General features: G+C 32.0%; 3 protein-coding genes across 5 annotated transcripts; 1 reads left to right on the top strand and 2 right to left on the bottom strand.

Moving 5' to 3' along the window:
• The first annotated feature begins 4,846 nt into the window (after window positions 1-4,846).
• LOC134685000 (putative beta-hexosaminidase) lies at window positions 4,847-16,704 on the top strand. Its single transcript, XM_063544333.1, has 9 exons — window positions 4,847-4,961; window positions 9,345-10,076; window positions 10,854-11,272; window positions 12,061-12,795; window positions 13,721-13,994; window positions 14,461-14,740; window positions 15,199-15,384; window positions 15,721-15,769; window positions 16,282-16,704. The coding sequence occupies exons 1-9, from the start codon at window positions 4,916-4,918 to the stop codon at window positions 16,363-16,365; spliced, it is 2,805 nt and encodes a 934-aa protein (XP_063400403.1). The 5' UTR covers window positions 4,847-4,915; the 3' UTR covers window positions 16,366-16,704.
• A 7,249-nt stretch (window positions 16,705-23,953) lies between these two features.
• LOC134684999 (receptor-type tyrosine-protein phosphatase alpha-like) lies at window positions 23,954-42,555 on the bottom strand. Its single transcript, XM_063544332.1, has 13 exons — window positions 42,469-42,555; window positions 40,223-40,294; window positions 35,670-35,726; window positions 34,941-35,043; window positions 32,864-32,916; window positions 31,817-31,908; window positions 30,630-30,737; window positions 30,043-30,097; window positions 28,454-28,494; window positions 27,664-27,909; window positions 27,012-27,151; window positions 26,015-26,156; window positions 23,954-24,544 (listed from the first exon to the last, which is right to left on the bottom strand). The coding sequence occupies exons 1-13, from the start codon at window positions 42,518-42,520 to the stop codon at window positions 24,458-24,460; spliced, it is 1,248 nt and encodes a 415-aa protein (XP_063400402.1). The 5' UTR covers window positions 42,521-42,555; the 3' UTR covers window positions 23,954-24,457.
• A 4,096-nt stretch (window positions 42,556-46,651) lies between these two features.
• On the bottom strand, window positions 46,652-121,802 carry LOC134684998 (inactive phospholipase C-like protein 2). 3 transcript variants are annotated; one of them, XR_010101242.1, is made up of 28 exons: window positions 121,311-121,802; window positions 118,998-119,147; window positions 112,938-113,156; window positions 104,962-105,001; window positions 102,422-102,551; window positions 90,690-90,805; window positions 87,529-87,595; window positions 81,730-81,823; window positions 80,035-80,152; window positions 79,274-79,359; window positions 78,399-78,519; window positions 76,742-76,910; window positions 72,304-72,402; window positions 70,835-70,937; window positions 67,017-67,196; window positions 66,318-66,496; window positions 65,591-65,729; window positions 64,479-64,625; window positions 63,489-63,586; window positions 62,946-63,047; window positions 60,962-61,147; window positions 60,290-60,358; window positions 59,675-59,728; window positions 59,074-59,166; window positions 54,819-54,914; window positions 54,225-54,314; window positions 53,030-53,833; window positions 46,652-52,725 (listed from the first exon to the last, which is right to left on the bottom strand). XR_010101242.1 is itself a non-coding variant. In XM_063544329.1 (27 exons), the coding sequence occupies exons 1-26, from the start codon at window positions 121,555-121,557 to the stop codon at window positions 54,234-54,236; spliced, it is 3,183 nt and encodes a 1,060-aa protein (XP_063400399.1). In that variant the 5' UTR covers window positions 121,558-121,802; the 3' UTR covers window positions 46,652-53,833; window positions 54,225-54,233. The 3 variants fall into 3 exon arrangements, 2 of the variants coding, with proteins under 2 accessions (XP_063400399.1, XP_063400401.1); XM_063544329.1 differs by having other exon boundaries at window positions 46,652-53,833; XM_063544331.1 differs by having other exon boundaries at window positions 46,652-53,833; window positions 54,230-54,314.
• Window positions 121,803-122,968: the final 1,166 nt, after the last annotated feature.

Below are 122,968 nucleotides of genomic sequence, written 5' to 3'. Positions count from 1 at the left end.
TTAACAACTATAGGTCACCGTACGGCCTTCATCAATGAGCAAATCCCATACCGCATAGTCAGCTATAAAAGGCCCCAATAAGACAATGTAAAATAATTCAAACGACCAATGAATTACAGGCTCCTGACTTGGGACAGGCACATACATAAATAACGTGGTGGGGTTAAATATGTTAGCGGGATCCAAACCCTCCCCTAACCTGGGACTGTTGTATAACAGTACAACATAATAACAAACTATAGAAATCAGTTGAAAAAGACTTAACTCATCAGATGGAAAAAAATACAATTTACTTTAACGTGAATGATTATAAATCTTTTTTTTTCATTTGTCCCTCTCTCTTTCGTTATTATCAAAAGTCATGTGAATACTATTCATCAACTAATGACAAATATGCAGTCGATAAATTTCAAAACAACTTTAGAGAGCATGTATATATCTATCATTGTCAATAAAGTTTGTTTTAACATGATGTATATATAATAGTTAAACCACAACTGAGGCCAACAATCTCCTAAATATATTTAAAGAACAGAAAACATTGCCCAACCCTTATATATTCATCTTTCTATCGTCAATTAAGTAGGCTAAATATCTTAGCAACTTGACACTCTTAAACGTGTGGGATCGTCTCATTGTACGAAATATGAGTTTTTTTATTGAATGGTCATTTATGTTATTTTCTATTATAGATTGTACATTGATTTGTTTTTCTAAAACATCTCACTTCGAAACTTCCTCATATGTCAGGCGTGCTGAAATGATATTCGTTTACAAGTGAATATGCCACAACTGGCATTGAAAACATACGCTGCTGTTGATCCGACAGTCACCAAATGTACCAACCACTCGTTTACATGCAGTGTTTTAATTTTGTCACGTTTTTGTTACAAAATGTGTCTGTACTAGGCAGGACAGAGCCCATTACAAAAATACAAAATAAGCAAATTAATAGGTAAACAACAACATAATATTCGAACATATAATTATGAATAATCACAAGTAATAAAATTATTATAGCTTAGTGGTTTTACCAAGGCTTGTGGCAAACCTCAGTTTCGGGAAATAAATGATTGACAATAAACATTGTAAGTTATTACATATTGCTTGTTATTGTAAAATGTACTTTGTTTTGTAGAACAATAATATTTTATTGTCTCTGGACAAGGAAGAAGTATAATACAAGGAAATGTAAGAAATCATTAATGGACTTGTTATTACATTGTATGAAGTATAATATAGTATTTCACAATACCTGAAAATATGATCTTGGGTTTAGCACACTTTATGCTGGAATACAATGTTAATATTTTTTCTAACAAAATATAACAACATTTAAGAATTAAGAATATTTTTGAAAGTTAAAGCTTTTTATGTTCGTTCCAAAAAGTTATAAAACTTTTAAACAAAATGTCTTATGGCAACCTACAGTGATCTTATTCTAGCGAAATTAAATTCGTATTTGGTAGACATCAAACAGAAGCTTTAAAAGAAATAAGAAGATTCAGTAGCAATCTGTTCCGCTCTGTAGATGACGTAGTGGTTGTGGGAGATAGTGGGTTCGAAATCCCAGCCAGGGTCAAACGGAAGAATATGAAAATTTAACTGTTTTGTTATACAAATTTGTACAAATTCTCATATTAAGATTTCGTATTCATTAAAATACAACACAAAAAATCAGCATACTCCGTACAATTAAACCATTGATATAATTTCAACCATCCACCTTTGATCTCTAGTATTACAAAACTGTTCGAGCTTTGGAAAACTAGATATTATTGAGACGGGAGCCATTGCAACTATGTGGGCCCCGCTTTTTATAACGTGTGTTGGAAAAAATGTACCTTTACCATATGACCTAGGATTTTTTCAACTAAAACCAAAGTTTTTGACCTTGATCTTTTACCTAGGAAGTTGTACATACGTTATTGTTCACCTTCTGGTGTTGGTTAATATACATGTCAAGTGTAAAATTTGAAATCATAATGGTTCTCAAGATATAGATCGGACACGATCTTTACCATAGGACATGGGGTTGCCAACTGAAACCAAAATAAAAATGACCTTGACCTTCAACATAGAAAGTGCAAACATTATGACACACCATCTAGTGCTGGTTAATATACATGTCAAGTATAAAGTATGAAATTATAACTGTCTAGATATAGAGCGGACACAATTTGTTACGAACTGACGGACGGATAGACTGATCACTATAGGGCGAGCGCCTTTCGGCGGGTCCCTAATAAAAGTAGATTTTCTACTTGCTACTTCTCCGCTGAACACACTTTCTTTAATATTAGTAAGATCAATGATTGGTAGGCTCGGGGTCAGAATTAATAATAATAATGTGTTCGGGTAAAGTGTCATATCTTATTGTGGATTGTTACCTTTTGAACTATTCAATATCTTGATCAGTGTGTCAAGTTATCATGTTCTCGTTCTAATATAATTTGCCACTAGACGTTAAGCACTATTCCATCCATCCTTCCGTCCTTTACTTCAGCTCGTTGTTTATTTTGAGCGTTTGAAATTAAAGGCTTTAGTTATAGGTTATTTATAAACGGCATTTTCAATATCGTCACTGGTATCATCCTGGGACTCCAAAATCGAGCCGAGAGCCTCAGCTATTATCGTGTACAAGAATAATCAGCTTTATTAGAGTACTAAAAATTTACATTGTTAGTGGTATATAATATAATTAATATAATACTAGTATTATATACGTCTATAGATAACACGGGTCAGTTCAATTATAACCATACTAAGTTAGTAATGCTTTATTAAATCATTGTGTCCTGGTAGACTGCTTACATCTTATACGTCATCACCAGTAAAGATTTACCCTGCAAAGACCAAGGGAAGGAATGAGGTCTGATAACAGCCACAATGTGGGCTCTCGAATTGCAATTCTTTCAAAATTATGCTATTTCAAGTAATAAATGAATAAGATGATGTAGTTTATTCACTTTAGAACAAAAATGTCGCATTTGTCTTTTTGCTGTCAAAACATGTTGAAATTTACATATTTGACATAAAAAAATGGCCAATTTACGTTTAGTTTGCAAAAAAAAATCCCTTATGTGACAAATATCTTAATGCAAAATGTTGTGTTATTCTTAAACTGCATCTCTGTAACATTGACAAAGAAGAGAAATAAAAGCACTGTTTCTTTGCTTATTTTGTTGTTGTCGTAATTGCACTGATTGTATGTCATAGATGTATTCCTCATATTAATCCTTTCATTTCCAAAAAAATATGAAAACCAAAATAAGAAGCATAAGACAACACACGCAGTCAAATCTAAAATTAGAAGCGCAAGACGTCACAATTTTATCTAAATTGAAAAAAGAAGCGCAGGACGTCACAATTTTATCTAAACTGAAAAAAAGAAGCGCAGGACGTCCCAATTTTAGCAAAACTAAAATAAGAAGCGCAAGACGTCACTTTTATATGAGATATACAATTTCATCAAGGTTGTTGTTTTGACCACGTCATGTTATAGGTAATACTAATATATCTGTCATCCCTCGCAGTAAAGATGTATAATCATACGCATATACTTATAGCGAACACACGTAAGAACACAGTAGTGAGGAGATTGAGGGGTACATCATTGATTCTATCAGATCTGATTTACATTCTGAAAAAAAGAAGATAAGTTAAACAAATGAAAAACTGCTTTCCAACATTTTTTTTCTGTTAAACATAATACCGATATTCTCGGTCACACATGTCTTCTAACATGAAATAAATACGTGTCCTCATGATGTTGTCTTTATACTAGTACTCTTTTTCTTTTATTTTCATATTATACTGCTAACTTATTTATTTGTGCTGCTCTATGTACACTGTTTTATATTTTTTATTTGGTTTTACTATTATGATTGAGCCAACACATGCATTATGGAAACTATACGAACTTATTAGAAGGCAACATAAAGAAAGGAAAATGTGATGAAACAAAATATGTAGCATGCAAAATTTCTAAGCTCAACTAAATAAAACTAATATCGCTTAATCTGAAGTCTCTTGTATGATTTGTTTTTAAGTTGTTGAAAATTTGAAACATAACTCCCGCAATTATATAGCCTTAGGCGCTGATGTGGCGTAAAAGTTGATCATTCAGTGAACTAGCAACACTACACCGTATCGCTATTAAGTCCAATCCGGGGAAAACCGTTTGAGAATTTAAAAATACTAAATGGACAACTTCCTGTTGAGGTCGAGCGTAGAAAAAACAAGAGTAATGCGAAATGAGCTGAGGGATGAAAAAAGTTTGGAGAGTAAACATTTCAAAAGTCTGATAGTTATAAAATGCTTTGTTTGATATGATTACGAAAGTTTAAAAATGTCTCCGAAAAAAGTTTATATACATTCACTCATCATAGCATAACATTGTTTGAACAAGGCCCCAGATAGCTTTAACTGGTTTAAAACGTTGAGTAATTTTAGGACTTATCCGGATGGGAATAAACAGCGATAAGGTGTATAACCTGATATTTTTTTCAATTAGAGAACAAGAATGCAATTTTCTAGTGTCCGGAATATTTTGCTCATGCATACATTTTGTTTTACTATTGAAAAGATATGCAAACCTTAATAATAATCAGGATTTTATTTTTGATGTACACATTATTTTAAGAAACGAATTTCAAATGACAGTGCCCTGTAAACCATTTTACTTCTTAATTCAGATATGTATTGAAGGTAACCCATCTTAACCCTTATTAGAGCCATCAACAATCATTTAAGATAAAAGCTATTACACAGATTGTATATTCATTTGTCAATGCTGACATTTACAACAATAAAATGGTCATTTTTATTAATATGGACTGGTCATCTCCTGGGGGCGGGTCTGTCGGTTATTTAAGATTCAAGGACCCGGTAATCGTTCACTTGGTTCAGGAACATGTTAACACTAAGAGGACTTGTACTCTTATGCATTTTATTTGCTGGTAAGTGAAATCTGTGTTTTTTGCCAAGGATAATTCGGATAGATTCATTTTTATATAGGCATATAGTTATAATTGAAGTTTCGGATTTATGAAAAGATCTATTAAAGATGTGTTTTATATCAGGTGTTAATGTTTCGTTATACTTTTGCAAAAAACACATTTGCTTTTTATTCATATAATTATAGCTGTTCTATTCTAATAAACTTGCTTTGCATATCGCACTTATTTTTAATTCCATTCTTTTGTGTTTGCCACAAGCGCATGTCGCATTACTTTTTTTTTATAGAAACAATTTAGCTTTAACACATTTTTTCACAATTGTACTAGAATTGATTGAAAGTTTACTGAAATATTTTATTCGAACACACCTTTAAAGAGATTAAAATAAACTAATGCACTTTGTCTTAAACGTGAGGACAATGTGTGACAACAATACACCAGCAAAAAAAGGAAATGTTTTTGGAGGAAAGAAATAACCTGTACAAAAACTTTCTTTTGAAAATAAATAAAGTTGTCATAAAATATCAAATGACCTGAACTATTAAAAATGCTAAATAATTTTGAGTTAAATTTTATCTTTCTTTTTATTTGCTATAAAATTCGTGTATCTAAAAAAAAGCTATGATTGTTGTTAAATAACGTATTTGATACTTCATATATTTCATTTGTTGTTGTCTCTTATTAAAGTGCAAAACTTATATAGGCACCATGGGATTTATGTTTTTAAAAGTAATACTGTAATCATTCATTTTGCTTAAGAGAAACAATTGTCCTGGTAAGTATAATCTGTATTCTTGGAAAGGATGATTTGAATTGATTTATTTCATGATAGGCAGAATTGATGTAATATTATGAAGTTTCGAATTTATAACTATGAAAACATATCTTTTGTCAGATTGTATGCTTTTCTTTATATTTTATTCATTTTAATTTCTGTGATTTATGCACATAAGTTTTCTTGGAATTACAATATGATTTATTGTACTTTATATAGTTGTTTACTACTTTACAATTTGGTTTTACCTTTATATGAACAGAGAACATATCTCCTTGTGCACATGTTTACCACAAGAGTATTTTGCATATTTGGTTAATAAAGGTTTTGAGCACTTTATGCTAACCATTTCGATAAAATAACGGGTTTGGTAAGTTTTTCAAGAACTAGTTGAAGGCTCCGATTTTAAAATCACAAAATATCAGATTTATTAGCACATAGATTAAAACATATTGGAATCGTTTGATAACTGTATTATCGCTATTTTATGAAATTTTACGAAAATTTGATCTTTCTCTCTCAGCGGAGTTGAATGATATGAAAAATTATCGCTAGAAACAAAGGAGGCACTTGCCCGTTGTCATATGATAGGTAAAAAAAAGATAATCATATTATTATTGGTCATCTGAACTCGATTGATTTTCTCACTTTCGTCGTACCGACTCTAGAGAAAAAATCAATCTGGTTGAGATGATATCGATCATGCAAGGGCTGTATAGCCAGTCAAGATCGTTAAAAACTTCCATTATCATCGTTGAAATGATCAACGATAATCTATAAGTAAATGTTTTGTTATGCAACATCAAAGTATCTTCCTAAACTTTTTTCAAATAACTTTGTCTGCATATACTAAACTAAAGTAGGTATTTGTAAATTTTAAGATATAATATACGTTTAGCTCATTATTTTTTTCTCGCCGTAAATTAGGCCTGTTGGATAATTGAAATTACCATGGAGTGCATTTCTTTATTCTTTAAATGAGATCGGTAATGTGCAGAGAAACATGTAATGTGGTTTCGATTTTTACTAATAAAGGCACATAATGGACAGATTTGTCGCACGCCTATATTTATTATTGAATACATAATAAATATTAAAGTTGTAATGAAACCATGACGGAGTATTTCTCATTGCTTAACTTATTCTCAGATATACTTTTTATTAATGCACTAGGGACTAGGGGACACATTCAAACTTGTCGTGTGAAACAAAATTATTTGCATTTAAGTAAAGCGTGAACAGGATAGATAGTGATATCAACTTAGTTATTTAAAAAAAAAAAAATGACATAAGGCTGCTTTGACTGTAAAGAAAGAAGATGGACTGTCCCTTGACGTAGAGTATTTATAACTGATCTTCATTGACCGTGCTTGTGAATTATACCTTTCGCTCAGTAGATAAAATTAACTAGATTTAAGTTATGCAACGTTTAGCTATTTTTGTCAATGCAGAGACGTATATGTATCTGGTCAAAGTCATCATAAATGGTAGCTACATAAATGAACATATGTAAGCAAGGCCAAGGAGATCTTATTTTGAACAACATACATCATTTTTTTATGTTAAGGTCTAACTAACATCTTTATGATGATCCATTTCATTAAGAAAAAAATTAGATTATTAGTTTTATAGCTTATGTTTTATACGAATGACAAGAGAAACATACTCTGCCCCCTGGTAGTACATGTAACCATACATCTCAATTACACAAAAAATATTGTTAAGTCATCAAATTATAAAGACAAATAATTGTCATCGTGATTAAGAATTATGTTTGATGTCCGTTTATTACCAACGTTACAAGTATCACATGACAAAATGTTTTTTACGTATCACATGACATTCATATTCAATTATTACCCATCAAATGGTCGCAATCAGTCAAATTTCGTGACAGCTCCTTGTTTATTTAAAAATTATGATTCTCTAATATTTGTTTTTTTGGTGTTTTTTTTTCATATTTGCATATACAAACAGTTAATCAAAATTTAAACAAACTCCAGTGTTGATCAGGGTTTAATATAATAGACTTCGGCTGTTATCTGCTCTTCGGTCGGGTTGTTGTGTCTTTGACATATTCCCCATTTTCATTTTCATTCTCAATTTTTATTTTGTTGCTTACAATTGGTGTGGATAGTTCAATCATTTACAATCATACCACATCTTCCTATACATATACTGTTGTTTTGTAATTAGAAGAAAACATTAACTTTCTTTAACTTTTACACAGAAAACACGACCAACTGTGTAACACATACAAGCGACATGTTGCTCTAATGGACGCAACTGGTCAAAGGAGTAGGTCCAGTAAGACCCCTTTTTGGCCCCAAAATATAGCAGTTTTACAAAATTGTTAAAATGTAAACGTTTAAGTTATTCATTGGACAGTAGAATGCTTCTGCTACATAAATTTGGGCTGATTTTGACTAAACAATGCACATATATCGGGTACTAGCACCATTAAGTCATGCTAAATTACTAAAATCTTCACAATTCTAGCATTTTAGTTAAATTCTAAACGATTTTCGTGTAAAACGAAAGTGGCCGCATTCGTGTTCATCCTTTATATTGAAATATAAGTTGTATTTTATGATAAAACATAACATATATAAAGGTTGAGGATGAACACGGATGCGGCCACTTTCATTGTTGACAAAAAAAACATCTGAAAATGACATTTTTCGGCATAATTGGTAGATTTTTCATATTTCAGCTTGAATTGGTGCGGGTTTTTTTTATGACTAAATCAGTTAAAATCTTTCACATAAACTAATTGATTCAAATAAAATAGACACTCATTTGCTTAAAAAGTGGTTAAAATCTTTCGTCAGATGAACATGAAATTTAAGGCCAAAATCTGTCCTTACCGGACCTACTCCTTTGTTTTTGAGCATTTCATTTATTTTGTTTTTACAGCTATTCAATACGTGATTATTTATGCGTGCACGTGTTTTGGTTTAGAATATAATTTAAGTGGGAAAATATTTCTTATTTAATTGTATGTTGTGTGTGCATCAGCATATATATATTCTGCAGATAATATGCAATTCGAACTTGATCGAAGATGAAAACCGCTTTTTGCTTGTGTGTGACCGTGTACTCCGACGGGAGAAACGAACTCATACGTGATCCAACTTCTATAAATTCCGACTCCCCAGAAGAAGTTCTTTAGAACTGTTAACGAATAACTCGAAAGCAGTGGAAAACGTTATCAAAGACTGTTTAAAATCAGACAAGATGTTAAATAAGCTCTTTTCTTTATCAAAACCACACAACGTAAAAACTATAAAACTTAATTTGTCATAACAAATCAAATGTAGCTACATGTATAGTTATGATTTAGAATAACAGTGCTTTGTATACGAAACGTGCGTCTGGTGTTAATACAAAATTTAAGCCGTATTATAAGCCTATATGACTGCCTGAAAATGTAGTTGAACGTAATTTTTGTATATATTTTTATGTCAATTCAGGTTGAACTTTAATAAACTATTTATTCATTCATTCATTTTATATTCTAGTAGGAGTAATTTGTTCTTCCGAATGATACCACGACTCACTAGTTAAAAGTAATAAAAGTAATAAAAGTAAATAATTTTTATTTTCAGCGTCTGTGTCTGCTTTAGACTTGGACAAATTGTCTAAAACATTGAAAGTCCGATATGATGTTGTCAGGAATGGAATACTTATGTATGGAACAGTTTCATACTATGCTAACATTACACTAGAAAATGCCGGTACAGAATCCATACCACGTGATGGCTGGGCTCTTTTCTTCTGCCACGATACTCTAATCCAGCCGGTTTACTTTAATGCTTCAACAAACCAGTACACAGGTGGTGGACTCATTCTGTCTGGAAACGTTACTCTCAGTCATATCAAAGGTTGCATGTTCAAGTTTGAACCATATAACGGAGAAAACTTCTTGTACCACTTTTTACCCCTTCAACCAGGAGAGCGAAGAAATATTTCCTTTTTAGCATCCAATTGGGCAGTAAGCAAGTTCGACATGTTCCCAAACTTCTACCTTGCAAATGAAACACACACAGCTATATTACAAAACACCAAAGACAACGATTTGTCATACGTGTCTCCACTTGATGACTTTCCAAAGTTCATGAGAAACATTCCCAATGATGCTGAAGGCGTTCCGCTGACGCCATGGGAGAGATATAACGGTTACAATTTCTCCAGCAAAGAAGAAGTCAAACATAAAGTTTTACCAACACCATTGCTGACAGAAACGAAGCCAGGAAGCATTACCATTGATAACACATGGACAATTGACACGAACGGACGACCTATTCTACAAGGGATGGCTGATTATATTAGTAGCAAGAGTAAGTTCATATAACATTATCTTGAGGTGTTAATTATAGTTGCCTCATTCCTATTACGTAGATACATAAACCATCTTCTGATCTAAAAGAAATGTGTGACACTTTTTAGCTATTACGATACTCATATTTGTTTTATCTCAAAATTAATGAATAATTGTGATGTTAATGTGATCCACTTGTATCATTTTATAATTTTCTTAATTCCAAAATGAGGTGTATACTGGTCAATTTCTTCTCACGCTTCATATTAAATTATGTTGTACGTTTCTTTTAACATTATAAGTGCGAATAATATTTGCTGTTCCTAATATTAAAAACAAGCTCATCTTCGCAGTTAACAAAAACATCGTTTTAGAATCTTAAACTATGCCAATTCCGAATAAGTACCATGCTGTTGTTATGGTACCGTTACTGTCATGGTTACAATCATGTTACACCCACTAGTCAATTAAATAACTTGATGTTCTACTGACTAAAAAATAGATATTGGTGAAGGGCGTTTTTAAATTGAGGTTTTCATCCGGATATTTCAAAGTATTGGCATAAAAAAGAAAAAATTATGATTGTATCAGATTGCTCGCAACAAGTAAACATATTGACCTCAATTTAAACTCATATCTTTCTTTTAACTTATTTAGAAATTACTATTTAGTTAAGTAAGAAAAGTACCATAGATCATTATATGAAAAGTTGATAATCAAGTGATAAACATGTATATTGTAGACAATATTTTAAGTATGAATATCAAATGATAATTCATTGTTTTTTTATTTGTAGAATCCCCACTGACAAACATGACGGTCGTCAATAAGGAGGATAACTCTCCAAATGTCATCCAGTTATCACTCAATCCTGGACAAAAGCAAGGCCCAGAAGGTTATGCTCTACAAATCACAGTAAAACCAGACAGAGTACTCATCGTTGGTGGAACATTAGGTGGACTTCAGAACGGAATCCAAACTTTCCTGAGTTTAATGGCTACCGGAAGTACATTACCCGTCATGAGAGTTGTCGATAGACCTCGATTTGAATACAGAGGAATACAATTGGACGTTGCCAGAAATTTCTTTAACAAGTCGACTGTGTTGAAACTTTTGGAAATAATGGCGATGTACAAGCTTAATAAATTACAGTTAAATATGGCTGACGAAGAAGGATGGCGTATAGAAGTTCCGGGTATTCCCGAACTAACTGATGTAAGTATTATAGATGGGCGGGTACATCCTAAATAACTGACGCAAATATATACAAGGCCGGTTGTTCTAGAATTAACGGATGTAAGTATCAAAGATGGGCGGGTATATCCTAAATAACCGACGAAAATATATTCAGGGTCGGGTGTTCCGAAACTAATTGATGTAAGTACTATAATGCTGGGCCAGGAGTTCAAAAACTAACAAATTTTAGTGTCATTCAGAGTCAGGTACTTCCGAACTTGTTGATGTACTAATCATGTAGGTGTTATATTAACTATCAGTCACGGAAACATTAAAAAGGTAGCCAAATATACCATCTGTTTAAGATTGACTCAATTCGCAAAAAAATTACATGCATTATATAAAGACCGATATACTGAAACCACGATATCTGATTTTTTTTCTCCAATATTTCTTTTCTTTTCATGCCTTGGTGTTGGGTTTACTCAGCTTATATTAATAATACTTAATTTGATTGTCAGAATATTTCAAATTGAAGGTTAACACTAGTAACAAGTTTGCGTTACGTTCTTAAGTTGACCCCCTTGAATATAATATATGAACTATGCCACTTTTTAATTTGATGAACACACTTTTTGGTAATCCAAAACCGAAACAAATTAAATAAGCAGAAGCGGTGAAGAATGAAGAACCACAACCTGTTTATTGATTAGTAAAATAGATTTCTATGTCAGAAAGCAAGTATATGATCAAAGTATACCGTATTTGCAAAAATCAAACTGAACGATAATAAATCAATTAAAATGTGTTTTTACTTTTTTCTTCAGATTGGTGGTAGACGATGCCACGACATTAATGAAACAAAATGTTTGTTTTCCCAACTCGGTTCAGATCCTAGCGGGAACGGAACAGGATCAGGATACTACACTCAAAAGGATTACATTGACATCTTACGTGCAGCTAAATTTAGAAACATTGAAATAATTCCATCAATCAATATGGCTAATCGGGCACGTGCTGCTATTGTGGCCATGAATGCATATTCTAAACGTACGAAAAATTACGACATGGCTTTAATGGACGTAACCAATGCTCCATTATACTTAAGTGACAGTTTGTATAGTGACAATGCTATAAATCCATGTATGCCATCCACATATAGATTCCTTGACCGTATCATTAAAACATTAAAGGCTTATCACAAGGATGCAGGTCATCCCCTTAAACTGTTCAATGTAGGCGGTGATGATTCTCCACGTGCTGCATGGTTGAATTCCACTTACTGCGTTGATTTGGGAATAGTCGATCCCGATCCATGGATGAGGATTAAAGTCAATTATACCACGAACCTAGCTAACTTAGCCAGAGCTAATGGAGTCAATCTAGGAGCTTATGAAGAGTTCTTTGTCGCTTTCCCAACACTTGACCCACTTGGTGGTCCACTCACACCTTTCTCAAGGTCACGTTTTCCAAAGGAAGTCGAAATATTTGTTACAACAAGAAATACTCAGACAGATACCTTGCTGAAGAGAGCATTTGTTTTCGCCAATAACAGTTATAACGTAAGTGTATTTAATATTTTCAAATGCTATTTTTTGTATTCTATTTTATATACTTTTAAACTTACTACCATTTTATAAAAATATAACTGAAATGTGAAACGAAGTTTCAAAATTTGCTTATTTTATCTTGAATCCTAATGCAATTTCGTATACATGTAACGTTCAACAAATTCCAGGTCCTTAATTCCACGTTTGATGCTCTAGTTTTAAGTGGGCATTGAAGACCTGTTGGTGACCTTCTGCTGTTGTCTGCTCTATGGTCGGGTTGTTGTCTCTTAGGCACGTTCCCCATTTCCATTCTCAATTTTATATACAGATGTCGTACAGCTGATTTTGAAATGTATAATTTAGCGATAATTTCTTTCAATTGAATGAATGAATGAATTTTATTTGCAAAAGCATATAGAACATGCTATGGCAATACATAATATATACATAATGTGACAAAAGACTGGTAACAGAGAACAATACAATAATAGCATACATAATGTAGCTAACCAATAATATCAGATCTAGCTTTCCATGCACTCTTTAAATAGTTACAGAGCTTAATTGTTAGAGATCTAGAATTAGCTTTCAACAAACAAGATAGTTTAAAAATAGTAGGCCATGAACAATAATAGTGTGGCAAAAACAATATTCTAATTGCCCTATATGCTGGACATACCAATACAAAATGAAATTGTGAAAGCATGTAGATACCAGTTTTATATTTGAAAATTTGCAGGCATTAATTGGTGACTTGATGATAGAAAATTCAGTTTACCGGCGACGCTTTACATTAACTTCAGAAATGGAACGTCATGGGTTGCTTATCACAACTCAACATGGTAAAATAATCTGATTTAAAAAGTAGGGGCGAAAATTAAAAAAGCAGCACCAAGCCCCGCATTTTGATTAATATGTTTATGATTGTTTGTTATAGGTAATTCTGTCGCCCTCAAATTTCATGGCTTTAGATCACGTGAGTGAACCTGATTCAAGTCTTCCAGGCGATTATTGGGCTACAAGATACATCAATATATCAAAGATCCATGGCTATGCTCCAGATAACTTCTGCTGTAACTTCCGACCAGACACATTTAATTATGTTTCCACCCGAACAGACGAGATGGAGAACTATGGCTGCTTGGATGACATATATTGTGATTTCCCAATCGGCAAAACACTCGTAGATAGAATATATTCTAATTTGAAAGGTATGATTTATGCTTCTTAATATGTTATTTAACGCTTTTTTCGGGGTTTGAGAAATACAAATAGGGAATATAATACACCTTATCTCTATCTAGTCCAATCCGGGAGACGCTAGTCACGTATACAACTTCCTGTTTGGGTCTTTCAAAAACAAAGGGCACCAGTAAAGAGCTCTAAAGAAGGAAAAAGAAAGCAAACTTTTTGAAACTTTGATAGATTATGATCTACGTTTTAAAAACTCAAATCGAAGTAATTAAAATACTTTGTTCGAAGTGTTTACTATTGTTTAAACATTTTCTCTTTGGAAGATTTTGTTTCGTGCATAATGTATTGTTTAACCAGGGCCCCAGATAGCTACTAACAACTGGACGATGAGACGTTGGCGATATAGTTATCGATATTTGCTTCCTTTGTATTTTGCAGATATGTTTAATTTTATATCTAATCATATATTTTCTTAATTTCTAGGAATGCAAACCCAGGTATGGACTACAAAAATCAGAAGCGAAGAACATTTGTTTCAGCTACTTATGCCTAGGTTGATCGCTTTTGCTGAAAGGGCGTGGCACAAAGCTCCATGGGAGTCCACTTACCAACCCAGGATAAACCTCCGACGTGGTTTCCCAAGACCAGACCTAGAAGCACAGGAAAAAGATCTTGTTGAACTTTTGAGTGTTATTGGTCATAAGGAATTTGATAGGTTGGCTGACCATGGTATTCAACCATTTATTCCTCCTCCAGGCGCAAGGTAATTATCTTTAGCATCAATATATTTATTGTTTGTTTTACGTACGTCTTAATTGAGGCTTATTTCGTATATTCGTCGCATGATAGGGACTCATTTATGTATAAGATTGTTTTAAGGTTTTTATGTCTCGTGTGAATTTTGATTGGATTATTGTCCTGTTTTATATATATTTATGACTCATTATCTTAGTTGATCTTTAGTTGTTCCCTGTTATATTTTAATACACTTGTTTAAAACTGTTGTGCATTGTTGCTATTTTTTGCATGAAATTAAAGTTTGTTTTATTGTGCTGTTATGTTATTGTCTCAATCGTCCAGATGTAACAATTATTATACGTGTACACGTGAAAGAAGAAGGAATGTATATGTTTTACAGTTTTTCTTTAACAGAAGAATCGCATCTGTTTTATTGCTTATTACTTTTGTACAATCAGTCTCATTACTTATTTACTTTTGTAGAATCCTTACCATCAACGAACCAGCCAAAAATGGACAACCAGCCAAAGTCAGGAAAATTTTACAGACTGACAGGTCATACCCAGCATTTACACAGCAAGTGATCTCAACACAAAATAAATGGCAGGACATCAAACCAGCAACAGATATTTCAAGTCTAAAGATGACAGAACTCAAATTTAGAGCAAGGTAAATCTTTATTTTCAATTTAAGATTTGTAGATTTATCAGTTTGAAAGCTGCTGTCGTATCTAATATCCAAATAGTTATTTCATTTTAATGGAAGATGTTTTTGTAAATATCTTTTATTAGTTAATTCACATTTTGTTTAGATCATTTATTGATTGATGTATTTTGGTTATTTGTGACGTCAGGTTCTGTCTTATTGACGCACACCCACGTATCTTTTTTCTCATACTTTCATTGATCTTCTTCCTGCGTGCACTAAGTTAGAGGTTTCAGCATGCAATTTTGTTTTGTAATCATAGATGATACTTTTAGTTATATTTTGTTGTTTTGTTTACAGAAATAATGATACGACTAAGTTCAGTAAAGTAACCACTCTACAAGTCGAGGTAAGTATCAGCTGATACAGCCTAACATGCATGTGATAAACATAAATTTATAATTTATCACAAATTTCATACACACAATTACTCTTTCATACACACAATCACTCCAGAATACTGATTAAAAATTTGTCCATCAAGTACGACGACAAATTTTATTAAAGAGGCAAACGAACAATAATCATATATCGGAGTTCATTTCATTGGTAATGCCGTTTTACCTAATTTGACCTATTCTCAAAACAAATTTGCAGACAAATATTCAAATAAAGTGCTTATATCATTTTGAAATTTAAGTCTCAAATGAAATGTAATGGCTTAGAAACCAATTTATTTACTAGAAATTTGGTTTATATTCATTCCACAACCCATCCTATTTTAATGATATCATAACAGAGTGCATCTTCTTGTTTTTGGTAAATTAAACGTGTTTTCATTTCCTTCATCAATCAAATAAGCAATGTGATTAAGATATATTATATATCAAATAGAAATAACACGTTTTTCTTATATTACAGGAACCAAAATCTCTACAACAAAGACTGTTTGATGCTGGATACTGGACGCCTCCACAACAAGTCCGTAGTCCACGTACAGGATAAATATCCAAACATATTACCCTGTGATGCTTGAGCTCTTCTCTGACACAAAATTTATCAATTTAATCGTTTAAGTGGGTTTTATTTGGCTTTCAAGTGTCAAAACAAGGTTCATTATGTGTTATGGGTTTGCGATTTCAACGATTTGTCAAATAATTTGACATTAAATGTGTCAAAGTAGACATGACGAATCTGACCAATCGACATCCAGCTTTCATTGCTCATTAATCATGGTCATCAATGTGTTTCATCTATGGTCATGTGAGTGTATGCCTTCAAACATGTGTAATTGTGGTGATTGTTATGTTCATAAATCATGTGAATAAAAACTTATAAAAATAATTAAGTTTTTGTTTTATTGTTTTTAGGTTAAACATTTTGTTTCGATTGTTCTTTACCTTAGTAAAAGAAGTTCTTCGAATTTTCTGCTTCCATTTTCAAGGTGTCCTTATGGTGAATAAATGTATCAAAACAGGTAATACTATTCCGAATATAATATTCCGAATGGTAAAAACGAAAAGAAATCAACACTTATTTTAATGAATGAAGATCTCTAATGTAACCAGTTGTGATAAGATAATTCGAGAATAAGGTGTGTTTTTAAAGAAAAGAATAATGGTACAATCCAACCAACAAACAAAACACACAAAAAAACCCACAAAGAAACGAACTTAGCACGAAACTATCATATGATGTATTTCATAAGTTCAAAAAGTAATTTGCTTTTGAAAATATTTCAAAAAGACTTAAACACATATACATTTGACGAGACTGTCGTATAAGTGAGAGGTTTAGTGCTATAAAACTAGGTTAAATCAATCAATTTTGACATGAGAACATGTCTGTACCAAGTCAGGAATATGACAGTTGTTATCCATTCGTTTGCTGTGTTTGAGCTTTTAATTTTGGCATTTGATGAGGACTTGTATCTAGAAATTGACTATGAGGGTCGGTTGCTAACAAAACTTTACGACAACAGAAATAATTTAAGCGTTTTTATTGTGACCATTTCATTTTTGAACCCAAGAGATCAAAAAAGTTGGTACCATCACTTAGTAAATATTACGGCCGTCATCAATTGGTTGACTGTCATAAAATATTCGCTATATTCCTTATGTCGTAAATACAATCTCCTTTCTTTTTCACGAATTAGACCTACCAATGTAGCTTTATAGACTATTTACCTGCTTTGTAACAGCATGAGCAACACGAGGGCTGCCACATGTGGAGCAGGATCTGCTTCCCCTTCCGTAGCACTTCAAAACAACACTATTTTTTTTGGGTCCGTGTTATTTTTGTACCCCTATTTGTGACATTTTGTTCACGCATCATTGTCAAGGAAAGAGGGACGAAAGATACCAGACGGACTGTCAAACTCATAAATAGAAAATAAACTGACAACGTCATGGCTAAAAATGAGAACACAAGACACAACATAGAAAACTATAGAATTAACAACACGGACCCCACAAAAAAATAGGGGTGATCTCAGGTGCTCCGGAAGGGTAAGCAGATCCAGCTCCAAATGTGGCACACGTCGTGTTGCTTATGTGATAACAAATCAAGTAAATAGTATAATTCGGTAGGTCACATTCATGAAAGGGAAGGGAATTGTAGTTTCAACGTAAGAAACATACCCGATATCAATTGTGAAACAGTGAAGAGACATGTATTGTCGAAATGCGCATCTGGTGCAAGAAAATTGGTACCGTTAATGTTTTTACTACCACTGGGTCGATGCCTTTGCTGGTGGACTATTAGTCCCCGAGGGTATCACCAGCCCAGTAGCCAGTACTTCGGTACTGGCATGAAAATACGGATGTTTTGTGTTATTAAAATTTGCTGTAACAAAATATTAGAAATTATTATAAATTAAGGAATGTATCTCCCTCATGCAAACTCTGATTCCTTTCACGGATTTGGCTATACTTTTTGGACCTTTTGGATTATAGCTCTTCATCTTCTATATAAGCTTTGGATTTCAAATATTGTGGTCACGAGCATCACTGAAGAGACATGTATTATCAAAAAGCGCATTTGGTGCAAGAAAATTGGTACCTTTAATGTTATTACTACCACTGGATCGATGCCTCTGCTGTTGGTCTATTAGTCCCTGAGGGTATCACTAGCCCAGTAGCCAGTACTTCGATACTGGCATGAAAATACGGATTTTTTGTGTTATTAAAATTTGCTGTTACAACATATTAGAAATTATTATAAATTAAGGAATCCATCTCCCTCATGGGGATTTCAAATATTTTGGCTACGAGCATCACTGAAGAGACATGTATTGCCGAAATGCGCATCTGGTGCAAGAAAATTGGTACCGTTAATGTTATTATTCCATCACGGTCAACCAACTCGTGATGACGTCCGTAATATTTACGAAGAGATGATTTCAACTTCACTATTTTGAACTCTTGATTTAATAGCTTCCTTGTGAACAACAACTCTCTATCAAGAAAATCATGATAGGAAATGCAAGCACGTTAATGTCGTATCAATTGGGAGATACATACACCGTATGCAGGTGATGATGGAATGTTGCTACTTAGAAATGGAAAGTTCACAATTTGAAAGCTGAAATCATCTCTTTTGTCATAAAGCCTTGTTTTCAACCGACCCTGATTGTCAATTTCTAGATGTAAGTCAAGATATGAGGCCGACTTAAGTGTATCTGTTGTATCCTTTATCTCTTTTTCAATTGGATAGATGCGTTCAATATAATCACCAAATTTTGAATTATTTAGTGAAAGAAGATCATCTATAGAGCGGAAAGTAGAGTTAAAGGATATTGCTGGCTTCTTATATTTAGACCTAATAAGTTCCTGTATGAAGTCAGCCTCCTAATAGCAAAGAAAGAAGTCGGCAAGATGAGTGGCACAATTTGTTCCCATTGGAATGATGATAGTCTGTTGAAAACACATCCTCCGAACATAACAAATATGTTCAAGAATCAAGAATCTTGATAGTGTCAGTTTCAGAGATTTTTTGTTTGAATCAGAGTAATCCTTTGCAAAGTAATATTTATTCCTTCTTAAGATAACGTTGGCCATTCTTTTTTATGTAACAAAGCAATACCAACTTTTTTCAATTTGTCTTTTAGTTTGGCATGTGGAATACTTGTGTAAAGTGTAGAAAAGTCAAATGTTTTAATACTATTACGAGATGAAAGAGAGTTAGATTGTATTTACTCTAAACGATCTTTGGAAATTTTAAGTATCCACATCTGATTCACGCCACCTCTAGAATAGGCAGTTTCACAATAACGTTGAAGCCCGTCTTTGATTGCTGATAAAATAGATGTTAATAATTTAGAAAGAGGTTTCATGGAGCACTTGAAAGACCCAGCAATATACCGTTGTATGTAAGGACACTTATGCGGTTTAGGTATTCAATACAGTGATGGAAGACCCAGTTCATCGTCTTTGGTTGAAATTCCAAAGGAACATAGAACAAACCTATAATTATCCAGGATTTCCTCTTTGGTAAGGGTGAGGGTATATGTTGAGTTTCTTAGTGAATTGTCAATACCTAATTCGTTTATCAAGCAGTAAATGTAATCAGTTTTACACACAAAAACGATGTTGTTTGGGGGACAACAACATATTTGTCATGAAGTGTTTTGCAACATTAGGGTCTTTAAAGATTGACGGAGCATGGGCATTTCAAACGATGTTGTCTGCGGGGACAACAACATATTTGTTGTGAAGTGTTTTGCAACATAAAGGTCTTTAAAGATTGACGGAGCATGGGCATTTATAGACCCATTCAGTTTCTTAATTCTGATTTGTATCAACGACCTTGCTGCCTTTATCCATTCAGAAAAGGGTCTACGTCTTCCATCTCGCGCTTATCCCATTGCCTGGCATAATCCTCGACTGAATGCATCAACATTTTAAAGTTGTATTTCCAGTTGATGGAGTTAGGCTCACGATAGTTTGGACCTTTTGAAAACAAATTTTGTAGGGTAGTGTTATTAACAATGTTGAAGTCATCGTGATAACGTGGCCAGGCGGATTATATGTGAATTGGGAACTAGCACAAGTGCAATCAGGAGGTTTATACTTGAAGTCGTCAACATTGAGATCCCGCAAAACGTGTTCGTAATTGAAAATTTTAGTTGCAATAAGGTTTGGTATAGGTATAAAAAATGATTTGTACAGACTTGTCTTTGAAATAAGGAGGAATTTCCGATCGAGCTAATTTATGATGAAGGATAGTGCCTAATTTGACGCCATCGAGATCTTTGTTGGCAAAGGACAGATTAAGGAAAGATATTTTTCTCTTTTTCATCATTTCCAATGCGGACTGGCTTGAAAAGTCCTTGACCTGCAATATCCGAAATTATAGCTGTAAGTTTGTATTGGTTTGAATAAAGGTTTGTAACATTGGTTTCCAAACATAAATTGAACAGAGAATGAAGTTTTGAAAGGGGTAATAAATAAAGTTTTGTGCGGATGTGATGAATACCTAACGGCTTGTGTATGAATTGCAGCAAGTTATTAATAGAGACATCATGCAGAGTAAGTGATGCATAATGACGATAACCATGACTGTAGAGTTGTCAATATAATGGACATTGATGCGACTGTTGTACAAGTGAGAAGTTTAGCGCAATAAAACCAGGTTCAATCCACCGTTTTCTACATTTGAAAATGCATTACCAAGTCAGGAATATGAGTTGTTTTCGTTTGATGTGTCTTGTAATTTGATTTTGCCATGTGATTAGGAACTTTCCATTTGAATTTTCCTCGGAGTTCAGTATTTTTTGTGATTTTACTTTATACATGACACAAATAACAACTATCTGTTTAAAAAAGATAAATGTCAATAAAATGTATATCCTTATATTCTTAAATAGTCAGAACACTAAACCACAAGGGATGACTTCATTTTTTTACATAAATAATGCCGTTAGTTTTCTCGTTTGAATTGTTTCACATTGTCTTATCGGGGCCTTTTATAGCTGACTATGCGGTATGGGCTTTGCTCATTGTTGAAGGCCGTACGGTGACTTATAGTTGTTAATGTTTGTGTCATTTTGGTCTTTTGTGAATAATTGTCTCATTGGCAATAATACCATATCTTCTTTTTTATAGGTTTAGAAATATGGTCATATGTTTCCCGTTCCTGCTCTTTACTAAGTGGGGACGTTAAATCAGATACCTCGATCAGAGAGAGAGAGAGTCTGGTCATTTGATTAAACGTCGAATCAACAATTTGAAAGAAAACCTGTTTTAAATGATCACCCAAAGTCCGTATTCTCTTGTCTATCCTCTTGTCATTAAAGATGTGTTGTTGTTTCTAAGGACAAATTTTATACAAATTTTGTCTTTGTAAGTTTTCAAATAGAATTTGGAATAAATGAGCAATCAGGTAATCCCACATACCAAAAACATATCATTTGACAAGGATGACAAGATTAATGCGAATCATAGGTTATTCATGTCTTCAACGAACATTATATTGAACGACAAATCTGAAACTTTTTGCCTAGTTTGTATTGGATACCTAACCATCACATATTACGATATTGATAAATATTCCGTATTAACTTCACAGATAATACATAATGGACTTGAAATATAAGTTCTAGGTACTGAAGTTGTTTCCACATTTTGATTAAGTGTTGTAGTGATATTTTTTGCTTTTGTATAATTTTACCCATTATTGTTTGATCACTATGAAAACATGTTTCTTGTCATGTTGGCGTTTGTTTTTCAGCAGGTTTTTTCCTCTTATAGTTGAGCTGTTTTAGTTTGTGACCCGGATTTGTTTGAATCGATTTATGACTATTGAACAGCGATATACTACTGTTGCCTTTATTTAGTCCATATTTTTAAATCCTTTTGGGAATCTATTTTCATACACCCCGCCATTGTGTAATTGTGAAATGATCATATTTTTGCATTCTTGTCTTTCATTTTTGCTTATGTGCTTTTAGTGTCTATATACCATTTTGTTTTTCTTTGTTGACATATTTGTTTGTTTTAAAGTGATAAAAATTCTAACACACTATTGACTGTTTCTCCTTTTTTTTTCTATTATTACCTTTCATGCCTGTTTGTTTTTCTCAAACATTGTTGTAAAGATCAGAGAATTCTATAAGATTGTCATACACGTGAAAGGTTTAGCTAGCTATACACTTAAACCAGGTCTCACTAACGATTTTTTACATAAAGAATTGTATGATCCAAGTCAGAAATATGACATTTATTTTCTATTCGTTTGAACGTTTGCTTTGACATTTTGACTGTAAATTTCCGTCTTAATTTTTCTTTGGTATTTTTGTTTTATTTCAACTTTTGTTAAAGTATGAGTACACTAAAGTAACTTGTAACAGTTAGTTCCATAGAGTAACGCGTTTTGCATTTTTTAACGTACGTTCGAGTTACACATCGATGCTTAACATAACATATGGTTCCTGGTCTAAGAGACGTGTGCTATACCTAAATCTGTCGCCCTTTTATAGACCTATATAAGTATTTGCATCAGCAACCGTTAATTGGAGGGCTAGTGGCCAATCAAATTGAGTTTATAATTCTATTAAAAAGGCGTCAGGCAACAGGTTATATAGCTAGAAGACTTCCATAAAACTAATTTCAACAAAATAACAGTATTAGTTCGTTTTTCGTTATATAGAAATTTAAACAACACTACTTCGTAACCTACGAGTTGCTTCCGTACGTAGATACTCACCGCGCTAAACGTGAAAACAATATGCAAGATCCGCTTTTTAGTCTCACGACTTTGTCAAAGATTGTAAAATAAAAGACACGTCTTGCTTTATAATTTTTTTTGTTTCTCTCATATTTTAGCAGAACATTCAGTATAACAATATAAATATCAAACAGCGCGGGGGGATAGAGAAGATAGGTATCACGATAATATTATTTGTAAACTTTTGCTTTCCCTTAGTTGAGAATGTTTTCTCACGGTAACACTCTGCTCTATCACCCATGGCTATGTGTAATATGTGATATATTTTAACTAAAATAAAAGGCATGTTTATTTACATGTATAACAATGGTAAAACTTTTTTTTTTTTGTTGTTTCGCTTTAAATAAAGAAAACACACATAACTACTCTCATTGATAATTGCATAAAAATTAAATACACATCTCCATTTAAATAAAAAAAAATATGCTGTTAATGATAAAATGATAGATAAATAAAAAATACCAATTAGAGATTTAGTCACTAGTTTAAACTATATAGCTTATTAAACTGATACATATTGATTCACCACTTCTCCGTGTGTGCTTATAAAATTTTCTTATTGTGACAGTTACATTGTTAAAGTTGTACCTACAAAGATGAGGTATGACAAAAGCTACTATTTGGTAACTGATATTTTAAAAAAGTTAACATATTTACACCTTTGAAGATTATGCTTATTATATTAAAGCAACAATAGGATGATACATCTCGACAGTTGTGATGTCATAACAATATCATAAAATTTTCAAAATGACAGTATTTACATAAAAATATAAGATAAAAGATGATGTGGCATGCTTGTCAATGAGACAACTCTCCGTAAGAGACCAAAAGAAATCTAAATATAATCAATTGTACTATGTTTGAATATGATACATTTTATATCAAAACATCTATTTAATTGAGTAAGGCTTTAGCTTATATCTTAATATTTTTGACAGATCTCAAAAAGAAGCTATTTTGGCAGGTTTTTTTAATTTTTAATAAAATACTAAAACATGTTTATGAACTGTAAACATATTATTTTTCTTGTTAGCGTCATCGACCGCTTGTTTTCCTTTAGCTTCGTGAACGAAATGAGAGCAACAAAGACACTTTTACGTCAAAATGAATGTTTGCCAGTGGAAAACTGATATGAGACAAACAACAATCCATTAAGAAGCAGAAAAATACAATAATTAAAAAAAAACCAAAGAACAATATTAATAATTATAATTTAAAAACAGTTTGCATGTATTATATAAAAGAAAACTCACTATCTGGTAAATAACTTATACTAAACTGTTCCATTATGCTAAATACAAATACCATCCTGAATAATCTACATGTTTCGCTATTCAAGAGTTGTTTTGAGATGTTTTGTAGTTCATCGTCAGTCGATATGCTCGTACGTATCAACATTGTGTAGATAGTGTTCCAGATAGTATTCTATCACTGTGTAACACATTTCATATTCATCCTAAAATTAAACATCAGAGTGATACAGTTATACAATAGTATACTCTAGTGAATTTAAGTCTTAAAAAGGTAATTTTGATCATTTCATTTGAAAAGACTGAACAATATATTATTCAGTGTTGTACTGTGTTTCAGTTAACTTTATGATTATAAACGGAGGTAAGTGCAGTATATTTGGGACTATTAACGTAAGTCAATACAGTAGGTACTGTTTAAAAGCTTTTTATACATTTCAGTGTGACGCTGAAGTAGACTGGTTGATCAAAATTTATGAAAAGTCTGAACATTGATCAATCCACCATTTTCTACATTTGAAAATGCCTGTACTAAGTCAGGAATATGACAGTTGTTATCCATTTGTTTAATGTGTTTATCATTTGATTTTGCCATTTGATTCGGGACTTCCCGTTTTTGAACTTTCCTCGGAGTTCAATAGTTTTCTGAATTACTTTTGACTGAACAGATTATAAACTACTGCAATCGAAGTATCTGCCCAGTACTGAATTGCCAGCAATGGATAACCCCACGCAATTTACAGCAAGACTGAAAATGACATAATGATATTTTGTAAAGTCTTATTAAAGCTTTTGAGGTGGAAAAAAAATACTGTTTGCGATCAAAAATGGTTGAATAGTGATACAAATCAATTTAATATTTTCAACAGAATACCAAAAATTGTAATGCTATGGAAAAAAGCCATTGAACTAAATCCATTTTTTTGGATAAAATATGTACAACATTAACAAGAACTCATCTGACATATCAATGATGATTATTGCATGGGAATGAGTCTTGCAGGGTCTGTTAAAACATTTCTTGTGGAGGATATTTATCTATTTGATTCAATATGCATGTGGTATTCAAGAAGGTTTTTTTCATATACGGGACACTGAAGGTTTATTCAAAAGTGAAAGCCGATTAAAAAAAATCTAAGACCACGCAATCGAATAGATCAACTAAAGAAAAGACTTAAAACCAAGTCAAAACGTGACAGATTCTGGTCACTGATATTAATTAAATACATTTTCGAGTTGGTAAATTCAGAAAAAAAGTAAAATCACAAAAATACTGAACTCAGAGGAAAATCAATTTGGAAAGTCCAAAATCACATGGCAAATTCAAATAAAAAAACGCATCAAAAACGAATGGACAAGAACTGTCATATTCCTGACTTGGTACAGGCCTTTTCAAATGTAGAAAATTGGTGGATTAAACCTGGTTCTATAGCGGTAACCCTCTCACTTTAATAACAGTCTCATCAAATTCCGTTATATTTACATGATGCGTTAAACAAACAGTCACAATTAATAAAATAGTCAAAATATGGGTACAAATAGAATCTAAAAGAGAAAAGAAAAAAGATACCAGAGGGACAGTCAAAGCATACAAGTATTTACATATACAGATATGCACTAGTTCAAACACACATATGTTCATTCGTACATTATGCAATCATGCATACGAAACTTACAAAATCCCGAAAGACATTGGTGATGTTGTGTTTGGCAGTTATTGCACTTTCTAACATATTGAAAATGCCTTCCATCTTCATTGCCCTTACTACATCTAAGCAAACGTAGAGAACTCCAGTGAACCGCAACCCGAAGGATTTGCTAAAAAAAGGAAAACAACTATATTTACTGCATTTTGAAGCAGTGGAAGTTGAATTAGTAAGACATCAATGGTATACAAATCAATATCTCTATTGTTATATTTTATTCTTCTTAATTTGTTGATATTAACCAGTCGTTAATAAATCAGTTTGAATTTATATAGCTGTCTAATTTATGTAGCAAAGTACAAATGCAATTACATTATTAAATCTAATGAATAAGCCACAACTTTTTGTTGAATATTGTCGCTCAAGAAAATATATAATTCAGAAAACCTACTATTTTAGCCTCACATGTACACTAATTTTGTTCTTTGTTAAATCAATCAAATCCAAATATTTAGAGCAGAAATGTCACATTTGTGATATAGATCGATTGAACCAAACAATGTTGGATTTGTTTGTATCGAGTTTACATTTTCAAAGTTACTTCAATGAATGAATTTATTGCATATATCATTCAGACTTTAAAAGCGTATTTATCTCAATTTATACCAATAACACAAATATAAAAACGACACGGTGATTTCTGTGTCATTTGGGCTCTTGTGAAAAGTTACCGTATTGGCAATCATACCACATCTATCTATTTTTATATGGAAGTATACTATGTATAATATTCAAACATTATAAAAGTTGAATATAGATAAAACATTCAGTTGGCAATATTATTCTTTGTCAATAAAAGAGGGCGAAAAATAACGGAGGGACAGCCTTTAGTTTTCCATGTTGTAATGTGTACTATTATTTGTTTATTTATCTTTTTCATTTTAAGCCATGGTGTTGTCAGATTTTCTTTCGATCTATGAGTTTGACTGTCCCTCTAGTATCTTTCGCCCATCATTCAATAAAATACCTGCCAAGTAAAAGAACGTTCCCTTTTCTGTCACTCACTTTATCAACCAGACAACTTAGTTCATCAACAGCGGGATACTTATCTGTATATTTTGAGTTACAACTTTTAAATATTTCAATCTGGATAGATGACCTCCTTTTCTGTAATTAACGAATTTATGTATTGATTATTAGAAAACAAATTATTTTCTGTGTCATTTGGTCTCTTGTGGAGAGCTGTCTCATTGGCAATTATATCACATCTTCAATTTTTATATTTAGCAATTAAATCTGGAACTATTATACAAACTTTTACAGTTTGAGCGTTCTTAATGAGGATACATCCAGAAAGGAAATGCGGGCTCAAACAATTTATAAAGTGTTATTTCATGTTATGATTTACGTTAAGGTGGTACCCAACACCTGCACTAAAACTAATTTGGCTCGTTTGATTTTCATAAAATTTGAACAATGTATTTACTTCAACCCTTTCAAAAAATTTGAACCAACCATTTTTTTCAGAAAAATTACACTGGTTATATAGCAGTTTGACAAACATTAATTTTTATCATTGAGAAGCTTAATATTCCCCTAACGACACAACGTAATTAAAACGTTTAGCTGATTTTACAGAGTTATCTCCCTGTAGTGTTTATGTACCACCTCAAATGTACCTTGTTGTATAACTTGAATGTAAGCAGTTGTATATTGTGATGTATTTTCTCAGCAGATTCCATATCTATCACCAAGTAATCTATTTCTATGCTTTCGTCTAATGTCGGAGACAATTCTGGTATCATTTCTCCTTTCTTTGCAAGAACAATTATATTCTGAATCTTCCTTTCATATATCATATTCCAGAAGTTTTCAATGTTGTGGAGGTTAGATATGTCAGAAATCATCAAACTATTTTCCCCATTCTTAAAATAAATATATCATTATTAATTAAACAATTTGCTCTCTAGATCTGTGATACTTAATATAATAAAAATATCGCTGATGCTAAATGTAGTTACGCTAAAGTTCTAAATATGCTCCTTAGTTGATATGATTGTGTTTCTTAATGTTTTGTAGGTGAAGAATCACTGATAATAAAATTGAAAATATGCACATTTTTCTAAAATCTTTTTAATATTTTTCAAGACTGCGGACGACCTGATACTCAATAATGAAATATACGGGACTGCATACGTTTGTACGCCTAGAATTATTTTTTCTAACAGTTTCAATCATTTCGTATACTGAACAAAAACAACAACTTTTGTAAAGACAAATTGCCCATAAAAAGCATTGAAAAAGAAATGTAAAATTGAAAATTGAATTTAACTTAATGTTGAAGATGTTAATTGTTTGACGGTTCACATAATAAATGAGTTCATTACATTTTAATACTTGTACTGATGTTTTCCGTAGCAATGATATATAAAACATAAATGAAACAATAAATAAATCCGAATGTGATACCTGAATGGTTATGATTCTATTATCATCTGGTCTTTCAAAACCTGTAAATATATCAAAGCGATGATAAATATAAATTCAGTTATGAAATGAGATTGCATTAACAAAAAAGTTTGTAATTTTGTAAAAAAAATAATTGTGTAGTGAGATTCGTGTAGCTGCATAACCTTAGCTCTGATGTTCTTATGCTATTTTTTTTTTTTATTATTTCCGGACCACAGAGCTACGGATGTTTTATAATTCAAAGCGTTTGGAATTGCGACAATGGTTCTGGTCGCACTAATTTCCAAACGGTTCGTGTAAATATGTTCTAATGTTCTGCTGTTACATCACTAAAATTAAAATTGAGAATGGAAATGGGGAATATGTCAAAGAGAAAACAACCCGACCATAGAAAAAAACAACAGCAGAAGGTCACCAACAGGTCTTCAATGTAGCGAGAAATTCCAGCAGACTGTTCATTTAAATTAAGGGTTGACCACTAACAGAAATGTTTAACTAGGTAATACTCTGCATGTGCCTATGCCAAGCCAGAATTCAGTGTTTTTTTTTTTCTTTTTTCCTTTAAAACAAATAGATAGAGTTACATCTTTCAATCTGCAGTTAAAACTTGAAAATGAAAATTTCACAATTCGAAAGCTGAAATCATCTCTTTTGTCGTAAAGTTTTGTTTTCAATCGACCCTAATCGTCGATTTCTAGATGTAAGTCAAGATACGAGGCCGACTTAATTGTATCCCTTGTCTTTAGTATGCAGTTGCTGTTGTAATGTTGCTACTTAGAAGTCAGCCTCAAAATAAAAAAGAAACAAGTCGGCAAGAAGAGGACACAGTTTGTTCCTATTGGAATGCCGACAGTTTACTATTGCACGAAGAAGTGAACCTAGATTGCATTTTTTTTAACGTTTTTGTTAATACAAAGACTCCTTGCCTTGAAGTCATAAACCTTTGCTCAGTGATCGAAGCACAAACATCATAATCGAAACATGAGATCCAACATTTTAATTAGTTTATTTTGGAGTACAACTAAAAAAAAACTGTATCAAAAGTTTTGACTTCAAGGCCTGACGTTTCTTTTGCAATCGATTTTACCTTAATGTTTCAAACAATACCAACACTTTTTAAGTAAATTACTTTCACCTTTTCAAAAGATTTTTTTTTGTTATGTTGTAGGTTTGATGATAAAAAAAACCCTCTTTGTTAGATAAATAGTATGTTTTTAGTTAGTTATGTTGTATGTTTATGATGTTATTTTGCAAAGTTCTGGATGATGGATGCCTATCATAGTCAGTTCAACATATTCTATATATAAGAAACTATGGAATGATTGCCAATGAGAAAACTCTTCACAAGACACCAAGTGACACAGGCATTATGTTTAAATATTTCGTCAATTCAAAGGAACTATCAGAAACTGTCATACAAGTGGAAAATTAAGTAAGCTCTTATCCAGGCTAACACCATTTTCTTCGGCAAGTGCTTGTACCAAGTCAATAGTATAGCTGTTTCATTGATAACATTCGATATATTAATGAATCTCCCATTTTTGAAATTGCCTTGCATGTATTTCAGTATTATGTAAAATCTTATTTACCTCTTTGGATATCGCTTTCTATATAATCGTATTCTTGAGTAGGTGAAGCCAGCATCTATTAAAATAAAATAAAAATCGTACAACTGATCGAGCACTGTGTTTTGAATTACAATAAAATCGAGAACGGATATTGGGAATGTGTCAAAGGCACAACTTCCCGACACTATAGCCAAAGGGTCTTCAACACAGGGGGAAATTCCGCACCTTGAGTCGTGCTTCATTTGGCCCCTAAACGAAATTGTGTTGCAGTTCAGTGAAAATTGACGTGACAATAATCTTTTAAACATACAAATGAAATAACATTGCAAACAATAAAAGACTAACATAGGCAAGAAGTTCATGACTTGCGGCAGACGTAATTATTCGGTGTGATTAATTTTTTTTTGTGGGATCTCAACCCTTTCCATCATCTCTAGCCAATTTGGAATAATCAAACAATAGAAATATTATCAATACATGTTTATTCCCCGTCTCGACATAACTTCGAAAACCTATGCCATACATCTGGTGAAATATGGAAACAGTTTGCTTTAATCTTTAATCTTTAGAAAAATACTTTTTTAAAACATATATTGAAATACATTCACCTGAAATTCAGCAATCAATCTTGGTTGAAGAAGGTCCTTCTTCTTTAAATTGTTTTTCAGTTCAGAGACATCATATCTCTCCAGCATTCCTTTTGTCGTACAATAGTCCTTTGAAATAAGATAACTAGTAAAGATCTGATATGTGTTGATATTTAATTGACAAATCTTTCATTTTTCGTAATTATTTATTTTCAAACAAATAACAATTGTACAGACATGTAATAATTAGTTCTAAGTATGTCTTTTAATTATTTAAAATGAACAATATGAATTCTAATAAAAACGGGTATTACCTACTCTCCTCTCATTTCGTAGGGCTCTTTTAGGATAAAATTAATAATGAAGATCACAGTTTTATTGATTCCCTTGTGTGTGTATTGTTAAACCATAGTACACTCTTAACGTCATTCAATGTCTTACAGAATGTACAGTTTTTTTAAAAGTCTATTTTAGAGATGAGGCTGCGTAAATAGTACCAGGATTATAATTTTATACGAAAGACGCGCGTTTTGTCTACATAAGACTCATCAGTGACGCTCAGATCAAAATAGTTAAAAAGCCAAACAAATACAAAGTTGAAGAACATTGAGGACCCAAAATTCCAAAAAAATTGTGCCAAATACGGCTAAGGTTATCTACTCCTGGGGTAAGAAAATCCTTAGTTTTTCGAAAAATTCAAAGTTTTGTAAACAGAAAATTTATAAAAATGACCATATAATTGATATCCATGTCAACACCGAAGTACTGACTACTGGGCTGGTGGTACCATCGGGACGAAACGTCCACCAGCAGTGGCATCGACCCAGTGGTGTAAATAGCTATCAAAAGTAAAATTGGGGTCAATTTGAAAAGTTCAACACAATCATTTATGTCATAGAGTTTGGCAGTAAAACTTAGTCATTTGGACCAAAATTTACTTCTATTTCTGTTAATGTCAGCAAACTTTGTGACACAAAACTCAGACGTTATATGTATTGACATATATTCAGATTATTGTCTTTAGTACATATACAACAGAAGAGAATCATTTTTACAATGCAATATCAAATTTTCTCTTAGCTTTATCTTAAACAACAAACGTCGTTTTATTTTAAAAAAAATAGCTGCATTAAACTGTATAAGCCGTTTGACATTTATGTGAAGTTGAAGTGAATCTGTTTAAACTCCAATGAGTAAAAGAAGCTTACATATCCAGTATTTGTGGCATCTATGTTGACTTCTTCTTGTGAATTGTAGTATACATAGTGATCACGTGTATTCCCGTATCTATGATTTTCGTCTTAAGAACAAAATAAAAACAAGATTGAACAAGGAGAATAATGATAGGATAAAACTATCAGGAACTTACATCTGCCGGCAGCAGTTTTTGACCGAAACATATAAGTGTAGATGAAATGTATATGCATTCTATCTTTACAGATTACAGTTCGTGATAATGAGTAGTATTCAGAATAAAGACACAATCGATCTTCTACCTTGAATTGGTAGCAAACAGTGACAATTGGCGCTTGTTTAAACAGTTAAATCAGCTGCATTAGTATTATCTGTACTAAGTCAGGTAGCTGTTCATCAGTGGTGGTTATTTTGTTGGTTTGTTTCACCCATAGCAATTTCTCGTTTTTTATATTGATTATATCGTTGGTTTTTCTGTTTGAATTATTTTACAATAGTTTAACTAGGGATCCCTTATAGCTTTCAGTTCGGTGTCAGTCAATGCTCGTGATACCATTACATTGACCTTTAATTGTTACTTTTTACACTTTGTGACTCGGAATGAGAATTTTCTCTTTGGCGCTCATACCACATCTTCTTAATAAAATTGTAGCCTTGTAGCCTTTTATAAAATCACGCAATTAATACCATATTTGCATTCATAAACTGGTTCATGTTAATCCTGTTATTTATTTTAATTCCTCCTGAGATTGACCATGCTTAAGAATAGACACACGAATCGATATAAACTGTTTGCTCTATTAATTGAGATTCTCTGGAGTCCCTTATTACAATTAAATCACTGATTTCAACTTATTACAAAATCTTAAACTGTTACTGGAGATCTATTTAAGGGAATGAAACCAATATCTGTAATAGTATGGTCAGAAATTACAGACATAAAACAGACGATAGTGTTCATCATTTTCATAAATTGAAGATATTCAATGAGATTTTAAATATGGTAGCATGTTGCTACTGCTTGTGATATGACATAATTTTTTCAAGTATATAGAGATAACCTGTTCTCATGTCCCGTTCTTCATAATAAGATTGACTAGTATGATCCTGTTTCCTGCAAATATAGAAATATACGTAATATTACAAAAATACAACACTCATAATAGTAAAACTTATTTGTATTTTAGCTAAACCTTTTGGTCATCTCATATATTATGAAGCTTGTCACAAATTACCTTTCACCTTGTTGTTTAATATTAGCTTTCCCTTTCTCTCTTATTGTTACATGAAGAAGTGTTCCATTAAAATCATTCAAAAGAATGTCATTATACGAACAAGCCGTGGGATAAACTTTTTTGTTAGATCTGGATCATCCTTTTTCACTTACGATAGGTGATGTATATTCAAAGAGGTTCACTGAAACACATATAAAAAACTTAATTCATGAAATCCGGAAACAAGACAATAAAGACGAATGTTTTGAACCATAATGATATAGCGCATCAAAGATTGCTAGTCGTAACGCATGATCGAAATTCTTGACCAGCTGATTCTTGACCAGTTGATATGATTTCATCGTTCCTCGTATAGCGAGTTTTGTACTAAACAAACAAATCACTTGTATTGTGAGATATCTTCTAGTAATGGTGAGTTTTGTGTTTTCATTCACACAAGTTTTATTTACATAAACGCTAGTTATGTTTGGGCCCTTTTATATAAAAAAGGAAGATGTGGTATGATTGCCAATATGACAACTCTCTACATGACACCAAATTATACAGAAATAAACAACTATAGTTCACCGTACGGTCTTCAACAATGGGCAAAGCCCATACCGCATAGTCAGCTATAAAAGGCCTAAAAGGACAAATGTAAAGAGAATAAAGCATCAACAACTTATGCGGTTCTTGAATTTTAGACACCTGCGTACCCATTGAACATCGTTGTTTCTGAATGCGATTCTGAATTCATCATTGAAAAGCATTGATCCATTTAAACAAAGTGTTTAGTTCTGGTTTAGACATTTTAAAGGCCTAGTCCTCAACTGCATTCATCAATAACCCGATGTTGTGGATGGGCTAAGTATTTCTATATGTTGTACTCTTGGCTAACAACTCTCTTTGCACAGGCAGCCAGTAATAACATGACCAGCTGGACTATAAGTGTATTTAAAAATGCACATAAGCAATCCGGATGTTTGAATTTCCCATATTTGAGATTGAAGGCATTACCAACTCACAGGTGGAAAATCATGAATGCAATAGTAGGGTGTAAGTACTAGAAATTACAGATGTAGCTTTAAGTGTTATTTTTGAGGTAATCGAGTATAGTTTTTTTGGACAGATTTCTTTTGGAAAGTATTGTTAATATTGATAGCATGCTTAACCTTTTTTTACGAACCTTACTCTATAAAGTACATTTTCCTTGTCTCTGGATGTACTTGATTCAGGTTAGCGATATCCATGAATAAAGACAGTGATGTCTATCAACTAATTGACAATACTACATCTACGACTAGACAAAATACCTACACCACCAATTTTGTTCCCAACGCTCTAATCCAAAAGTTTTCTCTCTTGTAAACAATATAAGGTCATTTGTTGAAAAAATAGTTGTCTCTATAATCTGGACGGCCATTGAAACAAATAGAAAGGTCAGGATTATTAAAAGTTTTATAGAGAAATTTGTTCTTAATGTGATCATTAACATTACACTGATGTTTGTATATCCTTAAAGTGAGTCTTTGTCGAGTTTTTCCGACATCAATCAATGAACAAAGTCGTTTTCAATACATCATTTAAGAGGATCGTGGGGACGACTTATACAACCGGTGCTGGTGTGCCTTTTGCACCTTCCGATTTTAACATTGTTATCCTGGGAGACCTGTCATCAGGTAAATGTGTATCTATTCATGCGGTTATGCTACCAAATTGGTAGACAACTCGCGGACACTACTGTTCTAAAGCAGAAATTCCGATCTGGTGGCAAAAATGTAGGCAGCAGTAGTAAACAGCTGTTCAATTGAAAAAGATCAGCGAAAACAAATCCTGGTGAAAAACATAACCCGAGGAAAACCTCATGATGCTGATCTGCGAGCAACTTATTGAACGAAACTGTTCAGATTACTTATAAGCTTACCTATTTGTAAGTATAACAACTATTACTGCTATAACATGTAGAATCCCAATTACTGTTCCAAAAATTATCAGTATTGTATCCATCTGCGATGTCTTTGTTTTTTCTAAAGAAAATAATAAGTCGTAATAAATGTAAATTTTTTTAATTAGGTTGACAATATTACTCAGTATAGTATTATCATCCAGATTAACAAGAATACGACATTGAAATATAGGGAAACCAAATAATTTGGACTTATATTTCAAAAGTAAGCTTGCCAACGTATTTTCAAAGGTTAAGACTATGTACTTTTTGTCCATGGCAACAGACATATGTGATTTCTTCAATACTATACAAAATAGTTATCAAAGGTACCAGGATTATTAAAGCCAAACAAGTACAAAGTTGAAGAGCATTGAGGGTCCAAAATTCCAAAAAGTTATGCCAAATACGGCTAAGGTATTCTATGCCTTCGATCAGAAAATCCTTAGTTTGTTTTAAAGATTCAAAATTTGTTAAACAGGAAATTTATAAAAATGACCACATTATTGATATTCATGTTTTGACAACTAGGCTAACACTTACAAATTTCACCTGCAAATCTTCTTTTTGATATTCTGAAGCGAACAAAAAGGCTTAAATTGATATCAATGATTGACACCGAAAAAGGATATAACGCCGTACAGAAAGGGTCTATAAGTAAAGTCGAACTTTGCATTTTTATTTTCCATGAAATAAAAGTGACTGTACCTATTACTGTGACGTTTCTCATATCACCAATCAAACCAAGGGAAACAGATGGTTCGCCTTAAATATAAAAAGCATACGTTGGTGTCGATACAAATAAATATGATATTACATCTAGTTGATCATAAGAGGGCAGTTCATATCTACCTATGCTTACTTTAGTATACATTTATAGTTCATAAAAAATTACAATCCAGTTTCAAAGCATGAGTTAAAGTAAGCAGTAGTTAACCAATTTTACAATAACAAAAATCAATTTAAAAGATACAAGTAACGGTAAATAAGTAAACACCAGAAACTTACGGGAACGTATTAACTCCAAAAGGAGCACGGCCGAATGTGATGATCGCCTCCTGGTACTTATAAACAAAGAGAACGACATACATACAACTACTATAATATACAACATCAGCAAAAACTTTACTAACTCGAGAGTTTTGGAGTATCGTTTAATTTAAGTGTTTAAAACCAGATTAAAATAAAAACAAAGCCATATCTTTTGGTCCATTTGCTATTGGCTTTAATCGTTGATAACAAATATGGCCGTATCTACGATGTCACCAAGGATTAACGAGTTGATAAACAGTCCCTTCATTTCCAATTAGTCTTCGTACAACATCTATTAATTATGCATACAGAAAAACAACATTTACTGTTTGAAACAGCATCTACATGTAATTTTTACAACTTTAAAAGAGGCAACCATTGTGCGGATGACACATTGTCAATTGACTCGTTAGATTAAACAACCAACCATTTTTTTCTTTAAATGTCCTGTACCTTGTCAGAAAAATGGCCATTGTTATATTGCAGTTCTTTTCTGTGTGTTTTACAAAAAAAGTAAAATCACAAAAATACTGAACTCAGAGGAAAATCAATCTGGAAAGTCCACAATCACATGGCAAAATCAAAAATAAAAAATAAAACGCATCAAAAACGAATGGACAAGAACTGTCATATTCCTGACTTGGTACAGGCATTTTCAAATGTAGAAAATGGTGGATTAAACCTGGTTCTATAGCGCTAACCCTCTCACTTTAATAACAGTCTCATCAAATTCCGTTACATTTACATGATGCGTTAAATAAACAGTCACAATCAATAAAATAGTCAAAATATGGGAACATCAGTCATCATCGTATAACAATTTAACAGGACACAACAACATCTACTATCTACGAACACATGGATTGATTTGAGTGTCTGACGTCAGAAAAATTATATACGTCACATAAATTTGTCGTTCAATGTGCATACAATAGTTATCAAAAGTACCTGGATTATAAACAATTTTAAATTTTACATAGGCAATGAGCGCAGACAGGGTTAAAAAATCAAAAGTATGTAAGAATAAATTACAGAAATCAAACTAGTCCAAAAGTTATACATAGAATTTATGAGAATCCAAAACTTTTTAAAGGAACAATTTAACAGGACACAAAAACCTATCCACGAACACATGGATCTACTTGAGTGTCCGACGTCAGAAAAATTATATACGTCACATAAATTTGTCGTTCAATGTGCATACAAACAATTTTAAAATTTACATAGGCAATGTAAACATACAGGGTTAAAAAATCAAAAGTATGTAAGAATAAATTACAGAAATAGACCGAGATTCAAACTAGTCCAAAATTTTACATAGAATATATGAGAATCCAAAACTTTTTAAAGGGAACAATTTAACAGGACACAATAACATCTACTGTCGAAGAACACATGGATTGATTTGAGTGTCTGACGTTAGAAAAATTATATACGTCACATAAATTTGTTTTCAATGTGCATACAAACAATTTTAAAAATTTTTCATAGGCAATGTACGCATACAGAGTAAAAAAAATCAAAAGTATGTAAGAATAAATTACAGAAATAGACCGAGATTCAAACTAGTTCAAAAGTTATACATAGAATTTATGAGAATCCAAAAATTGTCAATTCCACTACGCCATTGATTGATTTTGACGTTTGTGGTTAAACGTATAAAGTAATTCATAATAGAAATATATCATAATGACATATTATAGACAAATATCATACTGACGGGATCTTTTAAAGTACAGAGTCACGTTATAAGCACAAAAGAAATACAAAGAGTCACATATACAAAACAAATCACCAAAAAATGAAAGCCAATACAAACACATTGACGAGATGTATAAGTACCGAGCCACGTCAAACGGATATCACATAAAACCATTAAACAGTAAAAGTAATCTTAATAATAGAACAAAAACAAATAAAAGAACAATAAAACATGTTGTTAAGATGATACACAACATCAGTACGTAGAATCTATACATCAAGACCATCGTGTATTATTTGAGAAGTTGATACGGAATATTTATCAACAAGGTCTTGGTACCTTCCGATGAACTTTTTTAGAAAAAGGACGAGACGTTCTTTGACATACTCCTGGTTCATCAACTTTCTACTTAGACACTGATGACGTTTTACAAAGTCTGAGTAGGAGCTGCAAGCTCTTGAATATCGAATAAGTTGGGAAATATATATCCCATATGCAGGTGAAGTTGGTATATTGCTACTAAGGTGGGGGAAATTTATAATTTCGAAATTAAAATCGTCTCGTTTGTCATAGATTCTGGTACTGAGATGACTGTGTAAGTCAAATTCGAGATATAAGTCTAAAAATGAGGCGGAGGAAGCCGTGTCTGTTGTTTCTTTTATCTCGAGTTCTGGGGGATATATTAATGAAACCCAATCAGAAAAGTTCGGATTGTTTAAGGAAAGAACATCATCAATATATCTGAAAGTGAAATTAAATAATCTGGCTTCTTTGATCCTCTTGTTTTTGACAAGTGTCTGGAGGAACTCCGATTCATATGAAAATAAGAAGAGGTCGGCAAGAAAAGGCGCACAGTTTGTTCCCATAGGAATGCCGACAACTTGTTGGAAAAGTCTACCTCCAAACTCAACAAATATGTTGTCGATAAGAAACTCCAGCATACTGACTACTTGTTCTTCTGTGTAGCATGATTTACCTTTTTGTTTGTCACTATTAACGAAATATGCTTTATGAAATCCCAAAGTAATAAATTTATAGCGTATGCTACCATTTTTATGTTGAAAGGCATTGTGGATAATTTCTTTTAGGCGATTTTTCAATTTTACATGGGGAATGGTGGTATACAGGGTTGAAAAATCAAAAGTTTTGATGGAACTTATTTCAGAAAGAGACCGAGATTTAAGTGTTGTGTATTTGTTGTGTCGTAGTTCTTCTCTCGTATTTAATGCGTTTCCCTTAGTTTTAGTTTGTAACCCTGCTTTGGTTTTTTTCTTAATCGGTGTGATGAATTTTGAACAACAATATACTACTCTTGCTTTTATTTATAGTGTCATTACGATTGTTATATGTAAGTCAAACGCTGTATTTTAAAAGACAAATGTATCTACCAGCTAGTTGGCATTATATTATCTTCTTTTATGATTTTAGTCAAATTGTTTTTCAAAAAGTTCAAAAAAATGTAAAACAAATCAAATTAATAATTCGTGGATTGGCATAAAAACAGAGGTTGCTGACTAATAATTCAAGTTTTTTTTAAGTTATAAATTTTAAAGATCCATTACTGTGAATATAATTGTTACGATTTGTTGTTTAAATATATAAAAATTAGGTTCTGAAGCGAGATAGTGTCTCAAATACGTTTTCAGGGCAAAATAGTCAACTTAAATGCGAATGTAAAGTTGAAGTCGAATTTCTCTTTTCGATGCATTTATTGCCCATGTTTATGTTTTTACTTAAAAGCTATCGCCCAAGATGGGGAAGGGGTAGAGATTCAAAATAAACAATCTTTTATTTGTTTGTTGATTTTGTTAGGTTGTATTTATGCTTATGCCTCGTTGGCAATATAATTGAATTTGATGCGATTGTCATACAAGTGAGAGGTTAAGGTCGCTTTACAACCATTTTCAACACAATGCAATGCCTGTTATAAGTCAGGAATATGACAGTTGTTATCCATTTGTTTGATGTGTATGAGCTTTTGATATTGTCATTTGATTAGGGACTTTCCGTTTTGAATTTTCCTTGGAGTTCAGTATTTTTATGATTTTACTTTTCATCATAATAATGCAATATTGTAAAATTATTTATAATAATAGCCTGAATTTTTCCAAGCATATACCTAAGTAAACTCTTTACCGAATAAATAGTTCATATAATTTTTTTAGTCGACACTCAACCTGTTTCAACCGAACAATATCATGGTTTATGTTTTCATATCAGCGTCATTGTTTGTGATCTCTGTTTTGAAACATCATCAGATAATAGCTGGTAAAAAAATCCAATCCCCTAAAAACGTAATGAAAATATTTCGCCATCTCTTTCAATTTAACGTATAATATTTTTTTTTCTTTCTCGAAATTTTTTGAATAACAATAAATGATGTAAGTAGAAATTCTTCATAATTAATGTCAGCTCAAAAGAAGGCTAAAAAAAATAAGATTAGTATTTAGTAACAGAATTATTTATAGTGAAAAACATAGTATCCTCCTTTAGGTTCAGGCACTGGCTATAGTTTATATTTACTTACCAGCTGAATAATACAAACTTGTAAAACTGAAGATGATGATTGTTTTCAACATTCTCTCAATCTCTTCATCTGCTAAAACCAACAAGGAAGTCGAGGAGGTTCAATGTAATAAAAATAAGGACATTTGATATATTTATTTGTGTTATATCATTGTGAAATTTGTGTATCAAATTTATCAGGTAAGGCTCTATTTCATTGTTTATATGTTCATTATATACATCCCTAGAGTATCATCCCGAGTTAAGTGAAGTCGTTTATTTTTTGTACAACACATTAACATTTATCCTTACAATAAAAAGTCAAACTAACGTTATTTGTAAGAAAAGGAAGAGCGAGGACAAGATTATGTTCTTTGTCGTATCAGATATAATATTTATATACATGTGCTGCTGGTATGTTGTTACATAGAAATGGAAAGTTCACAATTATGAAGTTATAATCGTCTCTTTTGTCGTAAATTTTTGTTTAAATGTCTTTTGTTTAGTCAATTATTCAATATTCAAGGCGGACTTAACTGTTTATGTTGTATCTTGCCGACTTTTTTCTTCTTACTATGAGACTGACTGCATACAGGAACTTCTTAGGAAGAAAGATAAGAAGTTAGCAATATCCTTTAACTTTACTTTCCGCTATATAGATGATGTTCTCTCACTAAATAATTCAAAATGTGTGACTATGTTGAACGCATCTATCCAATCAAACTAGAGATGAAGGATACAACAGATACAGTTTAGTCGGCCACATATCCTGACTCACATCTAGAAATAGACTACGAGGGTCGGTTGAAGACAAGACTTTACGACAAAAGAGATTATTTCAGCTTTCCAATTGTGAATTTTCTATTTCTAAGTAGCAACATTCCAGCAGCACCTGCATACGGGGTATATATCTCCCAATTGATACGATATTCCCGTGCTTGCATTTCCTATCATGATTTTCTTGATAGAGGGTTACTGCTCACAAGGAAGCTATTAAACCAAGATTTCCAAATGGTGAAGTTGAAATCATCCCTTCGTAAATTTTACGGACGCCATCACGAGTTGGATGACCGTTATAGAATTACCGTTTCACAAATGATATCGGATATGTTCCTTACGTCGTAACTACAATCCCCTTCCCTTTCATGAATTTGACCTACCGAATTAGACTATTTACCGGATTTGTAATCACATAAGCAACGCGACGGGTGTCGCATGTGGAGCAGGATCTACTTACCCTTCCGGAGCACCTGAGATCACCCCCAGTTTTTGGTGGGGTTCGTGTTGTTTATTATTTAGTTTTCTATGTTGTGTCACGTGTACTATTGTTTTTCTGTTTGTCATTTTCATTTTTAGCCATGACGTTGTCAGTTTGTTTTAGATTTATGAGTTTGACTGTCCCTTTGGTATATTTCGTCCCTCTTTTGGAAGGTTCGTGTTACTTATGTTTTGGCATGTGTACTTTTGTTTTGTTTTTTTTGTTTTTTTTTCCATCATGGCGTTGTCGGTTTGTTTTCGATTTATGAGTTTGAGTCTGGTATTTTTCGTCCCTCTTCGGACGCATGAAATAATTAAACGTGTAGAATTCAGTTTTTTTAAAGTCAAGTTCGATTTGATATATGCGCTCAACATTAGTCACGAAACTTTGAAATATCAAGGTAGAGGGCATCAATTTTATAGCTAAAACTGTGGAGAAACGATAATGCCTTCTTCTTTTCATTATTCACAATACGCTCATATATGAAGTCTGATATGGATAAAGGAACGAGTCGACAAGAGGAAGAGTTTCAACGGGAATGCCGGTTTTATTTTGGTTGAAAAAACAAAAAATCATCCTCTAAAAGTAACAAATATGTTGTCAGTTTAAAAAATCACTCACCTTAATAATGCAATTTTTTCAGAAAATGTTTGTTTGAATCATTGAAGCTATTTTATGCCTCAAAATTTAATTCAGATACTTTGTTATTCTATTAATGTATAGCCCGATCGTTCTTAAAACTATGGCATTTACTCAAGTTTATTAATTATATACTTTTGGATGTCAATGCTTCAGGGAGATACACTTTTGACACGGTTTCTAAATTGGCCGTAAAATCCTTATTTAGTATAAACCATTTAAAAACGTGTAACAGATTTGAGTTTATATAGCCCTTGTCTTTTCTGTAGTTAGTATTATGTATTCAAAGTTATATTAATAGTGAAAAAAAACATCTTAAACCCCGAGCCTCCTTTTTGATCAAGCACTTGCTATAGTTTATATTTACTTACCAGCTGAAAAAAACAATCTAGTCAAACAGAAGATGATGATTGTTTTCAACATTCTATCAATGTCTTCATCCGCTAGAACCAACAAGGAAGTCGATGAGGTTTAATGTAATAAAAATATGGACATTTGATATATTTATTTGTGTTTTATTATTGTGTTTGTGTATCAAATTTATCAGGTAAGGCTCCATTTAATTGTTTATATGTTTATATATACTACCACTAGAATATCATCCCGAGATAAGTGAAGTCTCAATTATAATACTTGGTGTACAAATTAACATATATCCTTACAATAAGCAGTCAAACTAATGTTATTTGTAAGAAAAGGAAGAGCGAGGACAGGATAGCTATTAATTGCAATGGTGTATGCTGTTCAAATTAAAAAGTATAAAAAAGAACCGGAAATTTAAGATAGTTTATAAATGCAGAAAAAAACAAAAAATCAAAAGTTATCAATAAACGGAACGAGTGGAACTGTAAAGTTCACAAATCTCATACCAACAGAAATAACTCGTATATGTTTGTACCTCAGAATATTTGTTTTTCTATATACCTTTAATATACCTTAATATATTAAGGTATCTGAGACAAGAGCTTGTGATTTGTATGAAGAAAATAGGTAAACACTTCATAAAGTATTGAATGTAAATTAGAATGTATTATTAAAAAAAATATTTTTTATTTAAGAATTCTGAATACAAATTTTGTGCAACTGAAACTAGTAGCGCACCAGATCAGAGACTAACATCTCTACTAGAAGTCACACAGCAAGGAATTGTGTTGTTGTATTTAAATTTTGAACTTGTTGCCTTTTGTTGGCTGTTGTTCGTGTGATTCTTTGTGTTCTCAAATTTATTTATATTGTAGTCCTGTGGTGTTGTGCTGTCATTTTGATGTTATATTTTACATGACCATAAAAGTGCCACAAAACCAGGTTCAACACACCATGTTTTCCTTTAAAAACGTCATGTACCAAGTCAGGAGTATAGCCATTGTTTTATTATACTTAGTTTCTGTGTGTTTTACATTTTAACGTTGCGTCGTTTGTTTTCATTTATTTTTTAGTGTAAATTCATATTGCAATAAGACGTGTCACGGTACTTGTCTATCCCAAATAACTGTATTTGGTTTTGATGTTATATTTGTTATTCTCGTGGGACTATGTCTGATGCTCGGTCCGTTTCTGTGTGTGTTACATTTTAGTGTTATGTCGTTGTTTTTCTCTTATATTAAATGCGTTTCCCTCGGTTTTAGTTTGTAACCCCGATTTTGTTTTTTGTTTATGGATTTATGAGTTTTGAGCAGCGATATACTACTGTTGCCTTTATTTACCTATCAACAGTGAACAAAACAAGACGCTCAAAAACTGTCAAAGAACAGAGTAAGTTATCAAGAATTCATTGATAGTATAACCGACTTTTTTTTTAAAGATTTTTACAGAAAGACATTTATTATATTGTTTCTTTTATGCAGGGCATGATTTTATATTATGGGATAAAGAAAACATGTTTTCATGACGAGTTACTAGTATATGTTTCAATAAAAATACTTCTACTTCTATGTGGTTAATCTGCAGTCGTCGGTAATTCCATAAAAGAGGGACGAAAGATACCAAACGGACAGTCAAACTCATAAATCTAAAACAAACTGACAACGTCATGGCTAAAAATGAAAAAGACAAACAGAAAAACAATAATACACATGACACAACATAGAAAACTAAAGAATAAACAACACGAACCCCACCAAAAACTAGGGGTGATCTCAGGTGCTCCGGAAGGGTAAGCAGATCCTGCTCCACATGCGGCACCCGTCGTGTTGCTTATGTGATTACAAATCCGGTAAATAGTCCAATTCGGTAGGTCAAATTCATGAAAGGGAAGGGGATTGTAGTTACGACGAAAGGAACATATCCGATATCATTTGTGAAACGGTTATTCCATAACGGTCAACCAACTCGTGATGGCGTCCGTAAAATTTACGAAGGGATGATTTCAACTTCACCATTTGGAACTCTAAATTAAGTGAATTTTGCATTGTATATTGTATATAGCATTGATTAAAGTTGATTCAACTTCTATTCTGGACAAAGAAAGATAACTCCAATTTTCAAAGAAGATTATATAAAGCATTGGTTTTAGGTTATTCAACAACCTTTCTAGACAGAGGAAGATAACTCCCATTTATTGACTTGAAACTACCAAAATGCTTGTTTTCGCCCCTTTATTCCTAGACTGTTTGCTCCATAACCCTTAAAATATATCTCAACCTTCTACTTGTGGTATTAAACATTGTGGTACAATTTCAGAACAATTGAAATACTTACACATAAGTTATTGTTCTGACACTAGATAAATGCTTTTTGTTTGCCCTTTGGACCCCTAATTCATAAACCTTAGGGACCATAACTATCAAAATCAATCCCAAGCTTCTTTTGTGGATATAAACATTGTGTTAAAATTATATTGATTTCTGTTTACTCATACGTAATTTATTATCCGGAAACCATCCGACTTTGGACGACGACATGATAGCAATAATGTAAATTCAGAAATTAATGCGAGGTTTTTATTATTGCGAAAAATGCGACTGAGTTGTAAACGCAATAATATGAACTCGCATTTTGAAATATTTAATATAAATTTAACAGGATTTTTCTCAAAATCGTAAAAATTAAAATCGCATTTAAGTCTTGAATGACAAAATCGCAATAATAAGTGCACGCAAAAATTTCAGAATTTACAGTATATGACCGCAAAATTTTGTGCGGTCGTTTAATAAAAACAGCTAGGTTGTAATCATCTAAATGTAGATATGATGAAAGGTTTGACAAAAAGTAAAGTCACAAACATACTGACCTGTGCGGAAAATTAAAAACAGAAAGTCCCTAATCAAATTACAAAATAAAAAATTCAAACGGACAACTGTCATAATTCTGATTTGTTACGTGTATTAACCTATGAAGAAAATAGTGGGTTAAACCTTGTGTTATGGCTAGCTGAACCTCTCACTTGTATGACAGTCACATAAAATTCCATAATATTGACAAAGATGTTTGAACAAACAAAGGTACAACATTTCTTTTAAATGGTAAGGATGTTAGTGTGTAAAAATGGTAATCTTTACTCAAATACCCGTAAATAAAGGCAACAAAGATCTTAAGGTAATTTTTTTTATTTGTATGCATGGTGTCGTTTTATAGGATTGGTGTCTGAACAAACATAAACAACACCCGATTATTATTTTAGTTTATACAAAGACATGGACTAAAGGTATCCTCCTAGTCTATAAGATATTATAAATGAATCTAAGTCGGTGGATATGGTTATAACATCGGAAAAACAAAACTAACTTTTAAACAAATCATGAGCGGTGTAAAACAAAATTGGAATCCTCAACCGACTTGAAGAAAAAAAAACACAAAGAAATCTGCCACACAATATATACCTCTCTCTCGTCGGAACTACTAGCATGTCCATTGTCTCCTTAATACTGGAAACATTCAGTTCAAATGATAGACAGTATATTTAAGAAATAAACTTCTTCTCAGTGGAAAATTAAGCTTATCATAATCGGTTGATTGAAGGATACAAGCATCATAAACTAACACTAAATTAACTGCCTTGTTAATGCTGATGATGATACAAAAATACCATTTAAAAAACAAGTTATAAAAACATTTGCCAAAAATCTGGCAAAAGAAACAACATTTAAAATTCACTTATAGACGGATGAAAAAATGTTTAGATAAAAGATCTTAAACAAACAAATACACAAGATGTTTATCGATGTTTCAGAGACCTTTAAGGGACAAGGAGGTGAACTTGGACGATTTGTAATAGAGCACACAGACAAATGGTTGGACATAGACACATGTAATTGGAGGCAATAGAACTGATGAAAATCTGCACATTGAAAATCATGAGTGTTGCACTTGGAAATACCTCATTCCCCAAGGGGATTGCCTGAACTCCAGCTATCACTAGATTGAATGGAGAACACAGTTTAGTAGTGATCAAACGTTCTCTTCTAAAGGATGAAAACAAAGATAATCATTTGTCTCTCCAATCAGCTATTTAAAGAACCTTCCAGAAATTGTGTGCTGTGGTATCATGTATCAAAATGCTAAACAACTGACTTATCAAAGATTGGGTTAGCTAAGCTCAGAGCAAAAACACAAACAAATATTTAAGTGTTATTTTATTGCCTGCAAAATATTAACATGATGTATCACAATTAACTACATAAGATGTCATTCTTATATACACAATATTCTAAACAGCAATAATTAAACTAAGAATGATAGGCTATGAATGAGCACGTCAAGGTCAATGTTGTAACTATAGCAACACATGTTAATGATAACAAATATATCTATTAGTAACAATATACGTAACAAACAATCTAAGTTCTCTAAAAAACTTAAAATTAGTAAATTACTTCACGTTTACATTTAAATATATGCCCTTTGCTAGTTGTAAAGTTGTTTTTGCATGTTTACTTTCAGTTAAACTTTTGTACAGATGATATTTTTCAAGACACTGATTTTGTTTCTCCTTTTCTTTATGTCGCTCTCTGATTAATAGAAACGGATGAGTTTTTAGTATCATTAAATATAAAGTTAGTAAAAAACCTCATGTTTACATTTAATTATATGCCCTTTTCTTTTTTTTTAAGTAGTCTTTTGCAAGTTTTCTTTCAGTTAAACTTTTAGATAAATAATATTATTCAAGATACCAATTTTGTATCTTTTTTACTGTATACAGCTCTCTGATTCATTAGAAATTCTCAAACAGGGAATTATGAAATGGATAAGTTTTGAGTATCATAAAATATAAAGGCAGCTTTCATGAATATTTTAACAAATCAAATGTAAAATAATTTACATATATTTTGACTACAAAGGTATGAAATTACCATTATGACATGAAAAACAACTAAATTACCAAAAAAGCCTATCAGAAATAAGAAAAGGGAGACAACTAAAATGTGTGAAAACTTATCAGATAAGGGAGACAATAAAGATTTAAAGTTTCATTCTAGCAAAGGGAGACAAATAAGATATGACAGAACTTATTAGATAAGGGAGACAAATAAGATATGATAGAACTTATTAGATAAGAGAGACAACTTGGATTAAAAAATTACCTATCAGCAAAGGGAGACAAATAAGATATGATAGAAATCATTAGATAAGGGAGACAACTTGGATAGAAATTACCTATCAGCAAAAGGGAGACTAACAAGATGTGATAGAAGTTATTAGATAAGGGAGAGAACTTGGATTTAAAATTACCTGTCAGCAAAGGGAGACAAATAAGATATGATAGTACCTATCAGAAAAAGGAGACAACGAAAATATTAATCATGAGACAATAGAGTAGGAAATCAAAGCGTGTGTAAGAGGTATAAAGAATTCTTGAAATAATTACTTTTCAAACTAAAACTAAGATAACAAAACATGAATGTCCTAACATTTAAAAATGAACATGAGTTCTTGAGCTATTGATGTGTAGACTTATACTTGGTGTCTATTATGGACTTTTATTTTTTACTGACATGTTAAAATAATAACCAAATTAAGGAACTAATCCTGAGATTCTAATAGAGATACATTTTATAATGAACTTATGAAGTAATATACTCAACATATAAGTTAGCATGAAGAAAATAAAATGATTAGGGTACCAGTCATCCTTAACAAGGCATACTATTAAATACAAAACAAACGTATTAACGTAGGTACCAGTCATGCTTAACAAGACTTACTATCAAATACAAAACAAATGTATTTAACCTGACATTCTTTTAGTATACTAACATATCATCTATACTACTGGACTGGTTTTACTATGCAGGCAATATGTTTAAGCTTACATTAAAATGATAGGGAGGTAGTAAAGGAACCTAACTCTTAAATTCATTGCTGTGTTTAAATGAACCATTTTCATTCATATTTTCTAAAACTTCTAAGTTACACAGAATAGTTTTAAAATTCTGTTTCACATAAAATCTTTAGAATCTGTGATGAAACTGCACTTTACAAACCTAATTCAGAGTTAGCCTAACCATCCTTAAATCCTGTAAAATAATTGCTGAATAATACAAAATACATCATTATATATATATAAATATATTTATTTATCAAACAATTGTCCATTTCAGTATGATTTCTGAGGTACTCTATCTGGATTTCATTAAAATTCAGAAGATTGCACAGAACCTGATGTTGTTACCATAGTTACAGTCTGGCTACATAATTTACTAAGCAAAATCATGAATTTTAGAGAGAAAAAAAACAACAAATGATGAATGTACTATGAATTTATATTTCATATGGAGAAATATCAGATATAAGTAGCCATTTTGTTTTGAATATTGAGCAAGTAAAATTGTTTATAACTTATTTTTGTTTCCTTAATTGAGTTTTTCAACTAGTTTCTATTATACACAAAATTAAAAAAATAATGGTGGCCATCTTTGATTTCAGCTAGACTGTTGAAGACTGTCTAAATAAAGTCTGATTTCTAAGTCACTAGGAGAGTGACTAAGGGACATGTATTTTCCAAACAACTGAGAGATTCCATGTGATGAAAACAGCTCAATAAATCAGAAAAAATTGTTTAAATTACTATATGCTAATTTTTTTTTAAATAATTTAAAGAAAAATAATGAGGTAAAGAAATAAAGAGACAGGTTATACTTAAATGAACACAGATTGTTTTGAGAAAATGCATTTCTTATCATTATTCAATTTAATCTATTTTTTTTTTTTTTAATTTATTTATTTTATAAATATTCATGTTATTTACAGGGGCATAAGCTGTCAAATTCATGTTCACCCTTTAACTCAAATTCTCACTTTTGATTGAAAACATACTAAAACATATAATAAGCATCAGCATTTCATGTTAATTTTAGTCAAAAAATGTTCTAATCAACCATAAAGGTGATCTCCAAAGACTGACAGTAGTCATATGAACCATAGATAACAAACTTCTGCAATTGGATCTTTCTAGGTCCATTTGATTTCATATTGCTGGCTTAAAACATATGTTAATTAGAGTTTTAACCTGTATAGTACTAAGTTTTTATGGTTTGAATAAGTCAATAAAATGGTTTACCCTTGTTTCACTTTGAACACACCTAAATCAGGTCTAACCCAAATCTAGCTCAGGGGTTAAATTGAAAGTCAAATGAATACTGATTCAATGAGATTGAATTATTCACTTGCAAGAGAATAATTCATCAACAATGTTTCATAGCTTATTTTGACGAAATTAAATCAAATTGGCTCCTAAAAGCAAAGAATCATTTCACTTATTCACATTTATTAATGATTGAAAAAAGAAATATTAAAACAAATTTCTTTTTTCTTAATTTCTAGTAGTTAATCCTTAAAAAAGATTTCTTCATATATCAACCCAAAAATTAGACATTGTTCTCATGTCTGAAATAACTCTCCTTAAGGAAGATAACAAAAACAGAAAGTAAAGGTAATGTTTGCTATTGCATTACCTCATATTTATCAATATTAAATATAATAACAAAATATTAGAATGACTAGATAGATAAGTTATTTTACAAATACATAAGGCTGTTACTGTAACTGAACATGTAAGTGTACATGTGAAACTTTGGCTTTCTAAGTGTATATGTGAAATTGTAACCTAACACCTAAGTCGTTAAGAGTAGCTGTAACTTTACCCTTAAGTGTAGATGAGCAACTGGTACATTAGGTATCAGTGTACATGCAACCATACACATATGTGTAGTGTACATGTGCAACTGTTACATAACTTTTAAGTGTTCATGTGAAGCTGTATCCTTAAACCTAGGTGTGTATGTGTAACTACGGCCTTACAGATAAATACATATATCTAAATGTAACCTTACAGATAAGTACACATGTTTAACCATTACATTACACTTTAGTGTACATGTAAAACTGTAACACAACACCTAAGTACACATGTGTAACTGCAACATTAAACATATAAAGTGCACAATTTTAACTGTAACATTACACTAGAAGTGAACATGTCTAACTGTATGATAAGTAAGAATGACATAGGGAACATCAAGACTGATCAGAAAATAAATGAATCCAAACAAAAGTTGATAAAGTGCATTAAATAGAACACAGGTGGGGGTTACAACTGCACCAGACTGTACTTTATACAAATAAAATATAATCAATAAGGGTTATAAAATAAAATTGTATTCAGCTATTTAAAAATAAGCATGTTTAATAAAATGAAAGACAAAAAGTTTGGCAAAATTTGTCATCTGGCATAATATATATATATATATACAGGTTAAAATAAAATAAGTCTAGATAATTATACCTGCATCAAGCTTAAAACATAAAAAAAAACACACTATACAGATAATCTCAGCAAAAACTTAAATTATACAATAAATTAATGTAGCATCAGCAAAATAAAAAAAGTTTAACTATTTCCTAAGCCATTATTTCAAATATATGTATAAATGCCATGTGGTAAACTACTTGGTCATGTACTTTACTGCTGTTAGAAACAAATCTATTGGTCAAATACCTAACATGCGGAAATAGAAAAGGGGAGTGTCTCCTACACATAAGCTGTTATATCTATAAGAAAGTTTAACAAAACTGAGCTAAAGCCTGGATAATCTAACAATTATACTAAGGGGTGACTAAAGGATAGAATGTTATCATCTTACAGTCGTTGATGGATGACTAAGGGGAGGAGCTTAATGCTCTGATTTTCACATAGATAAATAGAAAATAAAACAAAAACAAAATTAAGTACAATGGACCTTTTACAAATAAATATTCAAACTATTATTTATCTGAGATTCTATAATTCACATAAGACTAGATTAAAAGACAGTGTCAGAAGTGTAACTATTGACTATATATTGACCCCTATATGTTACAGAGATTATAATAACATTAACATGTTCATGGGAGTTGACTTTTAAAAATAAACAGGGAAAGCCATGATTTGTATGCAACCTTGAATACTGATTATTTTGTCCCATTCATTTTTTCTCTCACAATTGTGTAGAGAAAGAATGCGGTTTGATACAAACTAATTGAAAGTTACCCCCCATGATACTAAAATAGAAATTGAATAAACAAGAAGTATAAGATTTGCTTATTTGAAAACTTTTATTTTGCATTTTATCTTATTGTTATTTGAATCTTTGATAAAAACAACAAAGTTAGCAAGTGTCAGAGATTGTTTATCTTATAATTACTTTTATATAATAGTGAACCTTATAACTAATATTGGTTGATTGTTAGTTGCTTAACATCCAGTGGAAAATATTTCATGCAATCATAACTAAGAATAGAAGCCTATTGTACATCTATGGATACTAATTCATACACATTTTCAACAAAGCTTTACTAAAACTAGCTTTATATAAATATACAAATTATGACATATAGATATAGCACTAATGATTGATTACACACTAACAACTTGTATACACGATTACACAAATGTTGATGAGATACATTTACATACTAGTTACTGTTTATCTCAACACATTAAATAGGGTAGAACATATCTCAAACATAAATCTATCAATTAATGGGGGAAAAAATACAATTCATTAAACAATTTTTCTGAAAAAAAATCATTAAAAATCATCAACTTTCTTTCAATTTTTTGAATTTTTGGCTAAGGGAGATAACTCTTAAAGGAAGGACAGACTGAGTTTCTGTTGATGCACATTGTATTAAATGGTCAAGATTGATGAAAGCTATGAAGAATTTTCATTTTCTAACCATATGTATTTGCAATCTATTTTTTACCATAAATGTTGCAAAGTCAAATATTATTGTCAGATTCCAAATAACTCTACTTAATTGTGCCATATGCATTTAAAACAAATTAGTAAGCCTAATTATAATTTGAGTGTAAACACATATTTCAAATGTATGAAGTGAATCAAAATAAGCTTGTTTGCTTTGAACTGATACATCAAGGAGAAGACAAACAAGACTCTGAGATAAAGTTTATTGAAATATTGTGAAGAGAACATATTGAAACGTTTGAAATTTGACCCTGAATTTCTACGGAGAAGAAAAATACATATTTTCTAGGTACATCTTTGATGAAATACCCAGAAAGAACATAGAGGATTAAACATGTATTGAAACAATGTTTTAAATTTGCCCCTGAACTTATACATAGAAAACAAACAAAAAATGTCTCATTATGAAGTTTGATCAAATTCCCGAGAGAACATAGAGGATTAACCCTTTCCTCCATAGAAATATTTTTTTTTTGCATACTTTATTCGCATAGGATTTTTTTAATAAAATGCTGAACATATGCTTTCAAGTATTAATGCATTGTGAAAAACAACTATTTCATCAAATAAATCTAAGTTGGATATTCCTATGATATTCCTTTTCATATTGGATACAAATTTCATTTAGTCTACTGCAGACACTTTGTAGTCAAAGTGTTTCAACTAAGGTACTACACAGGCGTCAAAAGGCGTCATTATGGAGTAAGGGGGGTGGCGTCAAAAGGCGTCATTATGGAGGAAAGGGTTAAACATGTATGGAAACAAAATTTTAAATTTGACAACAGACCAGCATGGAAAGAACAACATAAATTGTATATGGGACACAGTTTACTATTTGACCAGGAAAACCCACAAAGAGAAGAAAAAGACCTGAGACAGAACTAATCACTGCCATTATTCACTGTATAAACTCTATCTATTTAAACACTTATATTATGTCTACCCTGAACAAAATTGATTATTAAAATAATAATTATACAAACATAAACAAAATAAATATAACAAGCTATAAATGAACAGACAGGCAACATTTTGAGCAACCCAGTTTTTGACCTTTGTCATCTTTCTTTTCTTGTTTTTGTCATTATTTTGAAATTATCTCCCTTTGGATACAGCACTGTTTATCTATATTTGTACACAAGCAAAATATGGATATTGTCAATTATAATGAATTATAAATGTCAATCTATAACAAACAGATCAATAAGGGGAAGCAACTCTTATTGTAATATTACTTCATTTCAAAGGCTCTATAATAAAGACTATTTGTACAATGTATAATGTATACCATAATTATTTGTTTGAGAATTAGTTACAAAAGCTAATTATTTGAACATGTACTGATTAAACACCAACTTTTTCTTTATCAGTATATAAAATGATGCATCATTGGTGTAATGGAGAATCTGACATTACTGTAGAGCCTAGTCCATCTCTAGAACGTAAAATCTATAACACCAATCTACACTAGAATTATCTCTGTTGATGAGGACATTGTCTGGTTTAGTTTGTTCTACTCATTATGTGACCTCCATGGACTATATCTAGTCAGTTTCTGTAATAGAAAGAATCTACATCTTTTTAAAATATACAATATATTTATGCTTATACATATTAAATGAAGGTGATTGTCTTCACTTAGCTGTTAAGTGTGAGCTTTTCAACTTTCAGTGTACTTTTGAAAAAGATGTTTGAAAGATTATAAAAGTTCTAAGTATTCCATTATATTCTAGTCCCGTGTTGATCCATCAATTGTAAAGCAAGTTGTACTGTGAGTTATTACTCACTAACTATACTACAACTCAACATTGATGACTAAATATGACAAAATTTCACAATACATGTACACCATTTTAAAGATTAAAGTTTTTATAATTTGGTCTTAACAGACAACATGAATACCACTGCTTGCATACAAATTGAGTTATATGAAAAATGAAGCTAACCTGACCTCTTCAAAGTGAACTATTTTCTAGGTCGTCATCATCAGCCTCACTTTCCTTCCTCAGACCAGTTGAACCAGATGTCTCTACAATCTAATAAATTAAAAAAAACACTGTTAAACCACAGTCAAAATGACAAAAATATTGATCAAAGACCAAATGGCTAGGATGTATTGTATGTTTTATAATCAATTGACAAGGTTCAATAAAGAGTATTTCAGAATAAGGAAATGTAAAATGAAGAAAATTGTGAAGAAAAATCTATTGAAAACAGCTATTACATATAGCATATAGACTATTATCATCAGAAAGCCTATTTGGCTGGCTGATTATTTTGTATTTTAAAACATGTATTTATTTGTATATTCAAGTTGCACTATAATAAATAATTCTTCTTCTATAGTGGCAGGTGAACAACTTGTACAAGTGAACAAATATCCTGGAGAGTTTAAAGGATTTGACTGAGCACTTTTGGAGAAGTTCATTACAGGCACATAAACTTGACATTGTCTTTTGAAAACTTTGGTGAAAAAAAGTAATGTTTCAATCTCCAAAAATAAGAAAAAATTTGTCAATATTCTTAAATGCAAAACTTACCTGTCTTAGATATTCTTTACAGTCATGTTTAGCTTGCATTAGAAGGTCTGCCTGACCCTTGAGGACTCGGATATTCCATGCAAAGTTTTCCAAAGCCTTGAAAACAAACAAATAAACAAATGTTATTAATAGACACAAGTGAAAATTTCTTGAAATTAGAAGTAATCATCTCGAAGGGTAGTCATCCCTTATTCAATTTAATTGACTTTCTATAAACATTACAGTATTATTTGGATGATTTAATTGATTTTCTATAAACATTACAGTATTATTTGGATGATTTAATTGACTTTCTATAAACATTACAGTATTATTTGGATGATTTAATTGACTGTCTATAAACATTACAGTATTATTTGGATGATTTAATTGACTTTCTATAAACATTACAGTATTATTTGGATGATTTAATTGACTGTCTATAAACATTACAGTATTATTTGGATGATTTAATTGACTTTCTATAAACATTACAGTATTATTTGAATGATTTAATTGACTGTCTATAAACATTACAGTATTATTTGGATGATTTAATTGACTTTCTATAAACATTACAGTATTATTTGGATGATTTAATTGACTGTCTATAAACATTACAGTATTATTTGGATGATTTAATTGACTTTCTATAAACATTACAGTATTATTTGAATGATTTAATTGACTGTCTATAAACATTACAGTATTATTTGGATGATTTAATTGACTTTCTATAAACATTACAGTATTATTTGAATGATTTAATTGACTGTCTATAAACATTACAGTATTATTTGGATGATTTAATTGACTGTCTATAAACATTACAGTATTATTTGAATGATTTAATTGACTGTCTATAAACATTACAGTATTATTTGGATGATTTAATTGACTTTCTATAAACATTACAGTATTATTTGGATGATTTAATTGACTGTCTATAAACATTACAGTATTATTTGGATGATTTAATTGACTTTCTATAAACATTACAGTATTATTTGGATGATTAAATTGACTTTCTATAAACATTACAGTATTATTTGAATGATTTAATTGACTGTCTATAAACATTACAGTATTATTTGGATGATTTAATTGACTTTCTATAAACATTACAGTATTATTTGAATGATTTAATTGACTGTCTATAAACATTACAGTATTATTTGGATGATTTAATTGACTTTCTATAAACATTACAGTATTATTTGAATGATTTAATTGACTGTCTATAAACATTACAGTATTATTTGGATGATTTAATTGACTTTCTATAAACATTACAGTATTATTTGGATGATTTAATTGACTGTCTATAAACATTACAGTATTATTTGGATGATTTAATTGACTTTCTATAAACATTACAGTATTATTTGAATGATTTAATTGACTTTCTATAAACATTACAGTATTATTTGAATGATTTAATTGACTTTCTATAAACATTACAGTATTATTTGGATGATTTAATTGACTGTCTATAAACATTACAGTATTATTTGGATGATTTAATTGACTTTCTATAAACATTACAGTATTATTTGAATGATTTAATTGACTGTCTATAAACATTACAGTATTATTTGGATGATTTAATTGACTTTCTATAAACATTACAGTATTATTTGAATGATTTAATTGACTGTCTATAAACATTACAGTATTATTTGGATGATTTAATTGACTTTCTATAAACATTACAGTATTATTTGGATGATTTAATTGACTGTCTATAAACATTACAGTATTATTTGGATGATTTAATTGACTTTCTATAAACATTACAGTATTATTTGAATGATTTAATTGACTGTCTATAAACATTACAGTATTATTTGGATGATTTAATTGACTTTCTATAAACATTACAGTATTATTTGAATGATTTAATTGACTGTCTATAAACATTACAGTATTATTTGAATGATTTAATTGACTGTCTATAAACATTACAGTATTATTTGGATGATTTAATTGACTTTCTATAAACATTACAGTATTATTTGAATGATTTAATTGACTGTCTATAAACATTACAGTATTATTTGGATGATTTAATTGACTTTCTATAAACAATACAGTATTATTTGAATGATTTAATTGACTTTCTATAAACATTACAGTATTATTTGGATGATTTAATTGACTTTCTATAAACAATACAGTATTATTTGAATGATTTAATTGACTGTCTATAAACATTACAGTATTATTTGGATGATTTAATTGACTTTCTATAAACATTACAGTATTATTTGGATGATTTAATTGACTTTCTATAAACATTACAGTATTATTTTATTATTTGGATGATTTAATTGACTTTCTATAAACATTACAGTATTATTTGAATGATTTAATTGACTTTCTATAAACATTACAGTATTATTTGAATGATTTAATTGACTTTCTATAAACATTACAGTATTATTTGAATGATTTAATTGACTTTCTATAAACATTACAGTATTATTTGAATGATTTAATTGACTGTCTATAAACATTACAGTATTATTTGGATGATTTAATTGACTTTCTATAAACATTACAGTATTATTTGAATGATTTAATTGACTTTCTATAAACATTACAGTATTATTTGAATGATTTAATTGACTGTCTATAAACATTACAGTATTATTTGAATGATTTAATTGACTGTCTATAAACATTACAGTATTATTTGGATGATTTAATTGACTTTCTATAAACATTACAGTATTATTTGGATGATTTAATTGACTTTCTATAAACATTACAGTATTATTTGGATGATTTAATTGACTTTCTATAAACATTACAGTATTATTTGGATGATTTAATTGACTTTCTATAAACATTACAGTATTATTTGGATGATTTAATTGACTTTCTATAAACATTACAGTATTATTTGGATGATTTAATTGACTTTCTATAAACATTACAGTATTATTTGAATGATTTAATTGACTTTCTATAAACATTACAGTATTATTTGAATGATTTAATTGACTTTCTATAAACATTACAGTATTATTTGAATGATTTAATTGACTTTCTATAAACATTACAGTATTATTTGAATGATTTAATTGACTTTCTATAAACATTACAGTATAATTTGGATGATTTAATTGACTTTCTATAAACATTACAGTATTATTTGAATGATTTAATTGACTGTCTATAAACATTACAGTATTATTTGAATGATTTAATTGACTTTCTATAAACATTACAGTATTATTTGAATGATTTAATTGACTTTCTATAAACATTACAGTATTATTTGGATGATTTAATTGACTTTCTATAAACATTACAGTATTATTTGAATGATTTAATTGACTTTCTATAAACATTACAGTATAATTTGGATGATTTAATTGACTTTCTATAAACATTACAGTATTATTTGAATGATTTAATTGACTTTCTATAAACATTACAGTATTATTTGAATGATTTAATTGACTTTCTATAAACATTACAGTATTATTTGAATGATTTAATTGACTGTCTATAAACATTACAGTATTATTTGAATGATTTAATTGACTTTCTATAAACATTACAGTATAATTTGGATGATTTAATTGACTTTCTATAAACATTACAGTATTATTTGAATGATTTAATTGACTTTCTATAAACATTACAGTATTATTTGGATGATCCACTTTTTTTCTTATGGATGTTTGCTCCTCTGTTGAAAAAAATCATGCTTTTTAAAAGACTAATGAATTGATAATATATTTAAAGGAACTTAAAAAGCAGGAAAAAAACAGGTCCATGTCCTTTTTAAAACATACTGTAAACCAACTTATTTTTGCGGATACTTTATTTTGCGTTTTACCCTTTCTTGACCATTTCACAGCTATTTAAAATCGCGATTTTCTGATTGACTTGATGTAGTTCAATAAGGAATGATCAAAGTTTAACATATTCGCGACGATTTATATTCGCGTTTTTTATCTACTTGCGAAAGTCGCGAAAATAAGTTGGTTTACAGTAATCAATTGCAAATTTGGCAGGAAATAATTCCTCTATTTTCTTCCTTTGGTCCCATGTACCCTTTAATGGAACAACCCTTATAGGAATAAATTGCTATAATTTCAAAGAAAGACTAGTTTATATGTGGTCAATCTATATTCCATTACCATCTTAAAAGTGTTTTTACTTGCTATCTTACTAACAGCAACCGTCACAAGTAAACATATACAGAATTAATCAACTAAGAATCATTTTTTAAATAGAACAATAAATAAAAGCTTTAAAATACCTTGGTTAATTTCTTTCCTTTAAGTCCAGCATTTGTACAAACATTTTCTAAATCTTCATGCCATTCTAATCCAGCTCTTTGAGAATGGATTAACTGTAAAAATGTTACATACAGATTTATAGAATATGACTATTTTATACAGAAGAGATATGTCAATACAAGTTTCTGGTCTGTATACAATGGTAAAGCTAATAACATTAATATAATTGAGAATACAAATGTAAAATTAACTGTGTTTTTAGACATTAAATATGTTTTTAGCTGTGTGCTCTTATTGCCCCTGTCCAAAGTCAGGAGCCTCTGGCCTTTGTTAGTCTTGTATGATTTTTAATTTTAGTTTCTTGTGTATATCTCAGAGTTTAATATGACGTCCATTATCACTGAACTAGTACACATTTTGGTTTAGGGCTAGCTAAGGACCACCTCTGGATGTGAGATCTTCTCGCTGTATTGAAGACCCAATGGTGGCCTTTGACTGTTGTATACTCTTAGGTTGGGTTGATGTCTCATTGACACATTGCATTCTCAATTTTATTATAATATCTACATAATATACTGAATGATTTCCACATAAAACTATATTTAGATATTAGGTAGTTACCCTTTCATACACTCCATCAGCTTGGTCTATCAAATTTTTACACTCCGCTACCAGCTGAAATCAAAAACAAATAACTCCAATTATCAAAATAAATGATGAATTTGATACATCTGCCCTTTATATAAAAACAAACTCAGGCATCCAAGAAATCTAGATCAAAACCATTATTTTACATATATTTTTAAAAGTTTTCTTCATAATAAACATCTGAACTAAGTAACTTTCACCTGATACAAGATAGATTGGAGAACAAATGCACTGATAACAAAGGATAACTCCCATCCAATCTGGAATATAATTGCCAGGTATAAAAAAAATTAATGTGTGGTCTGATGCGCTGTCTAATTTAATTGGTAAATCATGTTATCCTTCTAAATGCATTATTAATAAATTATGCTCACACATACTTTTGTTACTTGAGGTCAACTCTTGTAAAGTTTTAATGTTTTCTTGCACAATTTAACTCTGCTATTTTTTTAAAGTTAAAAAGAAAACTGTTAATTCAAAAGGGTGGATGTCATGACCTCTGAAATGTTCATGATGAGACACAGGAAACACACACCGCCATTAAAACCAACTTAAATCATTACATTTACTAATTGTAAACATAATTACCTCATCAAAATGTATAAGAGCTTTCTTTAATATATCTGGAAGATTTCCTTGAGCTTCTAAGTAGGGATACTAAAACAAAGAATATAATAAATAATTCTAAATAATAAGTATCTCCCTTATTCCATTTACACCTGGATTAATGTAACCTGTTGCCATCTTGACTTGGAACACAGTTACTAAATATTTGTCACAGATGACCACGAATCAGATCTTTCCTCTACTATTTAACTTTTTCTCTGATTTTCTGTCTTCTGTTTTTCATCACTAGTATCATTTCAGTATTTATATGTAGGTTAGTGTATCCCAAATTCTGTCAGACAGACAAAATGTCAGACAAAATTTCTTTTTAAAATTCTGTTTGTTCATAAGTTCAAATTTCTTTTTCATTCAGAAAAAACCTTAAAACAATTTGACACATACTGATAGGTATGTCAAATCCTCCATATTAAAAATGCTCCTTGTTCTTTTTAGCCATTTGATAACTATGGATGTTGGTTTTTTTATGTTTGTGTTTGAATTTTGTAACAAGAGGTTACTGAAAGCCAAATTGATATCTTAATTTTTTTTCAAATTTTCTGTAAGTTAATCAATGAAAGCCATGATGGGTTATTCTAAGACAGTTTTAACACTACATATTATAAGAAGGGATGCTCCATTAAGTTAGATACTTACATCTCCCTTCATAACAAGGTTTAAGGAGGCCTGCTCCGATGAGTTAGATACTCTGGTTGCTAGGAGACGGATACACTGTTTTATATTAGCTATGGGGGACAACCCACAGATTTCTTTAAACTCTGCCAAAGCCAGCTGAACAGAGTCCCTTAAATCTGTACCATCCCTCAAAGGCTGTATTGCTACCTGAAAATATAGTCATGGTTGATAAGGTTCAATCAATTGTACTATTGATTTTTTTTGTTATCAATTTAAATCCTCTGATATTTTATACCAAATTACAGAATGTAAAAATAAATAGTATTAAAACCTCTTTGCTAGGATTGAAACTTTGTTTCTGTCATATGCCAAACATTTAAACCAGTACTCATTAATGAACATAAACTAGAGGCTCAAAAGAGCCTGTGTCGCTCACCTTGGTCTATGTGAATATTCAACAAAGGACACAGATGGATTCATGACAAAATTGTGTTTTTGGTGATGGTGATGTCTTTGTAGATCTAACTTTACTGAACATTCTTGCTGTGTACAATTATCCCTATCTATAATGATTGGTTTCAGTGGAAAATGTTAGTAAAAATTTATAAATTTTATGAAATTTAAAAAAAAATTTACTATAAAGGGCAATAACTCCTTAGGGGGGTCAATCGACAATTTTGGTCATGTTAACTTATTTAAAGTCTTACTTTGCTGTAAATTATTGCTGTTTACAGTTTATCTATATCCATCATAATATTCAAGATAATAACAAAAAACAGCGAAATTTCCTTAAAATTACCAATTCAGGTGCAGCAACCTAACAACCAGTTGTCCACTTCATCTGAAAATTTTAGAGCAGATAGATCTTGACCTGATAAACAATATATACCCCCATCAGATTTGCTCTAAATGCTTTGGTTTTTGAGTAATAAGCCAAAAACTGCATTTTACCCCTATGTTCTATTTTTAGCCATGGCAGCCGTCTTGGTTTGACGGGTCACGCCACACATTTATTAAACTAGATACCCCAATGATGATTGTGGCCAAGTTTGGTTTAATTTGGCCCTGTAGATTCAGAGAAGAAGATTTTTGTAAAAGATATATAAAATTTACCAAACATGTTTAAAATTGACTTTATAGGGCAATAACTCCTAAAGGGGTCAACTGACCATTTTGGTCATGTTGACTTATTTGTAAATCTTACTTTGCTAACATTATTGCTGTTTACAGTTTATCTCTATCTATAATAATATTCAAGATAATAACAGCAAAATTTCCCTAAAATTACCAATTCAGGGGCAGCAACCCAACAACAGGTTGTCCCATTCATCTGAAAAGTTCAGGGCAGATAGATCTTGACCTGATAAACAATTATAACCAATGTCAGATTTGCTCTAAATGCTTTGGTTTTTGAGTTATAAGCCAAAAACTGCATTTTACCCCTATGTTCTATTTTTAGCCATGGCAGCCATCTTGGTTGGTTTGGCGGGTCACGCCACACATTTATTAAACTAGATACCCCAATGATGATTGTGGCCAAGTTTGGTTTAATTTGGCCCAGTAGTTTCAGAGGAGAAGATTTTTGTAAAAATTAACGACGACGGAAGACACCGGACGCCAAGTGATGAGAAAAGCTCACTTGGCCCTTTTGGGCCAGGTGAGCTTAAAAATGAGATTAGATCAATAGATATAAACCAGTCAACAAAGTTTCATGAAAACTGCTACAAGCAGTTTTAGGTTATTGTCAGAAAACTAGAAAATCCCCCTTTATTAATGAATAGAATACCTCAACTAGGATATATACAATTTTAATTTGTCAAATTGGAGATAAGGTTTTCAATATAAACAATTCACCAAAGCTTTGTTCAAATTGGTTAAGGTCTATTTGTGTTGTTGTCCTAAATGTTGACAACAAAAGGTCAGACAATTGGACGGACAGACAACAGTTTACCATAATATAGCCTGTAAATGTGCATATAAAATGACTTCTTTACACAAGATTTACCTTAAAAGTTTCATCCACACTTTTAACACCAACAGACTTCATACTTGTGTAATCTTTCTTTCTCTTTGTTTTCTTCACTGACATTCCTCTTCTGTGAGTTTTCTGTAAAAAAAAATCATGGAATTTACTTTTTTGAAGTCATTAATTTGCACTGAAATAATTTTGTATTAGCACTACATATTTAATGTTTGTATTTGTTTAAAATTTGAAATGAAGATGTGGGGGAAAATTCGTTTATTCCATTCAGGAGGAAATCAAAGCCATAACTTTGATGATTTTTTTACAGAAGATGTTGTTTCACCATCTATAAATTTAACTTTTAAAGGATGAAGCTTGTGATGCTTATTTTCAGTAATGCATTGTCCAATATATCATATATCTACCTGAATTGCAAATTTTTGAAATACCAAACCATATGATTTAAAAACTGTAAAACAAACATATTATTGCAAACAATTTCAACACAAGGGTGTCACATCATGAATGAATACCTATACTGTGGTCTATATATCTATATGTATTTATATATAGAAGCTAACTTACCCCTCCCCCTCTTTTATTTGTAATGGCCACATGTACAAATAAAGAACAATTTTCTATAGGATCACCACTGGCTGACAGCATAGTTATGTGTCTATACCCTGAAATGGAAATAAAGCATATTTTAGACCACAATTAATAGATTTTTTCCTTTGTTCAAAGTTTCCCATCCGTTTTGTACAGAAAATTGTTTGCAAATATATTTACTTTCTTCATTACTAAGACATCCAATGCTTTTGTTTTTGAAAAACTTGTATTAAGTTTAAATAAATAGAGAATGTGTTCATGAGAACTTAATGTTATTATTGAACATAACTCATGAACAGCAGAATAGCAACACATCCAAAATTTGAACTTGATCTGTGTTTTGTTGTAATAATCATTGTGTTTAAGTTTAAGGGACATAAGTTAGAGAACAGAAAATAATTTTGAAAGTAAGGGCAAATGGACAAGGATAAAACTAACTGGCCCCTCCACCACTTAGGGGCATAAAAAAGGTCAAATTTTACAATTACAAAGAAGTATAGAAATGCTGTGAGTTCAACAAATACTACAAGCAAGAGTGCACATGCTGGATTGTGTCGTCTGCTTTACAAACCATTGATTTTTTGCTGAAAGTCTTAATGATAAAAGTTTAACAACAATATATGATTATCCAATAAACTTTACATTTCTAAATATCTATGACAATGATGTCAAGATCAAATAAATCATGTGGGACAGACATGTACTCCTTCAAATTAAATTGTTTCATATTTCTTATGTTGGGGCCTTTCATAGCTGACTAGAAAGAATGGGTTTTCCCTCTCATAGGGTTGCCTATAATTGCATACATTTGATTCCCATTTGTGGGATAGTTTTTTCATTGGCAATCATACCACATCCCTTATTTTTTTACATAAACATGTGGCATGACCACTGATCATGATGTATCTAGAAAAGATGTATTTGTGTGTTGGTAAAATGTCAGTATTTTAAGATAGTACAACTCACCAGTTTGCATACATTCAAATGGTATTGTATATTGACCTATGAACTCATCACCGATATAGTCATCATCTAGTACTGCAAAACGTACTAATGCTAATTCTGGTAAGTTTATCTGGAACTCAAAACTCTCGTCAAAAATAGGGTTGATACCTAGAAAATAAATTACAATAGATTTATTTGAATTCCAAAAACACTTAATCAAATATACTAAGAATTTTTCTTTAAAGAATGTTGTGATATTCCATTTTTTTTTTTAAATATGTAAGAAATTTGGTCACATATCCAGAAGTTAATTCATAGAACAGTTTATAATCTTCAATGTTTATCATTTGACCACTTGAACCAGGAGTGTTTAAAGTGATCATCTTTTTGTAGAATAATTGATTCAATCTTTAAATCTACAATGTTGATATTTGACTTTCTGACCTTTGTGAATTCATTGTGATGCATAGATGCCAACCATTACTATTTTGGCGTAGTTTTTCCGATTTTGCGATAAAAACTACGCTATTATGGTCAAAGTCGAATAGTTATGGATTACCAATCATCGCCTTTCAATTTTGTAAAACGTGGATTTTTATCATTACTTTTCCGTCCTGGTCCTGTATTTAGAAAACGCCAATGTAATGCTTCCGGCTTCTCAGGAGTTATCAACCTATTGATGAGTAACCAACTGACTTCCAAAGAGGCAAACTTGCATTTTATGAAGTAGCTTTCCCGCCTATCTCTACTTCTCCTTGACATGCAAAACGAAAATGTACGAGTCAAAAACATCTGAACAATTAATTAATTGAATACATACTACAGACAACATGTTAAATGACTAATTTTAGTGCACATCACTTTGCACCACTCATCAGTAAATTTTATTGGTAAATGCACGTTTATGAATGATTACTTCAAAAATACGGAAAATTTGATAGTTTGTTACTGATTGTGTCAAAAGGGGGTTGGCATCTATGGTGATGTTGCAATAATCGTTTTAGGTTGACTGTGGAAGCCCCAATATTGTCATTTGAACTTCTGACCATTATTGTTTTATAATGATGTTTTAATAATCATTCTTTGGTTGTGAGGAAGCATGAAATTTTGTCACTTGAAAAAAAAAGATTTACCATTATGTGGAACCGTTTTTGTTCTTTCCTCGGCACAGTCGGCAGGGATACCAAATATTTCTACGGTAACATACGGGTCTGTCACATCCCCTCTAGAGCCTGATCCTTTAGGTTTAGGAAAATGCTGACCACTTATCACCTATAACAAATATAAAATTTAAGATCTGAATGGGAAATTTTGTAAGATAATGAGATTTTTGTATCCATTACTGTGTATCTTAAATGCAAAATAAAACATATTAATTCATATATCCTTTTCATGTGTATTTTTACAACTTTGAGATTTTGCTCGCTAGTGGTACATTGTTCCTAATATTTGGTAAACAGTAACTTGAAAAGTGATGAAAATGTGAAGAATGTATCACTCAGTATAGTCTGGTATAATGAACTAAAAGCTGATTCCAAACTTAGAATGTCTTTAATTGTTGTTTCTGAGAAAACAATCCATACATTTTTTTTATAGAATAGAAAGAATTACTGATGAATAAAGGACAAAGCCACAGACATAATCCAGTAAACAGTTTTTGTTAAAGCCCAGATGATGGCCTGACAGCATACATTTGATATATGTCTTTCATAGAACTATGAAAATAATTTTTTTCTTGCAATTTGAGTAAAATAAAAATGATGAAAATGGTTTTTTAACAATTGATTCCATAGTTCTTACTAGTGTCTCCATTTTTAAAATAAACACTCCAATATATCTAACTTTAAATACAACATTAACCTTTATATGAAGTATCTGTGGTGATACACCTGGTATCACGTCTTTAGTATTGGCACTAAAATAAGCAATTTCTTCTCTCATTATGGCTGGCTTTAATACAAAACCACACGCACCATTCTTTAGGAAGAAGCCATTATACAAATCCATCATAAGACCAGCTGTCTGGTAGTTCAAGGCCACTGAAAGCATACATATAATCCCATAAAATCAAGTAAGACTTAATTAAAAAGACAATTTATCAAAAACACTTAGCATAAATACCTTGAATTTTTAATATTCAGTACAATGAATATTCAAATATCATACCTGCCAACTTTTGAAAATCTCCATATGGGGTTTTAGTGTGCGGCAACAATTTCAAATGCTATGTTTTTTAGATCGCTGTTTTGTGCTCTAGAAAAAGTGTCATATCATTTATATAAGGGTATATGATGATGAGCTAAGTAGCAGTTCAAAATTGGTCTGCCATGATCAAGATTTTTACAATCCTGAGTTAAAAAATTATAAGTTTAAAATTAAGCACATTTATAGTTTATAATACCCAAAGATCAGGAGAAACAACAATTTTGATTGGCTTATTTAGGTTGTCTTCATACTAATTTGTCCCCACTGATGGTTGAATGAGAGCTCATGACCAGCACTTTGCAGCAAGCTACAATGCTATACCAGTTTTGAATTACAGTTAATATAATAACCTACCCATCTGACAGCCACAGTTCCACAGATCTTGTGGATTATAATTACTAGAATCCACCCTCATTCCATTAGGATAAATACGAGATAGAAATCGTTTATTATGGTTAACAAACTCCTCTGGACAAGCCATGGCTAACTTTAAAGCTGTATTCTCACTGAATGAACACATCTCCCAATACTTCTCTGGAAAACAAAATTATCTGACATACAAAATATGATCATTCATACACCAGTTTTGGTATATAGTCTCAAACAAAATGAGCCTGAATAAATAAAACTAAGAGTATGACTGATGAAACTGTAAATTCAGAAATAATTGTGTGCATTTATCAATTATTATTCAGATTTTGTCATTTTAGACTTAGGAGAGATTCTAATTTTTGCAATATAAAATCCTTTTTAATTCAGATAAAAAATTTCAAATGTGAATTTTAGTTACTGCAGTTGTAACCCTGTCACAGTTTTCACAATAATATCTGAATCTACAGAAATGTTCTTGTACATTGGCAAACCACAAGGTAATTTGTTTTTATGATCCTGACTGCATACAGAGTCAAGATCAAGGGTCCGGAAACGGTCATATTTGCCAGTCATGTCCTAAACTGAAACTATAATGTCCTAAACTTTTAATTGGAATTTAGGTCAAATTTTATTTTTCAACCGTAATAATATCAGTCATTTCATTGAGATCGGCTTTCAAAATCGCCTTTTTGAACATATTTTTGTTTTGTCATCGACTTCCTGTAATCAAACTGCCACTTCAATAAAGTGTAATAATCCTGAGGGCCCTCCTAATAACTATATTAATGCCTCAGGGAGCTATTGGCTATTGATTGCCAATCTCTTTCTTTACCTGTGTTTTTAATTCACACCTGGCAATTAATCACAAGCTCCAAACTATTATTATAAAGAAATAAAAATTCCATACCAACTGGCTTCATTATTTCATTACTCAACAGGTCAGACAATTGTCAATTATGATTTAAAATTAAATTAAAAACTGGTTTAATTTACGTAGATTTTTTTTTTTTTACTTCTAACACACTTGCTTTGTTTACTATGTAATACCCATGCTTGAAATTCTCTTCCACAGATTTAGACAATTAATTGTAAATTTCAGATAATTTCATCCTAAATAAAGCTAGTGCAACTATTTTAATTAATATTCTTAAAATATTAAAAAGCCGATGATTTCCTGTGATTTGGATAAACAAAACTAATCCCAGAAATGAGTCCGTAATTGTTCGTTTTAGTATTGTCGCAGTACATCCGGTTTGAATTTTGACTTCAGAATCAAAGGAAACGTAAGCAATAACTGAGAATATTATCGTTTTGAGTTATTAAAATTATTTTATTTTTAAACTGTTGCCTTCCCGTAAACGATTTTTGGAAAATGGTAGGACAAATCATGAGGTAAATACGATGCAACAGTGAAACAAGTTTGTTGATGCTACGAACATGACGATCGAGCATGAGCATACTCATAATGAGTCTCATGCAGTAATGTGATTTTAACAATCATTTTTTGAAAAGGGGCATCAACTTTTAACTTGTATGAAAATGACCGAAATTAGGTGAAAAAATTTCCGGATCCTTGGTCAAGATAGTCCAAGTTTATACATCTTTAGTGTGAGAATGTGCCCTGTGCAAAGTCTAAATCCTGGTCACCCCTAGAATCACATAAAAAAAATGTCACAAACCAAATGGTGTTTGATGGGGTTTGCATTGCTCTGTAGTTTATAGTTTTCTATTCAGCATTTTATGGAATTGTCTGTCGGGTCACTTTTGTTTTTAGCCATGGTTTGTCAGTCATTTTCATCATGTTAGTTAAAATTCCCCTTTAGTATGTTCAAAGTTTAATTTTTTAATAAAATTCAAGTAAAATTAATTGGTAAAGTGACCCCCAGTCAAGTTTTTGTTCAAATTAAATTCATTGTAACATTATTTAGACTAGTTTAACCAAACATAAAGAAATATGTGTTGTTAATCTTAAAAAACTTTACAAAGGAGTAGGTCCAGTAAGGGCCGATTTTGGCCTCAAATTTCAGGTTCATCTAACAAAAGATTTTGGACACTTTTTTAACACTTAAGTGTCTATTTCAATTAATTCAATTAGTATATGTGAAAGATTTTAGCTGATTAAGTCATTACAAACCCTCTGATTCAAGCAAAAATATCAAAAATCTATCAAAAATGCAAAAAATGGTCACTTTTCAGATGGTTTTTGTCAAAAACGAAAGTGGCCGCATCGTGTTCATCCTCAATCTTTATATATGTCATGTATTATCATTAAATACAACTTACATTTCAATATTATGAATGAACACGAATGCGGCCACTTTCATTTGAGATGGAAACCGTCTAAAATTTAATCAAAATGCTACAATTGTGAAGATTTCAGTAATTTAGCACGACTAAATGATGTTAGTACTCGATATATTGTATTGTCAAAATCAGACCATTTTTGTGTAGCAGAAAAATTCTACTTTCCGATAAATAGCTTAAGGATAACATTTCCACAATTTTGCAAAACTGCAATATTTTGGGGCCAAATGGGGTCTTACTGAACCTACTCCTTTAACTACCTGTAGCAGGGATAAAATGTGGTAAATAACTTTAAAAACATCATTTATTTCAAAGATGTAACTTCAATCTAATTTCAGATCAATCAATACTTGTATATAAAGATATTATCCAACAAATTATTGATTCTCAAAATCTTAAAAATTCACCTCCAATTAATGTCTTATTAAAAACCAGCAACAACAATATTTTCTATGCAACTTCTTTGACAATATTTATGACCTTACAATTCCTATGGGACAACCAAGTTTTACAATTTATGTTCAAATCTAATTACAGTCACTAAATATAGATATTGACAGAAAACATGGAATGTTTCCATATATTTTGTTCCATTAAATATTCATACTGTTATGTTGTGATTATTAGAACGAATCCCTAAAGACAGTGCTATGTAATTATATCTGGTAATTAATTTCTTTTTTATGTAAATATTTAAGGACAGCTCCCAGACTAGTGTAGAATCCATTTAAATGACTGATGTTTTATAGACCAGGAAGAGTTTCCAAAGTGTTTGTTTATTGCCTCTTAGACTTCCTTATTAATCTTGTTAATTAGTTAAGTCTGGGAAAACAGTTAAAATTTTCCTGGAACCAAATAACCGGCTTTCTAATCTTATGATTCTTTAGAAGTATCTATGGATTGAGTGTTGCTAGCTTAACATCCAGTGGGAATTATGACATGGCCCCAACAATGAGGGGGGCTTTATAACAATCTTTGCTACTCATCAGGGTCTTGCACGGTTCATTATTTTATGCATATATTAAAAGGACAAGAAACAATTTACAATAAATACAATGGGTAGGTTTTAGAAATTTAGATGGCAGGTTTAGACTTATCAGTCTTCAAGATAAAGAGGTCTGATGCTGACATTGATGAAAATTTTAGTTTAGATTCAATACACCTTATCGCTATTTGTCTGCCATTACTGAATATCACACAGATTCCCGTAAAATTTTGACGTCATAAAACAAAATATCTGACGCCACAATGGAAAAGTGATTGTTGTATGCGTTAATAGTTGAAGCGGCCGGGTCAGCTGGGATTAGCGATAAGGTGTATTGGCAAGTAGATGTGATTTTTAAAGACTAAACAGCATTTTACATGCCTTGGCTGGTGGGCTGTGGTTAAGACTGAGAGCTTGTTAGTCTCTACACAAGCCATCAGATTTAACATCCCTTTTTAGCAAAATAACACAGCTGACTCAGTGAGAAAGAATAAAAGTAAGAAGTACTTACGACTATGTTGAGACATTTGGAAGTCTTTAAAGCGTTTTGACACACAGTAATTTACTAGGTCTGATAATTCTTTTGCTAATTTGTGTTTCTTTATTGATCCTTCCTATAAATAGAAATATTAAAACATGTGTAATGGTATTATAGTGTAAAAAAACAAATGATTTGTATTTTTTCTTATATTTCAGTTAAAATGCCCAATTTTGATTGGTTAATAATAGGGAGCTTATTTACTCTATCCCACAGCTGGTAGTCTATAACCCTTCATGGAGACGCTTGATCAATTGTACATTTAACCTCAGTTGACAATGTTTTCATGGAGGCGCTTGATCAATTGAACATTTAACCTCAGTTGACAATGTTTTCATGGAGACGCTTGATCAATTGTACATTTAACCTCAGTTAACAATGTTTTCATGGAGACGCTTGATCAATTGTACATTTAACCTCAGTTGACATCATGGAGACGCTTGATCAATTGAACATTTAACCTCAGTTGACAATGTTTTCATGGAGACGCTTGATCAATTGTACATTAAACCTCAGTTGACAATGTTTTCATGGAGACGCTTGATCATTTGTACATTTAACCTCAGCTGACAATGTTTTCATGGAGACGCTTGATCAATTGTACATTTAACCTCAGTTGACAATGTTTTCATGGAGACGCTTGATCAATTGTACATTTAACCTCAGTTGACAATGTTTTCATGGAGACGCTTGATCAATTGTACATTTAACCTCAGTTGACAATGTTTTCATGGAGACGCTTGATCAATTGTACATTTAACCTCAGTTGACAATGTTTTCATGGAGACGCTTGATCAATTGTACATTATACCTCAGTTGACAATGTTTTCATGGAGACGCTTGATCAATTGTACATTTAACCTCAGCTGACAATGTTTTCATGGAGACGCTTGATCAATTGTACATTTAACCTCAGCTGACAATGTTTTCATGGAGAAGCTTGATCAATTGTACATTTAACCTCAGTTGACAATGTTTTCATGGAGACGCTTGATCAATTGTACATTTAACCTCAGTTGACAATGTTTTCATGGAGACGCTTGATCAATTGTACATTAAACCTCAGTTGACAATGTTTTCATGGAGACGCTTGATCAATTGTACATTTAACCTCAGTTGACAATGTTTTCATGGAGACGCTTGATCAATTGTACATTTAACCTCAGTTGACAATGTTTTCATGGAGACGCTTGATCAATTGTACATTTAACCTCAGTTGAAATGTTTTTAGTCACAATCTGTTCTTTCACCCTCTCAGATATGTGTTATTTATACATTGCCTTAATTTCTGCTTCATGTTGAGATATCTTTGACAAAAAAAGTCAACCCAGACAAAATTTCATAGGATATTTTAAGAAGGAATCTTTCATAAAATACCCTAAAAAGTCTCAATGTTTTTGCAGCATAAAAAAAGTAATAGGGTCATATATTAGAACAGTTACCCTGGATTTGTTGTTTTTCTTTTTCTCTGACTCTGCCCCTTCATCTTCATCAGTCACCATCCCTTCGTCTGAATCTGTGTGTAAATCTAACTTTTTACCCTGAAAACACAATTATATTCTACCATTAATGTACAATTAACATTCCTTCATCTGAATCTGTGTGTAAATCTAACTTTTTACCCTGAAAATACAATTATATTCTACCATTAATGTACAAGTAACATTCCTTTATCAGAATCTGTGTGTAAATATAACTTTTTACCCTGAAAATACAATTATATTCTACCATTAATGTACAAGTAACATTCCTTTATCAGAATCTGTGTGTAAATATAACTTTTTACCCTGAAAATACAATTATATTCTACCATTAATGTACAAGTAACATTCCTTAATCTGAATCTGTGTGTAAATCTAACTTTTTACCCTGAAAATACAATTATATTCTACCATTAATGTACAAGTAACATTCCTTCATCTGAATCTGTGTGTAAATCTAACTTTTTACCCTGAAAATACAATTATATTCTACCATTAATGTACAATTAACATTCCTTCATCTGAATCTGTGTGTAAATCTAACTTTTTACCCTGAAATTACAATTATATTCTACCATTAATGTACAAGTAACATTCCTTTATCAGAATCTGTGTGTAAATATAACTTTTTACCCTGAAAATACAATTATATTCTACCATTAATGTACAAGTAACATTCCTTCATCTGAATCTGTGTGTAAATCTAACTTTTTACCCTGAAAATACAATTATATTCTACCATTAATGTACAAGTAACATTCCTTCATCTGAATCTGTGTGTAAATCTAACTTTTTACCCTGAAAATACAATTATATTCTACCATTAATGTACAATTAACATTCCTTCATCTGAATCTGTGTGTAAATCTAACTTTTTACCCTGAAATTACAATTATATTCTACCATTAATGTACAAGTAACATTCCTTTATCAGAATCTGTGTGTAAATATAACTTTTTACCCTGAAAATACAATTATATTCTAATATTAATGTACAAGTAACATTCCTTAATCTGAATCTGTGTGTAAATCTAACTTTTTACCCTGAAAATACAATTATATTCTACCATTAATGTACAAGTAACATTCCTTCATCTGAATCTGTGTGTTAATCTAACTTTTTACCCTGAAAATACAATTATATTCTACCATTAATGTACAAGTAACATTCCTTCATCTGAATCTGTGTGTAAATTTAACTTTTTACCCTGAAAATACAATTATATTCTACCATTAATGTACAATTAACATTCCTTCATCTGAATCTGTGTGTAAATCTAACTTTTTACCCTGAAATTACAATTATATTTTACCATTAATGACATTAAATATACAATCAACATCCCTTCATCTTTCTGCCTACAGGGTGCATTTACTGTAAATATAGACAATGCAATTTCCCGTAGGAACTCCCTTTACGGATAAAACTATACCATCTTAACTTTAAAGTTTTGTTAACAATTATATCCTAGAATGGAAAGCTCATATGCCCTTCTATTTCTTTCACAGGTTAAATATAGTGCTGTATGACATATTCACAACATTATCTTCCCTAAAACTTCTACAAGTTCAAATTTATACTAAAATTCTGTACAATCCCTCCTTTCACTATGGGTCTTCCAATAATTCACGGCAGCTGCAATTTATGTTTAATTATACTGGTAAAATTCCATGTAATGTCTCTATGAGATGAAACATTAAGATCATATCTGGGAACCAGTATGTAAACAAAACAAAATATTCATAAATAATATATATCTCCTCAAAATAAGAACGGGTTTGTGAAACACCTGTTTTTACAAAGTGCAACCTATACATAGAATAATATTAGGGGTGAAGGTCAACCCAGTGTTTCTTAATTCACTTTCATATTTCAATGTCACATTAACACTTACATAACAAAGAAGGCCATTCAATTATTGAGTCAGTCAGTCATGTTATCACATTTTTAAAAACTTGTCCAAAATAACTTAAAGTAGGAAATTTAGTTTGTGATCAAGTTCGACAAGTTTGCATATCAAAAAACTTCTTCAAAATAACTTTTATAAGAAAATTGAACACATGAAACAATAATATTTTTTATAGAGAAGACGGAACTAAGTTGAACAAGAATGTGTCCTCAGTACACGAATGCCCCACTCGCATAATCATTTTCTATGTTCAGTGGACCGTGAAATTGGGGTAAAATCTCTAATTTGGCATTAAAATTAGAAAGATTATATCATAGGCAACATGTGTACTAAGTTTGAAGTCGATTGGACTTCAACTTCATCAAAAAACTACCTTGACCAAAAACTTTAACCTGAGGCGGGACAGACGGACAGAGGGACGAAGGGACGGAGAGACGAACGGACGCACAGACCAGAAAACATAATGCCCCTCTACTATCGTAGGTGGGGCATAAAAACTTGTCTAATCCATTTTTTTTTAACAATAAAATATGTTTAAACAAATGAATTTTACATTCAATAATCTACAATGAGAACAAATAATGAGCGTTCAGGGATTACTCTCACAAAAAATCTGGTACATTTCAGGATAACTTCTGATCAATCTTAGTTGTAAAATATTTTGTTAAAATAGTTCCAGGCTTGTACCTCCTAATTGTTTACTCCATTAACATGCCCTGTTAAGGCCACTTTTTTTTTATTAGTTGGTTTACGGGATTCTTCTTAAAAAAGGAAGGGTAGGAGGTCGAAAAAAAAATAAAAATAAAAACAATGAAAAAATGTAGGTCATGTAGGTTGGAGGTTGAAAAAAAAAAAAAAAAAAAATTGGAATTAATACTGGTTTTTTTAAACCAAAAATTGAGAGAAACAAACAATGACATTACTCTATATAATAGTAATATAATCGCTGGAGTATATACACTCAAAAATGAGTCCACTCCTTGACGGGAAGATAGATAGATATGATAGTATTATGCATTTTGTACTTAACATGTATGCAGATCGTTTCATAATTTGGTATTGATTCTTGCTGTTTCAATTTAAATTTAATGTGTTACAAGGAGTCCAATGTCAATGTAGATTGATGAAACCATGTCCCTGATGAAAGGGAAGTGTCTTTACCAATTGCATTTCTCTTTGTTCTGTGTATTTATTTATCAAATTTAGATCAGGGAGTGACAAAATTCCTCATAACAAAATACAATCTTATTGAGGAAATACCATATGCGCTCTGCATGTCATATACCTTCATATGTGGTACATGAAAACATGTCCTTCTTAGGCTTTTTATGCTATTTTACACTGCTATTAATAAAGTATAAGCTTATATCTCGAAGTTTTCTGGGATTGTCCCTTTTTATAAATATTGAAGTGATTTTAATTGTCAGGCATTCTATTACAGTAATACATGTTCTGATTTTGTGTTGGGATCTTGTCCACCATATCCCATCTCTGTTCCATTAAATCTTAATGGGTACGGTGGGATGGTATTTAGGTATTTATATAATAAGGCCAATTAATCAGACACCCATCCCTGGCAGCAAGTTAAAAGATTCTTCCCTTAAGTGACGTCTGGCAAGGCTATCTAAAACAAATCTTGGATGCCAGAAAGCCTTGCCAGACGTCATAATTATTTGTACCTCATATATGTAATGACAAATGCAGCTCAATCCTCAAGAAACTAAAACAACCCCTTTCGACGGGTTTCAGACTTTCTGATCAACACTTAAACCAAAGTTGACCCGCCGTCAACCTCACTGACTGTCTAAAACAGGGTTTCAAATTAGCGGTTGTTCGACCTTTTAAACCAAACTTCCCAAACCATCTCAAAAATATTTCAATTTTATTATTCATGACTGCGATGTTTATTTTGTTCAACCGTTAAGATTTACACCGAAAATCTCCAAGGCAACAATATTAAAATCGTATCTGGTTCTCTATTTCAACTTCTGAAGCAAGGTTGTCGGCTCTCCGAACTTTCCCGAAGTCCTGCGTGTAACATTGATTGCCGAGTTTATGAGCTTCGGTCCTTGCTTGGAAGTTGCCTCCATTTTCAACTGGTTCCTTTTCACCGCATTAAATCATGATGAAACTTTGACTGAACAGGGAACCGCCTTTCAACTGGTTCCTTTTCACCACATTAGATCATCGTGAAACGTTCACTGAACAGGGAACCGCACGGGATTTCCGAATCCACTCCAAGGGTATTCCGACTGGAAGAAGAAAGACCGATCTTTTTTAATCATGTTTTTATTTTTATTTGTACTTCTTCAAACAGAAAAAGGTCGGCGGAATTAAAAAAAATCTTCAAAATCGTTTTTATTTTTATTTCAATATCGTGAAAAACAGGGTCGGCGGATCCGTAAACCAACTAATAAAAAAAAAGTGGCCTAAAGAGATACAATATCTAACTTGTGACCTACATCATTTTAAAGTGGTGTAATATTTACCTTGATGAGAACTTTGTCAACTAACGACTCCAATGGAGGCAAACAAGCAGCATTTTCATCTACTATATCACAATATAGTTTATCTCCAAATATCGTTGTCATATAGTGGGCCATTGTTTTCTGTTGCTTGATACTACAGTGGTTTTCAATAGATAAAATTACGGGAAACCTAAAAATAAATATAAAATACTCATTATAAAATCTTGGATTTTACTTTTGTTTCAAATAGATTTACTTTGTTTCAAATAGATTTACTTTGTTTCAAATAGATTTACTTTGCTTCAAATAGATTTACTTTGTTTCAAATAGATTTACTTTGTTTCAAATAGATTTACTTTGTTTCAAATAGATTTACTTTGCTTCAAATAGATTTACTTTGTTTCAAATAGATTTACTTTGCTTCAAATAGATTTACTTTGTTTCAAATAGATTTACTTTGTTTCAAATAGATTTACTTTGCTTCAAAGATTGTCTTGTTATGGTATTATAAACCGATCTTAAATTATTAGCCAATTGTTCTTTCCCTGACCAGCTCAAGTGTCAAGGTCAATAGACCATGACTGAGTTGGCAGAGACAAAGAATCTTCATGGAAATAAGATGTGCCATTGCTAATGAAAGATTTAGCAAGTTGTGATATTTGAAACCTATGCAGGATTTGTAAATTCAAGCAATGTATCAAAATTTAAGCGTAATCAATTATTGCATATAATACCCATTGTTGCCTCAAAAAGTAAGACAGCAGTGGCACCGTCAACAATTGTATGTCTTGTTTATGGTGAACCACTTGTGGTAGATCAATTACATAGCTTGTTGGATATTGTCCCAAAGTATATATTCAATATTCAATAACAGATTTTACTCATTTTGGTATACAATTGTTTGTTTTAATGACAACCTTAACAGTTATTGTATCAAATGTTAGGTTTGGTAAGTTCAATAATAAGAAACAAGGTCTAAAGTCATCAGCTATCTAAATATCATGGACATTTCATAAAACGTTTCATGCTATACAAATTAGGGTGTATTTGTTTAGGATTTCTATGACAGAATGTCACCTACTTAGGAATATTAAAATGCATACTCCTTGATGGTTTCTACGACAGATTTGAAGGTCATGTACTTGGAAATATTCAACTTACATTCATAGATTAATTCTAAATTTGAAGGTCATTTACTAAGAAACATTTAAAATTCATTAGCTGATGGTTTCTATGACAGATTTAAAGGTCACTTACTTGGAAAGATTGAAAGCATATTCGTTGATAAGTTCCTATAACAAATTTGAAGGTCACTTACTTAGAAAGATTGAAAGCATATTAGCTGATGGTTTCTATAACACATTTGAAGGTCACCTACTTGGAAAGATTAAAAGCATATTCGTTGATGGTTTCTATAACAGATTTGAAGGTCACTTACTTGGAAAAATTAAAAGCATATTCGTTGATGGTTTGTATGACAGATTTGAAGGTCACTTACTTGGAAAAATTAAAAGCATATTCGTTGATGGTTTGTATGACAGATTTGAAGGTCACTTACTTGGAAAAATTAAAAGCATATTCGTTGATGGTTTGTATGACAGATTTGAAGGTCACTTACTTGGAAAAATTAAAAGCATATTCGTTGATGGTTTGTATGACAGATTTGAAGGTCACTTACTTGGAAAAATTAAAAGCATATTCGTTGATGGTTTGTATGACAGATTTGAAGGTTATCTTTGAGGTAAAGGTGTGTCCATGATAGATCATTGGTTCATCATTAGGACCGTCCCAACAGTCCACTACAAAAATAAACAACATCATTAAGACCGTCCCAACAGTCCACTACAAACAAATAAACAAAGGCTGACAAAGTTATAATTGATTATACATGAATACTGTTGATTCTATCAAATTGATGGGATTCTAATTTTTGTGGATTTTGTGGCGGGTACATGTCAACCACCAATATATTAAAAAGCAAAATCCAAATGTGTGACAGGCTTGTACACAGAATTTTATTTAAACCAAGGAAAATAAAATATTCGGTGACCTATAGTTGTTAATGTTTGTGTCATTTTGGTCTTTTGTTAATGTTTGTGTCATTTTGGTCTTTTGTTAATATTTGTGTCATTTTGGTCTTTTGTGGATAGTTGTCTTATTGGCAATCATACCACATCTTCTTTTTTATATCCATCAAACTAATTTTTTTTCAATTTGCAGGAAAAAAAATTAGTACCCACGAAAATACATTAGTCCGAAGTGGTAGTAAATGTTTAGTTTCTCTCAATTTATTCAATAAATATTCTGACAAGAAATCACACCCAAAGTATGTATATAAACTTTGCTTAATGTGTCAAAATAAACAGAATACTTACAGAATCACTTGTTTCAGGCATTTATTAGTCCCAATTGGAATAAATATTCTTGAATATCATTCCACTGGAAAAAATATTACAGTATATGTTCCTAACGGAACAGATATTATGAGATTGTTTATAAAAAAAAATTCCAGAGGAAAAGGTGGGGCAAATATTTGTTGACATATATACTTACATTCCAGACAGCGACATCCTTTGTCTAATGCATTAATATAAGCCTCTGTACTAGATGGACCTTGTAACTGGTCTTTCATTAAATATCTGTTAGAAAAGGAACAATTATAAAATCATTTCCAATGGCAAATAAAATTGAGAATGGAAATGGGGAATGTATCAAAGAGACAACAACCAAAGGATATATATAGTTTGTAATTTGTCAGAGCTTGTAGTTGTCTTCACAGAAAATTGTCATTCTACTGAATTTGCTCATTTAATTCACTTTTCTAAAAGATTGTATTCTATAAACCAACTAATTTTAGCAACATTCCTTGGCAGAAAAATAACGAATAGAAATCATCACAAATATGTGACAGTGGGATCAATCCATATTTAATTATATCAAGTGAAATTAAAGCACCGTGAATTTGACTAGAAAGGGGAAATAAAAGTATCCCCAGAAATAAGTTGCTTTGCAGTATGTGTACAAGAATTTGATTTGATTTTGGAGATTTAACAACACTTTTAAGCACCGCATTTAGGCTATTTCGTGGCGGCCTGTTGTTATTGGTGGAAAACCACCGACCTTTAATAGGAAAATTGACAATCCTAGTCAATTATTATTGGAGCTGAGTGCACCCGAACCAGTGGGTTTGAACTCACAAGCTCATGTTGACTGGCTATGTGTACAAGAAGATAAGGCTTCAAACAGAAAGGAGAAATACCAAGATCATCTAAACATCATAATAAAGGTTATATTTTATGGTTACAAAGACTTACGTGTTATGGGAACTTGAGATAAAGTAATGACATAGGGGTTGGGACATATCTTGACACACATCTCTGTGTTCTGGTTCAAACAGGTTACATTCATCTGATAATAAAAACTGAGTAAAACCTAAAAAATACAATACAACTATTTAGAAAAACACAGAAAACCAAAAATTAGACTTTCAGTGTGATACAAATTTTTTTATATATATATCTGCCAGGAACTGACTACCGGTATATGACGCTTTGATGATGACTGAGTCAGTTCTGGATTAGATTAGTATCCTTCTAAGATCACCCCCAGTGTTAGACGGGGTTCATGTTGCTTAGTCTTTAGTTTTCTATGTTGTGTTATTGTGTGTTATTGTGTCTGTTGGTCTGTTTTCAGCCATGGTGTTTGTCAGTTTATTTGGTATCTTTTCCCCTTCTTGAACATTGTTTTTAAACTTAATTCATTCTTTGAACAGAAAAAATAACTAATTAAATGAATTCAATATGAAAATATCTTAATTGTTATGAAATTAAACGCAGCACCACTTTACCAATGTTAAAAAATCATAAATTCATTGCCAACATTGTGAATAAATAAATAATTCATGTAATAGACAAACAAGTTAAAATTATTCATATGTTTGCTCCTCAAATGAGTGCAAGTAGCATTGTATTATAACACAAAAACAAATACCACTTGTAATAATTTCTAATCAAATGATCTATTTGTTGTAAGAACTGAATAATTCATTGACACATTCCCATTTCCATTCTCAATTTTATGTAATTGACAAACATATCAAAATTATTCTAATGAACTAAAACATATGTTTCATCCTCAAATGAGTGCAAATAGCATTGTATTATAACAGAAAAAACAAATACCACTTGTAATAACTTCTAATCAGATGATCTATTTATTGTTATAGTATGAAACATGTTGTCATTTAGTATTTCAATAACATCTGGTAATAGTGGTTCTGACACAGAAATTATTTAATTTTTGAAGTTAGTTAACAGCACTGAAGATATGTAACACATTGCCTTATGGTTATACAATAACATCAAAGTATAGAACATGTCAAGTCAAGGTCAAATCTGGTTCACAAGCTTACTCGACAAATAAAGAAGAAATATGAACACATATTCAAATGTCAAATATTGGTTACAATGATTGGCACAATGTCTCATGTTGATACTATCCCACTTCTGTGTCAAATCATACAGTTCTGGATCAGATTTTTCATTTGACCTTGATGACATTCTCCATGTGCCTGTTTTAAGTCAGGAACCTGTAATTGGTTGGTGGTTGTTTATTGCTGTTTCTTATATTTGTTTTTCCTTTTTTGCTTTGTAGTTTGCTCTTGTGTTGTGCTGTTACACCAATAACCTGAGCGGGGGGAGGATTGACACCTTCAATCATGTTTAACCCCTCCACGTTTTATATGTGCCTGTAGTTCAGTGGTTGTCTTTGGTTCATGTCTGCCATATTTGTTTTTTTATTGTAAATTATTTCCTTATACATTGGGATCTTTTATAGCCAACTATTCTGTATGTGTTTTTCTCATGGCTTAAGGTTGTAAGGTAACCTATCATGGCTTTAAAACTCCATATCATTTGAACTAAGGTGGACAGTCGGCTCATCAGCAATCATACCACAACTCCTTATTTTCATATGGTATGTAATGTGTACATATATAGTTGAAAACCTACCATCAATTCCTAACTGGCCCTTTTTCTTGCCGTCTTTAGATGGTTCGTATTCATTTATAATTTCTAAACATTTCTCCTTTGTTACTCTTGTCATCTGAAAATATAAATAATCTCAAATAAAGCAAATGTAATATTTTGAATTCAGTATCTATCATGTCTATCAAAGATCTAATAAGATAATAATGACTTACAACTTAACAATATTACTTGTAGTCACAATAAAATTTTCTGCTCACTAAAACTCTTGGCCATGCATTAATTTGTTGAGGGCTTGGGAGCTGACCTATTACATAGCACAAAGTGCTGCCACTAAAATGCCATGATTTTTCAGCAACTCTTCAAATAACTTAGAACCTCAGAATCTATAAATTTCTTTATAAAACTTCTTTTTACCATGATACAGGTGACATTTGTATCAGACAATGTTTCAACTTTCCATAAATATTTGGACAAGCAGACAAGACAGGCTTGTAAAGATTGGAAATGCCAACCAATAAGGGATTCTGTTTCAGAGTTTCTAAGTTAACATAGTGGTTTTATACTATTAAACTAATTTAAAGGAATTTTTATGAGCACTTACAGCTTTTAATGCTTCAAATCTTCAATGGCAATTACAAGATGATGGCTTCTTAGATACTTAGTCTTTAAAATCTTGACTAAATCAATATTCAATAAATAAGGAGAAATCGGAGAAGAGACAATCTCAAGCCCTTGCTATTACAGAAACCTACAAATTCTTAAAATCCTTTAAAAAATAGCCTATTTATCTGTCAAAATTAACGACACAATATGTTACCACTGTCATGCAATTCTGTCATTTCTTACAATGATAACATTATTAACAGGATATTTTAATAAAAAATAACAGATAAGAGCTCAATTTTTAAACTTAGATAAATCTTTCGAGAAATTCTAAAGATAAATCATGTTTATATCATTGACAAGGTTTCTTTATTTCCTACAAGTGTCTGATTTCTATATTTCCTGCAAGTGTCTGATTTCTATATTTCCTGCATGTGCCTGATTTCTATATTTCCTGCAAGTGTCTGATTTCTATATTTCCTGCAAGTGTCTGATTTCTATATTTCCTGCATGTGCCTGATTTCTATATTTCCTGCAAGTGTCTGATTTCTATATTTCCTGCAAGTGTCTGATTTCTATATTTCCTGCATGTGCCTGATTTCTATATTTTCATGATACACATTACAGTTGGTGTCAATTTTCCATCTAAGTAAATTATATCTCTTCATACTTATTGATGAGATGGATTGCCTATAGACCACAGTGGTGGATCAAGAAATTCTCATAAGTGGGGGCCCACTGACTGCCTAAGAGGGGCCTGCTACGGTCATACTTCAATGGTTCCCTATGTAAGCAATCAAATTTTTCACAGAAAAGGGGGGGCCCCCTCTAAATTCGCCTCTGGACCCCCTAGAATGTTAAGAATTATTTACATCATGTGGACACAAAATAAACATTTTCCAACCTGTGCCTTGAATTTAGATTATACTGTTGAGTAATAGTGAGTAACATATCAAGCTGAACTAATTACTTACTTTGAGATAATTTGAACATATATGCTATCTAGTTTGCAAGCCAAACTCTGTAGTCTTATGTTTTATGTTGGTCTTAAAAGAACCAAAAAGTAAAAACTTCTAAATGACAAAGATCTAACTATATTTTGAAATGAGGGATATAACTTAAAACTTTGACAATGGTAGCCCACAGGTTAAATTTTGCAAACCACATATATAGTCCTATACAAGAAAAAGCAGAAATTTAAGTAGCCCACATTAAATTTGAGGGGCCAGTGGTCCGTAAATCTGGGCCCCTGCTAATTGCATACCCTGTAACAACATATTTGAAAAGCACTGAACTGTTCATAAGTTATTGCACAAAAACAACCAAAGTCAACAAACACTAACCCATTGTACACCCAATTCAATAACACATTCTGTTTGATAAACATTTCTGGAATCATAAATATTAGACAGATGCACAGGCTTTTTAAATGGATTGATTTCAACATCTTATTGATCTTTCAAGTTTGTTTGCATGTCTTTCATTTTACATAAAAGTCTGCAGAATCAAAGCATTTCATAATTTTCCAACTGTATAAGGCTTAGAAGCTTCACAATTTCCAATGCAGTAAAGAAAATTAAAACGTTTGTTTTGAATAATGCACTTTTGACGACTGGTGATTTATTGATCAGTTTTATCTTAAAGTCAACACTCTTCTCCGAGTCCTGATATATCTCCCTCTCAACAGCTGATCTACGCTAATTACAACATTACAGTTAAATATGCATTTAAAAAAAAATACGAATCAATCAAGTGAAATATTGTTGTGTAATGCCATTCTATATAAACTGTATTAGATATTTATAGCTTTCTGCAGAAAATGGATAGATTAAAAGCAAAATGGCATCGATTCTTTTAGAATAAAACTTTGATGCAATGTTCTATAATAAGAGTTACATTAACAGGTTCAAGGGATTTTTTATATCAATTTATAGATCAGTAATGTAAACTTTAATCATGGTTCTACTTCAATTCTAACTGCTGTATAATAAACCAATTTCTAATTCCAATGCAATAAAATCAACAATTTTTACAATTTTAAGAATTTCAATATGCTTTTTAGTACTGTTCATCTGGCCGTGTGACATGTGTAAATATCTTCATTTTGATTTCAATGCAATAAACTCAACAATTTGAATGATTTTACGAATTTTAACATGTTTTCTATGTACTGTTTATCCAGATGAGTGATGTGTGTTTAATTTCGTTGCAAAAAACTCAACAATTTGTATGATTTTAATAATTTTAAAAAGCTACATAATGTTTATCTAACAGACTGACACATGTGAATATAATCATTAATCACATTACCAAAAACTCTTCTATCCTTGAAGAAATTAAAGAGTATCACATTTGTTGTGTTAAAACTGCTTATTGAATTAACCTTGACACGAAGACTTAAATCAAAAAGTTTGAAACTGATTGTTAATTCATCTGCTGGGGGTAAACACCTCAATATTTAAATAAATTATAGCTTAGAAGAGCAACTGCATAGGCGGATTCAGGGTGACCTCAGGGAGCCCCCCCCCCCCTTTTCATGTGAAAAAATTGGTTGATTATATAGGGAATCATTGTAGCATGACTGGAGTGGCCCCCCCTTAGGTCAGTCAGTGCCCCCCCCCCCCCCTTTTAGGAAAAGTTCTGGATCCACCACTGAACTGGTCCTTAAATAACTGGTCATTCTTTTCCAGAAACAACTTATAACTGTTAACTCTTTTTAAATTATCATCTTGTAATTCTAAGTCATACATAGATCTTCTAATTAGTCCTATATTATATTGGATGATTTAAGACAGATCATTAGACTTAGCAACAATTAGAATGTAAGGCTTTGCTAAGTACTTCTATCCTGATTAGAGCTGAATACAAATAAATAAATAAAACTTATGTTTTAAGACACTGAAACTTTGCTGTAGAAACTGTCTTTTGGTATAAAAAAAAATCATAAAATTTCCATGAAGATTAAACAAAGTTATTGATGTCTAAAAAAAATTAACCACCGACTGAACCTGTATAGTCAAGGCTATTAATAACAAAATAAGTTCTGGCATCCAGTTTATAAATGTTGCGGTCTTTTATTAATGCTTCTTCAATTTTCTATGAATAAAAAGCTTCCTATTAGCATTTCATTTACTGATATTGTAACAAATATTAATGTCATTTAATATTATAATAACTGTTTTGTTTATTTTCCATATTTGATAATGACTTAAATTACACAACTACAATACAAACTGAAGTCAGAAAAAGATGGGTTCAAATTAGTAAAAAATACTTATCAGTTGGGACTAGTTTAAATAAATGTATATTTTGAAATGGTTCATAAAAGTTTAGGCAATGTTAAGCTGTGGATAATCCACAATGAAATAAATACATTTTTGCCATGCTGACAAAAAATATCTCTATCATATATATAAAATAGCAAGTATGCACTTTGCGTAATTTACAGTTGATCTCTAACATTATCATCTGATTTATAACCCAATCTGTAATAATACAGATATAATATCTGATTCTTTTTCTACATTGAAAACAACCACATTCTCTGTTATAATTACCACTTGGCATTAACTCCTTCATATATCAGATATTTGTCTGTTAATTAGGTCAAATACTTAACTCAAGGTCAAATCTAAGATGTACACTAATTTTATGTTCTTCTTTAATTACTGATGAAACAACTGCACTCATTGAAGAAATTAAGGCCATACTTTTTACCCTATTTTTGTAAGCAAGGGGTGATTAAGAATGTTAAGGCAGAAGTATCTACTATAATTTCTTTCAAGTAGAATTTGAGCAAAACGAAAAATGATAGAAATTTTCATAATTTGTCAAAATATATTATTTTTACGATATGTTCAAAGATAAAATAATATGAGTGCACATCCTGAAATGTCTCCACTGTTAGACTTTCAAGAATTGATCTTGTGTCAAAAACATGTTATTTATAAATATTTATCTGCAGGTATTACAAACTTAACATTATCAATGATTCATGTAAATGAGGTCAAGGTTATATGAACAATGCCAGACAGACATGTGCACATCACAATCACGATCTACAACAAATATTGTTAGCCTATTGCTTAAAGCATCTTACAAAAGACATAGTTAGAAACTAAACATTGACCATAGAGCCATAAATATGAGGCCAAGGTCATATGATTCATGAACCCTGCAAGATACCATGAACATTACAAAATAATTTTATACACCAAATATAGATATATTACTTATTAGAAATGAGAAACAGACATAACCATGAAAACCTAACATTGGCAAAAGAACCATGAAAATAAGGTCAAGGTCATATGAAATCTGCCAGACATACATGTAAACCTTGCAATCATTTCATACATCAAATAAAGTTGCTGTATTGCTAATGGTATCTGGGATGAACACTTGACCATGAAAAATTTAACCTTTATAATAAATAAAATGAGGTCAAGGTCATATGAAATCTGCAAGACATACAAGTAAACCTTGCAATCATTCCATACATCAAATAAAGTTGCTGTATTGCTAATGGTATCTCGGATGAACACTTGACCATGAAAAACTTAACCTTCATACTAAATAAAATGAGGTCGAGGTCACGAGAACCAGGTCCAACAGACATTTAGATCTTGCAAGGATCCCATATATATACCAAATATAGCTATCTAATTATTCACACTATACATTCTTTATAACCCTCCATTTTTTTTCGGCTATAACATTCTCTCAATAAATGGTGTAATACAAATTATGTATGAAGTTTAACAGAACTGGGTAGAAGAATATAGCACGACTACTGCCAGTACAACAACAAGGTTTTATTTTAACATGAAATGCCAGTACAGAAATTGTACTTGAGCCCTCTCAAGAGAAATGATAAATATTTCTCAGCTACTTCCATAATAGAAATTTCTTAGCTTTAATATGATTGCAGACATTCATCAGTCATCTAATTTATTATGCCTGTCTATAGACCCCCTTCTGCCTTTCTGAAACCCCAGACTAATGAGTATAATGCTAACAATTATTAGTGTGTAACCTTAGGGGAAAATGTCCTTTTATTTCATTGATTCAGTTTTATTTTTTTCTGTTTTAATACTATCCTGCTTCACCATGTTTTTTTTTAAGGAGAACCCATTGTACAATTTATATCTATAAATAGAAGCACACCTGCAAGTACAGAATAAAGTTCTTAATACAGATTCTACTGTTATGTCTTACCCCTTGTTCTGCTTCTAAAAATAGCAACAGATCATCGGTGGTGAGGTAGTCAGCATTGCTTGCATATCTGTAAATAATTAGTAAAGAAAATAATCAATGAAAGAAAAAGTTAGAAAAAAACATTCCTTCATTATAAGTTGAGAGGAAAAACTTGCAGGTGGTATATCATGTATATTGTTGTGACATATACAAATCAATGTATCATTGTAAACAAACTGGTTTCCTGCCAATATATACGGTCTGTTATGTTATCTAATATATCTATTAGAGTTACATATGATGAGAAAAAGATTTATAGACCAATATGCCAGGGAAAATCTTTCTAAATAGTGTAGGAATTACGAAACATATCCGACAATACAACAGACCACTTCAATTTCAATAACAGACTGCTTTATTAAAATAGACGTTCATATAAAAAGCAACGCTTGGCCCGGATAGCCAGACATTTGAAATCCAAAGATGAATAAGTACCGAAACTGTTGAAAAGCTATGTCAAAAATACCTAAAATAAATAGCCAAATTAAACTAAAGCCAATTTTGCCTTCTATATAAGGGGTGGCAGCCAAGCATTTCAGACACGTCATTCTGACAAGGCTGAAAGAAGGAAAAATAAGATTAATGAAAAGTAGACCATAACCCCTTCAGCATTTACTAATTATTGTACCATCGAATATTCAAATGTAGACTTAAGAAGTATCCCCATCCGACACTTCCAAGTTGAAAAAATAAAGCCCAAGAACTAGCCCATGTTTTTTTTTCAAAGGGGGTAAACTTTCTTTTTTTCAACAGCTATGTTGTCCAAGCACAAAGAAAAGTGTTTTGTTAGCTTATCCTTCCTTATAGTTTAAACAAATTTTATTGTTCAAAATGACAAAAGGATCAGACACAAGTTTTACAACTTAGTAAGGTCTTCTCCAAAGGAGAGTCTATCCTTCCTTGCAAAGGGTTCTCTCTTTTCATTCATGACAATTTCATTTACACAAGGCTAATAAATTAAGAAAACTACTAAGAAATGAGGACTTTTGGAAACCTGTGTTATAATATGCACAGGTCACCTTGGCATAAATGGTTCTTTGTTTCAAATTTTCTGAAAAATTGAAGTTATCCAAGGTTTTGGTTGAAGGCTGTAATGTGACCAATAGTTATCAACTTCTGTGTCATTTGGTCTCTTGTGGAGAGATGTCTCCTTAACAGTTTATATACCACATCTTCCTATTTTTACATTAACTAACTATATGTTTTCCTCTTTTGAGTGGAATTAACTAGAAATTATGCCTGATTCCAAGGTTACACAAACAGACATGTTTAATTCCTAATAGTGCTGTAATACGCAATGTACTGAACAAGTTGATTGATTAAAATGTTTACTCTTTAGCCTTTTGTTGTTAACCGTTTTTATATAAATAACATTCATTTAAGATTGCGTTTATAAGAGTATAACTTTGCTCAATTTAGATAGTGATCAGCAGACAAAAAATGTAACATTACGAAAATTTATAATCATTGATTCTACAACCCCTAAGTGTAAACAAGTGGTAAATTTATTATAAGTTGGTGATTACAACAAAAATCCTACAAACAAAATGTCATAGAAATAAGGTTAATGAAACAAGTGATAAAATATTACATTGTTAGTTCTTGATTACACCTAAACCCCCTACAAAACAAAATGTCATAGTTCTAAACAAGTGGTAAAATATTACATTGTAGGTTTGAGATTACAACAAAACAAAATGTCATAGAAATAAGGTTGAAGAAACAAGTGGTCAAATATTACATTGTCATTTCGTGATTACACCAAAACTGTACAAAACAAAATATCATAGAAATAAGGTTCAAGAAACAAGTGGTCAAATATTACATTGTCAGTTTGTGATTACACCAAAACTGTACAAAACAAAATGTCATAGAAATAAGGTTAATGAATCTTTTTATAAAATATCCATGGGACCAACTATTTCACCACAGCAAACCCCATAATCTTTTTCCATTAGCTTTGATAAAGATAATTTGCAGTAATGTAGGAAATAAAAGGAATGCAATGTTGCTTAATTACGCTATACAAACATACAATAATAAGTTACAATTTTCCAGATGAAATCTTATTCCTCAATCAGAAAGTTAATGGAAGGAACCAAACCAGTATCAACTTAGATTGGTATTTTATATAAATAGTATTTAGTAATTGGCATCAAATATCCCAACATTTATCATTGTTCTATTTATAGACCTGTGGTTAATTTGATTATGTATACTGATTGAACCAAGAACCATTAAAGTGATGAGTGTAATGACTTTATCACAACTCTAAGATTTCATTCTATTCCTGAAATCAGTAGAAATGGTTTTAAAACATATTATGATTACATCTTAAACTTCCAATATTCCCATCTGATCAAAGTCTTCAACCACAAAACAAAGAGAACCTTGTTCTTGTGTTCAAATGAAAGACACAAAAAAATGTAAAAGCTTATGAGAGTCCTCTGCATCATATGCTACTGGTTGTGTAAGTGTTCTCTATTTTTAATAGTGAAAAATGGAGATTTTTAGCAGTCAACATTAAACTTTTACTCTAAATTTTAAAAGAAGATGTGGTATGATAGCCAATGAAACAACATTACACAAGACACCATATAATAGCGCAAAAATATACAATAACAGTAAAATACAGGAATGATTTTTTTTCAAAATGAAACTAGTGTCCAAGTCTCATAGCATTCTTTAATCAATTTCTTGATGACAAAACCAATAAATCCCAGACTGTAAGTAAATGTTAACTGCACAAGTCTATCTATAAGGCAAAAAGTACTAGGACTGTCATGTCCGACAGTAAAAGTCTATTTTTTTCCACAATTTAAAGGGCATTCAGAACATTAAATCAAGGGCTGGATAATTCAAATTGTCCATGTATGTGCAAGGGGTTTACAATTCACTGTTTCACAATCAAAAGGATTTCTGTTGGATTACTTCTATTTAGGATGTAATTGACCAATTAAAAAGCTTCGGTGTACAATTTTGAATATATTTCCCAGAATGCATTTGACTTTGACACAGATAATTAAGAATACTCCACATTGTGCATATTTTTATTGTCCCTCACTCCAGATTATAGTAGTAACACTTATCACCTCTACAATTGTATTGTTCTATATACATACCGAACTAAAAGGAAGTATATCTCAGGTCTGGTCGACACTTCCTTAAATAATGTGATGAATTCTTCGGTGTTCAATTGTCCTTTAATACTGGGATCTTGACGTTTTAACTCTATTTCCTAAAATAAAAATAATACTTCAAATTAATCACAATGTATATCTTGATTATGTTTCCAAAAACAATGGACTTATTTTAGACAATGTTTGTGTGAATGGTGAGAAATGTATAAACTAACTGGTCTATGAGAATCTGGTATGGATAACAGACCTTTGGTAGTTTCTATATAATTCAAACCCCTGTTCACACTAGCTTTTTATAAATCTATCTAAATTTGAATTGGGCCACACTTAAAAATATTTTGGTTTGCACAAACCCTACCCAAAGGTTGAGACAGTGGGTAGGTAGGTAGGCATTTTCTTTTTTTTCCAAAAAAACAGAAATTGAAGTATCAGATGTTTATTTGATTAAAAAAAAACTTCTTCAAATCAGGACAATAAAAGAATTTGAGTAGGCAGCTTTTTTCTGGGTAGGTAGCGTTTGGGCAAACAAACCTATTATTTAGTATGGCCTTGATCTAAATAAAACCAGTAAGCATTCACATTATCTTTAATCCTATAGATCTCTATTGGTCCAATCTAAAACACTGCATTCACACTACATGTAACAAGAGTGGACACACTGAAATGTCTCGCCTCTCTCTTATCATTATTTTTTATGTTCTTAGACCTAAATATAAAGCTTTACTTCAAGTAACACACATACTTTACATGATCCTAGAAAATGGTCAGAAAAAACAAACGAAAAAATACATGTACACCAAACAAGCATTCAATACACCAAATATAATTGACCCATTACTTATAGAATAGACTTAACCAAGAAAACTAAACATTGTCAAATGAACCATGATAATTAGGTCAAGCTCAGATGAACCATGCCAGACAGACATGTACACCTTACAATCAATCTATGCATTTAATATAGTTGACCTATTGCTTTAAGTATTAAGGTTGAAGCATCATTGATTTACCATACCAAAACCAATTTTATGCTGAAATTTTTGTCAATTTTTAGAAACTGACCTTGACATTAAATGCAGTAACCTTAAAGCAAAAAGAATCTTCCTCCCATTATATTTGACATATATCCAGGTATGGTTGCAATTCCAATATCAACTATTAGAGTTAGCAAATGGAAATAAAAATTAATGACTGGTGAAAAAATACTTACACAGCTACTTTTGCATAGGTACTATTTCTGTACTTAAAATCTGTAGTACTGGAAATTTAATTTTAATATTCAGTACTATTTTGTTACTTTAAAATTATTGTAATATTTAGGTACCTGTATTTTACAGTACTTAATTTGTACTTGAAATTTAGGTACTAAATATTTTTGGTTACTACCGTTACATTTTCAGCATTTTGAAAGTTTTGCTATTTTAAATCTCTTAAAATTATGATTTTCAAACATGGAATTTGTATTATTTCTGTTCCAAAATATTTAGTACAAATCAAGTACTGTAAAATACAAGTACCTAAATATTACAATAATTTTAATGAGTGAAATAGTACTAAATTTTAAAAGTAAATTTCCAGTACTACATATTTTTAGTACATAAATAGTAACTATGATTGTTGGTTGCTTAACGTCCAGTGGCAAATATTTCATGCATATTCAGGACGATAATAAATAGTAACTATGCAAAAGTAGTTGTGTACCCACAACTAGCCATTTGCTAGCCTAGTTGTTTATGAGAGAAAATGAGATACAGATAGTGAACCAGACAGTCAACAGAAGTCAAGTGGGGTAAAATGTTCCAGAGGTTTTTAATCTTATCATAATATAATGCATTAGGCATGGACAGGTTTTATTTATATATTTTCAAGCAGACATATAACTAAATTTTAAGTCCTATTAAAAGATAAAGAATAAATGTCCCACGTAGCAGATGTGTAGCACATCAGGAAGTATCAACAGCTAGATATTTTAAAAAAAAAAAAATTTCGGCCTTAAGGGTTTAACATAAATATTTTAAAATGAAAATCGATATAAATAATTTAGTTGCGTGATTATGGGTAACTATTTACTATTCAGGTTTAAAATATTTTCCTTTCATTGTGATTTGAGCGTAACATTTCCTGTTTAACAGATAGATGGCTTCCTCTCATAACAAGACTAATAACAAAGGCTCCCTAAGGAGAAATTATTTACAATCCTTATCATCTATATTCATAATGCACTTGAATTGAAAGGAAATCCTTTTAACTTAAGTTTATGCTCTCTTTACATTCTGTTTATATCTCATGTTTTATTTATCTATTTACTGAAATCACTAAAACCAATTGCCTACACATAAAATGACAGACCACGATAAAAAACTTAAGAGGACAAGACACTTAGAATCTAACTATCAATGACAAGAAAACCAATAAGAACCAACCCTTATATCAAAGAATTTGTAATTTAAAAATAACAATCTAATCCACTAGAATATCAATCAGTACACCTCCAAACAGATTCATTATGAAGTGGCATCATAAACAAGATTAAAGACATGTCTTTGTCTTGTTCAATGTCTTAATTACAAAATGACATTTGTTCTTGGAAACTCAGACCAGTGTTCTGTGACTCTATTAAAACATTGACATCAAATTTTAACTACCCTATATAGGAGTTATTTTGATGGCTGGATCATCACAATTTGTAGTTACTAGTCATGCTAGTTGCAACATTCAATTCAATGAAATATTTGCATGATCATGTTTTCAATCTTGCATTTGTTCAGATACAGGGGAGGATAGGAGGAATATGCCTACACCCTCAATACTTTGACCCTAAATATTGTGTGTTTTTAATCAATTTTTCTGATCTTTTAATGCCCTCCACAACTGAGATATTATCAAAGTCTTTAGAAGTATTCATTAGGTCAGTGTAAATCTAAGTCTTATAATGTTTTTGATATAGTTTCAGCTAAAACAGTTTACATGCACATTTATTACAGAAGCTGGAACATAAAACTTTAGGGGGACCTTTTTTGAAAGTATTCTAATGAAATTATCAGAATGACTAGCTCCAAAACATTTAAATGTTAAACATTTATCCTCTAAAGTTTTAAGAGCATTTAGTAAGAACACAATATGCATGTAATATTTAAAGGGGTTCAATGTACTTTGTATTAGTATATCACTTATACAATCATTGTTTCAAGGGTTCTTTATTCAATTAAACCATAATATATATCAAAGTGACCCCTTTAGTGAGCCCCAGATTACATCATGAATGATTCATTACCAACTGAGTATGACAACAGATTATGAAGTTTTCTCTGCTGTAATTAGTACAATAATTTGCACAAAGGAAACAGTTTATGATGATGTCTATTTCATAATGATATCATACATCACAGCTCCTGATGCAGGTTCACTCCATTACATGTCCACATGCTATTAAACTAAGATCAAGTTCATTGTCTCTCTCAGACAGTGGTCTAAACATATAGGATTAATTATGATGGAGGTTGTAAACCCCTGACAGGAGTTGTTTCCTATAAATTCCTGACTGGTGTTGTTTCCAATAAATACCACACAGGAGTTGTTTCCCATAAATCCCTCACAGGTGTTGTTTTCCATTAATCCCTCGCAGGTGTCGTTTTCCATAAATTCCTCACAGGTGTTGATTCCCATAAATCCCTCACTGGTGTTGTTTTCCATAAATCCTGACAGGAGTAATATTACCCATAAATCCCTGACAGGTGTTGTTACCCATGAATCCCTGACATATTTTGTTACCCATAAATCCCCGACAGGTGTTGTTACCAATGAATCCCTGACAGGTGTTGTTACCCATGAATCCCTGACAGGTGTTGTTACCCATGAATCCCTGACATATGTTGTTTCCCATAAATCCCTGACAGGTGTTGTTTCCCATAAATCCCTGACAGGTGTTGCTTCCCATAAATCCCTGACAGGTGTTGTTTCCCATTTATCCCTGACAGGAGTTGTTTCCTATTTGTCCCTGCCAGGAGTTGTTTCCCATAAATCCCTGACAGATGTTGTTTCCCATTAGTACCTGACAAGAGTTATTTCCCATAATCCCTGACATGAGTTGTTTCCCATAAATCCATGACAGGAGTTGTTTCCCATAAATCATTGACAGGAGTTGTTTCCCATAAATACCTGACAGCAGTTGTTTCCCATAAATCATTGACAGGAGTTGTTTCCCATAAATCCCTGATAGATGTTGTTTCCCATAATCCCTCACAGGAGTTGTTTCCCATAAATCCCTCACAGGCGTTGTTTCCTATAAATACCTGACAAGAGTTATTTCCCATAATCCCTGACATGAGTTGTTTCCCATAATCCCTCACAGGAGTTGTTTCCCATAAATCCCTCACAAGAGTTATTTCCCATAATCCCTGACATGAGTTGTTTCCCATAAATCCATGACAGGAGTTGTTTCCCATAAATCATTGACAGGAGTTGTTTCCCATAAATCCCTGACAGGTGTTGTTTCCCATAAATCATTGACAGGTGTTGTTTCCCATAATTCCCTGATAGATGTTGTTTCCCATAATCCCTCACAGGAGTTGTTTCCCATAAATCCCTCACAGGTGTTGTTTCCTATAAATACCTGACAAGAGTTATTTCCCATAATCCCTCACAGGAGTTGTTTCCCATAAATCACTGACATGAATTGTTTCCCATAAATCACTGACATGAGTTGTTTCCCATAAATCCATTACAGGAGTTGTTTCCCATAAATCCATAACAGGAGTTGATTCCCATTAATCCCTGACAGGAGTGGTTTTCCATAAATTCCTCACAGGTGTTGTTTTCTATTTATCCCTGCCAGGAGTTGTTTCCCATTTATCCCTGACAGGAGTTATTTCCCATAATCCCTCACAAGAGTTGTTTCCCATAAATACCTGACAGGAGTTATAACCCATAAATCCCTCACAGGAGTTGTTTCCCATAAATACCTCACAGGAGCTTTTACCCATAAATCCCTGACTGGTGTTGTTTCCCATTAATACCCATGACAGAGACATATAATACAGAGATGTCAAATGAAGGAAAAATCCTATATCATGAATCTTTCTAATTAGGTTCATCCATCATAACAGTAAGTAAACTAGAACAAATTCATAGGTTATCTGTTTTTCTCATTTCACAATCAAATTGCATAATATCAGCACTATAATCCCTGGAGGATAATTGATAAATATATGAACAAAAAGAGTCATTTTCATGATATTACCTGTCCTTTGGCGAAAGTTAAGTACATAAGGGCTAATTAATCATGCAGAACAAAACTAATTTGCAATATGTTACTTCCAATAATACTAAATATCAGTCAACCATAGATAAACCTCAAATAATATGATTTGTTACTACAAAGGATTATATACCAATATATATACATGTTTATATGTCAAACCAATAAAGATCTGCATAAAAAATACCTATTACACATGGTACTGAAAACCTCATGTTCTATTTATAGAAAGAACAGATTATGTTTGTCAGATGGTAGGCTCATTTGGATACAAATAAACTTATGAACATCAAGAATGATTGTAGCTTAGTTTGGAGCATACCTGAGGACCAGACTTCCATTTTAACTCACAACCTGTGAAATTTACTTATTCTGTGTGACCAGGTTACAATGGAAGATAAAAAAATTAATCAGTCAAAGAAAATCAGAATAATGACAAAACACAAAAGACTATGTATGCACAGATAACAGAAGATAAAGGCAAAGTAAATCCTTCCAAAATTAGGGTTAGCATTAAAGAAGGCCACTAGCTTAGACCAATCTACAAAGATTAGGTAAGAACATAAAGGTACTAATCTCTTTTCAAATTAGGGTTAGCATTAAAGAAGGCCACTAGCTTAGTCCAATCTACAAAGGTTAGGTAAGAACATAAAGGTACTAATCTGTGTCCACACTCTCATGTAGCATAGAATATCTTTGGAATGTATATGTTATTCTGTATATGACACTGAGGGGTGAAGACTAGGGAATTATACACAATGAGAAAAGACAGGTACATCACAGAATACATAGATCAATAGGTGCAAATAATATCCAAGAACATGTACAGAATTCTCACAGTAGATCAACTAGTGCACATAAAAACATGTTATATACGCAGTCATCTAAATAGCAAATGATAGACTTATTCTCATGTTCTAGTTATGGATTGATTGTTTGGTGTTTAATAACACTTTCAGCACTATTGTGCTGCTTTGTGGTGGTCAGTTTTTATTGGTGGAGGAAGCCAGAGTGCACTGAAAGAACTACCAACCTTTGGTAGGAAAATCGACAATCCTAGTCAATTAAGATTGGGGTCAAGCTCATCTCTCACATGGGGAATTTGAACTTACAGCCTAGTAATTAGTATAGCTAACAAGTCTACTCAATCAATATGGGAAAGGGACCTCTTCATGCCTTTTGGAATAAGTGTTATTTGGTTGCTGTTTCATAAATATATTTACCCATAAGTCTTTTAGCTCAAATGGTAAGGAGTATACTCTCTGTATTTCTTTAAGTGGAATAAAATGTACAATTGACATCAAGCAGGGGTGGGGGGCAGTCTTCAACATTCATTTGTTGTATGTTGAGGTCTAACATTCACTTTGAGATTTAGAACAACAATAAAAGAGCTGTTACTAAGCTTTTTTCCTAGTGTGTGTAGGCATTGTATGTCATAATCCTTTCTTTTCTATCTCCGTTTGGTAAGTATAAAATAAAAGAAATTACGAAATATAGGGAGAACATAACCAAAGGTACAGTGACTTTACAGCAAATAATAATCAATTAATGGTACAGAGCTTATTAACTTCTGTTCTTGATCTTAATACATACTGAAATGACTTCAAGTTCTGATGGCTCTGTTCATTTAAAGTTCTTTAAAAAGAAAATCTTAAAACTACAAATACAATCGTATATTTAGTATCTTATTTCTAGATTAAATATTGAACAACAATTTTCCTGAAGGGTTCAGTTTAATGTTTCTATAATATTATCTTTATTAAAAGATTACTTCATTACCATAAAAGTGGTTTAAGGCTTCACATATTTTAAGCATGAATGAACTATTAAAATAGAGATATGTTTGGCCTTTGTAACTTTATCACAAACTATATTAGTTATATGTTGCCAATGCTGATGCCAATAATGGAAACAAAACATCTAAATCTCGCCAGGCTAGACAAAAATGACAGGAATTCCAGCTGTATCATTTGTCAATACTGTTTTAGCATTTCATTTACTGGTATTTGGATATCAGTTTAAGTAGTTTAAGGGAAATCAAAATGTAGAGTGTTTGCTTTTAAAGTTTTGCCTAATGCAAATTTCTGCATACAAGGGGCTGTGTAGAAAATATGTACTTAGATGGACATTAACATTCATGAACACTTTACCTTAACCCCCGAAATTCACAAAAGTTAGTATCCTACAAAAATATTACTTAATCCACTGTACAATCTACTGGAAAGGTAGCACAGTCAACCATCATATTATTCTTAACTGGCTTTTAAAGACTGTTTTGAGTTCTTCTCTTCTCAAAAACTTTTGTATGAATGCATGGAATGAAAACTGGATTGTGGAGTATACATCTCCTAATATGGTCTGTTTTTGACATGTTGCAGTAATCAAGCTTATATTAGCTTTATACTATATCATCTTTATAATGTAAAATTTATTAACAAAATATATCAACTGAGTTAAAAAAAAAATACAATAACCTTGCTTAAAATCTGAACATACTGCATCAATCGGGATTCAATCCATTCATTTAATTTGATATTATCATGAATAAATTTACACAGAAGTTATGCTTCTCTGTCAAATTGTTTTATTTATATCAGTTTGTTTTTTCTACATTAAATCTATGTTTTAGATAGAACAAACTAACAATAATTCAATTAGGAGATTTAATACAATAAGCTTGTATACTTATTAATGTAATAAAGATGAAATTTGAAGAAGTTTATAAGACAAGTTATAAAATATTGACATTCTAATTAAATTTGTTGTCATATTATTATCCGATTTCCAGTTCATTAAAAGTCATATTCATTTTTTTAGCTATTAGATGTGTCTTATGTCCGTCATCTCTCACAGGCCCTGTGGTACTATATATTAATAATACCATAGCTTAAAAGAACAAAACATTACCAGTTTTTATAGAAATTTTATTGCTTAGGTTTTTTTCTCATTGCAATCTTATAATGGGCAATAAATTTACCTGCGATCAATGACACTGATACAAAGAGGATAGTTACAGACCTTTTATTACGTTTTAACAATAAATTGTGTAAGATGAAAAGAGCCTAACGTTCCTTCCATGTAAAACCATGATCACATTACAGGAACCTATAATCATTTAATGCTGAATTATACCACATTACTGCCAACACAGTAAAGACCCATTACTATTTATCCACAAAAACCTATTTCAATCTTTAAACAAAGCCTGACATTAAATAGGTTGTTATGCCTATAAAACAGGAATTGATTTCCTGGAAGAGCAAGCCAAATGATAAGTTCTTCCTAAAATTCCTTATAAATAAACGTTGAACATCTGAAATCGTCTGATCATCATGCTTCTCTCCTTCCAATGTTAACACATGTGGTTACTAGGAAATAACATACATCAGGAAACATCAATACATTTATAGGATAACAACCTTTTTTTTAAATTGATAAACATATGTGTGGACATATGAAAGAGCTCTCTAACTTAGAATAGAAAATGGTAACAGGCTATGTGAAAAAAAAGACAACAACCCAATCAGATGGCCACCATTGGTCTTCAAAGCAGTTAGAAAATCTCACACAGGAGGCAGGTACCAGCAGGCCCCTAAATAATAATGTGTACTAATTCAGCGAAATGGACACCAATCTTAACTCAGAAACATACAGATGAATTAAAATTTCAAAAACATACACAACAAACAAAGCTGAAGGTTCCAGTGACCTGAGAAGGGCACAAATGGTTTTTAATGAAGACAATTATATTGGAAGAAAAATAAGGTTTAGGAAGTAAACAGTGAAAGATGGGGGCTCCATTATTTCTTATGTAAGTGTTCATGCACTGATAAACTTTACTTATCATCTAATCATCTGATCACATTACAATGTGTACAGGCTGGTAATCACATCAACAAATCAAAGCCAGAATAAACAAACATTAACATAAAAGTGGCAAAAAATGAAGTTTTTGTTTCTGTTTACATCAAACAAAATATCCATGTGATAAACTTAACATGCATGTCTAACAAAGTGGTGAGCATTGAAATATACATGTGAAAATTAAGATTATTTGATTTAAATATGTAATTGATATACTCATGAGGCCATTAGACTGATAGCATTTATCTAATTATCACCATGATATAATCATATTATGGTTAATGCATAATAGTATCTTACAATATTTCTGGAGGACAAAAGGGGGGAGGTTTATCAAAATCTTGCTTTCTTTCATAGGGAAAACACATGATAAATGCAGCAGGATATGCAATTATATTGGATGACAATATGGTGTCAGTAATACTAGTCCAGTTTGTGGCTTACATAAAAGATTTGATATATCAGGAAGCTATTAGATATGACTATTGATTGAGTCTGACACACTTTTATGATATCACCATGTCACATCTTAATTGACATTACAAAATCATCAAATTACCAACAGGGTTATTGTAACTGTAACAGCATCAAACCAAGAAAATCTGTAAAAATCACTCTTTTATGATGACAAATTCTATGGCTTTGCCAGCATCAAGAACTCTAACATTGAAGAAATTATCAAACTCTGTGCTTCTACTATGAGTAATGAGAGTAAGACAAGATGTAGGGAATAAATGTCAATGAGGGGGCAACCTAATGACAAAAAAACACAAATGTTAACTGCCTTCAACACTTAGACAGGTGTATATAAAATATATGTAGCATTCAATCACCCTACACTTGGAAAATTATTGATAAAATTAAACGTAAACTATCTATAGATATTTGTTTAGAACTGAATCCATAGTGATGTACACAAAACAATGCAATAGAATTCCTTGACAAAAAACTTTAACCTTAAACAGGACAGACAGACAGACATACAGATATATGAAACGACAGAAGAACAGACAGACGAACAAATGAACAAACGAACAACAGACACACAGACCAGAAAACATATTATGAGTTTTATACATTTAAACATCATGCTGGTAATTCATGGTCACCGTAACCTAAATATGCCAAGTTGTGTTGTACATTGTACTTCCATATACAGTGTAACTTGCCTTAATCTGACACACTGGGGGACCAGAAAAATATGTTGGATTAAGCAGTGTGTTGGAAAGCTCAGGTTTTTTATGCAAAAATAGGCTACATTGGAACCATGAAAATGTGTAGGTTAAAGCAGGGTGTTGGAATACTTAGATGTTTGATCAGGCAAATTACACTGTACAGTTTTAATGGCAAAATATATAAATAAAACCTTCATGACGTTTACTCCTTTCCTATTCAAAGCAATCTATGGATATCTATCTATTCAAAATGGAGTTAATGGCTGTATTAAATCATCTGTAGTATCATGATCTATCATATGGATCCATTATAGAAAGATATAATCACCTATTTATAAAATTTATTCATTAAGTAATATGCTACTTGTTTAATCCCAGTTCAACCATTTTCTTAATTGTTAATTCTATTTCGCATTCCATAGGGATAAAAACAATGTAACAGAATTTACATATTGTCAAAATCAATTTTAGCTATCATCAATACAGAGAGTGATTACATAGTTCCATGTTAGTTGTGAGCCGAGTCGGCCTCCTCCCGTCTTACGAGGGTAATTACTATCACAGAGACAGGGGATTAACTGCAATCAATTCTCCACGGTACTGACAGTACATGTATGCCAAGGATTTAATATCATACAGAATCATTTTCACCATATGATCAGAAACTACTGATTTTATCAATGGAATTGAAAATTGGTCATTTATCTAGTTCTTAGATTCAGGGTTAGTTATAATAACCACAATAATCATAGTGGGAAAATAATTAAAAGATTAAAACATGCATTTACATGTATTACGACTCAATAAGTGCACAGTAGCATCGGTTTAGATTTCATATTTCAAATTATTGGTGTGTTACTGTCGAAATTTATGCCTTCAGCTTCACTGTTGTGGATAAAACTTAACTGAAGACCAAATGGCCACATCAATCTAAGCGGACTGCTAAAAAAAATGCACAGATTCCTAGCTGTCTTATTTAATTCACAAATTTCCAATGAATATTTGAAGAAGTATTTCTCTGGACAACCTCCAAATTTTCCTATGACAAGACTCTCATATAAATACAGATAAAATTTATACCGATACCTTGATTGATTAATTATTGGTATTTAACACCACTTTCAACACTCTAGGTATAATAATAACCATGATGACAGCCATGTTTTATTAGTGGAGGAATGGTGAATAGCAGGAAAAACAATACCTTTGTCACTTAAGATCAAGAGTCAAATGGACCTATCCACAACTTCACGTCAAGGGGGGCTTTGAAGTCATCAGTGATGGAAAGGGTATTGATAACTATAGATGACTATTTGGACCATACAGCCCCTGTGGGTTCCCTACACTATTGATCTGGAAACATGCAACAAAGGGGATGGTTTTGTTTCTTACTTCAGAACCATTGTAATAAGACTTACCTTGACCTTTTGTTGAACTCTGGTTGGTGCGATATTGCTGTTAAGTTTCTGCATGAGACGGACAACTCCTGACTCGTCTAACAAAGCCGTTGATTGGTCAGCCTCAGCATCAAACATTTCTTGTAACCAAGTAAAAATGTTAAAGAAAATATAGGTTTTTTTCTTAATTTGTTTAAATTTACATTTTAACATTATCATTTTTTAAATAAAAAGTTTATAATAAATGACTTGATGTAACTGATCTATTACCATGATAACCTATATGTACAGTACCAAGAATTCTAATATCTGAGTGTTAATGCAAAAATTGTATTTGTTAAAAGTCCAGTGGCAAATACTTCATGCATTCTTTCATAAGGTTTCAATGGAATCTGTGTGCCAACAATGTGGGCAGTCTTGTGGCTGTAATGGCCTTTTTCATGACCATGCCAGCCAAGTGTTTCCATTTTTTACCATTTGTCTTTTGGTAGAACTTTAGCACTCAAACTTAACATTAATTTTTTGTACAGTTCATAGAATCATATTTTATATTTATTTTATGTTGTTTCAAGCCATTGAGATCCTTTTAAAACTTACTAAAAGTACTGTTGAAATTTAAAATTGATATCTTCAACTTGTATGCTTGAAATTTTTAAGTTAAAAAATCATTATTTTCATAAATTATAAATAAAGATATATAAATTAAACAGAACAGGGATTTGCAATCTTTTTAAATCCCTTATCGATACATCATAAACTTTCACATAAATAACATTGACACCTCTGAGGGTATAACTTTAAATAAATAAACACTAAAAATGTTTTGACTACTATTTGTGCCACTGATTTATCACTGATATAAGTCCTAATATCTGTAAAAACCTGCAGATGATTTTAAAATTGTAAAAAAAAAAAAAATACAACAAATAAACCTTTCTTACAGTCTGTTACAAGTGGAGTGCTCTTTTTAATTATATCAACACTAACACTTTATTTTTCTTCAAAACTAATAACCTTTAGCAATACTCCCAATTTCTGGTATAAATATCTTTCTTTTTTAGCATAGACAAGGGTAAACATGATTGGTAAAATTTATCAGATTTTGTGTCAAATGATGAAGATTTCCTGTAATTTTACATATTACTGTGTTCAAAGCTTCATAGTCAGTTCATTGCCGTAAACCATGAAAAAGCTATGACTTCATTTTGAAGTACACAGATTTGACATGTAATTTATATCAAGATTGTAAAATCCTTGTTTCAAAAATTCAAATACGTAAATATATAACATTATAGAAAATTCTATAATAAAATTGTATGATTTTTGGGCTAATTTTAAGAAAATATGACCTTTAATCTCTCAAGGCAATTTAAGGCCTGCATATGATTTTAACTGGTGAATATTTATCAGCCTTTAAATCAACAATAGAGAAATGGTGGTCTAAAGACATCAATTTATTTTGTATCTTTTTTGAAGCATTGAATTAAAGCAACCTGTCATGTCTGTTCTGTTTGTTTACAAGAATTAATCATTTATTCCTAGGACTATTGATATCCATTATCTATATAGTATTTCTGACTTTGTCTTGAAGGCAAATCTAGATTTCTCTCCCACGTTCATGGTTGGACGTAAAAAATAAAAAGGCCCTTTTGTATTTGATGCTATTTTAATTCTTTACTATGAAATATCTGCAATAAATAGAAGACCAACAAATTTAACCACAAATGTGAAAATGTCTTGGCTTAATAATGAGCCATCCTACAAATACATGTTTACTGCCTAGACAGAGGAACAGAAGAAAAGACTATATATAGCTATCTAATCCCCTTCCTGGAAACAATTGAATATATTGACCCAGTTAGTACTGTTTAATAGCAGCAGATGTCTTTAAAAGGCTGGAAGGAGATTAGTTAACATGGTAAATAAGCAGGTTGCTTGTATAGATTACTGTAGTCTATTTATAGTAACTATTGAGTATAGAAAATATTAACCACAAACTGTTGCAAAGATCAAAATTTCGCCAGAATTTGCTTGTTCAATACATGTACTTAATTTACAACATGCAGCCTTAGTATATATATATATGCTACACTTTTGACAAAGGCTGCAATGTTGTAAAGCATATGCTTTCCTTGTCTTTTTTTATTTAGATATATAAATGTAGGAAGATGTGGTATGAGTGCCAATGAGACAACTTTCCATTCAAGTCACAATTTATAAAAGTAAATCATTATAGGTCAAAGTACGGCCTGACCATATGGAACCTAGGCTCACACCAAACAGTAAGCTAGCATTAAGGGCCCCAAAAATTACTAGTGTAAAACCATTTGAACAGGAAAACCAAGGGTCTAATCTATATAAAAAATGAGAACTGAATAACACTTCTGAACCAAATAGTATGATGAAAATAATAGTGACTTTGACCTGTTTCCCAGTGTACTTCCTGAATGATGGTTTGTTTTAATATTTAGAGAATATCATATGTGGCTTTTTCAACTATGATAATACAGATTACACCTACAGTTTACAGGTATTTACAGGTATATTATATAAAAGGATATCTGTCTCTCATCTGCTGCATTTCTTCTATGGCTTCAGGCGCTGAAACAAAAATAGAAAATCTTATTGATAAAATACATGTATTTACATGCAAATAAGCAACCATCATGACCATATGACATTGTGAAAAAAAAATGCAAGTATTTCATGGAACAAAATCTCAAATCTCTTGGCTAAAATACTTGTATTAACATGCAAATAATCAACCATATGTTCATACTATGTGTAAAACAACATTCAAATTTCTTGGCTAAAATACATGTATTTTCATGTAACAAAATATCAAATTTCTTGGCTAAAATACATGTATTTTCATGTAACAAAATATCAAATTTCTTGGCTAAAATACATGTATTTACATCTAAATAATGAACCATATGACGATGTCATCAGAATTTTATGTACAGAGAATACAAATATTGTGGGAGAATTTTATATAAATTGTGTTTTAGGAGGCAGTCAGTCATTTGTTTCTAATAGATTTTTTTTGCAAATATTGCATTCATTTACATATGAAATTAATGAAAATCTCAATTTGGAATAAATTTGTGGTTCAAAAGGTTTTCTGGTTTTATTTCCATGTTATAGATTATCTTGGTAAAATGTTTTCTAGATAAATACTATAGACAAATGTTTTTTTCATCAAATTGTGAACTATAAATTTATCATCTGGCAAACTTTGTAACAGATAAAAAATGAATATTATCTTTATCAACAAAGGTATTATTATATTCTACTTGTAAAGTTCAAACTTCTTATAAGTTCAAATCTATTGTACAATGATTTTAAAGATAGATTAATTGGTTGGTGTTTAACGTCACTTTCAGCACAGTTGGTTTATCCTAGCGGTCAGTTTTGTTTGGTTAAGGATTGGATTATACAGAACATACATGTACTAAATTGACCCAACTTTGAAAACTTAATTATCATTGAACTATAAAGTATTACTCGTAGCATATGAATAGAATGACCTTTGCACAAAAACTTAAGATGAAAATAGAATTTATCATTTGACTGTCAGCATGGTCAGGGCTGTCAGATGACATGTAAACTTTACTATTAAGATTAATATAACTGAATACTGTAAATTCAGAAATTAATGCAAGGTTTTTATTATTGCTAAAAATTCGACGGAGTTGTAAATGCATTAATTCAAACTCACAATTTGAAATTTTTTGTATGAATTAAACAGTATTTTTCTCAAAATCGTTAATATTAGAATTGCAATTAAGTCTAGAATGACTAAATAGCAATAATAAATGCATGCAATAATTACTGAATATTCAGTACTTGTTAATTATGACAATCTATCTCTGCATGTGCATTAATGTCTCAAATGATAGTATCTTTTGCATTTGCTTGTCCCTCTTTCTTAGGGAGGGAGAAACAGTAATTGCACAACTATGAATAAGTGGTTAAACTGCATAATTTACTTCAAATTTTCTTTGAATAAGGGTCCTAAACAATTTAATATTTTCAGGAGAAGGGACCTCAAAGGTTTCAAAGACCCACTTAATTACAATTGTTTTGTTTTTCTTCCCCCTTTTTATTTCAATGAATTCAAAAATCATATCAATTTAGAGGAGCTTGTGTTGTATTTCTCTAAAATGTTGTGTAGGCCTTTTAAATATTTTATTTGCTTTCAATAAATTAACTTGAACTAAATTGAGTGTCCAACTGGTGCTAATTAAAAGTTAAATTCAAGTGATAAAAACATTTTATGTAAATTCTCAATGCTATATATCACGTGCTTCAGACTCTCTTAAAAGTCATCAAAGAGCACTCCACCATGACTATTAATATCCCCTATAAAAAGTCAATCTGTCCATCATTTCTAGTATTTATAGCCATATGGTCAATATGTCTATATAAATCTGATGCTTATGAATTGTAGCAGTATAAATCTAGTGATAATAAATCGTATCTGTAGATGTATTGACAGATTTATATGATTAACGAGACTTCATTCACTTCTATATTTAGCAGATCGATATCTCTAGAGAGTCCATATAGTCAGAGTCTGCTACATCAAAACTAAGACTCTTGTGGTAAGCTCTACTCTCCAAGTAAATCACATCACCATAAATTCATTTTTATAACTGTACTTATTCTTAAATGTCTATTTATAGAAAAGTGGGGTGAAGCAGGTTTTCTATAAAAGAAAGTTATCTTAATGGATAGATTCATTGATCAGAATAATTAAATGCAAAGTTGACTTAACTCCTATGCATTTATTTCAGGGGGAGTAGCAGTGGCGTTTAGAGGGAGAAATAGTCAGCAATTACAGCATTATAAATAAGTGGTATAACCATGATGCTACAGACTTGTTTCTGGCTGGGTACTGAAGTCAAAAAAAAATCTACTTGTTTGATCAAGTTGATGAAAAATTTAATATTAAACTTTTCTGCCTCACTTCAATGCATTTGTACTTGCCCATAAATGATGGTGCTAAACGAGTTTAAATTTTCCTCTATCATGACTAAATGAGAGTCAACATCTTCCTAGGTTTATAGCTTTAATAATAAGGATGACTGATACCTGAAATGAATACACAGTATTAGTAAATGATTAGTTATCTCCTCCCCGGGGGACAAGTTTTTTGTATACAAAAAAAAAAAAAAAACTTAAACCAAGTCAAGTCTATTAGAAAATAGATCTTCAGGAATGTTCTGTTAAAGTCATCCGGAAGCGAACAAGATTAAACGTATGGTGTCCTTTCACAATTTTAAACATATAGTGTCCTTTCACAACTTTAAATGTATGGTGTCCTTTCACAATTTTAAACGCAAAGTCTCTAGATTCACTTATAAATGTCTTTGCATATCTCATTAATCAGTTTCTGATTCATCAATGTTATGTTCTGTTGTGTTGCGGCGGCTCGGTCTTCGTGGTGTCAATAATTCCTTTTCTCCAGCTTTATTATGTGGCTGAAGACGGGATAGAGCACGTGGTACTCTAGACATTGAAGGTACATCTGGTTCAGGGGTCTGGTGGAATGACTGGTCCAAATCTATTTGTGAAGGCTGTTGAATTGTCTGAGTCTGTGTACCCTGTTTTTGAGTGGGGACTATAATTGGTGTCTCATTCAATGCAGCTGGTTGACCTAAGATTCTTGTTGGTGATAAAGACACTGGAATCTTGGGTACTTGTGGCTGTGTCGTCTTGGGTGTAGATGGAGACCTCAAGATCACTTCTGGATGTTGAACTGCAGTAGGTGCCATCAAAGTACCATGTGTTTGGTTGGTTTGAAAAGGAGTGAACTTTCGAAGGTGTTGGCGGTTGCGGATAGTTACTCTGCCTGTGCCATCTACGCGTATAACATACTGGTGGTATTGGCGTACTTCAACAACTGTTCCTGTACGTTCCCATCTTCTGGGATGGTTGCCTACCAAGTTCTGTATGTATACATGATCTCCAACCTGTAGTGTTGGCAGGTGATGAGTGTGTTCATTCCACCGTTCATGTTCCCTTGAATGACGTTTGGCAAGAGCCATCTCTCGGTGAGACATTAACTCAGTCCATGTTTCATGTGGAGAATATCTACCCATCAGTATGGGAATGGCATCACGAATGGGTCTTCCAAACAGAATCAATGCTGGTGATGCTTTTGTCTCTGGGTCAATAGAATTTCTGTACATTAGTAAGGCTCTCTGGAATTTGTCAACATCCAGAGATCCAACAGCAGTAATGTTGTCCACCAGCATGCGTTTTACTGTTTTTACCGCTATCTCAGCCCTGCAGTTAGCGTGTGGGTTTGCAACTGATGAAAGTCTATGACGAACTCCCCAGGCCTTTAAAAACTCTTGAGTCTTCCCTGCTGTGAACTGTGGACCTCCATCAGACGTCAACTCTTCTGGGATTCCAAATGTCACAAACGTCTCACGAAGTCTCTTGACAAGTCCTTCGGCACCTGATTCAGACTTGTATACCATTGGCCAGTTTGAATACCTGTCAACAATAACTACATAGTCATTACTGTTATATGTGAAGTAGTCACTGCAAATCATCTGGAATGGATAATCTGGAGGTGTTATATCAGATGGTGGCTGCATAGGGTTTGACTTAGCCATCTGATGGCAGTGAACACATTGGTCTCTCACCTGGGCAATATCTACTGTGATCTCAGGCCAATATACAGAGTCCATGGCCCTCGCACGCATAGCGCTGACTCCTTGGTGGGCTGCGTGTAAAGCATTGAGTACTGGTTTGCGAAGAGCTGGAGGTATAACAATTCGTTGGCCCATAAGAACTACACCATCCACGGTGCATAAACTGGATGCAAAGCGATGGTAAGGACGCAAGTCTGTTGGTAGCTCCTTGTAGTCTTCTGGGAACCCTGCTTCCAGCTGCCTGATTAGATTTACAAATGTAGGGTCTGATGCAGTGGCCTCACGAACCATGTTCCAGGTAACAACTGTGATAACAGCATTCAAGGCACAAGTGGCAGCAGCGACTGTGGAGGCGTCATTAGCTGTATCATTATCCTCTGTATGTAGACATAGACTGGTAAGTGTATCTGAATGATAATGAGCAGTCATGTTAACTAGGGAATCAAGTTCAGGTGCTTCACCAGGTAAGTTCAGACGATCTGGTGGTCCAACAGGATACCGTGACGCTGCATCTGGCCCAAGGTTCTTTCTGCCTGGTACATGAAGAATTGTAAATCTGTACCCTAAAGTTTTCTCTTTGAGGTTGAGAAGTCGCCTGTTGTCGATGTCTGTGAGTGATCGATCGTTCAGAATCTGTAGTAGTGGCTTGTGGTCAGTTGCAACAAGAAGGTCTTTGCAACCAAGAACATAGTAGCGTGTTTGGTGAAGTGCATACACAACAGCCAAGGCCTCACCTTCAATAGGAGCATATCTACTTTCTGCTGGATGTGTGAATCTGCTGCCAACTAGACATAGTTTCCAACCGTCATTACAGCAGGTAGGGGTTTTACTTGAGCACTGACAGTACTTCTGCATCAAAAAGAATCCAATTCCGTCAACAGACCAGTCGGTAGCTAGGCATGTCATACGAGCAGGGTCAAAAAGACGAACACCTTCCTTCATCTCCTGGATAATGATCTCTTTTGACTTGTGAAATACTTCGTCTAATTCATTTGTCCAGCAGAATGTGGTGGATGGTTTCAATAGAGCACGAAAAGGTTTCATTTGTCTTGCCATTGCAAATGCATATGCTCCTTGGTTTATGAGCCCAAACCAAGCTCTTGCACCAGTAATGTCAGTTGGTGTTGGGAAGTTGCTAATTGCATCTAGGAACTTAGTACTTGGTCGTATGTTTGTTGGGGTGATTGTAAGTCCTGCAAAATTGACAGTGTCTTGAGCAAATTGAAACTTCTTTGGGTTTAATGTAATGCCGTTACGAGCACACAGGTCGAACCATTCACATGCCTGAAAAAATGCTGCTTCAATGGAGTTCGCCCACATACATGTGTCATCCACACATTTTACCTTGTCGTTGAAGTTTGATATTATAGCATCAAATCGTTGATTGTAAGCGTCACCGCTGGCCATAAATCCCTGTGGAGCAACCTTGTACCTGTAGCGCCCCCATGGTGTGATGAATGTTGTGAAATGGCGATCTTCTTCACGAATAGGCACTGAGTGGTACCCATTCCAAGCGTCTGTCACTGTTTTTTTCATACCTTGAGGGACACGGTCAGCTAGATGAAAAGGACTTGGGACATGATGTGTTTGCCGAACAGAATGTCGATTTTGTGGTTGTAGGTCTACTGTCCGCCTTGGAGTGCCATCCGCCTTGCTGGTTACAACCATTCTTGAGCACCAAGTTGTAGGTGTGTTTTGACTTACTTGTTCCAGTACACCAATGCGAACATCCCTCTCAAGATCAGCATAAACTTTATCCTGCCAATGGATAGGAACAAGTGCTGGTTTGTGGACAGCTACGGGTGTGGCATTAGGATCAACATGGAGTTGAAGAGGCTCACAATTCATAAGTGGTAGAGGTTGATGTTCACATACATTAAATGTTGTAGCACCATAGTAATCAAGAAGCCACTCTTTTAGTGACTCTACATGTTCCTCTGTGGCCTTCAGACCGGGTGGTAAAGATGCGGGAATAGGTGGTGGTGAAGGTCGACGTCTAGGACAAGAGCAGGTTACATCTTCAGAGCTTTCCATAGATGCAGCAATGTTTGGAGACGTGACTGTTGATACATTAGGAAAGTTGGTGTGAATAATTCCCAGAGATATGAGTGCTTCTCTGCAAATGAAAGCTCTTTCCATGGTATCAGAGACATAACACAATAAACGTGTTGACATGGCACTGCTAGTAGTGTCTTTTGTAGTAACACTTACTGCGACTGCTCCAATTACACCGAGGTCTTCCTTTATAGCTCCACGCATTACAAGTTTTACTGGAAGGAGATCCTTTTCTGTTATGCCAAGACTGTTTGCAGATTGTAAAGGTATGATTGAACTCTGGCATCCTGTATCAGCCACCATGGACATAGTGATTGTCTTAAGCTGAGAAGTGTCTTGAATGGGATGTCCAAACGATGAATGGTCCTCAGGTAGGGGTGTCATGTTCACCAGGAGCATTGGGTGTGGTTTTGAGGGTCTAGCCACCCAGTGTCCATCAAATATGTGATGTTCAAGACGTGATACTTGGTTCGTCTGTTCAGATGTAGTGCACAGCTGCTCATAGATATAACCAACTTGTTCTTGTTCTTGATCTTTGGTTGATTTCCCTTGATTGGACACGTTCCTGTGGCCTTTACCTTGAGTGCAGATTCTAGAAGATGCATCACGGTGGCCCCATACGCCACAGGTAGTGCACTTGCTGCAAGATTTGGTGTAATGACCTTTGACTGTGCATTTAGAACATGTGAATGTCCAAGCTTCACAGAATCTAGACCTGGCCTTGCGATCATTCCTCTGTCCATGAGCAGGACCACCACAAGCCCAACATTTGGCTCCAGCTGCTTGCGGTCGCTTCTGAGTATTACATGTGGCACTCATAGCACTAGCTGAATCTCCTACTGCACTCCTTGTGACTTTACCCTGCTCTTTCTGAGCAATAAATGACACAGTCTCTTCTAATGTTCTATCTGTCTTGGAGTCACCTAGCAGGTCAGACATAATTTCTGGGTCTGCAATACCTCTTACTAAATTGTCTTTTATTATCTCATCACTATAGTCAAATATATGGTTGCAACCTAATTCTTTACACGTTGCTTTATACTGGCACAGTGATGCTTGGCCTCTGAGACTGGCCAAAAAAGTTCTGATATTTGAACCAGGTGATTGAGTCATCCTGTTCAATTTTATGCGTTGGACTAGTGTGCTTTCTTCTTTGACAGCCAGCCTTTTGATTGCCTTTAAAAGATCTGTCTCTAGCATACTAGCAACATCACCTTGAAGGTCACGCATAATATCTGTACGCAGATTAGTGTCACAGCAGTAGAAAAGGGCTGTAGGCACGACATTGTCTGTGATCGCCATCCCTGTTTTATACATCTTCCACTGTCTGGTGAATGCAGACCATTGATCTGGATCACATCCTGTGGCTATAGACGGTGGGTCTAATTTTAACTTGTGCGTTGACGGTTGAGCCAGAGGTGGGTGGACGGTTCTGTCATGAATCTGTAGAGCAGTGGTTAGAGCAGCAGCAAATGCTTCATCCAGGTCCTGAGATTTCCAATTACAGCCGTCAATAGGGCACTGTAGAACTGGCATTGTAAAATCACTGTGGTTAAGCTGTTAGTTGAGTATCAGTCATAAATGAGAGTCAACATCTTCCTAGGTTTATAGCTTTAATAATAAGGATGACTGATACCTGAAATGAATACACAGTATTAGTAAATGATTAGTTAATGACTATATATACTTTGTATGGAAAAATATATAAATTATGCAAATGTATCAACTAAATTCACATTCCTACTTTTCCTATATTTTCACATATATATATTATCTCCCAAACTTTTAAACTGATGAAAATATGCTATACATACAAGTGCGTGTTTTTGTGTTGGTGTTGATGAGACAAGTTAATCCTGTCAACCAGATATTGGCCTCGTCAGGAGTATTGGCAATTAAATCCATGGAATCAAAGTCATCTCCAAATATAATAGAGAAGGCACACTCGTCCTGGTAAATCCCAGCTATTTCTTTGTTTTTTAAGGCTTCGGTGGTTTTCCCTCCTCGTACCTCTTTGATACTTGCTACAGAAACTACAAAATAAACCAAATATTTATACTATATACTTCATGTTATTTTCAACTGTATATATATTAAGACTACAACTCATTTTAATAGGTCTCAAAAGCTGATCACTGTGGATTCATTAATATTCCTACTAATTTTCATAGATTTTTTTTGTACAACAGAACCACAAATTTAAATTTTCAACGAATAACAAATTTTCCAAGGAATATGTATGCAGACTTTGCCAAAACCAGGAATTTAAATATCCCTAAATATGCATGTTTTCCTAAATCCATGAACAAAGGAGCCCAAGAAAATAAAAGAGTCTACAGAATTAACATGATTAACCTTATGAGCTTCCTAATATCTTAATTTATTTGTACATAAAATACATGGCAATGTATAATAAAAAGAACAGAAGATGCTATAGAGGGTATACAATAAAAAGACAACAACCAATGTGGATACATATAGATGTAAAGCAGACGGGCAAATTAGACCACTCATCCACATACGAATTGTACAGATCTACATTTGTAAATGTGGATACATAAAGCAGACAGACAAATTAGACCACTCATCCACATACGAGTTGTACAGATCTACATTTGTACATGTGAATACATAAAGCAGACGGGCAAATTAGACCACTCATTCACAGATGAGTTGTACAGATCTACATTTGTAAATGTGGATACATAAAGCAGACAGACAAATTATACCACTCATCCACATACGAGTTGTACAGATCTACATTTGTACATGTGAATACATAAAGCAGTCGGGCAAATTAGACCACTCATTCACAGATGAGTTGTACAGATCTACATCTATACATGTGAATACATAGAGCAGATGGACAAATTAGACCACTCATTCACAGATGAGTTGTACAGATTTACATCTGTACATGTGAATACATAGAGCAGATGGACAAATTAGACCACTCATTCACAGATGAGTTGTACAGATCTACATTTGTACATGTGAATACATAAAGCAGATGAACAACTTAGACCACTCATCCACAGATGAGTTGTACAGATCTACATTTGTACATGTGAATACATAAAGCAGGTGGGCAAGTTAGACCACTCATCCGCAGATGAGTTGTACAGATCTACATTTGTACATGTTAATACATAAATCAGATTGACAACTAAGACCACTCTGCAACTATGAGTTGAAAATGTGGAAACATAGAGCAGATGGGTAAATTAAGGAAAGTGATATTATAATCACTCTATAACTACTTCATTAAGTGGTGGTATAATGGAAGTAGATAAATCTCAAAGACAGCATCGGTGACTGGTTAAATACAGGAAGAAAATTGAAAGTGTCCTCACATATAAATTCAAAAGACTTATTGATTTTATACTATAACATGTTGTCAAATACTATACAAACAAGTAATCAAATTTCTATCATGAATTAGTAGTCTTTCTTGGGATATATATAGTTCTAGTATTTGTCTAGCGACTGGTTTAATCCACATATATATATATATATTAAGTTGTTAAAACTTGTGACACAAGAAGAAGGCCATTTGTTGAGCCGAAATATTTGTCAACACGATTTTATAACAACATTTTCGTTTAATAACACCTTATATCGGTACCGTTGTGCAAATCTTTAGACTGATATATATATATATATATATACAATTGTATATCCTTTTTTTTTAACTTTTTCAGTTAGATTATTTTTACAGACTTTGCCTAGATATAGATATATAATATACCCCTAGCAAAATTTCATCATTCTTTTTTTATGTAAAAAAATAAAATTGAGAAAGGGAATGGGGAATGTGTCAAAGCTACAACAACCCAACCATAGAGCATAAAAAAAAAATATGTATACTGGTACAGTGATAATGGATGTCATACTAAACTCCGAATTATACACAAGAAACTGAAATTAAAATTATGGATAACCAACAAAGTTCCTCAATCAAATTTAAAATGGATAGATGTCTGAAACACTTGACTTGAAAGCTGTTATTTGCAACAAAAATACAGGAACTGTACATAGGAGTGAAGGCGATAGATTGTAACTTCCTAATCTACTATGTGAAAACTATTGTAGTTCTGAAGTGACGAGAAGGACTGTAGTTTCAAAATCATTATTTCTTATGGTTCTATAACTATTTATTTTCCAAAACAATTTCTACACAAAGACAATATTCATCCTCTATGAAGGCTAGCATAAATATGATCCTAATGACCCGGATTTTAATGTACCTCTTGGTCATCAATATCATGAATATTGTTGTGCCATATATAACAAAGTATTACAAATGTTTTCATATTTAAATTTTGACATCACAAAACAAAAGTGATAGCAAATCAAAATTTCCACTTCATTAAAGTTTGACAGAAACCCTAGGAGGGATGAAATCTATAAAACTATCAAGACCCCCTAAAAGTAAAGGTATTCATGTTCAATGACATAAATCTGATCACCTGCAATTATTGACATGATTCTAGAAACAATTCAGCTGTTTAAAAGTTCAGAAATTAGCATTTGTCAATTCTTTGAATTAATCAATACATGCAAAAACAAGACAAAATAGGTTCCCTATTGGAATTTTTAAAACAAAGAAAATAAAAAGATCAACAGTACAAATGCTCCTACACATGTGTTTGTACAAACTGAACTAATTGGATGCCATGACCAGGATTAAACAAAAGAGTAAAGCATGACAGAATAGGTTATGGAGAGAATATGTTTTATTGGCATAACATCCAACACAACCCTCATGGGGAAATGTCCAACTAGACCTGATTAATGTACTATTTTTGTAAGCCATCACAATCAATTAATCGGTTTGACCATTTTTGTCTCAGCAAAGAGATTGCAACATGGGAATTAATGGCTGGACATACACGTCTATTCATTTCATTACAATATCAAATAATGAAAGAATTCTATCAAATCAATTTCAGTCTGCAGACATATTCAATTTCTCCAATGCGTAACACTATTAGTATTGTGCAGCTTGTTATAAGGATATAGCTGAATTAGGGAATGATTTACATGTATTATGTCACTTGTATACTGTATCCATTATTCATTGTGTTTTCATCTAAAAATTTATATAAATTGATTCAATTTATTTTTATGAAAATATACATGAACTTGTTCTGAGATTTCATGTATTTGTGGCTAGATGTTCATAATGACAACATTATCAATATAATCAGTCTTCAAATAGCTATCAGGCCTGTAGCCAGGAATTTTCAAGGGGGGGGGGGTTACGGGTATGGCTATAAAAAGTCAGAACCTTCATGGTAAGAACACAATCTATCCATTTCCCTATCCTACATGTACATGTATATAGAATATCACAGTCTAAAACCACTATGTATGTACAACAAATGTGCATGCATACATGTATGTTGTTAGGGAAAAGTTGTAAAAATAGTGTTTCGCAAGTCATTTTCACACAGTTGTCAGTTTATGAGTTTGACTGTCCCTTTAATATCTTTCGTCGCTCTTTTTTAATACCATACAATGATTATGTACAATACTTTAAAATTTATTTGGAATAAAAGCAACCAATAAATTAAAATTTAGGATCAAAGACCCAATGTTTTACTGTCTGGCTATTTTAAGGAGGAATAATTATATTCTAAAACCATTTTCTTGTACGTGTACATGTATGCATAATTATGATCATGCAGTCCTACATGTATATTACATGTATGTACCATTTCTTTATGAACAATTTTAATATACAATATTGAACCTTGGTTAACTGTGTACGTATTGAATATCATTCAATCTAACTACAGTTGTACATGTACAGTGCTGAAGCAAAACCACTAAACCTGATGCAGGGATGGCTAGGGGAGAGAATGGCTAACAATCATTACTGCAACTAAACAACTAGAAAAGATAAATAGAATCCACTTCTTTTAATTACTAATCTGAGATTTAAGAACCTGAAACTGAATGACTTGAGCAGAGGATAGAATAATAAAAGGTACACATAAAAATAAACAAAACATAAATTGAGGTTTCTTTCTGAATGTTCTGGAGTCTGTTAGAGTTACAGTTGATTTTTTTTTAGAAACAACAACCTCAGTACATCATTATAAAAAAAGGAAGATAAGGTATGATTGCCAATGAGACAACTATCCTCCAAAGTCTGAATGCCATGGATACAGTTTACAATGAAAGGCCTCCAAAAATGAGCAAAATTTGGGTCTTCTTTTACTAAGGGGTCCCAATATAATTGGATTTTATTTTAGAAGTCCTGTGGTCCATAAAAGTACTCTTTTTGTAATTAATATAATTGTTTACCTCTCTACCGGTCTTGCCTGTTGTAAGTGTATTGAATATTTTATTTTATGTGGAGTAAAGAGTGCAAAATAAATTCCTATAATGCCTTCTTTTACTTTAGGGGTCCCACAACCTATATATATACAAGCCAATAGTACATGTATATAAACATTGATAAACAATCAATACACTACATTATGTAGTATATATAATAAACAATGTTCAGCAAAATGCATTTTAAATACATTTATCATATATTTAGTACAAAATACAGCTATTTTGTATATCTAATAAAGGTTCTTTTTTCCAGTCTGTATCACCTACCCTGTATCGCATACCCCGTATCGCATGGCTAAGCCCGTATCGCATACCCCGTATCGCATGGTAAAACCCGTATCGCATACCTTTTTTTTTTTTTTTTTTTTTTTAACTAAAGTCAGTTTTTTAGGGGTTTTTTTGCTTGAGATTTTTTTTTCTAAAAATAGGTAATTTTTTGGAATGACGTCATTGTTTGGTATGTAACGTCACGTACATCAAGTTTTCATAGTGTATGTGATGTCACGAACATCAAGTTTTTACAGCATATTTTTTGGCACACTCAATGCAACTATAAAAAATACAAAACACTTAAACATATATACAATAATAAACACAAAAATTTCAAAACAACAGATTGTAAGGTAACCTAGGTGCTTCGTATAAATAAATGAGCAGTTATTTTATAGCTTTGAAACAAGACAAAAGCAGAACTGAAGGTAACCCAGTGCTATGGATCAGAAAACAGTTCATATACTATAATACTCTTCTGTTGAAATATATGATAAAGCGTATAATACATGGCAAAATCCGTATCACATGCTGTATCACCCTCGACCAATATCATCCCTCGGGCCTAAAGGCCCTCGGGCTGATATTGATGTCTCCGGATGATACGACATATGATACGGATTTTTGCCATGTATTATTCTCTATCTACACTATATATTGTGGACCCTATATTTTCTGGGACACTCTATTTTCCAACAGTAATAATGGGATTGGGACCCCAGGCCCTCAAGTAAAGGAAGGCCAAAACTTGTACCTTAAAGTCAACCAAAAAAGATGAAAGTCTATAAAAGTCCAATCTAAGATCAGGTTCTCAATAAGGATTTTTGAAGGGGAGTCCACAGACTCGTCATTTTTTACCATGGTATAAAGAAGATATTTTGTAGCAATAAAATTGAACATTTTTGTCTCCATCAGTCCCTGACCTAATTATACATTATACAGCAATGAAATGACATTAAATTCACATTACTTTTAAATAAATGATGATATATGTCTATGCCAGGACTCAAGGGCTCACCTTAGTGAGAACCCTGAAGATCTTTGAATGCATTTATGATATACATGTACATGTAGGTGGCTTCAAGTCTAAACACTTAGCAAGAAATGGACCCCAATGGTTTTACTTACTTCTAGCCTTTGACCTTGTGTGGATTTTTAGATTTATCCTACAGTAGGGCCAAAATGAGTGACTAACTTCAAGCCTTGTGTGTTTTTTTTAGATGTAGCCTAAAGAAGGCCCAAAATATGCGACTTACTTCTAGCCTTGTGTGGTTTTTTAGATGTAGGTTGCCATCGGATTTCTGTCATGTCTGGATTAAGCGTAAATATCCGATGATATTGACGACTATTAGAACGGACTTTAATCAATTCACTTCCATTTTGCATGTATGAAAGACAATCTTGAGCTGAAAGATAAAAGTATATACATGTACATGATATAATTAAATAATCATTTCATGCAGAATAAACTAATTAATTTAAAAAAAAAGTCTTGATGTTCTTTTAACCTACTGTGAATCCACGTTAATGACTTCAAACCCATGAATACTGTCATTTTTGCAATATTTTGATTATGCCAAAATTGTAACAAGTGCAGTAAACAACCTTGCATTTAAAATTTTAATAACATTCTTTAGTAGAAAATGTACATGTATAAATAGCATTTCCAGAAATCAAAACAAGTAATTTCACATTTTTGTCCACTATTCAACAAAATCATTAATAACATTCCTGGACATTCTCATTAAACTATTACACAATGTACAATGTAAGAAGGTGTACTCTTTTACATTTTTTTTCTCTCATCAGCTTTTAATTTATTGTATCATCTGCTAGACATGATGATGTTCTATACTTCTAAAAGACAGTATGTTTTTTACAAAGCGTTCGGCATATTGGGAGTTGAGTATAAATGGCAAGTACATGTAAAATAGTCAAATGACACAGTAAAATCTCTAGTCTCGTGCAATATAATTATATTGGTTATACAATGTATTAGATTTATTTTAAATAGTGATAACCATATTTATTTGATCGAAACACGTGTAATTGACAGTGTACAATCGATCGGCACAGACTAGGTAACCTGATGAATAATTGTAGAACCCTTGGTCAAAAGTCAGTAATATTGAAATGGTCTATTCAGGATTATTACATATTCCTCAATTCCTACAATATGCATATACGGTGAGTGACCTATAGTTGTTAAAGGGGCACTAGCTGTCAAATTCATGGTCACCGATTTGACTCAAATTTTCATATTTTATTTATAACAATCATGTCAAACATTTATCCAAACTATCAAAAGTGTGAACAAGGTGAAATAAACAGTTTACAGAGCATAAGGTCAATAATATGTAGTTTCGTTTCGTGTGTATTTTAGTCTGGCCCCATCTAATTAAATATCGAGTTGACCTCAGATGACCATATAAGCGATGTAAACATAAATATACTAATGATTAGATATAAATAGATCAGGCCAACTAGTGCATTTGAATTTTTATCGGTCTGTTTAATTTTATTTCATAGATTAAAAATATATATGTTTCTCGTCGTTTTTACATGTAGAAGAAAGATTAGTAGTGGATCGAATCAGTCATCAAATGATTTACCTTAGTTTCACTTTCAATGTTGACATTCCGTTCCTTAAAATAAACAGTACACGTACAAAGCATGCGTTGTCCATCTCTAGTTAAGGGGTTAAATTGAAGTTCACATGAATACGGATTTAATAAGGTCGACTGTTTCACTTGCAAGTGAAACAGTCATTATCAATATTATTTAACTTAATTTGACAAAATTGAACCATTTTGGCTGCTAAAAGCAAATTATTATTTCACTTTTATTATTGATTGAACATGTACAAAAACAAATCATACATTAATTTTTTATCGATCTCGTAGCTAATGCCCCTTTAATGTCTGTGTCATTTTGGTCTTTTGTGAATAGTAGTCTCATTGACAATCATACCACATCTTTTTTATATATATACTGTTGATTCAGAATTAAAACATTGTCATGCTTCCCAGTTCACATGATACATAACAGTCTGTACCATTTTAGGACACATAATCCTTACTTCAAGACCCCCTAAAATCTTACATTTGAAGCTTTGCCGAGGACTATATGAAGGTGGGCAGGAGGGGTCCTGATCCTGAAATCCTGGGCTTTAAAATATGAAATCCTGACATCCCGGGCTATCCCGAAATCCCGAGCATAAAAACACCCTATACTGGAGTTCCGATAAAGGTCCTATCCCCCCCTCCTATATGTATTTCAATTTTCAAAGTCTGCTTTGACACAGGAATAGACCATACAGTACATTATACATAAACATAAATTAAAACCTCACTTAATCATGTTATAGGCAAGCAAACTACAATAAGACTAATACCCTTCGAAATTCTGACTCTGGACCAGAATTAATAATTTGGCCACCAAATCATAAACTGTTTTTAGACTCTTATCCCAAAAGGAATAACAAAGCCACAACTACCAAGGCACCAAGTTGTCATTATAATCATGACAATTATTATTTATACAATGTATGTCTTTCATTTCATACACACCTGTAGCTATTTTTCTTTCAGTTGGCATGCTACTAAAAGATACTGTTTTTTTCCTAGGAGGTTTTCTACTCCCGGTCTTGTTCATAAAACTGCTTTTTCTTGGCATGATTTTATCCGATATAGAATTTTCTTCATTTTCTAAAGAATTGCTGTCGTCACCTGTACCATCCAAATTTTCAGATTCACCGTTAGTGAAAACATCCGAACATTTTTCTATCACATCATCGGTTTCTGTTTCCTCCGCCATGTTTCACATTTCCTGCTTTTGGGATTTTAGAATGGACTGATAATTCCAAATTTTATCCCTTTTATCACCAAATTACATATTTGCATGTATTCTTACATCCTTATTCATCATTATTTTGCAATGCATTGACATTTTTTGTTTGTTTTTGGTTGCATTTTGGTTGTAAACAGAGTGTATTAGCACTCAAATCAAAGTAATTTGCAACATCGGATCGGATTGCTTGTGTAGTTTAAAATACAAAATCGGATTAGGGGAATACACAATTCCGTGTTTATTTGACGCCTTGATTTAGTTTAAACATATTTATTTATAGTGGATTGGGAAACAAGTTTTGCAACTTATATTAATCCCTTTCCACTTTGCGGGTGCGAGTGCTGCCTTGTAGCGGCATTAGCCTACTCTTTTTCGAAATCTACAAGGGTGTCTTTAACGTGCAAGAGATGTGGCTCTCTCTTAACACGGACCAGCCATTTACCGTCCCCGTCCGACGGACTATCATCGTTTCCTCAAGACCATAATCGCAAATGGTGTCAAGGGAGAGCCGAAAATTGAGTTCCTGAAATTTTCATCCCAAACGGGAATCGAACCAGGAACCTTTGTGTTAGTAGTCCGATGCACTAACCACTACACCACGCCTTGATTTGTAAGTTCTATCTGGGAACAATATATGTCATATATATGTTCCTGTTTCTATAAGCATCTTATATAACCTTCTTTAAAAATAAAAAATAAAATAAACTTGACGAAAAGAACACAAGTTTCTTAAAAGGTGACAACCAAAAGCTACTGATGAAGTTGGAAAGAGGTTTCGTAATTAAATTTTGTTTACTACTGAATTTTGCATTAAAGTTAATTTTACAGTTGGCCTATATAGTTTTCCAGAAGATTGAAAATAAAATTAAAAATTATTTTTTCAGACTTTATAGAATGATTATGATGCGATTGATCGGTGCCCCGGTGTGTACTTAACACATCTATGGGTTCATTGCAAAACTTGTATCTAAATACAACTGAATACTGTGTACTGTTAAAAGGGGAATAAACATATTTGGATTGATGAGTAAAATAAACAATTTTGTTTATTGTTTCAAGTTAATCTCTGGTAATTGTGACCCGTTTAGTGATTAATTACATATCAATATAGCACTGATTTAACAAGTACAGTAGACGACACTGGTATATTTTTCAAAAATAAATTCTGTTTTTCTTTTTCCCTTTTCTTAAAACATCAGATCTTCTTTGAGATATAATTTAAAGAAGAACGAAATAAACATTAATTCAAAAACTGAAAATAAAGTTATTGTTCAATATACTTCGAGATGTTTCAGTTCGTATTTCGTTTGATAAACTTTTGTTCACAGTAAATTTTAACTAAATTAACTTCCGAACCGAACTTTTGTACCTATGAATG

This window comes from Mytilus trossulus, chromosome 9, assembly GCF_036588685.1.
Source record: "Mytilus trossulus isolate FHL-02 chromosome 9, PNRI_Mtr1.1.1.hap1, whole genome shotgun sequence".
NCBI lineage: Eukaryota > Metazoa > Mollusca > Bivalvia > Mytilida > Mytilidae > Mytilus > Mytilus trossulus.
Note: the sequence above shows the minus strand (reverse complement) of the source record. Positions and strands in the feature narration are given on the sequence as shown.

Bases quoted from the DNA above. Each gene is read 5' to 3' on its own strand.
- LOC134684998 (XM_063544329.1), bottom strand. From the start codon at position 121,557: ATGGCGGAGGAAACAGAAACCGATGATGTGATAGAAAAATGTTCGGAT. The intron at 65,730-66,317 runs GTTAATGTTGTA...TATTTGTTATAG, and splicing joins CACAGATACTTCATATAAAG to GTGATAAGTGGTCAGCATTT. The intron at 60,359-60,961 runs GTAAGTATCTAA...TCTTTGTTTTAG, and splicing joins ACCTTGTTATGAAGGGAGAT to TATCCCTACTTAGAAGCTCA.
- LOC134684999 (XM_063544332.1), bottom strand. From the start codon at position 42,520: ATGTTGAAAACAATCATCATCTTCTGTTTGACTAGATTGTTTTTTTCA. The intron at 35,727-40,222 runs GTAAGTAAATAT...TTTATATTTAAG, and splicing joins AAGTTTGTATTATTCAGCTG to GCGAACCATCTGTTTCCCTT. The intron at 31,909-32,863 runs GTTATCTCTATA...TTTGTTCTTAAG, and splicing joins AGAACGGGACATGAGAACAG to ACGAAAATCATAGATACGGG.
- LOC134685000 (XM_063544333.1), top strand. From the start codon at position 4,916: ATGTTAACACTAAGAGGACTTGTACTCTTATGCATTTTATTTGCTG. The intron at 10,077-10,853 runs GTAAGTTCATAT...TTTTATTTGTAG, and splicing joins TGATTATATTAGTAGCAAGA to AATCCCCACTGACAAACATG. The intron at 12,796-13,720 runs GTAAGTGTATTT...TGTTTGTTATAG, and splicing joins TCGCCAATAACAGTTATAAC to GTAATTCTGTCGCCCTCAAA.